At 42.7% G+C, this 111,481-nt stretch overlaps 2 protein-coding genes across 4 annotated transcripts; one reads left to right on the top strand and one right to left on the bottom strand.

The window, feature by feature from the left end:
* Positions 1 to 3,438: 3,438 nt before the first annotated feature.
* prmt8a (protein arginine methyltransferase 8a) lies at positions 3,439 to 50,776 on the top strand. Its single transcript, XM_014147925.3, has 10 exons — positions 3,439 to 4,245; positions 6,009 to 6,242; positions 7,631 to 7,786; positions 22,543 to 22,606; positions 31,356 to 31,498; positions 31,821 to 31,908; positions 33,450 to 33,565; positions 42,316 to 42,466; positions 46,835 to 46,956; positions 48,516 to 50,776. The coding sequence occupies exons 1-10, from the start codon at positions 4,177 to 4,179 to the stop codon at positions 48,597 to 48,599; spliced, it is 1,227 nt and encodes a 408-aa protein (XP_014003400.1). The 5' UTR covers positions 3,439 to 4,176; the 3' UTR covers positions 48,600 to 50,776.
* Positions 50,777 to 51,163: 387 nt separating this feature from the next.
* cracr2aa (calcium release activated channel regulator 2Aa) lies at positions 51,164 to 75,617 on the bottom strand. Of its 3 annotated transcripts, none has more exons than XR_006759682.2 (18): positions 74,980 to 75,152; positions 70,868 to 71,155; positions 65,474 to 65,585; positions 65,052 to 65,253; positions 63,679 to 63,825; positions 62,426 to 62,516; positions 62,220 to 62,315; positions 60,653 to 60,840; positions 60,464 to 60,535; positions 60,141 to 60,189; positions 59,876 to 59,964; positions 59,108 to 59,465; positions 56,867 to 56,996; positions 55,625 to 55,706; positions 55,198 to 55,312; positions 53,914 to 54,112; positions 53,404 to 53,480; positions 51,164 to 52,839 (listed from the first exon to the last, which is right to left on the bottom strand). XR_006759682.2 is itself a non-coding variant. In XM_014147927.3 (18 exons), the coding sequence occupies exons 2-18, from the start codon at positions 71,081 to 71,083 to the stop codon at positions 52,752 to 52,754; spliced, it is 2,214 nt and encodes a 737-aa protein (XP_014003402.2). In that variant the 5' UTR covers positions 71,084 to 71,155; positions 75,500 to 75,617; the 3' UTR covers positions 51,164 to 52,751. The 3 variants fall into 3 exon arrangements, 2 of the variants coding, with proteins under 2 accessions (XP_014003402.2, XP_014003401.2); XM_014147927.3 differs by lacking the exon at positions 74,980 to 75,152 and adding an exon at positions 75,500 to 75,617 and having other exon boundaries at positions 54,011 to 54,112; XM_014147926.3 differs by having other exon boundaries at positions 54,011 to 54,112.
* Between the last annotated feature and the right edge of the window lie 35,864 nt (positions 75,618 to 111,481).

Raw genomic sequence — 111,481 nt, 5'->3', positions numbered from 1 at the left:
GGAACCACCAAGACTCTTCCTAGAACTGGCCGCCTGCCAAACTGAGAAATCGGGTGAGAAGGTCCTTGGTCAGGGAGGTGACCAAGAACCCGATGTTCACTCTGACAGACTTACAGATTTCCTCTGTGGAGATGGGAGAAACTTCCAGAAAGACAACCATCTCTGCAGCCCTCCACAAATCAGGCCTTTATGGTAGAGTGGCCAGACAGAAGCCACTCCTCAGTAAAAGGCACATGACAGCCCACTTGGAATTTGCCAAAAGGCACCTAAAGACTCAGACCATGAGAAACAAGATTCTCTTTTCTGATGAAACCAAGATTAAACTCTTTGGCCTGAATGCTAAGCGTTACATCTGGAGGAACCCTGGCACCATCCCTACGGTGAAGCACGGTGGTGGCAGCATCATGCTGTGGGGATGTTTTTCAGCGGCGGGGAATGGGAGACTAGTCAGGATAGAGGGAAAGATGAATGGAGCAATGTACAGAGATACTTGATGAAAACCTGCTCCAGAGCGCTCAGGACCTCAGACTGGGGTTCACCTTCCAACAGGACAACAGCCCTAAGCACACAGCCAAGACAACATAGGAGTGGCTTTGGTACTAGCCTCTGAATTTCCTTGAGTAGCCGAACCAAAGGCCAGACTTGAACCCGATCAAACATCTCTGGAGAGAACTGAAAATAGCTATGCAGTGACGCTCCCCATCCGACCTGACAGAGCTTGAGAGGATTTGCGGCGAAGAATGGGAGAAACTCCCCAAATACAGGTGTGCCAAGCTTGTAGTGTCATACCCAAGAGGACTCAAAGCTGTAATCGCTGCCAAAGGTGTTGTAATCGCTGCCAAAGGTGCTTCAACAAAGTACTCAATAAAGGGTCTGAATACTATTGTAAATGTGACATTTCTGTTCTTTTTTTTAATACATTTCTAAAAATGCCTAAAAACCAGTTTTTGCTTAGTCATTATGGGTTATTGTGTCTAGATTGATGAGGGGGGAAATGATTTAATCAATTTTAGAATAAGGCTGTAAAAATGTGTATAAAGTCAAGGGGTCTGAATACTTTCTGAATGCACTTTCTGAATGCATCTGGGTTGCATTCGGTTTCTAGGGACCAACATCACATCACACTAGCACTCAGTGCGCACAGGGAGCAGTGCGAGCAGCGACGACGTCATCCAAAAACATGGCAGACATTGGATGAATGTAAAATGTTAATATCTTCAGCTGTGAGTGATGAAAAAAATGGCCTCAGCAACAATTATTTGAATAATTCAATGGATTTTTTTTTGTGCACAAAGGTGATGACTAAAGTGTCTTATTAGGAACTTTCAAATCTGACTTCTCTATGTGCCCATGCATGGAAATTCCATTTTTTTCCACACCCCAGCCCAATTCCTCAAAGCTGATTAGTCTGTTAGTGTTTTAGGTAGGTTCTGAGATTGATATTCAATCTCATTTTTACCACTGGGTTACATCTACATAGAAGAAAGTACATTGGATGTGGGCCATCTATTCTATGGCACATAATCATTCACCTCAAATCACTGCGGACTAAAACAACCGTGTTCTATGAGCAACCATTTTGTTTTAGATCATAGCATCTCATAAAAAATGACTTATCACCAAACTCCAAATTAGGTTACATATCATTATCAGGACTAAAAAATGTATAGCCTTAGAGCCAGACCAAAGAAGTGCTGTGTAGGTCAATTCACAGTTCACTGAGCTGGAATGAACTCGCTCACAATTCTGTCTGTTTAAACAGAGTAGACAAAAGCCAGCCTGGGTCAAGCCAGCCAAACAGAGGAAAACGGAGCAGGTAAAGAAACAGAGCGAGAGAGAGAGTGGGATGAGAGAGAGCGACGAGAGAGAGAGGTGAATGACTATATTTGAATCCTCTTTTCAATATTTGTTCAATAGAATGTATGCATTACTGTAGGCCTACACCTGTTTTGCATACTCACAAGATAACAAGAATAATGTATTACATTATACAGAATAATCTCAAAGTGCTTCATTTTTTGAAAAAAAAAATACAAATATTAACAAAATATACAACAACAAAAAAAATTTGACACATCTATCTATAAATCTGCAAGGTGCAATCAGTGACTGTATGCCAATTGTTTTTGGGGGGTTTCCACAATCGGTGATGGCGTGCAGCATGTAGATTTGCACAAAATGTCAGTGAGCATTACAGAAATATCCCCCTGCTGTACTCTCCTACACGGGTACTCCCACTCCCTCCTGTGAGAGTGCAATGTTCTGGGACTACCATGCAAATGTGGAATATTTTGGAAATATCTCTAGGACCTAGGAGGAGGTGCTCTAAATTCCGTACTAAAAGTTTCTCTGTTAAATTGGAGGGAACACTTCTCCAATCAGAACATCCTGGAGAGGTAACTGTGAGACAACAGCAAGAGTCAATATACAGCTCTGAGCAACATCAGTAAAAAAAGAGGCTAATCATTCCAACTCATTGTATTTCATCATTGTCATTCCTTGTTACTTTGCTCTTTGATCAGACGAGACTATGGGATATTTTCAGTAACAGTCGTTTGCTCATGAAAAGGCGGGTATATAGATCAGGAGAAAGCAGAAGAGGTAATTGAAGCAATTTTAGCGCTTCACTTTTAAAGTAGGCTCTTATGGGGAGAATGGAGGACAGCTGACACAATGAGACTGTCTGTCCTCCGCTGAGAACTGTGTTCAGAGAAATAAAGAGTCAGATGGACAAGACACTGATGTGGCATCAGATCTGAGGAGCAAAAAGACTTAAGCCAAAGGGCTGGCCACCATTTGAACACAATCTGTCCCCACCAATCTGTTCGATAGTCAAACATTTTTCAAGGACCTGAAGTGTGTGGGTGTGCATGCATAGTTGCAGTATCTGGGTTTCAGGGTGTTTGTGCAGGCTTTAGTACACCATTTCTGTGCTCAATGCATGGTGTGTGCAGGGGCCATGAGTGGTTTTGGTGGCAGATGTAGGTATTGCCTGAAAAGAAACACAGCTTTTACTCAGTCAAATTGCACACTAAAAAATCCAGGAAAGCTCAGTCTTGAGCAGCACCACAATATATACTTGCAAAGGAATGGAATAGCTGGATAAAAATGAAAGAAGTACCTAAATAAAAAATTGAAGAGGGCAAGCTAAATGTGTCATCCCTTACTTGTCTGCACAATCATTTGGCTAAGCAGGGGAGAGGGGCTTTAGGGATGCTGTCTCTTTCATCTCAGTTGTGGGGAGGGAGAGGGAGCAGGAGAACCTCACTGACTAGACACCTATCCTCTCACTGAGGTGTTTGAACTCATCTCAAATGACAGGATCAGCTGAGAAGGTGAAAAACCAAACCCGCGAGCAGCATGCACTGATTTCACACGCGCACTGAGGTGGTGGTGCCTTCTGTTTCAAGTATCAAGGCTTTGAGCATCCTGTCATATCTTCACATTCAAACTGAGAGTAAAGTTGAACTTTCCATATGAGGCTGCCTAGCAATTCGACAAAGTGGAAATTAGATCAAGCAAAGCTTGAGCCTTTCTATGTTTTGGAGGTGCCTGCGCTGAAATGGACTCTTCTAGTAGTTATTGCGTTATTCATAGGCTTAAATATGCAATGCTTGCAATATAATCTCGTGGAAAATAAGATGGCATGAACATCTGTAAGGGGTGATCAAGAGTGTGACAACCCAAAGCTTTAAGGAAATAACATGTTGCCTGCTTTTCTCCAAGACATCACAGCAATAGGGATATGGGTCTCTATTTTTAGACACCAATGTTCCGACCATAAATTAACAACTTGCTCCTAAATGTGATCTGATAGTGTGCGTTGCACCTGATCTAGAGTAGCCTACATCGCTGGAGAACATGGAATGCCGTTTACCTTATTCATTTTCCTCAAGGGTTGCAAAGTGATGAGAGGTTTGCCGTATGCTCTCCTAGAAAGCGACATGGGAGACATATAACTTTTGCACAATGGAATCCAGAACACTTTTATCTGCTAATAGAGGTCGCTACTCCTGTGAGACTTTATGTCGTTTTTTTTGTCTTTGAAATATAATTTCACAGCAATTGTCTCTGTAAATTACAAGTTCAGGAAAAGTGTGGACAAAAATAACTCCGACTAAATCCTTTCAAAAGATAATAATTTCATCCTTTCGAGAACAAATCTCCTGGGCTTTTATGGGAATTAAACACTCCTCCCGCTGTATGCTGCTCAGGGGGAAAATGGCGGAGTCTGAGAGCACTGAGGTAGGTGTGCAATCTTCGATTAATTCATAGGCAAAGCTACACATCAACGTGAGTGATGAATAGTCCACTGCGCTGTTATTGTCAGGTTAATTTCTCATTTCAAGCATGGAAAGCACATCACGCACAAGTGTATGCTGGTACCTCTGCAATATATGTGTTGGTACTCTTTGGGTCCACTTTTGTGCAACATAGACTATGCCCTGTAAAATGTCTATACCAAATGGCACGCTTCACTCATACAATATTTTTATCCTAAGCATACAGTGACTTCAAACTGTTCATTGACCATTAGTTGAGTTCCGTAAACGTAATTGATTCGTGTGACACTCTGTTTAATAGGAGCTACACTAATGATAGCCTACTTGTGTTTGCCACTAATTATTTTGGCTTGTTCGTAATCCAGAGAAAGGTTGCAGTCGGTCAGTCACAGGTAAAGATTCAGAGAAACGTGATTTAAGGCGCGAAGCCCGCGTTTCTAGCTCGTGCGCTGTCCTTGGTCCTGTAGCAACCTCAAACTGGAACGGCTGTCTTGGCTTGCTCCCTTGAGTGGATCATCCGGGGAAACGCATAGCCGCGGTTTGAAGGGGTGCTGAGGGTGCTGCAGCACCCCCTGATAAATCACAATAAAAAACGAATTTATATACATATTAAACATTCCACCAAATTACTGCACTAGGCCTTTACTACTCCCTGCATGAGCAGAGAGAGGAGAACAATTCTCATCAGCAGAACCAGGGGTTTACTTTAGATGTAGTTAACATGAGAATTGTAGCATTCTATGCTTGAGAGTAAAAGTTTGAGGAACAGAAGATAGGTGGCGAAAAATGATTACTGTGGTACCCATATAGTTTTAATATAGTTTTTTTTCTTGTCTCTGTGTTTGTTTTTGCCCATCCTGTTTGTCCATCTGTGAAAGTAATGTTTGTTGCCATGTATCTTTCTGCTTACCCAGTATGTGAATAAAACAGGTTATTCTGTGTGAATGGAGCCAGTGTTTGGAGCTGCCTGTTGCTCTGCCCCCTGTTGACAGACCATCCTCATTACTAGGCAAAACAAGGACAAAGACAAAGTTGCACAGTCAGAGTGGCTGCCGAGCACAAGACTGAGGAGAAGGACTGACTCTCTTTAACAAGGCCAGATCAATATCACTGATAGCCATGAGAGTGAAATCTAAATCTTAAGATATATGTGCACCAGGGAACAGAACATGACATGGATTGAGTTGAATGCTCAAATTCGTTTTTCCCCTTTTTCTGCTCTTGATAATATGTCTGGAAGGGAAGGAAATCCTGGATCATTTTTCTTCCGCTGAGCTATGGGCTGATCAGACAGGCTTCTGTCTGTGCTCTCCCAGCAGGCATTAAAGGCACACATTCTTTGTAGAATTCTGTATCTTCTGCTTTCCTCAGACAGACTGACAGACAGACATCCTGTCAATACTGTTAGTGTTGTCTCTAGACAAATGCGCTTGGTCCACTCACCTCTGGGGCTCCATGGGAAAGCCAGTGACCGTTGAAAGAACAAATGAGAGAGGAAAATAGCAAAGAATATAAACTGCTGCAAGATCTGTTCTTCCCACAGATTGTGAGGTGAATGCAAAGAATGTTGTGCTAACACAAAATCAATTCATTGGGTTTTACAGTTTTAGCATCATACAGTATGTCCTTCGTCCACTGTTTCTCTGTAGAAGACCTGACTTTTAGAAATCTGCTCCCGCCCCATGATGTCTTTATTGTGTGTTACCATTCTCTAATATCCCTTAGCAACAGCAGCAGCCACAGCCAATCCGCATCATCCAATCTCAGCGCGTGCAACCCACCTCGCTGCCCAAGCCTGTGCCCTCCGTCCACCATGTCCCGCGGCCGCCCCATACGCCCCACGCTGCCTCCCTGCCTAGCTGCCCTGGCCGGGGGAAGATGGCCAAGTTCCTCAACCCTGAGGAGATGACCTCCAGGGACTACTACTTTGACTCCTACGCCCACTTTGGAATCCATGAGGTAGGGCTGCCCAGGGGCTGTATGCATCAAGCCTCTCAAACTTAAAGTAGTAATGCTGATCTAGGATCAGCATAAGATTAGACGGGGGGGGGGGGGGGGGTCTTGATTTTAGATGAGCCCTCATACTATTTTTTATTATTACTATTAGTATCATTATTATTATTGTTATTATCATTTGTATCATTATTATCATTATTATTAGTATTAGTATTATTAGTATCATTATTATTATTATTATTAGTAGTAGTAGTAGTATCATTAATATTATTATTATTATTATTATTAGTAGTAGTAGTAGTAGTGGTGTTATTCCTATCATTATTATTATTTTTATTTTTTATTATTCTTAGTACCATTATTATAATTATTAGTATCATTAGTATTATTAGTAGTAGTAGTATTATTAGTATCATTATTATCATTATTATTATCATTATTATTATTATCATTATTATTATTTTTATTATCATTAGTATTGTTATTATTAGTATTATTATTAGTATCATTGGTATTAGTAGTAGTAGTAGTAGTATCATTATAATTATTATTATTGGTAGTATCATTATTATTATTATTAGTATAATCATTGTTATTATTAGTATCATTATTCGTATTATTATTATTAGTATTATTAGTATTATTAGTAGTATTAGTATAATCATTGTTATTATTATTATCATTATTATTATTATTATTAGTAGTAGTAATACTATTATTATTATTATTAGTATCATTATTATTCTTATTCTACTTTAAGACGCTTTGTAAATATACTCTCAGTTCTTACCAACGGTGTTCTTACATGACTCTATGTAAAGTTAGTTCCACTAAAGGCCAGCCCACATTAGACCACTTCACAGAACTGCAGCTCCTCCCCAGAGATGTACTGTGTTCCACCTAGTTCCACTACCAGCCTAAAACTTCACAGAACTGCAGCTCCTCCCCAGAGATGTCCAACTGTTCCAGGGTATATGGGAGGAGGGTGTCAGAAGGGTAGAGAGCATATTTCAAGTAAGACCTGTGAGATGGGGTTTGTTCTGTGACATTTTTTTAATTTACTAGGTCAGATTGTTTTTTATAATTTCTGCTCTGTGAATGTTCCTGACAGACAGAGAAAGAGAATGGTTGAATTGACTTAAGAGTAACCCCCCACTGTTTTTCAATGTGGACCAGTGTGTCTGAAATGGAAGGGTGGGATTACAGTGACTGGCGGATTCATATTTAATATACTGTATTTCATCCACTCACACTACACTAAGTTTACGTTCATATTGTCATGGAAGTTAATATGGCTTTGATTGAATAACACCTTGTTTTTCACCTTGATACACTGTTAGAAGTGGTTTTGACACCTCCCACCCTGATACCAATCATTTGTCACTGAACAGGAGATGCTGAAGGACGAAGTGAGGACGCTCACCTACAGGAACTCCATGTACCACAACAAGCACGCCTTCAAGGACAAGATCGTCCTTGACGTCGGCAGCGGGACCGGCATCCTGTCCATGTTTGCAGCCAAGGCGGGAGCCAAGCACGTGTACGGGGTACGAGAAGCTGCCTCACTCCTTGCTCCCTGTCTGGCCTCGGACTAGAATGTTATCAGGCAGAACCATCATATCCGACAGCATCAGGAAATGCTGGGAGGCCTAGCCTGACAAGCCGTTTGCTCTCCCCAGACAGTGTGCGTGTGTGGGTCCAGTGAGTGTGTGCGTGCGAGTGTGTGTACTTGTATCTTTACATGTGTATACATATGCATATGTACAGTTATTTGTTTATGAATGTATGAGTTTGTCACGGTGCAGACTTGGTTTACCTCAGGTGGTTATTTGCTGTCTGCTTGTCAGGCAGGTTGTCTGGATAAGCTCTCTCTATTTTAGAGCTCTCAGATGCTGAGTTGTGCATTGTGAAGCAGAAGTAATTTCCACTCTAGGCATATCTGAAAAGGCATGCTGGATTTGGGCCAGTAGCTTGTTGACAACCCGGTGGTTCTCATTTAGTACATTGGTCTTGGACAGGTTTTTTTGTCAGTTTGTGTAGCTGTGTGTGTGTGTGTGTGCGTGCATGTGCGCGTGCGTGTATATATTTATTCTTCTGGCAATGATCACAAAGAAATGCCATTGGGAGGAAGGATGTTTGACATGCTTTTCACATTTGTATCACAAGTGATATTTTTTTTAAATAATGACAAGTGGCATTTTTAGACCTACAGTGCCTTCGGAAAGTATTCAGACCCCACATTTTGTTATGTTACAGCCTTATTCTAAAATGTATTTTTTTCACCTCATCAATCTACACACAATACCCTATAATAACAAAGCAAAAACAGGTTTTTCGAATTTTTGCTAATTTATTACAAATAAAAAACTGACATTTACATAAGTATTCAGACCCTTTACTCAGTACTTTGTTGAAGCACCTTTGGCAGCAATTACAGCCTTGAGTCTTCTTGGGTATGACGCTACAAGCTTGGCACACCTGTATTTGGGGAGTTTCTCCCATTCTTCTCTGCAAATCCTCTCAAGCTCTGCCAGGTTGGATGGCGAGCCTCACTGCACAGCTATTCTCATGTCTCTCCGAAGATGTTTGATCGGGTTCAGGTAGGGGCTCTGGCTGGGCCACTCAAGGACATTCAGAGACTTGTCCCAAAGCCAATCCTGTGTTGTCTTTGCTGTGTGCTTAGGACCGTTGTCCTGTTGGAAGGTGAAACTTCGCTGTCTGAGGTCCTGAGCGCTCTTGAGCAGGTTTTTATTGAGGTTCTCTCTGTACTTTGCTTCATTCATCTTTCCCTCGAACCTGACTAGTCTCCCAGTCCCCGCCGCTGAAAACATCCCCACAGCATGATGCTGCCATCACCATGCTTAACCATAGGGATGGTGCCAGGTTTCCACCAGACGTGACGCTTGGCATTCAGGCCAAATAGTTCCATCTTGGTTTCATCAGACCAGAGAATCTTGTTCCTCATGGTCTGAGAGTCTTTATGTGCCTTTTGGCAAACTCCAAGCGGGCTGTCATGTGCCTTTTACTGAGGAATGGTTTCTGTCTGGCCACTCTACTACCATAAAGGCCTGATTGGTGGAGTGCTGCAGAGATTGTTGTCCTTCTGGAGCTCTGTCAGAGTGACCATCGGGTTCTTGGTCACCTCCCTGGCCAAGGCCCTTCTCCCCCGATTGCTCAATTTGGCCAGGCGGCCTGCTCTAGGAAGAGTCTTGGTGTTTCCAAACTTCTTCCATATAAGAATGATGGAAGCCACTGTGTTCTTGGGGAGCTTCAATGCTGCAGACATTTATTAGTACCCTTCCCCAGTACCCTTACCCAGTTGCGGAGCTCTACGGAACATTCCTTCGACCTCATGGTTTGGTTTTTGCTCTGACATGTACCGTCAACTGTGGGACCTTATATAGACAGGTGTGTGCCTTTCCAAATCATGTCCAATGAATTGAATTTACCACTGGTGGACTCCAATCAAGGCGTAGAAACATCTCAAGGATGTTCGAAGGAAACATAATGCACCTGAGCTCAATTTCGAGTCTCATACCAAAGGATCTGAATACTTACTGTATGTAAATAAGGTATTTTTGCTTTTTATTTTTAACACATTTGCAAACATTTCTAAAAACCTGTTTGCGTTTTGTCATTATGGGGTATCGTGGGTATATTGCTGAGGATAAAAAAAAAAGTTAGCCATTTTAGAATAAGGCTGTAACGTAACAAAATGTGGAAAAAGTCAAGGGATCTGAATACTTTCTGAAGGCACTGTATATATACCTCTTGTAAGATCTTATGATCTGTGAACAGTGCATTATGTAGACAAAATCTTATTGCCATTATGTTCCTTATAGTGCGTGGAGTATGGAGTATGTCTAGATTATGAAATACACATTTTCACAAATGTATTCAAGATTACAAATATGAATATGAATCTCAGAAGTGCTCTTTTCATTATAAGACACATTGTTTGGAACAATATGCTGTACAACTACATCACATTTCCAGAGTGGGCTCTCTGTTAATTCTGAAGTTCTGATACATTTTATGAGCACCAACAACACAGTGAATGGTAAATGGAGTCAATGGATTTGATCTCATGGATGGTCATTCCTTGCAGGGTTTTTCTTGATCAAAATGGGTCTTACAGTACCTTCAGAATGTACAGTGCCTACAGAAAGTACAGTGCCATAAGAAAGTATTTACACCCCTTGACTTTTTCCACATTTTGTTGTGTAACAGCCAGAATTTAAAATGTATTCAATTGAGATTTTGTGTCACTGGCCTGCACACAATACCCCGTAATGTCAAAGTGGAATTACGTTTTTAGACATTTTTAGAAATTAATTAAAAATTAAAAAGCTGAAATGTCTTAAGTCAATAAGTATTCAATCCCTTTGTTATGGCAAGTCTAAATAAGTTCAGGAGTAAACATGTGCATAACAAGTCACATGATAGGTTTTATTGACTCACTCTGTGTGTGTTTAACATGATTTTTGAATGACTACCTCATCTCTGCACCCCACACATACAATTTTCTGTAAGGTCCCTGAGTGGAGCAGAGAATTTCAAACACAGATTCCACCACAAAGACGGGGGAGGTTTTGCAATCCCTCGCAAAGAAGGGCACCTATTGGTAGATGGGTAAAAAAATTACAAATCAGAAATTGAATATCCGTTTGAGCATGGTGAAGTTATTAATTAGACTTTGGATGGTGTATCAGTACACCCAGTCCCTACAAAGATACAGGCGTCCTTCCTAACTCAGTTGTTGGAGAGGATTTCACCATGAGGCCAATGGTGACTTTAAAACAGTTACAAAGTTTAATGGCTGTGATAGGAGGATGGACTGAGGATGGATCAACAACATTGTAGTTACTACCCAATACTTACATAAATGACAGAATGAAAATAAGGAAGCCTGTACAGAATACAATTATTCCAAAACATGCATACAGTTTGCAATAAGGAACTAAAGTAAAACAAAGAAATTCACTTTATGTTCTGAATACAAAACAAATCCAACACAACACATCACAGAGTACCACTCTTCATATTTTCCAGCATGGTGGTGGCTGCATCATGTTATGGGTATGCTTGTCATCGGCAAGGACTAAGGAGTTTTTGAGATAAAAATAAATTAAATAGAGCTAAGCACAGGCAAACCCTAGAAGAAAACATGGTTCAGTCTGCTTTCAACAGATACTGGGAGATAAATTCACCTTTCAACATTACAATAACTTGAAACACAAAGCCAAATATGTACTGGAGTTGCTTAGCAAGACGACATAGAATTTTCCTGAATGGCCTTGTTACAGTTTTGACTTAAATCGGTTTGAAAATCTATGGCAAGACTTGAAAATGGCTGTCTAGCAATGATCAATAACCAACTTGACAGAGTTTGAAGAATATTTTAAAGAATAATAAGAATAATAAAGTTATTATAACATGTATTGACTCAGGGGTGTGAATACTTATATAAAAGAGATGCTTCTGTATTTCATTTTCTATAAAATTGCAAATAATTTTAAAAACATGTTTTCACTTTGTCATTATGGGGCATTGTGTGTAGATGGGTGAGAAAAAACATATATTTAATCCATTTTGAATTCAGGCTGTAACACAACAAATGTGGAATAAGTCAACCGGTATGAATACTTTCTGAAGGCACTGTATCTGGATGAGACAACTACATATCAGCATCAAATATACAGGATACCAACATTCAATTTCAGGTAAATAATTAATAAATAGCGTTTTTCAAGAAAAACATTTTAATTCACACCTAAAATCTATTAATAAAACATCTGAGAGCAGTAATATTTTACACACACATGAAGGTACCCATAAGCAATAATTTCTGATGACAAAACACAAATGTGAAAATTTGGTCGATATAGCGTTTTGGAAATAAACTCTAAATGTAAAAAGCATGTCAAACATCCTTCCTCCTAATGAAGTTTCTACGCTGGCGTGGAATCGCCCAGTGGTTCAACTACGCTATGTGCAATTACACTGAGTGTACAAAATATTAGGAACCCCTGCTCTTTCCATGACATAGACTTACCAGATGAAAGTTATCATCCCTTATTGATGTCACCTTCACCTTAAATCCACTTCAAGTTAAAGACGATTTTAAAGCTTTGAGACAACTAAGACATGGATTGTGTATTTGTGCCATTCAGAGGGTGAATGGGCCAGACAAAAGATTTGAGTGCCTTTGAACGGGGTATGGTAGTAGGTGCCAGGCGCACCGGTTTGAGTGTATCAAGAACTCCTATTCTGCTGTCAAGAACAGCAATGCCATGTATGTCAAGAATAGTCCACTTCCCAAAGGACATCCAGCCAACTTGACACCACTGTGGGAAGCATTGGAGTCAACATGGGCCAGCATCCCTGTGGAACTCTTTCGACACCAGAGTACATGCACCTGATGAATTGAGGCTGTTCTGAGGGCGCGCGTGTGTGTGTGTGTGTGTGTGTGTGTGTGTGTGTGTGTGTGTGTGTGTGTGTGTGTGTGTGTGTGTGTGTGTGTGTGTGTGTGTGTGTGTGTGTGTGTGTGTGTGTGTGTGTGTCTGGATCATCTGGTCAAATTACTGTTCTTCCAATACCAATACCGTGCAACACTTAGTTGAACAGTCTGCATGCAGATATTTGCCTGCCTTTAAGCCAACCTTGTGAAATGTATTCCTTAGAGGTAGCTATGTGACAATTGGAGACTGTCTCCAGGGAGGAGGAGCTATGTGACTGCCTGTGGGTGAGAGATAGATTGATGCCTTCTGGCACCATTGGGCACCTTCTGGCACCAATGTGAGGGGCATACAGATCTCTGTGGGTGAGAGCGCCCACTCAGGCATGGCACTGAAGGTAGGTGCTGGATCTGTCACTGTCTTCGGGCAAGGGGAGAAATCAGTGCCAATTAGTGTGAGCTGACACACACACACGCGCACACACACACACTCATAGGCTACAAATCAAATCAAATCAAATGTATTTATATAGCCCTTCTTACATCAGCTGATATCTCAAAGTGCTGTACAGAAACCCAGCCTAAAACCCCAAACAGCAAGTAATGCAGGTGTAGAAGCACGGTGGCTAGGAAAAACTCCCTAGAAAGGCCAAAACCTAGGAAGAAACCTAGAGAGGAACCAGGCTATGAGGGGTGGCCAGTCCTCTTCTGGCTGTGCCAGGTGGAGATTATAACAGAACATGGCCAAGATGTTCAAATGTTCATAAATGACCAGCATGGTCAAATAATAATAATCACAGTAGTTGTCGAAGGTGCAACAAGTCAGCACCTCAAGAGTAAATGTCAGTTGGCTTTTCATAGCCGATCATTGAGAGTATCTCTACCGCTCCTGCTGTCTCTAGAGAGTTGAAAACAGCAGGTCTGGGACAGGTAGCACGTCCAGTGAACAGGTCAGGGTTCCATAGCCGCAGGCAGAACAGTTGAAACTGGAGCAGCAGCACGGCCAGGTGGACTGGGGACAGCAAGGAGTCATCATGCCAGGTTGTCCTGAGGCATGGTCCAAGGGCTCAGGTCCTCCGAGAGAGAGAAAGAAAGAAAGAAAGAGAGAATTAGAGAGAGCATACTTAAATTCACACAGAATACCGGATAAGACATGAGAAATACTCCAGATATAACAGACTGACCCTAGCCCCCCGACACAAAAACTACTGCAGCATAAATACTGGAGGCTGAGACAGGAAGGGTCAGGAGACACTGTGGCCCCATCCGATGATACCCCCGGACAGGGCCAAAAGGCAGGATATAACCCCACCCACTTTGCCAAAGCACAGCCCACACACCACTTGAGGGATATCTTCAACCACCAACTTACCATCCTGAGACAAGGCCGAGTATAGCCCACAAAGATCTCCGCCACGGCACAACCCAAGGGGGGGCGCCAACCCAGACAGGAAGACCACGTCAGTGACTCAACCCACTCAAGTGACGCCCCCCTCCTAGGGACGGCATTGAAGAACACCAGTAAGCCAGTGACTTAGCCCCTGTAATAGGGTTAGAGGCAGAGAATCCCAGTGGAGAGAGGGGAACCGGCCAGGCAGAGACAGCAAGGGCGGTTCGTTGCTCCAGAGCCTTTCCGTTCACCTTCACACTCCTGGGCCAGACTACACTCAATCATAGGACCTACTGAAGAGATGAGTCTTCAGTAAAGACTTAAAGGTTGAGACCGAGTCTGCGTCTCTCACATCGGTAGGCAGACCATTCCATAAAAATGGAGCTCGATGGAAGAAAGCCCTGCCTCCAGCTGTTTGCTTAGAAATTGTAGGGACAATTAGGAGGCCTGCGTCTTGTGACCGTAGCGTACATGTAGGTATGTACGGCAGGACCAAATCGGAAAGATAGGTAGGAGCAAGCCCATGTAATGCTTTGTAGGTTAGCAGTAAAACCTTGAAATCAGCCCTTGCCTTAATAGGAAGTCAGTGTAGGGAGGCTAGCACTGGAGTAATATGATCACATTTTTTTGGTTCTAGTCAGGATTCTAGCAGCCATATTTAGCACTAACTGAAGTTTGTTTAGTGCTTTATCCGGGTAGCCGGAAAGTAGAGCATTGCAGTAGTCCAACCTAGAAGTAACTAAAGGATGGATACATTTTTCATCATAATTTTTGGACAGAAAGTTTCAGATTTTTGCAATGTTACGTAGATGGAAAAAAGCTGTCCTTGAAACAGTCTTGATATGTTCTTCAAAAGAGAGATCAGGGTCCAGAGTAACGCCGAGTGTCACGCCCTGACCTAAGAGAGCTGTTTTTTCTCTGTTTAGTTAGGTCAGGGTGTGATATGGGGTGGGCATTCTATGTGTTGTGTGTCTATGTTTTGGCCGGGTATGGTTTCCAATCAAAGGCAGCTGTCTATCGTTGTCTCTGATTGGGAGCCATACTTAGGCAGCCCTTTTCCACCTGGTTTGTGTGGGTAGTTGTTTTCTGTTTCGTTAATGTAACCTAACAGAACTGTTGGCTGTCATTTTGTTTCTTTTGTCAAAGTGTTCGTTTTCATTAAAATACAATTATGAGCACTCAACACGCTGCGCCTTGGTCCCCTCTATACGACACCCGTTACAGAACTACCCACCACGATTGGATCAAGCGGCGTGCCCGGGCAGAGATGGATACCTGGTCGATGGAGGAGTGGATCGAAAGGAGAAACTGGACTTGGGGCCAGGTTTTGGACAGGTATCGTAGCTTACCAATTTCTTTTTGGGGGGGGCACCCGGGTAGTTTGGCAGGGCCAGGGGTGAGACCTGAGCCAACTCCCCGTGCTTATCGTGGTGAGCATGTGTCTGCTCCTCGCACTCTCCCTCCAGTGCACCTCCATAGCCCAGTACGTACGGTGTCTGCTCCTCGCACTCTCCCGCCAGTGCGCCTCCATGGTCCAGTATACCCTGTGCCAGTTCTGCGCACCCGGTCTTCAGTGCGTCTCTCCAGTCCGGTGAGACCTGTTCCAGCTCCACGAGTAAAGCCTCCAGTGATGATCTATGGTCTGAAGCCTGTAGAGATGATCCATGGCACGAAGCCTCCAGTGATGATCCATGGCCCGGAGCCTGTAGGGATGTTCCATGGCACGAAGCCTCCAGAGGTAATCCATGGTCCGGAGCCTGTAGGGATAATCCATGGCCCGGAGCCTGTAGAGATGATCCATGGCACGAAGCCTCCAGTGATGATCCATGGCGCGGAACCTGTAGTGATGATCCATGGCATGGAGCCTGCAGCGAGGGTCCCCAGACCGGAACCTACAACGACGCTCTCCAGTTCGGAGCCTCCAGCAACACTCCTCAGTCCGGAGCCTCCAGCGACGCTCTCCAGTCCGGAGCCTCCAGCGACGCTCCCCAGTCTGGAGCCTCCAGTGATGCTCCCCAGTCCGGAGCCTCCAGCGACGCTCCTCAGTCCGGAGCCTCCAGCGACGCTCCCCAGTCCAGAGCCTCCAGCGACGCTCCCCAGTCCGGAGCCTCCAGCGACGCTCCCCAGTCCGGAGCCTCCAGCGACGCTCCCCAGTCCCGAGTCTTCAGCGACGGTCCTCAGTCCAGAGTCTTCAACGGTGGTCCGGCAGCCCAGAGTCTTCAGCAGCGGTCCGCAGCCCAGAGTCTTCAGCGGCGGTCAGCGTTCCAAAGCCTCCGGCGATGATCCACGGTCTGGTTCCTCCGGACACACAGATACGAGGGGATCAGCGGGCGGTGGGGTGGGGGTGCTACGCCCCGAACCAGAGTCGCCGCCAAGTACAGATGCGATGCCCACCCGGACCCTCCCCTATAGGTTCAGGTCGCACCTTGGGGGGGGGGGGGGGGGGGGGGGTACTGTCACGCCCTGATCTAAGAGAGCTGTTTTTTCTCTGTTTAGTTAGGTCAGGGTGTCATATGGGGTGGGCATTCTGTGTGTTGTGTGTCTATGTTTTGGCCAGGTATGGTTTCCAATCAGAGGCAGCTGTCTATTGTTATCTCTGATTGGGAACCATACTTAGGCAGCCTTTTTCCACCTGGTTTGTGTGGGTAGTTGTTTTCTGTTTCGTTAATGTAACCTGACAGAACTGTTGGCTGTCCTTTTGTTTCTTTTGTCAAAGTGTTCATTTTCATTCAAATATAATTATGAGCACTCAACACGCTGCGCCTTGGTCCCCTCTATACGACGCCCGTTACACCGAGGTCCTTCACAGTTTTATTTGAGACGACTGTACAACCATCAAGATTAATTGTCAGATTCAACAGAAGATCTCTTTGTTTCTTGGGACCTAGAACAAGCATCTCTGTTTTGTCCGAGTTTAAAAGTAGAAAGTTTGCAGCCATCCACTTCCTTATGTCTGAAACATAGGCTTCTAGCGAGGGCAATTTTGGGGCTTCACCATGTTTCATTGAAATGTACAGCTGTGTGTCATCCGCATAGCGGTGAAATGTAACATTATGTTTTCGAATGACATCCCCAAGAGGTAAAATATATAGTGAAAATAATAGTGGTCCTAAAACGGAACCTTGAGGAACACCGAAATTTACAGTTGATTTGTCAGAGGACAAACCATTCACAGAGACAAACTGATATCTTTCAGACAGATAAGATCTAAACCAGACCAGAACTTGTCCGTGTAGACCAATTTGGGTGTCCAATCTCCAAAAGAATGTGGTGATCGATGGTATCAAAAGCAGCACTAAGATCTAGGAGCACAAGGACAGATACAGAGCCTCGGTCTGACACCATTAAAAGGTCATTTACCACCTTCACAAGTGCAGTCTCAGTGCTATGATGGGGTCTAAAACCAGACTGAAGCGTTTCCTATACATTGTTTGTCTTTAGGAAGGCAGTGAGTTGCTGCGCAACAGCTTTTTCAAAAGTTTTTGAGAGGAATGGAAGATTCGATATAGGCCGATAGGTTTTTATATTTTCTGGGTCAAGATTTGGCTTTTTCAAGAGAGGCTTTATTACTGCCACTTTTAGTGAGCTTGGTACACATCCGGTGGATAGAGAGCCGTTTATTATGTTCAACATAGGAGGGCCAAGCACAGGAAGCAGCTCTTTCAGTAGTTTAGTTGGAATAGGGTCCAGTATGCAGCTTGAAGGTTTAGAGGCCATGATTATTTTCAACATTGTGTCAAGAGATATAGTACTAAAACACTTTAGTGTCTCCCTTGATCCTAGGTCCTTCCAGAGTTGTGCAGACTCAGGACAACGGAGCTTTGGAGGAATACGCAGATTTAAAGAGGAGTCCGTAATTTGCTTTCTAATGATCATGATCTTTTCCTCAAAGAAGGTCATGAATTTATTACTGCTGAAGTGAAAGCCATCCTCTCTTGGGGAATGCTGCTTTTTAGTTAGCTTTGCGACAGTATCAAAAAGATATTTCGGATTGTTCTTATTTTCCTCAATTAAGTTGGAAAAATAGGATGATCGAGCAGCAGTGAGGGCTACACATTATCGATGGCATTCTCTCCTCTACATGCCATTTTACAGCAGGCCAGGACTGGGGGAACAGATGTGTGTGGCCAGTGGTGGCAGGCTGGTAGCTGACTGATTACCATGGGCACTGCTACTAATGGGTTGTAGAGGTCCAGCTGTGCCCAGGTTGACAGCTCCAGAACAGCAATGCACGGAGAAGGCAAGCCACAGCTGGGTCCTTCTACCCCGGCTTTACCAAGGGCTCCAGCATTAGCCAGCTTCACCCTGTCGCCCTGTCCTCTCTGTTTTCCAGAGAATAAATGGGTGGTGTAGAGCATGAATCACCTCGTACAGCTCAGAGATACTTGCAGGGTTGGGGAGTAACTGATTACATGTCTTCTATTACATGTAAACTGGTTACAAAAAAACTGTAATAAATTACATTACCAGCAGAAATATTGTAATGAGATTAAAGATACTTTTGAAAAACAAGATGATTACTTCCTGGATTACTTTTAAACTCAGAAAGGATGTTTGCAAAAAGTACATTATGACAACTTTCTGTTTTCTCAATGACAATCAATTCAGCATTGAAAAAAGGTGCAAGTTTAAGTTTGTTCCAGCTGAGCGAGTCTGACCACATGTCAGAGACCACTATGACGACACACCAAATGCGTTTGATGGATCCTTTTTGTCTTCTTCTAATGCCTCTTAAGGGGAAAGTAATTCAAAAGTTACTGAAAGTAATCAGATTACATAACTGAGTTTGGGTAATCCAAAAGTTACATTGCCGACTACAATTTTGGACAGGCAACTAGTAACTGTAACAGATTACATTTCGAAAGTAACCTACCTTACCCTGGATACAAGCCCATAGTGGGAGTAGAAGTCTATAACTGCAGAATCCGGACACTTTCAAGGATTAATATTGATGGGTATTTATTTTTATTATTTTTTATTTTATTTTTTATTTCACCTTTATTTAACCAGGTAGGCTAGTTGAGAACAAGTTCTCATTTACAACTGTGACCTGGCCAAGATAAAGCAAAGCAGTGCGTCACAAACAACAACACAGAGTTTCACATGGAATAAACAAACATACAGTCAAAATACAATAGAAAAAGTCTATATACAGTGTGTTCAAATGAGGTAGGATGAGGGAGGTAAGGCAATAAATAGGCCACAGTGGCAAAATAATTACAATATGGCAATTAAACACTGGAGTGATAGATGTGAAGAAGATGAATGTGCAAGTAGAGATACTGGGGTGCAAAGGAGCAAAATAAAATAACAGTATGGGGATGAGGTAGTTGGATGGGCTATTTACAGATGAGCTATGTACAGGTGCAGTGATCTGTGAGCTGCTCTGACAGCTGGTGCTTAAAGTTAGTGAGGGAGATATGAGTCTCCAGCTTCAGTGATTTTTGCAGTTCGTTCCAGTCATTGGCAGCAGAGAACTGGAAGGAAAGGCGGCCAAAGTAGGAACTGGCTTTGGGGGTGACCAGTGAAATATACCTGCTGGAGCACGTGCTACTGGTGGGTGCTGCTATGGTGACCAGTGAGCTGAGATAAGGCGGGGCTTTACCTAGCAAAGACTTATAGATGACCTGGAGCCAGTAGGTTTGGCGGCGAATATGAAGCGAGGGCCAGCCAACGAGAGCATACAGGTCGCAGTGGTGGGTGGTATATGGGGCTTTGGTGACAAAACGGATGGCACTGTGATAGACTGCATCCAATTTGCTGAGTAGGGTATTGGAGGCTATTTTGTAAATGACATCACCGAAGTCAAGGATCAATAGGATAGTCAGTTTTACGAGGGTATGTTTGGCAGCATGAGGGAAATATGCTTTGTTGCGAAATAGGAAGCCGATTATAGATTTAATTTTGGATTGGAGATGCTTAATGTGAGTCTGTAAGGAGAGTTTACAGTCTAACCAGACACCTAGGTATTTGTAGTTGTCCACATATTCTAAGTCAGAACCGTCCAGAGTAGTGATGCTGGACGGGCGGGCAGGTGTGGGCAGCGATCGGTTGAATAGCATGCATTTAGTTTTACTTGCATTTAAGAGCAGTTGGAGGCCACGGAAGGAGAGTTGTATGGCATTGAAGCTCGTCTGGAGGTTAGTTAGCACAGTGTCTAAAGAAAAGCCAGAAGTATACAGAATGGTGTCATCTGCTTAGGTGGGTCAGAGAATCACCAGCAGCAAGAGCGACATCATTGATGTATACAGTACAGAGAAGTGAGTCGTCCAGAGAACTAAACCTTGTGGCACCCACATAGAGACTGCCAGAGGCCCGGTCAACAGGCCCTCTGATTTGACACACTGAACTCTATCTGAGAAGTAGTTGGTGAACCAGGCGAGGCAGTCATTTGAGAAACCAAGGCTGCTGAGCCTGCGGATAAGAATGTGGTGATTGACAGTTGAAATCCTTGGCCAGGTCAATGAATACAGCTGCACAGTATTGTCTCTTATCGATGGCGGTTATGATATTGTTTAGGACCTTGAGCGTGGCTGAGGTGCACCCATGACCAGCTCGGAAACCAGATTGCATAGCGGAGAAGGTACGGTGGGATTCGAAATGGTCGCTGATCTGTTTGTTAACTTGGCTTGCGAAGACCTTAGAAAGGCAGGGTTGGATAGATATAGGTCTGTAGTAGTTTGGGTCTAGAGTGTCTCCCCCTTTGAAGAGGGGGATGACCGCGGCAGCTTTCCAATCTTTGGGGATCTCAGACGATACGAAAGAGAGGTTGAACAGGCTAGTAATAGGGGTTGCAACAATTTCGGCGGATAATTTTAGAACGAGAGTGTCCAGATTGTCTAGCCCTGCTGATTTTTTTGGGGTCCAGATATTGTAACTCTTTCAGAACATCAGCTATCTGGATTTGGGTGAAGGAGAAATGGGGGAGGCTTGTGCAAGTTGCTGTGGGGGGTGCTTATTGAAATTCTCAATTATCGTGGATTTATTAGTGGTGACAGTGTTTCCTAGCCTCAGTGCCGTGGGCAGCTGGGAGAAGGTGCTCTTATTCTCCATGGACTTTACAGTGTCCCAGAACTTTTTGGAGTTAGAGCTACAGGATGCAAATTTCTGTTTGAAAAAGCTAGCCTTTGCTTTCCTAACTGCCTGTGTATATTGGTTCCTAACTTCCCTGAAAAGTTGCATATCGCAGGGGCTATTCGATGCTAATGCAGTATGCCACAGGATGTTTTTGTGCTGGTCAAGGGCAGTCAGGTCTGGAGTGAACCAAGGGCTATATCTGTTCCTGGTTCTACATTTTTTGAATGGGGCATGCTTATTTAAGATGGTGAGGAAAGCACTTTTAAAGAATAACCAGGCATCCTCTACTGACAGAATGAGGTCAATATCGTTCCAGGATACCCGGGCCAGGTTGATTAAAAAGGCCTGCTCGCTGAAGTGTTTTAGGGAGCGTTTGACAGTGATGAGGGGTGGTCGTTTGACCGCAGACCCATTACGGACGGTATGACTGTGTCCCTGCTTTATTCCTGTGAAGGCTTTCAATTGAATTCTTTAAAGTTGATAGAGGAGTGCCTTTCTTGTATAAAAACTTCTTTATTGTATAAAAACAAAATTCTTGTCAGTTCAATAAATCAAGTACATTGGATGTGAAGTTGGCGCAGTTGGGCGCTCCTGGTGGGGTTCCAGTCTATGGGCCTCGGGCCCCTAAAGTGTGGCCATTGTGAAATCCAGACAGGACGGCAGAGTACCACTGACATGGGGTGAGCTGCTTTTTTCATACAGGCAGAGATCAAGCTGTGCAAATGTGACATTTTACTTGAGACGCCTATCTCGCTGTGCTCTGTGCTCTGTGCTCTGTGTGTGTGTGTGTGTGTGTGTGTGTGTGTGTGTGTGTGTGTGTGTGTGTGTGTGTGTGTGTGTGTGTGTGTGTGTGTGTGTGTGTGTGTGTGTGTGTGTGTGTGTGTGTGTGTGTGTGCGTGCTCGTGTCAGTGTGCCTTGTGAGTGTGTCTGTGTTAAAGGGAGGGAGAGAGAGAGAGAGAGAGAGAGAGAGAGAGAAATAAAAGAGAGAGCGTGAGTGGGCGACAGGTTCTTCAGGTCCTGCTTCCATTGGGAGGACTGCGGGCAGGCGACTTGTGAGTAACCTCTACTTGGCCCATTACCTGAAGTACGCAGCTCTGACAGCTGGACTGTTAAATTCTTTGCTTCTTTAACTCTACTAAAGAACACTTCAAGTTCTGGACTCCCAGTGCTAACTACCGTCTCAGACCCCATCTGGTTGGACATAGTTAGAGAGTGGCATATTCCACCATTATGATCCAAACATTCTCCACATGTGATGCACGGTAGTAACTTAAGCCTTTTGTCAGTCCCGTAATGAGTTCAAGCATCTCTTTACTTTGGTGATCAGTGGTATTAGTGTCAAAATGTTTGAAATTATTTTTGTTTTGCTTTTTCCCCAGATTGAATGTTCCAGTATATCGGAATACTCTGAGAAAATCATTAAGTCTAACCACCTGGACAGTGGTAAGAGCTGAAGGTCTTTCTTATTCACTGTGTCTATTCACTATTCTCCTCAGAGATGCAGTACAACAGAGTGTCTGAAAGGGGAGGATTCACCAAGAACATGGGAAGTTGTCCTTCTGTGTGCGATAGGTTAATTTAAAACATAATATGAAAGTAACCTCTATTCTCACTTATCTGTAGTACGGTCATATTTTATAGGGGAACAACAACACATTCATGCAAAACGGTCACTCAGCTATCAAATCAAATCAAATGTATTTATAAAGCCCTTCTTACATCAGCTGTCACAAAGTGCTGTACAGAAACCCAGCCTAAAACCCCAAACAGCAAGCAATGCAGGTGTAGAAGCACGGTTGCTAGGAAAAACTCCCTATAAAGGCCAGAACCTTGGAAGAAACCTAGAGAGGAACCAGGCTATGAGGGGTGGCCAGTCCTCTTCTGGCTGTGCCGGGTGGAGATTATAACAGAACATGGCCAGGATGTTAAAATGTTCATAGATGACCAGCAGGGTCAAATAATAATAATCACAGTGGTTATAGAGGGTGCAACATGTCAGCGCCTCAGGAGTAAATGTGAACAGGTCAAGGTTCCATAGCCGCAGGCAGAACAGTTGAACCTGGAGCAGCAGCACAACCAGGTGGACTGGGGACCGCAAGGAGTCATCAGGCCAGGTAGTCCTGAGGCATGGTCCTAGGGCTCAGGTCCTCCGAGAGAGAGAAAGAGAGAAAGAAAGAAAAATAATTAGAGAGAGCATACTTAAATTCACACAGGACACCGGATAAGACATGAGAAATACTCCAGATAACAGACTGACCCTAGCCCCCCGACACAAACTATTGCAGCATAAATACTGGAGGCTGAGACAGGAGGTGTCAGGAGACACTGTGGTCCTGTCCGACAATACCCCCGGACAGGGCCAAACGGGCAGGATATAACCCCATCCACTCTGCCAAAGCACAGCCCCCACACCACTAGAGAGATATCTTCATCCACCAACTTACCATCCTGAGACAAGGCCGAGTATAGCCCACGAAGATCTCCCCCTCAGCACAAACTCAAGGGGGGGGGGGGGGGGGGGGGGCACCAACAGCTAACAGCTTAGCTAACAGCTTAGCTAAATTGCGATTTAAGCCCTAACAAAATAATAGCAGCATAAACAAAGTGGCACCAGCAAAATAGATCTTATTAAATATGGATGGGGTAATTGAGTGGACCAGCTCATTTGTAACCTCCAGTGTGTTTTGGAAAGCTTTTGGCAAGCCAAGGACAGAGTGCAAACTGGGACCAAGCCTGGGGGGGCGCTAAGTGTTCATTTCATGCTGACAAATACTTCCTTTCTTGGAGAAACTGTATTCAATAACTTCCAGTTGGAGAACAAAAGCGATTGTCGCCAACTCATCTCAGCCAGAGTGAGATTCCGCTCGTTTTCTTTAACCTCCAGCTGAACTGATTTACATGAGAACACTAAGGGCTGGCTCTGCATAGGGATAGCTGGCACTGGGATACCATAATATATGATGTAATGAGTGCTCACCAGTAAAAGTGTGTCTGAGATCTTTTGTCAGTGTTCGTATGTGACAAAATGGCGTCACGGCCAAATAATTGAGTGACACATCGGTAACACTTTACCTAAAGGGGGTATACATAAGACATTCTTAACATATTTATGAAACCAGTCATAACACCTTTGAGTGTGGCAGTATCATTCATTATAATGTGGTACTGTATGTGTAGACAGGGCACATAATGACTGGAAAGGGGACTTCAAATGTGAAATAAATCTTTATTTCAAGAAGAGGTAAGAGTTTGCGGCTAAAACAATATTCCCAATGCAATATGTTGCAGTATATTTTAACTTAATTTTGTTTGTCTCAGAGCTGTTTTGCTTCAGAGCCCAGTCTTCAGTCATCATTGTAGAACAAAGTCTGATTTGATCTGAATGACAGAAATAGCTTGTTGTGTAAAGAGAATAGAGATGTTGAATCTCTGTGCTGTAGCCAGGGTCACCTAGTTTCCCATTATACACTAAACTCCTTGCCATTATTGCATTACACTATTTTGGTCTCTACCAGACATCAAACACACAGAGAAAGTCAAAGCGTACCCAAAAGCACTTCAGCTCAACTTCAACAAAAAGGGGAATTGACAATCCCAAAAAAGCTTTCCTAACCATAGGATACTTCAACAGGTGACTATGCCAGCAGCATACCACCCTGCATCCCACTGATGGTGGGATGCAGGGTGGTATGGGAGACCAGATGCTGCTGTAAATGGTGTTGAAATTCCAATCCCAATACCCCAAGGCATTGATGGGAACATTGCCCTGTGTAGGGTGCCGTCTTTCGGATGGGATGTTAAACGGGTGTCCTGACTCTCTGTGGTCACAAAAAATCCCATGGTGCTTATCGTAAAAGTAGGGGTGTCATCCCCAGTGTCCTGGCTAAATTCCCAACCTGGCCACATTATCATCCCCCTCATTCCTAATTGGCATATATCACTCCTCACCTGATAGCTGATGTGTAGTGAGCATTCTGGTGCAAATTGATTGCCATGCATCACCCAAGTGGGTGGTACACATTGGAGGTGGATGAGGTGAGCTTCCCCTTTAATTTGCAAAGCGTTTGGGTGTCTAAGAATCGCTATACATGTCCAATCAATTAATTATCCCAGAGAAAAGAAAAGGAGCTCTGCATAGATCTGTGTGTATTCAAACAGACACAGGCTTGCATTTCAGTACGAGGCTTTCATGAGAGAACGATGGAGTCATTGCTTTGATCAGAGCTAACATAGTTGTGTTTGTGTCATTTGCAAGGACAATCACACTTACTGTATGGATTCTTTCAGGTAAACGTGTGAAAAAAGCCAGATGGTCCTTTTGTTGTTTGTCAACTGTTGCGATACATTTTGGACAGTGCACTAGAGTTGTTTGTCTCGGTGTTAGAGTGATTTGGGATGTAGGGTTAGAGGTAGAGGGTAAGGGTCAGCTGGTATGATTAGAAGGTTTCGGGTAAAGGGTTAGAGCAGGGTTTCCTAAACTCGGTCCTCGGGACCCCAAGGGGTGCACGTTTCCGTTTTTGCCCTATCACGACACAGTTGATTCAAATGATCAAAACTTGATGATTAGTTGATTATTTGAATCAGCTGTGTAGTGCTAAGGAAAAAACAAAACGTGCACCCCCTGGGGACCCGAGGACTGAGTTTGGGAAACCCTGGATTAGAGTTATGGTTGATTCAATTCAGCCAATTCAGGAAGTAAACTGAAATGCCAATATCAATTCCAAATTTCCTCATTGCCAACTATGAGAAAAAAATCAGAATTGTAATTTCAGTTTACTTCCTACATTTAAATGGAATTGGGTTAAGGTTTAGGGTTAAGGGTTAAAGATTAAGGTTAAGGTTTAGGGTTAGTGGGTTACGGTTTAGAAGAGACCGGTATAGCGCCCCCTGCAGGAGCAGTTCACATGGGTGTTCCTGCTGGCCCAAATCATGGGGGACCGGTGGGAAGAGGGCCTTGTTGAAGATGGGCACATGACCCTGGGCACAGTGATCTGGGACAAACACCGACGTTACATTGGGGTGAATAATAGGCTCACTAGTGATGCATGCAAGTTACTAGTCAGTATAAGGGTTTGAGTTAAACACTCTTGGCATTTTCTCAACCAGATTCACCTGGAATGCTTTTCCAACAGTCTTGAAGGAGTTCCCACATAAGCTGAGCACTTGTTGGTTGCTTTTCCTTCACTCTGCGGTACAACTCATCCCAAACCATCTCAATTGGGTTGAGGTCGGGTGATTGTGGAAGCCAGGTCATCTGATGCAACACTCCATCACTCTCCATCTTGGTCAAATAGACCTTACACAACCTGGAGGTGTGTTGGGTCATTGTCCTGTTGAAAAACAAATGATAGTGCCACTAAACGCAAACCAGATGGGATGGCGTATCAATGTAAAATGCAATAGTAGCCATGCTGGTTAAGTGTGCCTTGAATTCTAAATAAATCACCAACAGTGTCACCAGCAAAGCACCCCACACCATCACACCTCCTCCATGCTTCACGGTGGGAACCACACATGCAGAGATCATCCGTTCACCTATTCTGCATCTCACAAAGACACGGCGGTTGGAACCAAAAATCTCACATTTGGACTCATCAGACCAAAGGACAGATTTCCACCAGTCTAATGTCCATTGCTCATGTTTCTTGTCCCAAGCAAGTCTCTTCTTCGTATTGGTGTCCTTTAGTAGTGGTTTCTTGGCAGCAATTCGACCATGAAGGCTATATTCACACAGTCTCCTCTGAACAGTTGATTTTGAGATATGTCTGTTACTTGAGCTCTGTGAAGCATTTATTTGGTCTGCAATTTCTGAGGCTGGTGACTCTAATGAACTTATCCTCTGCAGCAGAGGTAACTCTGGGGCTCCCTTTCCTGTGGCGGTCCTCATGAGAGTCAGTTTCCTCATAGCGCTTGATGGTTTTTGCAACTGCATTTGAAGAGACTTTCAAAGTTCTTGAAACCTTCCACATTGACTGACCTTCATGTCTTAAAATAGTGATGGACTGTTGTTTCTCTTTGCTTATTTGAGCTGTTCTTGCCATAATATGAACTTGGTCTTTTACCAAATAGGGCTATCTTCTGTATACCAACCCTACCTTGTCACAACACAACTGATTGGCTGAAACGCATTAAGAAGGAATGAAATTCCACAAATTAACTTTTAACAAGGCACACCTGTTAATTAAAATGCATTCCAGGTGACTACCTCATGACGCTGGTCGAGAGAATGCCAAGAGCGTACAAAGCTGTCATCAAGGCAAAGGGTGGCTACTTTGAAGAATCTCAAATATAAAAATGTTTTGGTGACTACATGGTTCCATATTTGTTATTTCATAGTTTTGATGTATTCACTATTATTCTACAATGCAGAAAATCATAAATGTGATATGTGATAAATGGCACAAAAGAGTCATGACACGAAAAAAGTGTCAGTCAGTCAGTCAATTGGTCATTCATACTGATGATTTGTTATGCAGTTTCCCTTACTTTGAACTCAAGCTCCAGCTGTGCTTTTCTGGCCTTGACCTTCTCTTCCTCCTTCCTGGCTTCTTCCTTAGCTTGCCCTTACTGGCAGCTTCATTAAATAGTACCCACAAATCACCAGTCTCAACGTCAACAATGAAGAGGCGACTCCGGGATGCTGGACTTCTAGGCAGAGTTCCTCTGTCCAGTGTCTGTGTTCTTTTGCCCATCTTAATCTTTTCTTTTTATTGGCCAGTCTGAGATATGGCTTTTTCTTTGAAAATCTGCCTAGAAGGCCAGCATCCCGGAGTCGCCTCTTCACTGTTAACCTCTATGGGCTAGCGTCCCACCTACTCAACAGCCAGTGTAATCCCGTGGCGCGATATTCAAATACCTCAAAAATGCAAAAACGTCAATTTTTCAAACATATGACTATTTTACACCATTTAAAGACAAGACTCTCGTTAATCTAACCACACTGTCCGATTTCAAAAAGGCTTTACAACGAAAGCAAAACATTAGATTATGTCAGCAGAGTACCCAGCCAGAAATAATCAGACACCCATTTTTCAAGCTAGCATATAATGTCACATAAACCCAAACCACAGCTAAATGCAGCACTAACCTTTGATGATCTTCATCAGATGACAACCCTAGGACATTATGTTATACAATACATGCATGTTTTGTTCAATCAAGTTCATATTTATATCAAAAACCAGCTTTTTACATTAGCATGTGACTAGCATTCCCACTGAACAATCCGGTGAATTTACTAAATTACTCACGATAAACGTTCACAAAAAACATAACAATTATTTTAAGAATTATAGATACAGAACTCCTCTATGCACTCGATATGTCCGATTTTAAAATAGCTTTTCGGTGAAAGCACATTTTGCAATATTCTCAGTAGATAGCCCGGCATCACAGGGCTAGCTATTTAGACACCCAGCAAGTTTAGCACTCACCAAAGTCAGATTTACTATAAGAAAAATGTTATTACCTTTGCTGTTCTTCGTCAGAATGCACTCCCAGGACTTCTACTTCAATAACAAATGTTGGTTTGGTCCCAAATAATCCATTGTTATATCCAAATAGCGGCGTTTTGTTCGTGCGTTCAAGACACTATCCGAAAGGGTAAATAAGGGTGACGAGCATGGCGCATTTCGTGACCAAAAATGTCTAAATATTCCATTACCGTACTTCGAAGCATGTCAACCGCTGTTTAAAATACATTTTTATGCCATTTTTCTCGTAAAAAGCGATAATATTCCGACCGGGAATCTGCGTTTAGGTAAAAAGAGGAAAGAAAATAAAGCACGGGGTCGACTCGTGCACTCGCCTAAGCCCATTGTCCTCTGATCGGCCACTTGCCAAACGCGATAATGTGTTTCAGCCAGAGGCTGCCTCGATATCATTCAGCTTTTTCCCGGGCTCTGAGAGCCTATGGGAGCCGTAGGAAGTGTCACGTTACAGCAAAGATCCTCAGTCTTCAATAAAAAGAGCCAAGATGGACAACAACTTGTCAGACAGGCCACTTCCTGTAAGGAATCTTCTCAGGTTTTTGCCTGCCATATGAGTTCTGTTATACTCACAGACACCATTCAAACAGTTTTAGAAACTTTAGGGTGTTTTCTATCCGAAGCCAATAATTATATGCATATTCTAGTTACTGGGCAGGAGTAGTACCCAGATTAAATCGGGTACGTTTTTTATCCGGCCGTGTCAATACTGCCCCCTAGCCCTAACAGGTTAACGTTGAAGCTGCCAGTTGAGGGCTTGTGACGCGTCTGTTTCTCAAACTAGACACTCTAATGTACTTGTCCTCTTGCTCAGTTGTGCACCGGGGCGTCTCACTTCTCTTTCTATTCTGGTTAGAGCCAGTTTGCACTGTTCTGTGAAGGGAGTAGTACACAGCGTTGTACGAGATATTCAGTTTGTTGGCAATTTCTCACATGGAATAGCCTTCATTTCTCAGAACAAGAATAGACTGATGAGTTTCAGAAGAAAGGTCTTTGTTTCTGGCCATTTTGAGCCTGTAATCAAACCCAAAAATGCTGATGCTCCAGATACTCAACTAGTCTAAAGAAGGCCAGTTTTATTGCTTCTTTGATCAGAACAACAGTTTTCAGATGTGCTAACATAATTGTAAAAGGGTTTTCTAATGATCAATTAGCCTTTCAAAATGATAAACTTGGATTAGCTAACACAACGTGCCATTGGAACACAGGAGTGATGGTTGCTGATAATGGGCCTCTATGCCTATGTAGATATTCCATTAAAAATCTGCCGTTTCCAGCTACAATAGTCATTTACAACATGTCTACACTGTATTTCTGACCAATTTGATATTATTTTAATGGACAAAAAAATGTGCTTTTCTTTCAAAAACAAGGACATTTCAAAGTGACCCCAAACTTTTGAACGGTAGTGTACTTAATGAGTATATACTGCAAACTATATACTATTAGTTAATTTTAGTATACTGTAAACGAACGGTATCCTTTCAGTTGAGTGTGCTAGCGCTTCGCATGTCTACCGGAAGTTGATGCTGTTGCTATGCAACTTCATGCTAGCTTGTTAGCGTAAGAAATTACTAGCTAGACATCTTACGACTTCATTAGCAATGTCCATTGAGAATGCACAATGACTATACCACTTAGCTAAGCTAAGAATGACGTGAATAATCAAATCAATAAATGTTTTCCTCCATCTGTATTTTATGTTTCATTATTTGTGTCCAATCCTATCGTAAACCCTAAATGGCTCATCGGCACGCGATGCACTGTATGTGGCTCGAGACAGACATACCACACACAACTATGTAATAGTTAATATACTGGCAAGTTTGATGTATTAGTATCCACCTAACATTAGGTAGCTAGCTAATATACCGGTACATACAAGCATCTGCTGTAATGATATGCTGTGCAGTTTAACGCTAGTAGTGTAGCTAACAAATAATCAGCCAACATAACATGTAACATAATATATTTGAAAAGTAATTACTTTTTTATTTAATTGCTCAACATTTTCTTAACATTTGTAATAATTAGTTAAAGCAATTAATATTTACATTTTGTATTTACATTTGTATCATCTCTCATTGGACTTTCTTCAAATCTGAAAATGTTGTGAAGCCATGCCCATTTTCTGAAGAATTGCATTATGGGCCCTAAAAGCACAGCAATAGTGTCCACTGCTTGTATATTTCTAAATTTGGCGAATTTAGTATGACATCCGGGAACTTTTGGCATAATAACTATATCCATACTATGACCAATAGTACTCAATACATTTTTTTTAAAACAGTATAACTTTACACGCATTAAAAACTGTGGATGGAAACATGCTTAATGATTAGAATCTTTCTGTATGAATGTATCTTCCCAGCTAGCAAATAATATTCTGAGAACCATGTTTCTTACTGCTTGGGTAGAGCATGTTGTTCTTTGCTTATTTTGCATACAACCTTCCCACAACTTTCTGGATTAAAATAAAATAGAAATTGGTAATGTTCTAGGAATGTTCTCCAACTGGTTTGACATTGGGAATGTTCTCAAATTGTTCAGAACACTTTAAGAAAGTAAGTTGAGACCCCGACTGAGTTAGAAGCAGAGATTAAGTGATTGTGTTCTGTGCTGTGGTGTTGACCTCCTATGTACTCTTCACATAGACCTAATATGATTTGCTCCATGGTAATGGTGTGTTATGGTATGTCTTGCAGTTATTACTATCTTCAGGGGCAAGGTGGAGGAGGTGGAGCTGCCAGTGGAGAAGGTTGACATCATCATCTCAGAGTGGATGGGCTACTGTCTCTTCTACGAGTCCATGCTCAATACCGTCATCTTTGCAAGGGACAAGTGGCTGGTAGGTGCGTGTGTGTGTGTGTGTGTGTGTGTGTGTGTGTGTGTGTGTGTGTGTGTGTGTGTGTGTGTGTGTGTGTGTGTGTGTGTGTGTGTGCGTGCGTGCGTGCGTGCGTGCGTGCGTGCGTGCGTGCGTGCGTGCACATGCACTAACCAGACATGCTAGCAGAACGAACAACGCTCAAACCTCACAGACTTAACCAGGGATGAAAACCATAACCTGGCCTGGTGTTTGGTTCTTCTCACATGCAGCACAGCTGATAAATGACATGTCTTGTGTGCAGGATTGATTGCAGGGTCTTTTTTCCTCCCCATATTTTACACAGAAACCCGGCGGTCTGATGTTTCCCGACCGTGCTGCGCTGTATGTGGTGGCTATCGAGGACAGGCAGTACAAAGACTTCAAAATCCACTGTGAGTGTGTTTGTGAGTGTGTATGTTTAGTTGGCCCTGGGTCCTCACATAAGTCCTGCTGCCCCTAACTCGCTCTCTATTCCCAGGGTGGATCTTACCTGGCTTATGTTTCTGCTTCGCTAATAGACCGTGAATGTAGAACAACCATAGTAGCACATGCAAAAAAAAAAGACACACACACACACACACACACACACACACACACACACACACACACACACACACACACACACACACACACACACACACACACACACACACACATTAGTATTGGTGCATTTGAACTTTTCAAAGGCATAAGTGATGATTGATCTGATATTACAAGTCAACAAGCCTCTCCATATCTGTGCTAGCCCACACTAAAGCTCTCCTGGAGGATTTGGTGGAATTGTTCATCTTCATTCCAGCACAGAGACCAGAGAACAGAGCCATGGCAGCAGAACAGAGGACAAGAAACAGAAGCAATACACGCACCCACTCCACATACACACCGCCACAACTAGGGAATTTCACACCATGAGACAGAGCTCTTTAGGCTTACAGAAACCCAGGCCACATGACTGAGCACTGAAGAGAAGTCCAGCTAGTGCTGTTTCGCTCTCTGCGTGTGCAGAGTGATGTTTTAGGGAAAGCTTTGAGAAGAGATAGAAGACGATTGGGGCACATTGTCCATGTTGGGCCCAGTCTGGTTCCAACAAACAGATGCTTATACTGTAGATGTCTTTTGGGAAGGGATGGCATGCTGGATCACTTAGTGCTCTAAAATAATGTTCTGTCATCCTGACAGAAGGGTTGTATTCATTAGGGCATACCATAGCAAAACATTTTGCAACAGAAAATGGAAATTAGCATTTCTTATCGGACAAAATCAGATAGTGCCTTCCTGTTTCAGTCCATTATCTTATGTTTAATGCTTAAGGAATATGACCTAAGACTAGACAACTTCAGTTTTAGGGCATGAGAATGCACATCAACAGCTGAGGTGCGACCTTCTCATTATTCCTTCCTCCTCCTGTCATTAAACTTAAGTGGTTCCACTTTATTGGGACACAATAGAGATGCTTACACACACACACTATCCTATCTTAAAGATGCACTTCGGGATCTAAAATTATACAAAAATTTGACAGTCCATCTCTAAGTACTGTGGCCATGCATAATCCATGATCAGTTAGCCTGAGGAGAAAATATATTAGGGAAGAGAAGGAGAATCTCTCTGTATACTGCCATGCACAGCACTGCAGTGATGGTTAGCTGGCAAAGTGCAACAGAGTCTGAGGAAGCTGTCTACGCGACCCTATAGAAGGGCAATGAAATACTGTAAATCCGACCTAGAGAGGGAGGAATATAACGTATGTTTCGGAAATGGCCCTCAATTCCCTTTTTAGTCCACTACTTTTGACCAGAGTCCTTGGGCCCTGGTCAACTACATAGGGATTAGGGTGCCATATGGGATACATACAATGTACTCCCCCCTCTCTAGGGAGGATTTATAGCCCTTCTTCCACAAAGGTGTTCCATAATGCGCTGTGTTTCCACAGGGTGGGAGAATGTGTATGGCTTTGACATGACCTGCATCCGTAACGTGGCCATGAAGGAGCCCCTGGTGGACATAGTGGACCCCAAACATGTGGTCACCAACTCTTGCCTGATCAAGGTCAGCTATGTCTTCACGTCACGTGTGTGTGTGTGTGTGTGTGTGTGTGTGTGTGTGTGTGTGTGTGTGTGTGTGTGTGTGTGTGTGTGTGTGTGTGTGTGTGTGTGTGTACAGTGGCAAGAAAAATATGTGAACCCTTTGGAATTACCTGGATTTCTGCATAAATGAGTCCTAAAATTTGATCTGATCATCTTAGTCACAACAATAGACAAAGTGTGCTTAAACTAATAACACACAAATTCTTGTATTTTTCTTGTCTATACATCATTTAAACATTCACAGTGTAGGTTGGAAAAAGTAGGTGAACCCTTGGATTGTCCCTATGCTTGTCCAAGAGGGGTCCCCCACCCGTCTCTTCTACTGTTGCTCTCCTCTGCTGTTACCCGGCATCCGGCAAACTGTCGTGTAGTCCTGAACAGAACTACAGAGCTCACTCTGCTTCCACTCGCTCTGGAAGATGTTTACTTGAAGATAGGCTATCCAGTGTTGTCGATGGTTCTCAGTTGTGATGAGACTAGTAGAATATGTTGGTTTGAAGAGTAGTAGAACGGTCCCTCTTAAATTCTCTTTTCTAGATACTTTACATAGGACAGCTAATCAGCCGTACCAGTGATTGTCCGGGAGGTGACGTAATTGTCTCTACCTCTTGTTAAGATTTCAGAGTTCAAACCATTTTGGACGTGAGTTGCAGCTAAAACGTCTCTCTGGTGTGATATGTTAATTCTTAACCCACCGTTTTATGCAGTTCATTCAAAAGGGGCGGTTCGTGAGGCTGAAACGCTCTCTGACCTCACTCAAGGGGCGATGACTACTCACTTGAAAAAAGTTCTACAAACAATTTCCTCTTATAGTTTCTAAGATCACATCCCTCTCTTAACAAAAACACTTTCATCATTTTTCATATTTCATACACAACGTAAAGGATAGAGACTTCGTACATGTAGTCTATTTACTTTTCAAGTGACAGTATTTCCTTTATAACATTTTGAATGACATCACAAAATAACAACTGAAATTACATTATTATTCTTTAGGTCGCCTCTGACCATTCCCCTGTATTCGCTTTAAAACGTGTTAGAGTTTCGGCGGGAAACGTCTGTGGAACAAAGGCACATTCCTGTGTGAATTTGGAGAGGGAGATAGCTTCAAAGATCTAATCCTTGATTTACAACAGGGTGTGAACTGTCACCCCCCCCCCCCCCCCCCCCCCCCCCCCCCCACGGAGGAGAGGGGGTCTGGCCGAAGTCATCCACTGCAAAGCTGATCCGACCCATCTGGATCCTCACAGGACAGTCATGACACTGTCTATAGACACTATTATATGCATATATATACAGTAACAGTCAAAAGTTTGGACACATCTACAGTTGAAGTCGGAAGTTTACAATCACCTTAGCCAAATACATTTAAACTCAGTTTTCACAATTAATCGTAGTAAATATTCCCTGTCTTAGGTCAGTTAGGAACACCACTTTATTTTAAGAATGTGAAATGTCAGAATAATAGTAGAGAGAATTATTTATTTCAGCTTTTATTTCTTTCATCACATTCCCAGTGGGTCAGAAGTTTACATACACTCAATTAGTATTTGGTAGCATTGCCTTTAAATTGTTTAACTTGGGTCAAACATTTCGATTGCTTCCCACAATAAGTTGGGTGAATTTTGGCCCATTCCTCCTGACAGAGCTGGCCATTTTGGGCCATTTTGCCACATCTTTGGAAATATGCTTGGGGTCATTGTCCATTTGAAAGACCCATTTGCGACCAAGCTTTAACTTCCTGACTAATGTCTTGAGATGTTGCTTCAATATATCCACATCATTTTCCCTTCTCATGATTCCATCTATTTTGTGAAGTGCACCAGTCCCTCCTGCAGCACAGTACCCCCACAACATAATGCTGCCACCCCCGTGCTTCATGGTTGGGATGGTGTTCTTCGGCTTGCATGCTTCCCCCTTTTTTCACCTTACATAACGATGGTCATTATGGCCAAAAAGTTATATTTTTGTTTCATCAGACCAGAGGACATTTCTCCAAAAAGTACGATCTTTGTCCCCATGTGCAGTTGCAAACCGTAGTCTGGCTTTTTTATGGCGGTTTTGGAGCAGTGGCTTCTTCCTTGCTGGTTTCAGGTTATGTCGATATAGGACTCGTTTTACTGTGGATATAGATACTTTTGTACCCATTTCCTCCAGCATCTTCACAAGGTCCTTTGCTGTTGTTCTGGGATTGATTTGCACTTTTCGCACCAAAGTACGTTCATCTCTAGGAGACAGAACGCATCTCCTTCCTGAGAGGTATGATGGCTGTGTGGTCCCATGGTGTTTATACTTGCGTGCTATTGCTTGTACAGATGAACATGGTACCTTCAGGCATTTTGAAATTGCTCCCAAAGATGAACCAGACTTGTGGAGGTCTACAATGTTTTTTCTGAGGTCTTGGCTGATTTCTTTTGATTTTCCCATGATGTCAAGCAAAGAGGCACTGAGTTTGAAGGTAAGCCTTGAAATACATCCACAGGTACACCTCCAATTGACTCAAATGATGTCAATTAGCCCATCAGAAGCTTCTAAAGCCATGACATAAGTTTCTGGAATTTTCCAAGCTGTTTAAAGGCACAGTCAACTTAGTGTATGTAAACTTCTGACCCACTGGAATTGTGATACAGTGAATTATAAGTGAAATAATCTGTCTGTAAACAATTGTTGGAAAAATAACTTGTGTCATGTACAAAGTAGATGTCCTAACCGACTTGCCAAAACTATAGTTTGTTAACAAGAAATCTGGATGAAAAATGAGTTTTAATGACTCCAACTGTAAGGGTCCTGTGTATAGCTGGTGTAGAGAGTCAGGTGCAGGACAGCAAATATGAGTAATCAACCTATTTTTACTCAAAATGACAAATGTATAAAGTAACATACGAGCACACAATAACGAACCGAAAATACAATAAACAATCACTCACAAACAAACATGGGGAACAGAGGGTTAAATAATAAACTGGTAATTGGGTGAGTGAAACCAGGTGTGTAAGACTAAGACAAAACAAATGGAAAATGAAAAGTGGATCGACGGTGGCTAGAAGGCCGGTGACGTCGCCCACGAACGCCACCCCGAACAAGGAGAGGGACTGACTTCGGCGGAAGTCGTGACAGTACCCCCCCCCCTTGACGTGCGGCTCCAGCAACGCGCCGACACCAGCAGCGCGCCGACAGCAACCTCGGGGACGACCCGGAGGACGAGGCGCAGGGCGATCCGGATGGAGACGGTGGAACTCCCGCAGCAACGAAGGGTCCAAAACGTCCTCCACCGGCACCCAGCATCTCTCCTCCATACCGTACCCCTCCCACTCCACGAGGTATTGAAGGCCCCTTGCCCGACGCCTCGAGTCCAGGATGGCTCGAACAGCATACGCTGGGGCCCCCTCGATGTCCAGAGGGGGCGGAGGAACCTCCCGCACCTCAGACTCCTGGAGTGGACCAGCCACCACCGGCCTGAGGAGAGACACATGGAACGAGGGATTAATACGGTAATCTGGGGGAAGCTGTAACCTGTAGCATACCTCGTTCAGTCTCCTCAGGACTTTGAATGGCCCCACAAACCACGGGCCCAGCTTCCGGCAGGGCAGGCGGAGTGGCAGGTTTCGAGTCGAGAGCCAGACTCGGTCCCCTGGTGCAAACACCGGGGTCTTGCTGCGGTGGCGGTCGGTGCTCGCCTTTTACCGCCTCACGGCCCGTTGTAGGTGCACATGGACGGCGTCCCAGGTTTTCTTCACTTAAACCATTTGTCCACCGCAGGAGCTTCGATCTGACTCTGATGCCACGATGCCAGAACCGGCTGATACCCTAGTACGCACTGGAAAGGAGAGAGGTTAGTGGAGGAGTGGAGGAGTGGCGGAGTGAGTTTTGGGCCATCTCTGCCCAGGGGATGAACGCCGCCCACTCCCCCGGCCGGTCCTGGCAATATGACCGCAGAAACCTACCCACATCCTGGTTTACCCTCTCCACCTGCCCGTTACTTTCGGGGTGAAAACCTGAGGTGAGGCTGACCGAGACCCCCAGACGTTCCATGAACGCTCTCCAGACCCTGGACGTGAACTGGGGACCCCGATCAGAAACTATGTCCTCAGGCACCCCGTAGTGCCGGGGTGCCTGTGTAAACAGGGCCTCCGCAGTCTGTAGGGCCGTAGGGAGACCGGGCAAAGGGAGGAGACGGCAGGACTTAGAAAACCGATCCACAACGACCAGGATCGTGGTGTTGCCCTGTGAGGGAGGAAGATCCATCAGGAAGTCCACCGACAGGTGCGACCACGGCCGTTGTGGAACGCGTAGGGGTTGTAACTTCCCTCTGGGCAGGTGCCTGGGAGCCTTGTACTGGGCGCACACCGAGCAGGAGGAAACATAAACCCTCACGTCCTTGGCCAAGGTGGACCACCAGTAGTTCCCACTAACGCACCGTCCGACCGATACCAGGGTGACCAGAGGAGGGTGATGTGTGGGCCCAATAGATCAACCGGTCGCGGACAGCAGACGGAACGTACAGGCACCCAGCTGGACACTGGGGAGTGGGCTCTGTGCGTAACGCCCGCTCGATGTCCGTGTCCAGCTTCCACACCACCGGTGCCACCAGGCAAGAGGCTGGAAGTATGGGAGTATGACAAAGTCTCACAAAGACACAGAGGTTGGAACCAAGAATCTCAAATTTGGACTTATTAGACCAAAGAACAGATTTCCACCAGTCTAATGTACATTGCTTCTATGTTTTGGCCCAAGCAAGTCTCTTCTTATTATTGGTGTCCTTTAGTAGTGGTTTCTTTGCAGCAATTCAACCACGAAGGCCTGATTCACGTAGTCTCCTCTGAACAGTTGATGTTGAGATGTGTCTATTACTTGAACTCTGTGAAGCATTTATTTGGACTGCAATCTGAGGTGCAGTTAACTCTAATGAACATATCCTCTGCAGCAGAGGTAACTCTGGGTTTTCCTTTCCTGTGGCGGTCCTCATGAGAGCCAGTTTCATCATAGCTCTTGAAGGTTTTTGCGACTGCATTTGAAGAAAGTTTCAAGTTTTTGAAATGTTCTGGATTGACTGACCTTCATGTCTTAAAGTAACATTTCTCTTTACTTATTTGAGCTGGTTTTTGTGACTGGACTTGAAGAAAGATTGACTGACCCTTATGTCTTAAAGTAATGATCGACTGTCACTTATTTGAGCTGTTCTTGGCATAATATGGACGTGGTCTTTTACCAAATAGGGCTATCTTCTGCATACCAACCCTACATTGTCACAACACAACAGATTGGCTGAAACGCATTATGAAGGAAAGAAATTCCACAAATGACCTTTTAACAAGGCACACCTGTTAATTGAAATGCATTCCAGGTGACTACCTCATGATGCAGGTTGAGAGAATGCCAAGAGTGTGCAAAGCTGTCATCAAGGCAAAGGGTGGCTACTTAAAGAATCTCAAATATAAAATATATTTGATTTGTTGAACACTTTTTTGGTTACTACACGATTCCATGTGTGTTTTTTCATAGTTTTGATGTCCTCACTATTGTTATACAATGTAGAAAATAGTACAAATAAAAACCCCTTGAATGAGTAGGTGTGTTCAAACTCATGACTGGTACTGTATTTATATTCCGGACTCTGATATTTTTGGATTTGTGTGTATTGTTAGATATTACTGCACTGTTGGACTTAGAAACATAAGCATTTCGCTGCACCTGCGATAACATCTATAAAATTTGTGTACGTGACCAATAAAATGTGATTTGATTTGTATATGTGGGTAGGATTTGTTGAGGCCCAGCAGTGTGAAAGCCTACAGTTTAATCAGAAAGCATTGACTCAGCGTTGTCTCTGGGCTCATGCAGAGTGGGATTTACATAACCAGTGTTACTGTTATATTTATAATGGGCCACCAGCCGAGATCTACCCCTGAGAATAAATAAAAAAAACATGACTTTAAAAACATAAGCTCATTCAACATTAACCTATTAAAAACGGTTCTGTATAAATGAGGTTTGTGCAGTAGGCTATAGGCTGAATACATTATAATTGCATATTGGCTACACTTGAATTGCCCTGCCTATGTTATTAACCTCACACCATTTAAAAATTATATTTCAAAACGTGATGTACTGGTAATAGATAATTTGTTGTATTACTTCTTGTGAGGCATAAATTGAAATCATTAGCGCTTTTTTAATTTTACTGGTGACTGATGGTGCCTGTATGTGATGGTCAGTCTCAGCGGATGGAAAGTGGGAGGGAGATGGAGTGTGTGTGAGAGTGAGAAGCCCCTTAAATTTAAATTGAAAGAGAGCAGCGGATAGGCTGCCTCTCACCGTCCCTCAGCTCTTCCTCCCTCCTCTGACTGACCACAAAAGGGACACCGTCTTCCATCTGATGGTGAAATTCGAGTCACACTTTATTTCTGACTCATGCACAAATTCATGTTGTTACTCGTATGACCAGGGAACATGAAATACTCCTCGATATTGGAAAGACACAAGTCGCTAATAACAACGCATGTCTATCAATACACTTTGTAACGCGAGTGGATAGGGGAGCGCTTTTTATATCTTATAAAAGTGTTGAATAAACTGACAGAGCTTAATAAAATCTTAAACATGAAGTCAATCATAAAAACAGCAGATATTGCTGTATTCGTTGACAGTCTCTCTCTAGTTATGGTTTTTAAAGTTTCAAAATCAAATCTCACATTAGAGTCGACTATCAACTTTGCTGTGGGCTCGTGGAAGCTGCAGACAAAGTGATTTGAGTGATCTCATTGGCTAGCCGTAGCCTATTTGCACTTGATTTGCTCTCCAGGCCTTCCGGGTAGGCAGAGTTTGTACCTTCAGACATTAAATGGTTGAAAATGTGAACACTTTGAGTACCTGGCTCGCAGGGCAGCTGAATCAAGTAAAAATAAAACATTTGGGCTTTTTGTTTGGTGATTGACTGACTAGGAAAGCCATGGAGATTGTGATCGACCGGTTGGTGATCACTGGGTTACAGTAAAGGGACAGTAAACAATCCACATACCAATCACAATTCAGAGGTGTATGACCTCATCTGTAACTAGACAATATGTTACCGTAATGTGATCCTTCAATCTGAGCCTTCTGGCCATGCTGGCCATCCTTTACTACTGGGTACAGGGATTGTTCCATGCATGATGCTATGCATTTATTCCCATGTCTAGACCGCTAATTGTGTCGTTTGTCCGAGGTGCCCTTCTTATCTAGTTTATTGATTGAATTGTTCTGCCCTTTTCTCAGTTCAGATGTTACATAACTAAAATGTGTTTCTATTGTTGCTATCTAAAGCCATTAGACTGTAATAATAGGAAGCAGGGAAATAATCTTTGAAACAGTCAGTGTTTTATCTTCAAGATTTTGACACTGGTGCCTTATTTATCCTTCGCGCCTGTAAGATGAAAGCCCTTTGAAAATGACAACCCACTCACATGCTGTTGCATGTCTTCTAAATGGATTACAGGATGAATCATGTCATTAATCTTGTACACAGACAGTGTGCAAAAAGGAGCTTAAGCTGTTAAAAAGATCAAATGAGTGCCTCATGTTCAGAACTTGTGAGTGAGAAAGAGAGAGCTGAATTGAATTGTCGTCCTGCACTATAAAAATATGACTTTCAGGAGTTTGTGGTGCATGACCAAAATAAACCGTTTTTACTCTTATGGAAGCTGGGATTTGTTTGCGAAAGATAGCAGGGGAGCTTGACTTTGTTTTTTTGTTTTTTTTACAGCTGATCGCGCGATACATAAGTCATTTTTTCACTGCAACTATGTGGGTCTGACCAGAACAGAGAGCTGTGTTCCACTACCATATGCTCTCCTCTCTCTCCTCTCTCCCACTGCAGAATCACGAGGCATCAGATACCCTGTTAAATTATGGGATATGAACCAGGGGAGGTCTATAAAGGAGCAGGACACCAGTACAATGCTACCCTGAAAATAGTTACTGCCTTGGTCCTCCAGCCAAATGACCCCATCTTCTCCTCGTTCTCCCCCCTATGGTGGGGTTTCCTTGGCTGGTCCCTCTGGGGGGAGGGGGTACTGGGGTTTGGTTTCAGTTGCGTGAACCTTGAACCAAAGGGAGAGGTTGGAGCAGAGTAGCAGAAAGCAGAGGCCTCATCCTTGGTAGAGAGAATAAGGGACTCAGGGATAATACAGGACACAGTGCTCAGAGGCACCGCCACATAGATCATATGACACCCATATAAGACCTGCACCTGGACACACTCACACCTCTCATCTCCTTACAAGACTTAATGCAAGACTTGACTAGCCTCCCATGGCACACTGCTTAATGGCCACCCACAGAGGAAGAGTTAGGCCTACAGATGTAGAATATTAATCTGACCTGTATTTTCGCAGCAAAAACAATCCTGCAGCAACATAATTTTGCTTGATCAGTGGTTAGGCTATTAGCTGGTCCAAATGAGGGTACATGAAAAGTGGAATACTGTTAATATAACTGTGTGTTGAGTACGGGTTTTCAGTGAATTTATGTAAGTCACAAAATTCTCAGCAACAAAAGAGTGATAACATTTAAATCCTACATCTGTACATGTACATGCACAATGGAGAAACCACTGTGCTGGCAGTGAATGGTGTTAATAGAACCCCAATCACTATGGATTCTGTATATGATTAGCATTAACAATGCTAGATGTAGATGTAACAGAGCAGTGTGGTTATTCTCTCTCTTCAACAGGAGGTGGACATCTACACAGTGAAGACTGAGGACTTGTCCTTCACTTCAGCCTTCTGCCTTCAGATCCAGAGGAACGACTACATCCACGCCCTGGTCACCTACTTCAACATTGAGTTCACCAAGTGTCACAAGAAAACTGGCTTCTCCACCGGTACGTCCTCAACTCTCTTTCTCTTCTCAGTGTTGTTCTCTCTCTCGCTCTGATTTTTTTTACACAGGCTAATATAATATATTATGAACTGGGTGCTTCGATCCCTGAACGCTGATTGGTTGAAAACCGTGGTATATCAGACCGTATACCACGGGTATGACAAAACATGTTTTTTTACTGCTCTAATTACGTTGGTAACCAGTTTATAATAGCAATAAGGCACCTCAGGGGTTTGTGGTATATGGCCAATATACCACGGCTAAGGGCTGTGTCCAGGCACTCCGCGTTGCGTCGTACATAAGAACAGCCCTTAGCCATGATATATTGGCCATATACCACAACCCCTCAGGCCTTATTGCTTAAGTATACTATGGTATAAATACTATAGTATTTACTGTAGTGTTTTTGCTGATTTTGCTATAGTATTCATTGTAGTGTTTTTGCGGACTAGAGTCAGCAAAAACACTACAGTGAATACTGTAGTTTTACTGTAGTATACTGTATTTTTTACAGTTAACTATAGTAGAAATACTATAGTAAAAGAACTGTAGTAAATACTATAGTAATTAATGTAGTGTTGTTGTGGATTATAGTATACTGTAGTATTTACTGTAGAGTTTTTGTGGACATTACGGTATTATTTACTATAGTGTTTTTGTTTAATTATCTTTGACATAGAAGTGGAGTTTTTCTCCTTGAGGAAACGTACTGGAGAAATACTAAAATACAAATTGTTCACAACTTGTAGGTAGGTCATTCTGGGGTCTGAATGGATAGTTCAGCATTCTACTCTTTTCTATAACCTGTGTGGAACACAATATGATCTATACTTGGCATGTATGTTTCTCACTTATGGGTGGCACAAATTGGGATATGGGAAGGGCAATGGGCTGTATATGCAAATTAAATACTGAAGTATTTACAATAGTTAAACTGTAGTGTTTTTTCAGACTGTTGTGTTTTTGCGGACATTACTGTAGTATTTACTACAGTGTTTTTTGTGTGAATAATGCTGTAGTTTTTACTATAGTATTCTACAACATTCTATAGTAAATACTATACATGATCAAGGGATACTACAGTGTGTAGTGTATTATTCTACAGTATACTACAGTTTACAATAGAATTCTATAGTAAGTACTGTAGTATTTTTTTCATGTGGGAGGCCAAGCACCCTGCCATCCAGGACCAATATACTAGGCGGTGCCAGAGGAAAGCCCCAAAAATTGTCATGGCAAGCGGTACCAGAGCGCCAAGTCTAGGACCAAAAGGCTCCTTAACAGCTTTTACCCCCAAGTCATAAGACTGCTGAACAATTAATCAAATGGCCACCCGGACTATTACATTGACCCCCTTTTGTTTTTTACACTACTGATACTCACTGTTTATTATCTATGCATAGTTACTTCACCCCCACCTACATGTACAAATTACCTCGACTAACCTGTAACCCGGACATTGACTCGGTACCGGTACCCCCTGTATATAGCCTCGTTATTGTTATTTTGTTGTGTTACTTTTTAATAATTTTTTACTTTAGTTTATTTGGTAAATATTTTCTCAACTCTTTCTTGAACTGCACTGTTGGTTAAGGGCTTGTAAGTAAGCATTTCACGGTAAGGTCTACACCTGTTGTATTTGGCGCACGTGACAAATAAAGTTTGATTTGTTTTGATTCATTAGCACTCTTTGTTCTGTAGTACTAGCATCTCTCCAGTTCACTGTGTCGTTATCAGACCAGCTCCTGACAGACCCAGGGTTTCATCCTTTTAATTGGCAGCAGCATCAGCAGATTACAGGCTAGGAGAGTCCTGTTGCTCCCTGCCCACCATCCTCCCATCCTCCCTGTGGGTTTCAACCTGATCTGTATTCACAGACAAAGACCCCCCTTTAATGAGCTCTTTGATGAGCCAGAAAGGCCTGGAGTACAACAGCAAACACTGATACCACTGGAAATTAGAAGACCTTTGAGTCCCCAGTTGATTTGCATGATCCAGAGAAGTTGTGTGATGAGCTGAGTTCATTTGGCAAGAATCGTGTTTGGATTTGTCAGTGAGCGACCTCTAGTGGTGGTGTGATGTTATCGCTCCTCTGTGATTATATGCATAATGTCTTCAGTAGTTCGCCTTCATCAGAGTTTGTGATGCAAATAGGAGACTTTAAACTGTGACTTTCTGTGGCTTGCATTATGCAGAGGCAGTGGCTAGATGACCATGTGTTGTCACTCTTAAAAGTGGACAATGTCTTACTTTTGACCTCCAATCATATACAGCTCTTCCAGCTCTTCTTGTATTGATTTGAGCCTGTCCATCAAACCAAATCACCTTAGCCGATGCTAAAACCCTGCTAGCCTCACTGAACCTCTGATACACATCTAAATGCGCACATGGAGGCCTAAGTCCTCTATGGCCATTGATTTCCTATATTCTCCTGTAGGACAGGTATTTCTAGTTTCAAGTTTATTCGCCACGTGCACAGGATACAACAGGTGTAAAACAGTACAGTAAAATTCTTACTTGAGAGCTCTTTACCAACATTGCAGTGATTATATAGATAATAATAGATAATAGAACAACACAAGAAGTACGATATAAATTGAAGAAACACGAGAATGCAAATATATACAGGTATCTTATTCTATGTACAGGGGTACTGGAGTGGTTGAGGTGGGTTTATACATAAAACGTGACTGGTAGTAGGGATGAAAATGGACTGGTAGTAGGAATATACTGTAGAAATACTTATGGTAATACACTAATGGTAATATATACAGTACATGGAAAAAGAGCACACAGAGAAACTTGGGCATATGTTGTATGCTGCTGGAAAATATCACCCATTGAACCACCATAACAAATACAGCCCTATCTATTCCGTTCAGGTTCCCACTGAGTACAGCTTTCATAATCTGTCTGTTTATGCAGCATGATCAGCAACTCAATTTATCCATGAGCCCTCAAACGGCATGCCTTTAAAGTCTGAGGTACAAAGTTATCCCAGGACAGCCGGCTGAAATTCGATTAAAGTTGTATTGACCTTTGAGCCTTTGAGCCTTGGCCAAGCTGTAGTTTAACAGCGCAGGCAAAAGGTGGGCGCACGTTGTTTTGGGCGGGGGTATTGGGTATCAGCAGTATGCAGCTGGAGTGAAGCTGAGACACGCAAATACAAACACACACACACGTGTGCGCATATTGTTTATAGACCCATACAAACACACATGCACAGTCAGGTTCAAAATGATTGGCACCGTTGATAAAGTTGAGCAAAAAAATATTACAAATACTTAGCTATATTGTAGGCTCCAACAATTTTGTTATTATATTATTTTAGAATACAATTGATCAGAGAAAGAGATTTTGTTTAACAAGTCATATTTTATTTTCTCAAAAAGATAGGGGTAAAAAATGATTGGCACCCTTGTTTTCAATGCATTTCAATACCTCATCTTGCGAGGATAACAGCTCTGAGGCATTTTCTAAAATGTTTTATGAGGAGAACACATTGGGAGGGATCTTAGACCATTCCTCCATACAGAATCTTTCCAGATCCATGATATCCTTCATCAGCTCTTATGGACTTCCCTCTTCAATTCAAACCACTGGTTTTCAATGGGGTTCAAGTCTAGAGACTGAGATGGTCATTGCAAAATGTTGATTTTGGGGTCAATTAACCATTTCTTTGTGGATTTTGATGTGTGCTTGGGGTCATTGTCTTGCTGGAAGATCCACATGAGCATATACACACGAGCACACATACTGTACGCATGCACAAACACACACACACTTCAACTAGCAGAATGCATGTGGGCGAGGTAATTGGAGAATGGAGATTGACAAGGACAAACGTCAGTAGGGAGGGTCAACTCAATCAATTCCTCTTATCTGTCTATTATATCAATGTCATTTGATATCCTGATTTGAACCAGCATTTTAGCATGACCGATCCTCAGTGCTGTATCTACGCTTGTAAATAGCATGATGATATAGTGAATCACGTATACAGTCAGAACCATGGGTAACTTTTTTTAGAACCAAGAGATAAAAAAAAAAATAAGAAAAAAACTTTGTCTAATGTTACAAAAGTTGTGTCTTTGTGACTAAAAAGTGCATCAGAGGTCCAATGTCAAAGGTGAAAAGTTAAATTTATGTTCGTTTTTGTTGGGGGTCAAAACTTTGGCTCATGATTGTTTTGGTTTTAAGGGTCAGGGGTCGTGTCCACTCTAAGAGCCAAATTAACTCTGCGCACTTCACTTGAGTTTCTGAACAAATCTCCCATTGACAATGATGCATTATTTATGTGAAAATATGAATTAAACATACAGATCTGAAGTTCAGATTTGGCCCTAACTGCATGCCTGTCTTCCTACAGCCCCAGATGCTCCGTTCACACACTGGAAACAGACAGTCTTCTACCTGGAGGACTACCTGACCGTAAAGAGGGGCGAGGAGATCATTGGCAGTATTAACATGAAGCCCAACGAGAAGAACATAGTGAGTGTCTGGAATCTATGACCAGTAAAAAGTAATTCACTTTGAAACACTTATAGGGGCAGTATCCAGTCTTTGACTAAAAAGCAAGGTTCAATGGAGAATCTGCATTGAAAATTCTTTGTAGTGCAGGAATAGTGTTAATAGTGTTCGGGAAACCGCCCCATCTAGTGACCAGAGTCCTGGGGCCTCATTTATCAACCGTGCATACATTTCATACTATATTCTGGCGTATATGAGCATTACATCCCCGCCTGGAAATCGCCCTCTATTTACCTTTTATGGTAGCAGAAACATCATCATTTACTGTATGATTTGGAAATGTTGGAACTGGGCCATGACCGTTTCTAAAAGAAACACAACGGCAAATTGGATTACATTTCTGTAGAGGTGTGGATAGAACGTTTTAATATTTTGCAGTGACTTTTTCAAACGAAAAAATGCATGCTCCCAATAGCAAGTGCCAAACACTGGCCGCGCATTCTGCAAGATTGATTGTCTATTCGAACGATTGTAAAGTAAATGCTACAGCCCACACTTCTATGCAAAATAAAAATTGTTCTTCAATAACTTGTTGATCAATAGATGATTGTATTTCTCCTGCCGTGGTATAGGCTTTGAGATAAAATAGGCTATGATGTCGCGCTCCTAACGCACACCAATACTGTAGCCTACCCATACTGTCAAATAGTTTCAATAGGGTACCAGTCTATTTACTTTCAAGCATGCTTGGCTATTGAATGAGTGACGGATGAATGGTAGCCTAATAAGTGTTGTGTAGCGAGAATAAACCAGTAATGTAAGAAAAGGAGATGTCCTGCAATGTGATTATGCTTTAGGCCTATTTAATCACATTTGAAGAAACATAATCCTACCTACATGCTGCTATGTGATCTCCTTACCAACGGCAAATGCATCATTACGTTTGAATGTTTTTATTCGCCTACCAGTGTGCGTAAAACACAATTTCCCCCAATACAATTGTCCAACCATTAGAAGTTGTGCGTACGCATTGGTCTGAGCTGTGTGTGGAGATTCACACTTTTCCCGTCAAGTTCAAAATGTATAAATACCAACCTTTGCGGGAAGACTAGCGCATGCAAGGTTTAGAGTTTATTTTGTGCACACGCACTTTTGATAAATGAGGCCCCTGGCCCCTACCTACTGTATGATAACTACAGACACTGGCCCAACAGGGATAGGTAGAGTTCATACATACATTTGTACTTGTCTAACAAAATAAAGACATAAGGTCAAATCAAGTCATTTCAGGCAGACGAGGCATTTAAACCAACATTATATGGCTTGAAAGAAACCCAATTCCACCACTGCCTCTCCACAATAGACTGCTTGTTTGAACTTCAATCATCATCTTTGCGATAGAGGTCAAAGGAGAGAGAGCACTAATCACTCCCAGACCAAACAGCAGATAAAGATAGCAACAGTGTCAGTGCCCCACTCCTGATTGAACACTCACTTAGATTTCTCTCTCTTTTATTCCCTGGTGAATTCCCTCTCTCTCTCTCTCTCTCTCTCTCTGTCTCTCTCTCTCTCTCTCACAGCGTGACTTGGACTTCACCTTTGAGCTGGATTTCAAAGGACAGATATGCGAGGCAGCCATCTCCCACGACTACAAGATGCGCTAGCTAGGTGTCCAATAGGGTGAAGCCGGCGCGCAATGCCGCCTGCATTCCCACCAATACACAGAGGGAAAGAAGAGGCACTCCTCTCGACAACAGACAATAATGAGGATGGGGTGGAGGGAGGAGAGAAGTTCGGATAGAGGTAGGAGATGGAGGGATGAGAGGGTGGGATGCAGGAATCAGCGAGGAGATAGAATTGAATATATGAAGAAGGGATGAGAGAGGATGGAGAGAAATGGAGGGATTGGCTAGATCAGAGGAGGCAGGTTATGATGAGAGAAGCTCATCAGTGCAGGGGTGGCACTCCAAGCAATATCAACATGCTCACATTGACACCTCTAACTGGCACTTTACTGTTAGGCCAACTGTTCAGAGGACAACTTTGAACGTAATACCTTATGAATTCAAGAATGTTCTTGTCATTATGAATGTTATTGACTGATCTACACTGTATGTGAGAGGTGGCAACCAATGTTATCTTCTACAGCAAGTTTGGAGCCCATATGATCAACTACTGTATTTTTCAGGGACTTCACATTTATATTGCATATAATGATAATATATATATACATCCTACAGCCAGTAGTTATGATTTTTCTTCAAATAGGCTTTCCAAATTACCCAATTTTGCATGTTTTTTAATAATCTTCATATCTGGTAAAAAGTACAGTAATTGAATATATCGGAAATTCAGTACTGCATACTGTATTGTGTAAGGATGTGAATATATATATAATGTGTATTTGCAGTGAGGCGATGTACTGTAGCTTTTTAGGTGGGTGCAAAATAACAGTATAAGAGCTCAGACATTTGCACAGCTTGCACTCCAAAGTGGTGGTCTCTGGTTTCTGTTAGAGCTGTGATGTCAACATTGTAATCAGTGTAGTCCGGGGCCCTTGTCTAGATGCCTGCAAAAGCTCCTGGCTACAAAGCCTACATTTCTCCAATCCTCCCTAAATCTATTCTATAGTGCTGTATTTCTCCTACTATAGATAATTAGGTAGTCACGATTTTCAACAATAACCATGATCTCTTAAGTTCTGTCAGATGGTTGATTTGGAGACACTGAAGCCACACCAGGGGAAGATCTTAATTCCATAATTCTCATTTCTTCTTGCCTCGCCGAGAATTATGCAATTGAGATCGCTCCCAGGAAGTGGGGAGTGTGCTGCAGCATTCAGTGGGCGGGGCCTCACATCGTTACCATTTTTTGCTCTGGCCCCACTGATCTCAGGTCTGCAATTGGCCTGTCCTCAGATAGTCCCATCCTTAGATCAGTAGCAAAGAGTTCATTCTGGCCTCTCTACTCAGCGCGTCAGTTGACAGCAGCTCCTTCCCTTAACCTGTGCTCTTACTAAGGTCGTCGCCAAGGCAACAACTGGAGGTGTCCTCCAGTCCAACTGTGACCTCCCCTCACAGTTGTGTAGTACTGTTACACCAGAGGTGTCAAACTCATTCCACAGAGGGCCTAGTGTCTGCAGGTTTTTGGTTTTTCCTTTCAATTAAGACCTAGACAACCAGGTGAGGGGAATTACTTAATTCATCACTCAAATAGAAAAGGTGGAGCGAAAACCTGCAGACGTTCGGCCCTCCGTGGAATGAGTTTGACACGTGCGTTTACACCATCCTTCCTTTCTATCCGCAGCCAAGATCCTCACTCCCAGTCCCCTCGCTCTCCCATGCCTTTCTGTGAAGCTCATCAGCACAGCACTTATGACCGTTCAGAAGATGTAGGACATGCCATGTATGAATAGACCAGCGGCTAGTAATGAGTGAGTCACATTTGATGGATGTACAATCTGTTCAGTAAAGGGTCTGACTATGTTCAGTTTCATGTTGAGCGCTTACTTGTGAGAGCATAGATTTGTATAGTATTCTATTGTAGATGCTGTGCTAGATGAATAATAAACTAAACCTGTAGATAAACAAGTTGATACTGGATCAAAAGCAGTTAGTCTTTCTAACTTTAATAAAATCCATTTAATCATTTTCAGTAGCATGCATAGAACACTTGTCTTTGGAATTAAGTCAGTGATTTAAGCTAACTTTAAGGTTTGGCCTTTAGCAGACCTAACACGACTAGTGTTATTCCAGTTTACCACTCACGGCATTCAGTTGTACTAAAACAACATGGTTGCCACTATTTCATGTCAGCTACTGAAATTGTGCTCATATATATATATATATATATATATATATATATATAATGACAATTCTGAGTTGAAAAATAGTTATATTCAAGCTTTGTATTGTATTGTTAATTTTACCTCCTGTCATGTAACAGTCCCGTGTGGCTCAGTTAGTAGAGCATGGTGTTTGCAACGCCAGGGTTTTGGGTTCGATTCCCACGGGGGACCAGTACGGAACAAAAAATGTATGAAATGTATGCATTCACTAGTGTAAGTCGCTCTGGATAAGAGTGTCTGCTAAATGATGTAAAAAAAATATAACAGTTAAATAAAAGTTATTGCTCAAGATCGTCCACTAGGTGTCATCTGAAATTCAAGTTTCACAATTGCATCCACTTTGCTACTTCAAGGAAGTGGTGTTTTAATTTAAAAGATCACTGAAATATACAATATGTTTATTATTCAGAGAAACCATACAACATTTTTCATATTTACATTTTCACATACATTATTGTGCAAGAACACACGCCCAGTAGCGTGGCACAAATGCAACTGAATTGGTTCATTTAGAGTAGTCCTGGTGCTATGGCACACTGTCACATACACAAGGAATACTCTCTATACCGGAGGGCTCCAAATGACGATTTCTCAGTATCCTTCAACATCACAGAACATACACATACAGTACGTATCTAATGGTACCTCCAGTGTCTCATACGCATCTATCGGTATCTGAAGTACTTTACAGGTGCAGTGATGGCATACATTGCAATGTGTTAGATTTAAAATGGAACATTTGTTCAAGGATACTTGGCACAATATATATTTTTATGGAATTATTAGGAGAAATGTTTTAGTGCGCCCACAAACAAATACTTCTAAGAGAAGGCAAATCTCTTGGCAAAACTAAGCAAACAACTACAGTACAACAGAACTCCTTCATAGAAATAACACTGTGCCAATTACATAAAAAAAAGCCAAATAGTGGTGACGGTTTATATGCAAACGCTTTGAGAGAGGTATAGTATGTCAGAGCTTTACTACCTTCCACAAACATTTGTGTAAAAGGAGAAGCTGCCAATTAGACTTTCTAGACACATACAGATGTAGGATCTTCACTTGATCACTGCTGTTGCTGAGAATTTCTGTGCCCCAGAATTTACATAGATTTCACTAAAAACTCACACTAACACATATTAACAGTATTGCACTTTTCACGTAGCCTAATCCCGATCTAGCAACATTACATCGGCAGAAAAGTTAATGGACTAAACGTTCAAATCTTGTTGCTGCAGGATTATTTTGCTGCGACAATACTGGTCAAATTAGGATCCCACATCTGTAGTTGACTTCTGGTAAATCATCCCAACATTACATACACAACACAGTAAACCTTATTACATTTGAGGGATAAGCTAATCTATTCATCAGATTGATCTGAGATAAAGTCCAAATCTGACAAATGTTATAACCCTTCTCTACTACTGGAAAATGTTAAATTGGTCCTGAACGAAATTCAGATTTCACGAAACCTAACTATAAACAAGGTTTACTTTTATTTTTTCAGTACATTTGTCAGACAGTGTAAACTGTACTGAATTAAATATAAAAGTAGTATAGTTACTGGTTTTGACTTAGCTAGTTGAAAATTAATTTTCATTAAAAATACGTTTTTATTAGGAAAATCTATATGTTATTATTGTAGTGCAAGACTGTCTTTTAAAAAATGTCATTATCCATGTATGGCAGTGTCAGCACCTACCCTGGCCCTTTCATCGTGTGAAATGCTAAGACAATTTTATTTATTTTTTTCCCCCTCAAAGAGGCGTTTAAAAAAAAAAAAACACAGATTCAAGAAACGGGTGTTCCCACCGTAGGTGGACTGGGTGACAGTGAGAGGTATTGTGCTGTAGATCTTTGAGTTCTTAAGGAACTCTAGTCAGAATCTACTGTATATTTAATTAGGTGAGTTCACCATCACCTTGTGTGTTGAGAAGATAGAAGCTAGCTAGTAGCCTTCTTGTTGCTAGCAGCAGGACCTCTTCTTCTGTGAAGAGCTGTTTACCAGTTGGACCGTCTTCTCTTTCTCTCGGTCCTCCTGCTCTTTCAGAATTCTAGGGGACACAGAAGAGATTTTACTCAGAAATGAGCCAAAGTCACATACTGTAGGTTAACTGTTTATTATTGAGAGTGAGATCCCAACATAAATTACAGTGCAATAGACTTGACTAAAGAAATCACCCAATATTAGATTCCAATACTATTATTGAAGTTGGGAGCATCAACTGCTAGGATAAAGTTGTTTATCATGTGTGTTAAGTGTATATTTAGGAATGATAAGGTTGGTCATTGTTTTCCTTTCTTTCCCTGTACTTGTCAATATCAACACAGAGTTTTTTTGTACCTCCAGACACACTGACACATTTGGCCTCAAGTGAGTTGTCAGATTTCATTGCAAAACACATAAAGCCTAGCTTGGATGAAGCCCAAGCAGACAGTGATTCTATTTTGTGGCCTGACAGTGTTAAGCTTGCTTTCCCTTCGTATAGCCTTGCTAATGGCCAAAATCAAAATGACAAACAGTCGTGTTAAGACAATAGTAAATGTGGAAGTAGTAAGACTTATGTCCTCTGTTAAAACGCTGGGTAGAATCCCACACAGCGCTTAACTTAACTCACCTTGCCAAATGTACCAGAGAGTCTACAACGTTTTGTCCAGAGCAAGCACTGCACTCATAGAAAATCAACTGGCAGTCCTGCAAAGGAGATTTGATAACTGTCATTAGCAGATGAAAAACAGGGAAGTCAATGGGATGTACAGTACAGTGCTCTGATTGGAACTGGCTGTAGTAGGGTCGATCATGCTCTCCTCTTCCACACAGCCTCCTACTCAGGCCTGTTTAGTAACATTAAAGGTAATCATTGTCTGGACTAATGGCCATCGGAGGAAAATGAAGAATAAGAGCAGGTCGACTGATCTAAGGCACTTAGCAATTATCTATCACCATAGAAACTACAGACCCAATGGGGGGAAAAAAATGGAATATACAAAATTATAGAGGGATGATAGAAGTCGAAAAACAACTCCTAGACCTTTAAGGCCCCCACACACACACACACACACACACACACACACACACACACATATATCTCTTAAAAAAAACAAAAAACAAATTTTGTTGCTTTTACTTATTCAGTGAGAAGATGGCCCACTACTTTGTGGCTGTGGGCACTGAGAAGCCTGTGGGTTGAAGACAACGCCCCAGGGAATTGCTGATAGACAGACCTTGGCCAATTTCTCGCCTACTCTCGTCTGAACCTCCCGCTCGTTCTCCTTGTCCGTTTTGTTTCCCAGCAGCATGATGGGAATATCCTCGCCGGCCCCCTCCTGTGAAGAGAGACGGAGATGGGCACTGATGCACTCCATTAGGGCTGGAACCTCAGCGGTCTCTTTCAGATACCCAGTGGGTGGGCAGCATTCAGCGTCGTAGGTTTTTAACATCAGTGCTACACTGAGCAAGGTCACGGACAAATCTATATTCACTACATGTTGCATAACGGTAGTACATGACACACAATCCGTAACGATAACGAATGGTAACTTGTATCGTGCCGCTTTACAAATATCCAGTAAGAATTACAATAATTACCGTAATTTCCGGACTATTAAGCGCACCTGAATATAAGCCGCACCCACTGAATTAAAAAATATATATTATTTTGAACATAAATAAGCTGCACATGTCTATAAGCCGCAGGTGCCTACCGGTACATTGAAACAAATGAACTTTACACAGGCTTTAACGAAACACGGCTTGTAACAAAAATAAATAGGCTTTAACGAAACACGGCTTGTAACCAAAAATACAAAATTAGCAGTAAGCTTTAGTTGTCTTGAGTCAATTCCTCACGCTGCTGTTTCCAACGTCTTATCATCGACTCATTAAGACCAAACTCCCGTGCAGCAGCTCTATTTCCTTTTCCAACAGCCAGATCAATCGCCTTCAACTTGAAAGCTGCATCATATGCATTTCTCTGTCTTTTTGCCATGATGAGGGTGACAAAATGACTACCGTAATCAGAATGATGGGAAGTTTGAGAGCGCTTGATTTAATCTAAACAGTAAACAAAAGTTGTTTGACCGTAACCTGTTCGGCAATTTCATTGGTCTAATGAAAGCTTCATGCCGCCAAAAAACTGAGCAAAAAAATTGAAAGCGGGAAAAATCCATATATTAGCCGCGTCATTGTTTAAGCCGCGAGGTTCAAAGCCTGGGAAAAAAGTTGCTGCTTATAGTCCGGAATTTACGGTAGCGCATTTGATCTGATATTGTATATAAAATGTTCTGTAAGCCTACATTGAATGTGCTATTGAGCAGGAGGAGGCTCTCCGTATTATCTACATTTCTCTGAGCTTGTATGTGTAGGCCTGCTATTTCAGAGGTGAGCAGTGAAGTGTTTGGGCTTGTCTTACCTGTACACTGGTCAGCCACGGTCTCACCGCAGTGAAGCTCTGCTCATCAGTGATGTCATACATGACTACCACACCGTCAGCCTTGCGGAAGAACTGCTTGGTGATGCTGCGATACCTGAAGGGATGGAGAAGGAAAACTGAGAACTCCCCCATTTGTACTTTATCCTCAAGCACAACAAAATAAGTATGGAATTTGATCTCATACTAAAAATGTCTCATTAGATACTATTTTCAAGTGTCAACATGGTCTCATTAGAAAACACTGAAAATACTAAAAAAAAAGAAAGACATTTAAGCACTGCAGTAATATTTCACTTCACTGACATTAGCAATGTGCCATACAGCATAACTGCATGTAGCAAAACAAAAGTTGCTGAGGTAAAAAGTTGAATGTGTGTAAATTCACGTAATATAGTCAAGTTCCCACCTCTCCTGTCCTGCTGTATCCCACATCTGCAGCGCCACCTGGCTGTTGTCCACCGTTATCGTTTTCACACTGTAGTCTATGCCTGTTGATGCAGGATGGACAAGATAATACTCCTCTGATTTAAGTCACCTCAGTAATTTACAATATTTTGCCTTCCAATAATATTTTTTCCTTGCAATTTTCTGTCCGTATTCTTTTTAGAAGTGCTGGGTTTGTAGTAGATAGAAAAGGTTAAAAAAATGATGAAAGGAACCAACAATTGATTTCCGGGCAAAATCTGGTAGAACAAGGAACTTCAAAAGGATATGTCCTTCTCTGAGTTTTTGAAATGTTACTCCCATCGATGGTTGCAATCAACAATATTTGTCCCCTGTGCTCAAATAGAAAAAGAGAAACATGTTTTTTTGTCAATGAGAGTATATTGCCCATTGTTCTAGAGGGACCACACAATTCAAAATCCATCTGACTCGCTCCTAAAAAAAAAAAAAAAAGACTATTTTCAGAATCAAATCATTTGTGTGTGCTTCCAAACAGGGTCTAAATAGAGAGGAGATTAGAGTTCTGGAGCCGTTCGTACTAGGATTCAGAATAATTCAGTATGCTTGCAGTCAGTCAAAGAACAAACTAGGTTTGGGTGTGTAACATTAACCTACTGTATAACAGAAAGGCCAATTGGAAGTATCCAGTTATGGTCTGTGTGAATGCAAGTCAGTCAATACAACAGTAACACAATATGGTTTATCCGCTTAGGCTGTTGCCTATGTAGTGCAAGATCAACACAACAGTCGGCTTTCCACAGTGTAAGCAATCGGCATTTTACATTTACATTTAAGTCATTTAGCAGACGTTCTTATCCAGAGCGACTTACAAATTGGTGCATTCACCTTATAATATCCAGTGGAACAACCACTTTACAAAAGTGCATCTAAATCTTTTAAGGGGGGGGTTAGAAGGATTACTTTATCCATTTAAAAGAGCTTACTGAGTAAAGCCAGTGTGAGGTGTGAGAGGGAGGGTGAGGTCAGCCAGCCACATGTCTATGGGCTCAGCTCTGCCCTGGGTCATGTTGATTAGGACACACAGTATCAAAACAGTTTGCAACATAAAACAAAAACTAGAGATTCTTATTCTTAAGTCCAGGTAATTCCTCCCGGGTTTCAGTCCGCTTTGTTCCGTTGGTGCCTAATGAAAACCCTGCTGTGCTATAGAAAAGGAACCCTGGAGGGGCCAGCCACTACTCACCCACGGTGGCAGAGGTGCCTGGGTAGAAGCAGTCGTCACAGAACCTCATGAGGAGGGAGGTCTTCCCCACGCTAGAGTTCCCTATCAGCACGATCTTAAACAGGCGGTCCGGGGGTGGCGCTGCACCCTCCTGGAAACAACACAGAGAGATAAAGCAGAGAGAAAAGTTTCATTGCATTTTGCCAAACTCCCTTTTGTGCTTAAGTTAACGTTTCCTCAAGTAATAACCAAGATATTTCAGATTGCGACTATCCAATTCAATATATGCTGAGAGAGGGTATACTAAAACGATGACATGGCCCTAGCTGATGCACTAAATATTTGAGCAACATATTTCAGCATATTTTGAATGCAGCATATACCCCCTAATTCTAAGTCCACAACACAACTACTATCCTATAAAACCATCAAGTTGTAAAGTTCTTGAAACTGCATTTGTAATGTATTCAGACATATACATTACAGCCTTATTCTAAAATGTATTCAATTAATGTTTTTCCTCAATCTACACATAATACCACATAACAACAAAGCAAAAACAGGTTTGGAAATGTATTAAAAAAATTTAAAAAGCAGAAATATCTTATTTACATAAGTATTCAGATCCTTTGCTATGAGATTCAAAATTGAGCTCAGGTGCATCATGTTTCCTTTGATCATCCTTGAGATGTTTCTACAACTTCATTGGAGTCCACCTGTGGTAAATTCAATTGATTGGACATGATTTGGAAAGGCACGTACCTGTCTATATAAGGTCCCACAGTTGACAGTGCATGTCAGAGCAAAAACAAAGCCATGAGGTCGAAGAAATTGTCCGTAGAGCTCCGAGACAGGATTGTGTTGAGGCATAGATCTGGGGAAGGGTATAAAAAAAACGTCTGCAGCATTGAACACATTCTTAAATGGAAGTTTGGAACTGCCAAGGCTCTTCCTAGAGCTGGCCACCCAGCCAAACTTTGCAATTAGGGGAGAAGGGCCTTTGGTCAGGGAGGTGACCAAGAACCCAATGGTCACTCTGACAGAGCTCCAGAGTTCCTCTGTGGAGATGGGAGAACCTTCCTGAAGCACAACCATCTCTGCAGCACTCCACCAATCAGGTCTTTATGGTAGAGTTGCCAGACGGAAGCCACTCCTCAGTAAAAGGCACATGACAGCCCACTTGGCGTTTGCCGAATGGCATCTAAAGGACTGTCAGACCATGAGAAACTAAATTCTCTGGTCTGATAAACCCACGATTGAACGCTTTTGCCTGAATGCCAAACGTCACGTCTGGAAGAAACCTGGCATCATCCCTACAGTGAAGCATGGTGGCAGCATCATGCTGTGGTAAGGTTTTTCAGTGCCAGGGACTGGGAGCCCAGTCAGGATCGCGGGAAAGATGAACAGAGCAAAGTACAGAGATCCTTGATGAAAACCTGCTCCAGAGCACTCAAGACCTCAGACTGGGGCAAAGGTTCACCTTCCAACAGAACAACGACCCTAAGCACACAACGCAGCAGTGGCTTCGGGAGCTTGAGAGGATCTGCAGAGAATGGGAGAAACTCCCCAAATACAGGTGTGCCAAGCTTGTAGCGTCACACCCAAGAAGACTCTAGGCTGTAATCACTGCCAATGGTGCTTCAACAAAGTACTGAGTAAAGGGTCTGAATACTTATGTAAATGTGATTTAAGTTTAGCAAAAACTTCTAAAAACCCGTTTTTGCTTTGTCATTATGGGGTATTGTGTGTAGATTGAGGGGGGAAAAAAAACAATTTAATACATTTTAGAATAAGGCTGTACCTTAACAAAATGTGGAAAAAGTCAAGGGGTCTGAATACTTTCCAAATGCACTGTATATAGAGTAAGTTCCTAGATGACATTAAATCATGTAAACTTCCTGAAACATTCATTCAACACACACAAGTAGCTAAACCTGTTGCCAGGGTAACTGTGGGGTCAAGTCACTCAAAGTGAGAAACCCAACCCTGTGACCGCTGTTCTCCCATCTCAGGTCTGCTCAGACAGGAGAACACATTGTGCTGTACATCCACCTTCACCCCTCTATACTGGGTCAGGAGAACCAACAAAAACACACTGACCTATAAACAACCCAGAAGGCCTGAAGAGGAAGGCAAGGTTCTATTAAAGGGAAGGTTACTAGGCCAACTGATACCTTCTCATTGTCTATTGATCAGAGACAAAAACAAAGCCTGTCCAACATTATGACCAATCAACCTCGTCTGTGAGCATACAAGTCTTACGTTCACCACGGTCTCCTTGCCGACAGGCTGGCCCCTGGGGGACGTAGGCGTCTCCGACTCTCTGGTGTCAGCTGGCTGCTGCTCCCTAGTCGGAAGAGAACTAGGAGGATATATTGAGTTCATCTGCAGCTCTATGTGCTCTTCCTCCTCCCCTTCTTCCTCTGCCTCCTCGCTCCACTCACAGAGCTGGACATGGTAGTCGTCCTGCAAGAGCTGGGGTAGGTGGTCCTCCTCTATGGAGATGATCCTCTGTAGGGGTCTGTGGGTGGATTTGGAGTCTACCACATCCTCCAGGCTGTAGCCATTCACTCCCCCCGGGCTCTTCTTCTTAGAGTGGTGGAGCCCTACCTCTTCCTCACTGGAGAGACAGGGATGAGATGGTAATTGGAGGGACAAATGTGAATTGGCTGACAATTGCTTTTTTTTTGGAACATAATGGTATGGCTGTAGAATGTGAATTGACTCGCATATTTATATAAGCATTTGCATATTCAGAACAATGTAAATACAGTACGGACATGTTCTGCACTGAGTTACAACTGCAGCCCTATTGAATTCTGTGTCATGTGCTTTGTTCTACTTTGTGTAATGCCATCTACTTAGAAAATATGAATCATTCACCATTAATAACTACTCAAGCAACAGTCAGTCATACTGAAGTGTGTATTGTAGGTGAATTGAACGTTAGTATAAATGAAGGCCTCCACGACTGAATCAGACAGTATTCACTCAATTTGTATTAAAAGCATTTCAGAGCAAATGGTGTACCATTTAAAGGCCTTTTTGTCAAAGGGATTCAGAGTATTTGATCCAGGCCTCGGGTTCCAAGCAGGATTTTCAACAGTATTCCTCAGTTTCTGCAAAACAACAAATTTAAAGCTACAGTTTGATTGCAATTGGATTTGATAAAAAAATGTTTTCTAGGTTCAATGCTTTTTCCAGGAATCAAGTTTTTAGGATAGGATCTATCAAACAGATCAGACAGACATGGGATTTCACAAATGGACAATGAAAAATGCATGCGAATACTTACTTGATATGTCCTCGTATCTCGTTCATCTCGTAAGTGTTTGTTCATTTCCCTGGAGACAATATAACAAGGAATGGGTTCATTGCAAAAAATAAAAACATTTTGTAAGAACAAGTGGGAAACCGCTTCGAGGAGTTTGCCTAAGGTCAATGCTATATGCTTTGCTATCTGCTCGATGGATGCGTGGCCTTGGTTTGTAGTGAATATAACATTGTACCCTATTGTACAGTATACTATTTGCTCATTGATTTGGAGAACAGTGGCCCCTGGACTGATATAACCCATTGCCTCTCTCCTAGTGTGTGTCTGTCGGTCTCCACTTCTACCTCAGCAGGTCAAGTTGTTTCAGCAGGCTTGCTCGCTCTCTCTGCAATCCCTCTGTGACCTGGTACATTTCCCTGTGTTGGAAAACAAATCCACATATTCGTGTACTGTGGACTCACAAGGAGACCCAATCAGGATCCCAGACAGTCAGCTAGCCAACCAGACAGCCAGCCACAAAGAAGCAGACTTACCTCTCCCTCTCCTTTTGCAGGCGTGACGACTGCTCCTGCAGAAGGCCCAGCTGCTCCTGTGCCAGGATCAGCTCCTGACTGGTGTGCTCCAGCTCTTGGGCCAGATCCTCATTGGTCTGCTTCAGCTTCACATTCTCCACCTTGGTCACGTGCTGCTCGCTGTGCAGCTCCCGACACTGACACTCCAACTGGGGGAGGGGACACAGGGGAGAGGGGCCACGGTCACAGAGGAGACGGGCAGACAACACACAAAAACACCACAGCCAAAAGCAGACGCCCTACAAAATGCACTTTCATCTGGTCATATACAGCTTTAAAAACACAATTTCCCAGACACTACTATGCAGTAACAATCATAGTCTGATCAGCCTTAGCAAATCAGTGTCTATTGTGTGATTGCGACGATACACCGAGCATTGATGAATGGAAAAGATGAAACGAGTGATATCTGCCGGCCTGGTCTGACCCACACACATCCATTAAATCCAGGGGCTGTGTGAGGACACACACAAGGCTGTGGTCTGACCCACACACATCCATTAAATCCAGGGGCTGTGTGAGGACACACACAAGGCTGTGGTCTGACCCACACACATCCATTAAATCCAGGGGCTGTGTGAGGACACACACAAGGCTGTGGTCTGACCCACACACATCCATTAAATCCAGGGGCTGTGTGAGGACACACACAAGGTTGTGGTCTGATCCACAAACAGCCATTTAATCCAGGGGCTGTGTGAGGACACACATAAGGCTGTGGTCTGACTGTAGCCTCAAACACTACTATCACCGTTCTACATATATAAGCCAAAGTGCTCCAACATGGGATCTAAAACAAATTTTTTTTAAATAATTGAGCGACACTGCGATGAGGCTAGCCAGCATAGCGTCTGGATGCCTCCTTTACAGAGACTGTGTTGGCAGCATAGAAGTAGAATCTCTAGAACAGACATTCCCATTAAAGTCAATGTTCCGCCATTCTATTAACATGGTCGGCAGAGAGGAACATGGAATGTGAATTACAGACATAATAATTAGAGGCGCTCAGGTACCTCTGAGAGAAAGCCTTGGTGACTTGGGTACAGTAGGAACTCAGGCCTTATTCCCCTTTGTAATGTAAATGAAGAAGTACGAGTAAGACTAATTGTTGCCCATTAGTTTACTCCAGTTAGGGGAGGTACGGGAAAATAATACATTTTGGAAATTATGCAGACAATTACATTGATGGAAGCCACAATCTGCAATATTAAAGCTAATCTCCACCCCCCCCCCCCATAAAATAAAAAATGAGACTAATTTCCAATGGACTAATTAGTCTTAAAAGCGTCAGTGGAGTTCTGTTTGTGAGAGTGTCACGGTTACACATGATCATCACTTAGTTTCCATTAAAGAATACGCTGCAGACAGACACTCAGCAACAGCTCTTAGAGTCTACTAATAATAACTGGTGACAATTCGGTCACCAAAATTAGATTGAATGAAAAATAATAAGTTCTGTACAGTGCAAATCTACCCATCAGTGCCTGTGATCGTCCGTCAAGGACTCATCATTCGTGTCCTGACTCACCCGCCTCTGTTTCTGGAAGATCTGCTCCAGCTCCCGCTCCTTACTGGAGAGCTGATGCTCTAGGTCCTGGCTCCTAGACAGGAAGCGTTCAGAGTCCTGCAGGGGGGAGAGAGAGAGAGCGGGAGGGAGAACGAGAGAGCAAGAGGATCTTCCCAAAAACTGAGGTTACTAACAAGGCGTATGCAGTGGGAGATCTCTTCCTTTACCTGCAGGAGGATCCTGTCCTTCTCATTTTTGATTTGCTGCTCCATTTCTTCATATAAGCGCTGGATCTCGTCGTCATGTGTTGCTGCTTTTCTGTTCGGATGTAGAATTATTTTATAAAAAAAAAAAAAAAGTTGGGTGGGGGGGGGGGTCTTGTTAATGCTAATAAAGCTTTTTCCATTAGCTTTGGCAGCACATAAGAAAATGGACTGCTCAAGCGTTATCAAATGTTTAGTTAAGCTTTCAGTCTGCCATTTCAAAATCATACAGTAGGTCAACTGTAAGCTAGCATGACCCATTCTGAACAGGCACAGCAACAAATAACAGTTTCAGATAAGTACCACTTATTATCAGTGTAGTTCACATCTGAAAATCAAAAAGGATAACTATAATTACTTAACCATTAAAGGCCTGACCACTCCGGTCAGCTTGAAAAAAAAATCTAATCCCTGCGTCTCTACAGCAAGAAAGATGTTCACGAGTTTCGAAACAGCTGCGGTGTGAGCCACCTGTCATAAAACCCAACCATAGCAGCCTCCTCCAACATCTGCATTCCTTTCACTTAGAAACAGCCTCAAAAACAGGTTGCTTTTCAGCTATGGGAAACTGTGTGATAATGCACCACTATGGTACAAAAGCTACGCTGTGCTCAGTTGAAACATGACATAATAAACAAGCAGGTAGAGATTGTCAAGTAGTATTCCTTGTAAAATTGCCATGAACATTGTCTGTCACAATTTGGAGAAAGTGAGAGTTTTGGGAGCACATTGACAAGCACTTAATATTGCTTTGGAGCTGGGAGGTTAGCCACATCCCAATGGTGGAGTAAACGTTTCTTTCACCCACACTGTAAAACTTAAACACTTCTCCCAGGCTAACTAAGGACTACAAATCTGTCAGTCAGAAAAAGCTATACTTTTAGTAATAAACATTTTTTTTAAGGGAAAAACCCCCCAGAAAAAAACATAACTGGGGACGATCATTCTATAGATGCCCTAATGCAAAAAAGGTTTAAATGACATTCATATCGTAGCAAGCATATACAGTAAGCTACTTTGCCCTTTGTTACTCGGGCAGAGGTTATCTGTAAAGGAACATTGAGCTAGCCTGGTCGCAGATTTGTTTGTGTTGTCTAGCCAATGACTATTTGAGTTGGCAAGACAGCACAAACAGATCTGGGACCAGGCTACAGTGAGCTACTAATTGGCCAAATTCTACATGGGTACCAATACCTGATGAATGGCGATATTTCTACCTTTTAAGGGCGCTCTCCATCTCCCTCTTCTCCTGGTTAGCCTCTTTGATCTGGAAGGTGACCCTGGCCAGGAACTCCTCAAAGTTGGACAGGAGATGCGGCTCATCTCTTCTCAGCTGGGCCCACAGACTACGCACCTCACCAGGGCTGATGGGAAGGGGGTCAGAACAAAGATTAGTTTCAATGACAAGACATGGAATACAGTCTGTACTCAGGTTTCTGTGTAGAACAACTGTACTGAGGTACTTCTTGGTGGGGGGAAGAAAATAAAAGAAGTACTTCAAGTTGAACCTTTGGGTCAATGTGAACAATTAGGACAATGTAGGCAGGCAGGCAGTGGGTAGCTGTGGGCTGCCTGCAGCCGTGCTGACATATTTGTGCAAAATTGACATTTGGTCAAGATGATCTTAGCCTAGGAAATCCCATTTCCTGTTAGTAGAAAATAGTGCTATTTTGACACAACAGTTTAAACACAATCTTTGTCTGTGCCATGGTCTTCATGTCAGTGTTCAGATAACAACTGGAATAACTTATTTATGTAATATTTTGGCAGGGCAATATGTGGAAAGACCAATTGAGAAAATGATCTCATACAATGCATGTTTGATGGATCTCTGTTCATTGAAATTTGGACTAATTGATAAGACTAGCAGGCCTCTGGAAGACTCCTAAACAAATATGGAAACTTTCCAATCCTCACAGTAGAGTTACATGCCGTGTCAACTTCAGGAAAACACAGCGGAGGTTGATGTAAATTGTTAGCATTGCGTTCTGGTTCTAACCCAGGTTTGCAGACAGTCAATAGGATGTACTTATCAAGTTGACATTCTCACCTACTACCGTTTACTTTTATTGAGCCACATTTGTTTGCTGAAGGTGAGTCTAGACATGCATTAAACGAGGCCCGGCTCTCTCGTTTCTCTCCTCTGAATGCCTGGAGGAGAAAGGCAAAAGCACTGGTACCAGCACCAACCAATGTCTGGAATACATCCACAGACATGAATGTCAGTGACTATAATGATTTGTTCAAGGTTAAATAACCCAACTCAATTTAGACTAACTTTTCCTATGTGAGTTTTTTTGGGGTAGACGACAGTGACCTCAGGTATTTCATCTGTTTTCTACTTAAACATGTCTGTAGACTTTATGCTTGTTTGTTAAGCTTATAGAATTTGAGAAATATCAAAGCAAGCAGATTGAAACAGAATGGCTAGCACTACTATGGAACGGCAACTTAGTGCTTTTTGTTTTGCACAGCTGACTTCAATCAATCTAATCTTTCTAAAGGAATAGACTGGTCATTTGAGGGCATTATTTAGGGTTGGACAAAGACTCACATAGTATGGACGTCATAGACAAAAACAAACACTCACTCCTCAAAGACGTTGCTGGCGCCCAAGCTCTCCATGAGCATGCAGAAGTGCCTCTCTTCCTCGTCCTCGCTGCCCATCAGCCTCTCCTCCCACTGGGTCTGGTAAAGGGAGTCTGGGGGGCCCTGGTTGGCTTCCTTGGAAATGGGGCAGGCATCCCCCATCCCTTCTGTTACAGAGATCCTTCGGCCAAACAGGAACTCACCTGGAGAAATAAAGAGTCCAGGAGATTATTTATAATACCCTTTACTCCCTCTCTTTCTATGTATCTGTACCTACTCAGAGCTGCATACTCTGCTTGCACAGTGCACTAGCACAGTTAACGTTATTATGTGGAAAGGGAAGATGCAGCAAATCAAACTACATCACAGCACATCAACATACATTGGACAGTAGAAAGTGAGAACAGGACATAGTCAACGTACTGAACCCTGAGGAGAACTCCTGCAGGGTGAGGTATCCGTTGCCGTCAGAATCCAGGGTGTCGAAGACATTCTCCAGCTCCTCTGCACTGAGGGGCAGTTGTCCATGGAGCCTCTGCGGAGCAGGACACACAACACAAATCAGGTGCCATGGACACAACTGGGGACCTGAAGGACTCAAGTCTTTATGTTAAACAGACACCGTAATTGGGGGACAACATGCTCATAGTAACGGAATAAATGGAATTGTATCAAACTCAAAAAAACACACGGCTTCCATGCAACTCCATTCACTCAATTCCAGACATTATTACGAGCCATTATCCCTCAGAAGCCTCCTGTGCCAACAATACAGTACGGTACAACAGCTGCCAGCCAAGCACAAACACCTGGGAACACACTCAACAGTATCATCAGCATCAGAAGAGACGGTCATGTACAGGAGAGCAGATGTTCTTCCTGTTCATAAAGTGTAGGATGGTGTATCATTTGCATTCACACAACCGACGTAACGCGAGTTCATGACAAAGGAACCGTTAACAACTAGGACAGGCTGCTCCATAAAACGTCTATATTAATAAACTTGAGACATTCATTCGTTCAGATTGAAGGCAAAACATTATAGAAATGAACATTCTGCCCAAAGTCAAAAAACGCCCAAACCGCCATTTACACGCCAAGGCCAAGCAGTGTGTGAAAGCAAACAGACTCTGAAACGCTGACAATATGCAGTAAAGACCACAACGATGCAGAAAAGCCAAGCGCTGCCTCACCTCTGTGAGCTGGGCATGTCTATGTTTACACCGAAACCACTTGTGAAATTTGTGGTAGGAACTCCTTGTTAAACTCTTATCTGGGCTGAACACATCCCTTATGTCAGCAGACAGAGATCACAGCCGGAGACACCATTGCCACCCTCTTGGTCACGGTGTGAGAAACATCGTAAGGCTGTTTGTGCAATCAGCAGAAAACGACACGCGCACATACAGGGTTAATGCTGGCAGTCACTAGAAAACATTCATGAAATGTTCCATTTTTTTTTTGATGGGTTCAGAACTTTGCTAAATTACTTATTTATCCACTTTGCCCTTATGGATAAACAAGGTAAGCCTAATCAGGCATAGTAAATACCCGACTAAATCTAAAACCAACTTGCATATGGCAGAGAAATACATTTTCTGTTCCATCTACTCAGGTCATATAAGGATAGACAAGCAGAAATGCATTTCAGTTGCATAACACATATTCACGAAGACAATTGTAATGTATTATACAGGAGTGCACACAGTTATGCACTGACGTTATTCCCCAAAATGTTTTGGGGGGCTGATTTCATTACTTTCACAACTCAGAAACGAACACGGGGAGCGGGTATAGGGGCATGTTTTGTATATTTCCATAAACATTGGATCAAAGGGATCTATTCTATTGAGACTCTCGTCACGGTGTGGGCTCACAAGTGCTCGATCAAAGGAATACTCTGCCCATCGATGAATATGTAAGAAGCATTTGGATCTGCACAGTAACGCAAATGAAGTTGCTGTGTGACAAAGCAGGGCTCTGTGTGGCTCTTTGCTGCCCGTATGTGTTGTGGGTTCCTGTCACTCTTTCACATGCTCTCCTGAATAAGATAGATACAGGCTACATCCTCAGAATCATCTCTAATGAGCACACCAGAGATATAAAAAGTGTTCCATTTAATTCTATGGAGCAAACGCAGCCCCTGTCCTCCACATACAACCTTGTGAAATGACCAGATTGTCGTCTCCAAATCTAACAAAGGGTCTATGGAGGATTTGTTGCAGTTATTAGGTTTGGCATTATTTAGCCAAATGTACAGTGCCTTCGGAAAGTATTCACACTACTTCCCTTTTTCCACATTTTGTTACATTATAGCCTTATTCTAATATTGATTTGTATCAATCTACATATAATTCCCCATATTAACAAAGCAAAAACAGGTTCAGAATTTTTTGCAAATTTATATATATTTATACATTTTTTTTCTTCACATTTACATAAGTATTCAGACCCTTTACTCAGTACTTTGTTGAATCACCTTTGGCAGAGATTACAGCCTCGAGTCTTCTTGGGTATAACGCCACAAGCTCGGCACACCTGTATCTGGGGAGTTTCTCGCATTCTTCTCTGCAGATCCGCTCAAGCTCGGTCAGGTTGGATGGGTAGCGTCGCTGCACAGCCATTTTCAGATCTGTCCAGAGATGTTCAAGTTCGGGCTCTGGCTGGGCCACTCAAGGACATTCAGAGACCTGTCCCGAAGCCACTACTGTGTTTTCTTGGCTGTGTGCTTACGGTCGTTGTTCTGTTGGAAGGTGAACCTTCGCCCCAGTCTGAGGTCCTGAGAGCTTTGGAGCAGGTTTTCAAGGATCTCTGTACTTTGCTCCGTTCATCTTTCCCTCTATCATGTCTCCCAGTCCCTGCCACTGAAAAACATCCCCACAGCATGATGCTGCCACCACCATGCTTCACCGTAGGGATGGTGCCAGGTTTCCTCCAGACATGACACTTTGCATCCAGGCCAAAGAGTTCAATCTTGGTTTCATCAGACCAGATAATATTGTTTCTCATGGTCTGAGACTCTTTAGGTGCCTTTTGGAAAACTCCAAGCGGGCTGTCATGTGCCTTTTACTGAGGATTGGGTTCTGTCTGGCCACTCCACAATAAAGACCTGATTTGTGGAGTACTGCAGAGATGGTTGTCCTTCTGGAAGGTTCTCCGATCTCCACAGAGGGACTCCGGAGCTCTGTCAGAGTGACCATTGGGTTCCTGGTCACCTCCCTGACCAAGGCCCTTCGACACAGATTTGGCCAGGTGGCCAGCTCTAGGAAGAGTCTTGGTGATTCCAAACTTCTTCCAATTAAGAATGATGGAAGGCTCTGTATTCTTGGGGACCTTCAATGCTGCAGAAATGTGTTGTTACCCTGCCCCAGATCTGTGCCTCGACACAATGAGTCTGTGAGCTCTACGGAAAATTCCTCCGACCTCATGGCTTGGTTTTTGCTGTGACATGCACTGTCAACTGTGGTACCTTACATACAGTGAGGGAAAAAAGTATTTGATCACCTGCTGATTTTGTACGTTTGCCCACTGACAAAGAAATTATCAGTGTATAATTGTAATGGTAGGTTTATTTGAACAGTGAGAGACAGAATAATAACAAAAGATCCAGAAAAACGCATGTCAAAAATGTTATAAAATGATTTGCATTTTAATGAGGGAAATAAGTATTTGACCCCTCTGCAAAACATGACTTAGTACTTGGTGGCAAAACACTTGTTGGCAATCACAGAGGTCAGATTTTGTCCCACTCCTCTTTGCAGATCTTCTCCAAGTCATTAAGGTTTCGAGGCTGACGTTTGGCAACTCGAATCTTCAGCTCCCTCCACAGATTTTCTATGGGATTAAGGTCTGGAGACTGGCTAGGCCACTCCAGGACCTTAATGTGCTTCTTCTTGAGCCACTCCTTTGTTGCCTTGGCCGTGTGTTTTGGGTCATTGTCATGCTGGAATACCCATCCACGACCCATTTTCAATGCCCTGGCTGAGGGAAGGTGGTTCTCACCCAAGAATTGACGGTACATGGCCCCATCCATCGTCCCTTTGATGCGGTGAAGTTGTCCTGTCCCCTTAGCAGAAAAACACGCCCAAAGCATAATGTTTCCACCTCCATGTTTGACGGTGGGGATGGTGTTCTTGGGGTCATAGGCAGCATTCCTCCTCCTCCAAACACGGCGAGTTGAGTTGATGCCAAAGAGCTCCATTTTGGTCTCATCTGACCACAACACTTTCACCCAGTTGTCCTCTGAATCATTCAGATGTTCATTGGCAAACTTCAGACGGGCATGTATATGTGCTTTCTTGAGCAGGGGGACCTTGCTGGCACTGCAGGATTTCAGTCCTTCACGGCGTAGTGTGTTACCAATTGTTTTCTTGGTGACTATGGTCCCAGCTGCCTTGAGATCATTGACAAGATCCTCCCGTGTAGTTCTGGGCTGATTCCTCCCCGTTCTCATGATCATTGCAACTCCACGAGGTGAGATCTTGCATGGAGCCCCAGGCCAAGGGAGATTGACAGTTCTTTTGTGTTTCTTCCATTTGCGAATAATCGCACCAACTGTTGTCACCTTCTCACCAAGCTGCTTGGCGATGGTCTTGTAGCCCATTCCAGCCTTGTGTAGGTCTACAATCTTGTCCCTGACATCCTTGGAGAGCTCTTTGGTCTTGGCCATGGTGGAGAGTTTGGAATCTGATTGATTGATTGCTTCTGTGGACAGGTGTCTTTTATACAGGTAACAAGCTGAGATTAGGAGCACTCCCTTTAAGAGTGTGCTCCTAATCTCAGCTCGTTACCTGTATAAAAGACACCTGGGAGCCAGAAATCTTTCTGATTCAGAGGGGGTCAAATACTTATTTCCCTCATTAATATGCAAATCAATTTATAACATTTTTGACATGCGTTTTTCAGGATTTTTTTGTTGATATTCTGTTTCTCACTGTTCAAATAAACCTAACATTAAAATTATAGACTGATCATTTCTTTGTCAGTGGGCAAACGTACAAAATCAGCAGGGGATCAAATACTTTTTTCCCTCACTGTAGACAGGTGTGTGTCTTTCCAAATCATGTCCAATCAATTTAATTTATCACAGGTGGCCTCCAATCAAGTTGTAAGAACATCTCAAGGATGATCAATGGAATTTCTAAAACCTGTTTTTGGTTTGTCATTATGGGGTATTGTGTGTAGATTGCTGAGGATTTAATAAATATATATATTTTAGGATAAGGCTGTAACAGAACAAAATTTGGAAAAAGGTCAAGGGGTCTGAATACTTTCCGAAGGCACTGTATGCTATTGTCAACAGCAGTCATTCAGATGCCCTGACAAAAGCCTAAATTACAACAATGAGCTATGGGAGCTGGTGCATAGGTTAGGATACATCCACAGAGTATCATGTGTTCTCTATCAGAGTAAACAGTTATGCTAGTACTAGGCTGGGCCAATTCTTACTGGTTTCTCAGGGTAAAGAGGCTAACAGGAAAGAGACATTCTTCTGAATTAAGCATCCAGTCCACGGGGGTAAAAGCCTCAAATGCTACTGAATGTAACTCCAACAAACCCACCACAACTCATGATTGATTCTTGCTCTGAAGGATCAAAACACAGTTCAGAAAACAACTACAACAACTTGCTCTGTCAATCAACATCAAAAGTCAGCAATTTGAAATGTGTTACTCTGAAATAATGACTAGGTAACTCATATATACAGTACTAAGGATGGGAACTTGCATAATGCTGGTGTAACCTAAAAACGTCATTAACTCCCATGGGACGGTTTGGTCGCACTCAGTGAGCCCCATAGACAGTAGGTGATCTCACCTGCATGTCCCGGTGAGTGATGAAGCCTTTGTCCTCGATGTCACAGATCTGGAAGAAGTCCTGGGTCTTCTCCAGCATGGTGCTGTGTCCAGTAGATCTCTCACCGCCTCCAGCCTCACAGTCCTTCCAGTCACACACGGCCGGGCTCTGGTCCCAGTCTCTGTGCCGAGGAGCACTCCTGGATCTCCCTTTGGGGGTACTGGTGAAAGCTGCCATGGCGTGTGTGTGGTGTGGCTCCTCTCGCTCCCTCTCCCCCTACTCCTTCACATGGGTCAGGTGTAGTCAGGTCTAGACAGGGGATGAGAAAAGAGACCCAGAGTAGAGACAGGTTCAGGCTGCAGCACAGAGGCTCTCAGCAGCGATGTCACCGCTTGTCATCTCTTAGCAACCGCCTCTTTAATTAGTCGATGAAGCCCAGGCTCTGAGCGAGAGATAGAAAAGGTAAAATGGATCCCTTCAAAATAACCCTCTCTCTGAACGATGGAGCGTGACATGTCAGACTATGGTCTTTCTTCACATAGCATTTTAAGTTGTTCATTTTGTTGTGATAACCTAGGTCTTATTACAATATAATGACGTGTAGTCTAATAACGCAGCCAACTAAAAAAACACAGTACAACAAGCCTAGAAGGAGCGACGCAAAACTCACAAGGAGAGAGTTAGCCTACTTTGAACGCATCAACAAAGAAAGGTGCTAAAGAGAAGTGACCATAAACAGTTTAGACAAACAGCTCCAATTTAGGCGGACTACTGGGTCAAAGAGGAGCACAGAGTGTGTGTAACTAGATATTAGGCCCATCTTCGAAAAACCCATGAAGTAAATTCACAGAGCAGATGGCAGAAGCCCCAAGCTCGAACTTAGTTCCCTCCCCCATCAGTGGGAAGTAGCATGTTCTCTATCAGAGGCTAACAGGAAAGAGACATTCTTCTGAATTAAGCATCCAGTCCACGGGAGAAAAAAAGCCTCAAATGGTACGGAATCCTACAATTCTTACAGCACCGTATCATGCAATGCATCAACATAGGAGACTGTTGAACTCTCAATCCAACAAGGTTGACTGTGTGTTGTGCGTCCACAGAAGACTACAGTACTACTGTTCTCTTCGTACGGCACACAGTGTGACCACAGCACGTACGAGTGAATGGCTTGATGATCGGCGACAAGTTGAGAGCCGGAGGAGTACTTTGGCCTGTCTGGAAGGGCCGTGCATGGAAATATTGACTGGTAAAGCCACTCGGCGGTTAGATCTATATGGGCTCCTGTGTGCACTGGTATGGAAGACTGCCTTAAAGGGGCTGTCCTCCTCCTGTAGGCTGCAGGCTGAGTCACTGCAGGGCAGGCAGAGAACAGAGAGCGCACCGCCACACATGCACGCCAATTCAGACGTACACACACTTCAGACTGTCTGCAGCTGGAATACATGTGCTCCCTATTCCTCCTCATGCTCCAACTAGCTAAATGTCTGATGCTCCGCATCAACATTTTTGGATGGTTATTTTGTTGACAAAAAAAAATTAAAAAAGTATTGTGCATTGCACTCTAAAAGCGCTGAAGTTGACACTTTTCTTTTGCACAGGACCAGTAATCCTCTAACTTTTAAATCGCGTGACAACACGACTATCATGAATTGACCTACTCAGTTTATGATCTCGACCGAGAATCTCATCATCCTGGATGCATCTCGACCCACCGGGATCAGATGATATTTGACACGGAGGTTGAAGACTTGAGATCTTATGTAATGGACTCCTAACAATCCACATGGCATGATGACATGTCGCCAACTCAAACACATAGGCTATTTACAATGCAATGAATGACAAATGGTACACCCTCTGTTGAATAGAATAATAGACTGTCCGTCTTAGCTAGGAGTCTATGACCTACAACGTAGGCTAATGAGCGAAGTAGAACAGAGTAGCATATGCCTTGTGCAGTCTCCATAACAATTGAATTTCAAACAGTCTAAGCTAAATGTTGCTGTAAGCTATTGGCTTGTTTCAATGGTCAACTTAGGGAAATAACCTGCTGTACTACTTTGCATACAGTTAGCTAACTTATCTTCCAAGTTGTTGCATCAAACCAGAAGTAATGAAGGGAGGCAACATAGGGCCTTCAATGTATGACATTATTTGATTAAGCTAGATACTAAAATAGACAACACTAAATCAATATAGGAAGCAACAACTGTGTAAAGTCAGACACTCATTAAAGTAAAAAAAAAACAATAAAAAAAACAATGCACTAAGTTCAACAGAAAATTGTGGTTGCCTACAAACAGGCTGCCTCTGAAAGTGACTCATCTCCGGAGCAAAACTCTTACTGGGCTGTCTCTGAAGCACTCAGACTCTGTGCTGCCAGTCTCACTACTCTACTTCCTTTGTTTGAATTATGACAAGAGCCATTTGCCCTAGAAAAATAAAGCAACTTCTCCTGTGTGTGCTGGTCCACCAGCAGGTCAAAGTCATACTGGAGCTTATGACCACAGGTAAAGTTATTGAAGAGTACCTGAATGACCAGTCTGCAACCCCTTCTGACCACTTCACTAGGTTAAGCCTAATCGGCAAGTGGTTGGATGTTGAAGCGCAACAAAATAGCAAGAGGGAGCCAACCAACATTCGCAAGAGAAAGAAAAAAAAAAAAATCACAAAGCAAACTTTTTTGTAAGACAATTACTGGATTGTGGAAACAGGATAAATGTGTAAATATGATGTGGTAACAGAGCATTATTCTGCCTCCTACCACCCCAATTCATACATCAAAGTTTGAAAAGTGCAGAATGGGTATATTGTCATTTGACAATTACTTTTCACTATGACATATGTAACTAGGTCAATGTGTGGTAACTAAACCGCTTCCTGTCTTGATATGTGATCTAATCTTCATTCTTGGGACTGTACAAACAAACGCTGGCCTGCCTATCAGGTCATGTGTCAGTCAGTGGTTTCAGCACATCCGACCTGGTCATAGGTTTTTCAAGTTTACCCAGTCAGAAAACTGGCAATTGAAAGTCACTTCCTGGTTGAGCCAACTTCTCAGTTTAACCATCATGGATAGTGAGAAATATTACAATCCCAACGTGGTGTAGTGCAATTGTCTAACAGGTCTGCAATGTAATATTGTGATGCAATGGCAAAGCAGTGTTGCAGGTTATCATAAAAGGAATGACTGGATGAAAAATGTGGTTCTGCTATGCATTTTCTAAAGATGTAGACTAACCTTTTTAGTGAACTTTAATGATAACCCATTCCTGTAAAAAATCAATCAACAATATCCTGGCTGGCATAGTGCCCAGCACACCCTATGAGACAGAGATGCCAAAATCACTGACTATTAAGTTTACTTATTTGACCTCTAACAGGTGATCAAACCAGAAGCGTATTCATTACGCCGATTTTGTTGCAAAACCTAGAGGGACCTAGCTGAATTTGTCCAATAGAAATTTGTTCGGACTAATGATTAGGCCTAGACCCCACGGCATGTGAAACTTCCAGTTCACAACACGTAAATAAAGTGACCAACACCACTACCTGTAGGCTACGTGATGCCACTTTTAGAACAACTGGGAACTCGGAAATCTCGACTTCAGTGCATTAAAGACAACTGGGAATTCGGAAAAAACGAGCTCCGACTGTGAAAAATATTTTGAACTGTCATCCAACTCGGAATTCCAAGTCGGGAAACTCTGGCATCTTTCTAGTTACGACTTTCCGAACTAAAGATCACTGACGTAATTGGCCTTTTTTGTTGTTGAAGTTATCAGTTGTCTTGAAAGCACCAACAATACATCGAATTGTATTGGTCGCAAACACATATTTAGCAGATGGTATCGCGACATGTTTCTAAAATAAACAGCAGTCTCGTCACTTCAGCCAAAAAATGACATATTTAACACTAAGGTAAAATAGAAATGAAAGAGTTGCCGACAAAGTTAACAAAGAGTGATCCTTCTCAAACTGTTAACGTTACCCGCCACTTGAACCCGAATCTATGAGAACGTCTCCTGTAAACCCAGATTCTGGTTCACCCGTCACTGCAGATAGTTGTCCAGTCCAACTAGCTAGCTAAAGTAGGCTACTTTCTAAAATAGTAAGCTAAAGTAATACATTACCATGTGTTACTGGAAGGCACTAAAGACAGTCATGTACTGTGCGACTTCAAACGTGTATCTGTCACAACTTCAACAAGCTGTATTTCCTTTGTTTACGACATAACTGGAGGAATTTCACAGACCTGCCTGCGGGGAGGGACTCAAGGTCGATTCGCGTCTGTAGATATAGGGCAATTCCATGGCAACAGTGTGACAGACTCAGATTCTTTACTTTGAAATGGTATTTCAAACTAAAATCAATAATTGCAGTTAAACGAACCACATCTATGCACAAGGACAACTTTTAAACAATTTCCACTGAACATTTGTACAAAAAACTTTACTTGAAGAACAATGCTGATGCAAAGTTTAGTAACAGTGAGCTTTCGTGCCATCATTCTGTTACCAAAATGCATCTGCACTGTTATTCAAGTATATGTGTTGTATACTTTTCAGTGGAAAGTAGGATTTGTTTATATGTCCAATGCAGCCATTTTTTAAAATCTCAATATCAAATCATTTCTGAATAACAATTACATACCTTACTGTGATTGTTTTAAATTAAAATGGTCAACAACAAAAAAAAGCTTCTTAGCAAAGAGCAATTCATCAAGCAAGAATTTTGCTAGGACTGTTTGGGCGTGGACTGACTGGGGAGAGGACAACTGAAAACTAGCTGTAATTGGCAGAGTGGTTTAGAACTCTCTTTCTTATTGGTCTATTCTAATTCACCAGGCTTGCCAAAACTCCATCACACCAAAACAGGCTATAATTTCAGGCGGTCGTTTCAAACAGCTCTTTATTATCATTTTCACAATTTCAGTATTATTCCAACCTCATAGTGTAATATATATATATATATATGTTTTTGACTGCACTGGGCCTTTAACTTTGCAATCATTGGTTTTTGTTTGACACATTTTAAAGTGAAAAATCTGAGTCTCAATGCCACTCTCTTACCATGGAATTGCCCTATAGTAAACTTTATAAGTGCCATATTTGACTACCTGTTTTTTCAGGTGGGATTTTCTGTCTAGAAGAGGAATGGGCCGTTCCAGTCCTCAGGGACTGGAGTGGTGTCACTCCTTTCCCACATCCCTCGCAAAACAGGTGATTAAACTAATTGCATTCTAAACAGAAGATCAAGATTAGTTGATTATTTATGATTAGTTGATTATTAGAGTCCGGTGTGTTAGCCGGGGCTGGGGGAAAAGTGTGACACCAGTCAAGCCCCTAAGGACTGGAGCTGCCCATCCCTGGTCCTGAACAAATCCTGTGCAACAGCTGGACTTTCTGAAATCATAATGCAGTGTGCACTATCCAGAGAAGAAGAAGAAGAATGAATGAATGAATGAACATTTGTTTTTTGACATCATAATCAGACCATGACCTCTATGGTCTGTATGCCTCAAATTTGCAGCTGAATCCCATTCAAAGCTGGCAACTAATTACAGAGGCTGATTAATTTCACAGAGCGCTATGACAACCCTGACAGTTTCTCTTCAAAGCCATAGATACCTTTGAAATGCTTATTGACATGTGCAATAATTTATGCTCACTTACTCTTCTCCTCAGACGAGACAAGCATTATAAATAAAATGGTCCCTATGTTGATGAATAAAACAATAATAAGTTGTTGTACAGACATTTAGGCCTACTCCATCTCAAAATAAGGAGAACATTCAATAACCAGAACATTCTTGGAAAGAGTTTCCTGGCTTTTGTCCATTCGACAAAAGCTTATGTCCTCTTGGCTTGCAATGATGTTCCATATGGGATGCAGATGCTTATATGAAGATGCCACCAAGTTGTGCCAAATGAAACAACACTTCAAATTGATGGACCTTAATCAACGTATAGACATTGGTCTAGTAGTGAGAACATGACAGAATAGCTAACTAAGATACTCATAATGAACAAGGTGGGTTGTAATGTCACACTCAACAAAATTTTCTTTACAGAATGGTACAGTATTTGTATGGTGACTGTACTCAGCAGATCAGAGGTATGAGTTGTAATGCCGGCAATGTTCAGATGAGGGCATTAGAGGAGCATGTACAGTACCTTACAGCCTGTATAAAATGTTTGTACACTAGTGCTTTTGAGAATTAAGTACAGAACAGTATGGTAAAGGCCTTTGTGAATAGGAAACAGAGACGTTATGCATCTTTGAATCAAGCCATTGTTTTTGGAAAACTGAGGTTTATGCCGAGCATCTGGAAACTGCATTAGTTTTTAATGTGGAAGAACATATTATCATCAAAACAGAATTATACCCTCTTAAGTTAACTGCACCATGTCTTTCATAGCCTTTAGTGAGAATGAATTTGTCTTTGAGAGAATCAAAGACCAATAAATCAGAGTAGATAATGGTTCCATGGTTCATGATGGCTATGAAACTGTATCTATAGAAATGTCTAAATAGGTCAAACTTGGCATTCATTAGCAGTATTACTTGCAGGCAATTAGCCAGGCTTGGCAACTGTATATACTCTGACATAATAACTAATTTAATTTACAGTAACACTGGCATGTATCCATAAACAACTTTTGATTACATTTGAACTTTTAAACGCTTGATCGTTATTTAAAATGTGAATGTTCATCAACTTGCCAAAAGTGCTGTTTTATATGTGGCTGTTTCACAGATATAATCCAATAAATGCTGCATGGATTAGTCTTGTGCCGGTGGGGTCTCCACTTCAGGCAAGCAGCCTGATGCTATAAAAATGTGTCTGCTCCATCTCACAGCAGCCAAGCAGGTGTAAAAATACTCTCTCCAGACATGCCACTGGACTAGACTAGGTCTCCAGAATGTTCCACATATTTTGTGATGATTAAGGCCCTAGAGAGCTTTGAACATCTTCTAAAATGTTGTTTTGTGAGTCTGGTGCTGCTGACAGATACAGGTGGGATTCCAAATTAGATTCAAAAGCCAGATGCATGTATGGAGTTTTGAACAAAAAAGATTGTCATTGCAAGAATGTACACAGACAACTATTTTAGGATGCACAGCACTGATGAAGATTGTGATGGTTACTGCACTAGAAGCTAGGCAACAGGCCTCCTCCATATCTTGCTTACACAATCGATGGCTGTGAAGAGCACCAGTTTCTGCTGTATTCCAAGGGCTCAAGGTTTACAGCTTTGACTCATTCAGCCCTAACACCCCGGGAGGAGCTCAGGAGACTGAAGAGAGGAACAGGAAGCTCTAGAAATCATCTGAAGCTTACCAAAGAAAGGCACTACTAGACCCCTGGGAGCCATCTCACTGAGTGGAGAGGAAAAGCAGACCACAGGAAGAGAGTGACAACGCTGCCAGGCCAGGGTCACACCGCACGGGTGTAAAGGGCGTGGAAGGACTGACATCACACTTGGAGTCTCCCTCTGTCTCGCTGAGAATGAGAGGGGCAGTGGCCAGGGTCTTAGGACCAACCATGGTATCCCTGTTTCAGGAGAAGCTACAGGAGAAGAGCCCATTGCCCTTTCAATCTGCTACATCACAAAACAGAAAGACAACAATATAAACAATGTATAAAGAGCAACCCATGCCTAATTGTTTTAGTGTACCATTGCAGTCTGTGCACTGCGAATAAATAGTGTGGTCATGAAAGGCTGGTCATGGCTCACATCAAAACCATCAGCCCGGAAACCCTAGACCCACTTCAATTCGCATACCGCCCCAACTACCCTATGTAGCGCTTACGGTCGGATGCCGAGCAGTTGCCATACCAGGCGGTGATGCAACCAATCAGGATGCTCTCGATGGTGCAGCTGTTGAACATTTTGAGGATCTGGGGACCCATGACAAATCTTTTCCGTCTCCTGAGGGGGAAAAGGTGTTGTCATGCCCTCTTCATGACTTTCTTGGTGTGTTTGGACCATGATAGTTTGTTGGTGATGTGGACACCAAAGAACTTGAAACTCTGGGCCCGCTCCACTACAGCCCTGTCAATGTTTTTGTACATGTATTTAGCTACTAAGCTACAGTACCAGTCAAAGGTTTTGACACACCAACTCATTCAAGGGTTTTTCTTTATTTAGACTATTTTCTACATTGTAGAATAATAGTGAAGACATCAAAACGATGCTATTTACACATATGGAATCATGTAGTAACCAAAAAAGTGGTAAACAAATCAAAAATATATTTTATATTTGAGATTCTTCAAAGTAGCCACCCTTTGCCACAGGAAAGGAAGACCCAGAGTTACCTCTGCTGCAGAGGATTAGTGTTATTTCTATAGTTTTGATGTCTTCACTATGTACAATGTAGAAAATAGTAAAAATAAAGAAAAACCCTTGAATGAGTAGGTGTGTCCAAACTTTTGACTGGTACTGCATATAGAATTGTTTTAAGAAGTTCATACCAAGGATCATTTTGATATTTGATTTAGAATTTTAAAACACCTTGAAGTATATATTTATTTATTTATTTTATTTATTTATTTTTAATAAAAAATTGTATTTCACCTTACTGCCGTTAGCCCATACAAACACATTGCACAACATATTCACTACAACAGATAGTTCCCCCCAAAAAATCGAAAGGAAATTGGTTCGGAAGTGTCTATCCTATATCTGAGAGATAACTAGTACCGCGGGACCTTCAGATGAGTGTATTGAGGCCTGTGGGCATCAACAACTGACATGTGCGTGTTCGTGAGAGTCTCACCTTTACACAGAGGGGTCATATGCCAAACCGTTTGGACGCTACAGAAGATTTTGTAAGAAGACAGATTTTTGGGATGTCTCATGGTCTGACAAACACAGCTCTAGCTCTGTCACCTTTCACCGCAGATGCGGAAGTGTTACATAGGCGGATGCAGTGGACTGAGACGCATCCAATGCAAAAAAAAACCATATATGTCTAGCTTAAACTGACATTTTTATGGGGATTTTTGTATTATGCCAATTAGATTTTTGCGAGGACACCTGTAGTCACTGTGATGAAGTTAAAGACATCTAGGCTGAAAGCACTCAAACTTGCCTGCTAGTTTGCAAGGGGTGGTGTGTGGGCAGTTGCCAAGAACTGTATTTACTGTCCTTTGCACTCCTTTGAAAAAAATCTCCTATGTCCTCTTTTTATCTTCTTGACTGCTGGCACATCAATTGCTATCTTGCTGGCCCTACGATGAAGACTAAGACAGTGACTGTGGAAGAAATTCTGTAGCTAGCAAATCTTCTTGGCTTCAAAACAGCTAGCTAACATGCTGTTTGTTAAAACAGAGCCCAGAGCGTCAATGTGTTTATGAAATATTGGAACTATGAGGAGTCATTTGCTTGTTACCACCCCTAGGTAGCAATCTTTAGCACTGATAATCATGATCGGTGGCAAAATTTTCAATTGAGCACCTGACAATGGCTTCCATGCACAAACTATGACTTTACCCTGCAAGAGTGGCATTTTATTTTCTTCCATTTATAGTTTATCTTTGACTTAAAGGGAATGAAATAAATATATTAAGTGAATAAATCTACACTAAACAAAAATATAAATGCATAATGCAACAATTTCAAAGATTTTTCTGAGTTATAGTTCATATAAGGAAATCAGTCAATTGAAACAAATGTATTACGCCCTAATATATGGATTTCACATGACTGGGAATGCAGATATGCATCTGTTGGTCAAATATACCTTCAAAAAATGTCACGCCCTGATCTGTTACACCTATCCTTGTGCTTGTCTCCACCCCCCTCCAGGTGTCGCCAATCTTCCCCATTATCCCCTGGGTACCTATACCTGTGTTTTCCGTCTGTCTGTGCCAGTTTGTCAAGTCAACCAGTGGTTTGTCTCAGCTCCTGCTTTTCCCCAGTCTCTCTTTTTCCTCGCCCTCCTGGTTTTGACCCTTGCCTGCCCTGTCTCTGAGCCTGCCTGTACCTTTGCCCCACCTCTGGATTATCGACCTCTGCCTGACCTGAGTCTGCCTGCCGTCCTGTACTTTTGCCCCACTACTCTGGATTATTGACCCCTGCCTGCCTTGAGCTGTCGTTTGCCTGCCCCTGTTGCTGTAATAAATATTGTTACTTCGACACAGTCTGAATCTGGGTCTTACCTTCAAACCTGTTTTTTTTTTTTAAAGTTACCTAGCTAGCTACTTAGTTGTCTTTGTCATAGCTTGATAATTGTTAGCTAGCCAGCCATCGAGGTTAGCTAGCCAGCTATTTCCGTCCCCCGCGACGCCATTTTTCCTAACCCAGCCAACTATTACCGACGAGCAGCATTGTTGAAACTAAATACACTACAAGGAACGTCTTGATTAGTGTTATGTTAGCTAGCTAGCTACAAAGTTGCTTTGTATCATGACAAGGTGTAGTACTGAAACTACCGAGGTTACCTAGCCAGCTACACGTTCAAAGTCAACAACGCAGCCACTGCTAGCTAGCCTACTCCACCAGCCAGCTTTACTGTATCATTTTAGTCAATAAGATTTTTGCAACGTAAGCTTAACTTCCTGAACATTCGAGACGTGTAGTCCACTTGTCATTCCAATCTCATTTGCATTAGCGTAGCCTCTTCTGTAGCTTGTCTACTATGTGTCTGTCTATCCCTGTTCTCTCTCCTCTGCACAGGCCATACAAACGCTCCACACCGCGTGGCCACTGCCACTCTAACCTGGTGGTCCCAGCGCGCACGACCCACGTGGAGTTCCAGGTCTCCGGCAGCCTCTGGAACTGCCGGTCTGCGGCCAACAAGGCTGAGTTCATCTCAGCCTATGCTACTCTCCAGTCCCTAGACTTCCTGGCGCTGACGGAAACATGGATTACCACAGATAACACTGCTACTCCTACTGCTCTCTCCTCGTCTGACTACGTGTTCTCGCATACCCCTAGAGCATCGAGCCAGCGGGGTGGTGGCACTGGAATCCTCATCTCTCCCAAGTGGACATTCTCTCTTTCTCCCCTGACCCATCTGTCTATCTCCTCATTTGAATTCCATGCTGTCACAGTTACCAGCCCTTTCAAGCTTAACATCCTTATCATTTATCGCCCTCCAGGTTCCCTTGGAGAGTTCATCAATGAGCTTGACGCCTTGATAAGTTCCTTTCCTGAGGATGGCTCACCTCTCACAGTTCTGGGTGACTTTAACCTCCCCACGTCTACCTTCGACTCATTCCTCTCTGCCTCCTTCTTTCCACTCCTCTCCTCTTTCGACCTCACCCTCTCACCTTCCCCCCCTACTCACAAGGCAGGCAATACGCTTGACCTCATCTTTACTAGATGCTGTTCTTCCACTAATCTCATTGCAACTCCCCTCCAAGTCTCCGACCACTACCTTGTATCCTTTTCCCTCTCGCTCACATCCAACACTTCTCACTCTGCCCCTACTCGGATGGTATTGCGCCGTCCCAACCTTCGCTCTCTCTCTCCCGCTACTCTCTCCTCTTCCATCCTATCATCTCTTCCCTCTGCTCAAACCTTCTCCAACCTATCTCCTGATTCTGCCTCCTCAACCCTCCTCTCCTCCCTCTCTGCATCCTTTGATTTCCTCTGTCCCCTATCCTCCAGGCCGGCTCGGTCCTCCCCTCCTGCTCCGTGGCTCGACGACTCACTGCGAGCTTACAGAACAGGGCTCCGGGCAGCCGAGCGGAAATGGAGGAAAACTCGCCTCCCTGCGGACCTGGCATCCTTTCACTCCCTCCTCTCTACATTTTCCTCTTCTGTCTCTGCTGCTAAAGCCACTTTCTACCACTCTAAACTCCAAGCATCTGCCTCTAACCCTAGGAAGCTCTTTGCTACCTTCTCCTCCCTCCTGAATCCTCCTCCCCCTCCCCCCCCCCCCTCCTCCCTCTCTGCGGATGACTTCGTCAACCATTTTGAAAAGAAGGTTGACGACATCCGATCCTCGTTTGCTAAGTCAAACGACACTGCTGGTCCTGCTCACACTGCCCTACCCTGTGCTTTGACCTCTTTCTCCCCTCTCTCTCCAGATGAAATCTCGCGTCTTGTGACGGCCGGCCGCCCAACAACCTGCCCACTTGACCCTATCCCCCCCTCTCTTCTCCAGACCATTTCCGGAGACCTTCTCCCCTACCTCACCTCGCTCATCAACTCATCGTTGACCGCTGGCTACGTCCCTTCCGTCTTCAAGAGAGCGAGAGTTGCACCCCTTCTGAAAAAACCTACACTCGATCCCTCCGATGTCAACAACTACAGACCAGTATCCCTTCTTTCCTTTCTCTCCAAAACTCTTGAACGCGCCGTCCTTGGCCAGCTCTCTTGCTATCTCTCTCAGAATGACCTTCTTGATCCTAATCAGTCAGGTTTCAAGACTGGGCATTCAACTGAGACTGCTCTTCTCTGTGTCACGGAGGCTCTCCGCACTGCTAAAGCTAACTCTCTCTCCTCTGCTCTCATCCTTCTAGACCTATCTGCTGCCTTTGATACCGTGAACCATCAGATCCTCCTCTCCACCCTCTCCGAGCTGGGCATCTCCGGCGCCGCCCACGCTTGGATTGCGTCCTACCTGACAGGTCGCTCCTACCAGGTGGCGTGGCGAGAATCTGTCTCCGCACCACGTGCTCTCACCACTGGTGTCCCCCAGGGCTCTGTTCTTGGCCCACTCCTATTCTCGCTATACACCAAGTCACTTGGCTCTGTCATATCCTCACATGGTCTCTCATATCATTGCTATGCAGATGACACACAATTAATCTTCTCCTTTCCCCCTTCTGACAACCAGGTGGCGAATCGCATCTCTGCATGTCTGGCAGACATATCAGTGTGGATGACGGATCACCACCTCAAGCTGAACCTCGGCAAGACGGAGCTGCTCTATCTCCCGGGGAAGGACTGCCCGTTCCATGATCTCGCCATCACGGTTGACAACTCCCTTGTGTCCTCCTCCCAGAGTGCTAAGAGCCTTGGCGTGACCCTGGACAACACCCTGTCGTTCTCCACCAACATCAAGGCGGTGACCCGATCCTGTAGGTTCATGCTCTACAACATTCGCAGAGTACGACCCTGCCTCACACAGGAAGCGGCGCAGGTCCTAATCCAGGCACTTGTCATCTCCCGTCTGGATTATTGCAACTTGCTGTTGGCTGGGCTCCCTGCCTGTGCCATTAAACCCCTACAACTCATCCAGAACGCCGCAGCCCGTCTGGTGTTCAACCTTCCCAAGTTCTCTCACGTCACCCCGCTCCTCCGCACTCTCCACTGGCTTCCAATCGAAGCTCGCATCCGCTACAAGACCATGGTGCTTGCCTACGGAGCTGTGAGGGGAACGGCACCTCCGTACCTTCAGGCTCTGATCAGGCCCTACACCCAAACAAGGGCACTCCGTTCATCCACCTCTGGCCTGCTCGCCTCCCTACCTCTGAGGAAGCACAGTTCCCGCTCAGCCCAGTCAAAACTGTTCGCTGCTCTGGCACCCCAATGGTGGAACAAGCTCCCTCACGACGCCAGGACAGCGGAGTCAATCACCACCTTCCGGAGACACCTGAAACCCCACCTCTTCAAGGAATACCTGGGATAGGATAAAGTAATCCTTCTAACCCCCCCCTTTAAAAGATTTAGATGCACTATTGTAAAGTGGTTGTTCCACTGGATATTATAAGGTGAATGCACCAATTTGTAAGTCGCTCTGGATAAGAGCGTCTGCTAAATGACTTAAATGTAAATGTAAATGTAAAAGGTAGGGGCGTAGATCAGAAAACCAGTCAGTATCTGGTGTGACCACCTTTTGCCTCATGCAGCGTGACACATCTCCTTCGCGTAGAGTTGATCAGGCTGTTGATTGTGGCCTGTGGAATGTTGTCCCACTCCAGATTTTTATTGTTTTAATTATGATTTGTATGACTAACCATGTGACAATGATTTTGACAAATGACAAATGTTATTGAAATTAAACTGTTCCACAAAAATGTGCATCTAAAATGTTTTTATTAATAATAACTGGCACGCAGATCAGGAGAAATGGTAGGATAAATTGTACACTTCCCCAAACTTGAAACTCACAAACCACCTATGGTTTTTAATATAACGCCCATCAAAAAAAATGTGCACGCGCTTGAGGTCCCTTGAGAAAACGTGCCTGACTATGGAAATCAAAGGCCCGTCACACTGATTAGTTCTGGCGCTGGCCCTGGGTAGACGGGGTAGACCCTCCACAAGCCAGCACCGCTTTGGCACTCAACGAACAGGCAGTGTTTCTGGTGGGCGGAGACTGTAACGTGGGGAGAATTAAAGCCGTTCTACCTCACTTTTACCAATACGTCACACGTGCCACTATGGGTGCTGAAACTTTGATTCTACCGACAGAAATGCATACAAGGCCCTCCCTAATCCTCACTTTGGAAAATCTGACCATGACTATATTTTCTCCTGCTTCCTGTTCACTTCAATACGGAAGTGGTCTGATGAAGCAGACACAAGGCTGCAAGACTGTTTTGCTGGTACAGACTGGGATATGTTCTGGGTTTCATCCGAATGCATTGAGGAATTTACCACAGTCACAGGCTTCATCAATAAGTACGTAGACTACATTGTTCCCATTGTGACTATATGAACGTATCCAAACCAGAGATTAGCTCCACATTGATCTGGTACTGGTACTCCCTGTATATAGCTCCACATTGATCTGGTACTCTCTGTATATAGCTCCACATTGATCTGGTACTGGTACTCCCTGTATATAGCTCCACATTGATCTGGTACTGGTACTCCCTGTATATAGCTCCACATTGATCTGGTACTCTCTGTATATAGCTCCACATTGATCTGGTACTGGTACTCCCTGTATATAGCTCCATTCTTGTGTATTTGATTTCTCTTGTGTTACTATTTTTAACTCTGCATTGTTGGGAAGGTTCATAAGCAAGCATTTCATGGTAAGGTTACCATTCGGCGCATAGATTTGATTATCCCAGGATGTGGTCATGGTTGGCCTGCAGTCATTCGGCAACCTGGCTCGTAACCGTAGCCAAATTAAAGCTTAGGGCTGCATGCAGAGTAGGGTGCTTTCCTCGCTGCTATTGCCTCTTATCGCACAAAGCTTTATTGTGCAAGACAAGCTATTACACGCACCATTTTCAGCCTGGCTGCAGATACGATGTGGAAGGCCAGAGTTGCCAGATAACTTTGTGATAAGGTAGCAAAACTGCCCGTTACAGAGCGTTACCAATCCAGCCACTTAGCCTGGATTCGATCAAGATTAGCGTACTAAAATTACAGCTAATTGATTAGCCAGGCGCCTACTGTAGGGTACGTTGTCCTGTATTTCTGCTCACCCTTACAGTACACGAATGAGCATTAGGGATTTCCATCACCTCTTGAAACTGGACTACGCCATTAGACATGATTGCATGTAAGCACCAGTCCCCATAGGCCTATCCCTTGAGAACATATGGTTTCCATTGCTTAGTGAGTTTCACCATACAGTACAGCATTTTGGACTCCCTAGCTTTCCAGTGTCTCATACGCCTCCATAGCTCTCCTCTCTCTCTGTATTTACAGACTAATTTCAGCACCTGAGTTTAGTAGCACATTGCATGCTTTGTGTATTGAGTATCTAATCTAGCGGGAATCAACCACATTAGCTCTGTTGCGTTACTTTGAGATTTACGTTGGTTTATATAAAAATTCCAGTTTCCAACATATTTAATTCTAATTAAGAGTTGAGGTGATCTGAAGGGGCAAATGGTGGTTAAGGGAATACTGCAAAGTGTTCCTCGTGTCAGAAGAGAACATTTAAGCCATGCACCACTGTTTTTCCAGTTGGTCGCTAAGTGTGCCATACTGCAGTTTCAAACATCTGTCTGAGTTCCTGCAATCCCTTTAATTTCAGCCCCAATGATAACCTAGGCAAGTGAAAACATTATCTTTTTATATTTTATTTGGCTCAGCCTCTCAAAAAACCCTTTAAACAACCCACAGGAGTCAAAAACATACTCAAATGAGGAAAAAATGCAACTTTTCTGGCCTGCACAGCTTCAAGGTAAATGTTGCATGTAGAAATGAATTATAGGTATTATTTCAATCACGTAACGGCCCTGTTTTAAGATGAATAGTTTAAGGATTTGGTTAAACCGAACAAAATGTAGCTTATGATTTTGTATGTGCACCAAAAGCTTACCAGAGGAGAAAGTGAACTGTAGCTCCCCTCCCTTATAAAGAACAGTTCACGCTCTAACATTGTGAATACATATCTCCCAGACCAGTGTCTACCTCACTGTCCTCCTGCGCCTACATTCAAATACAACCAGAAAATCCTCAAGATGAACTAGAGCCTTTGGAATTTCACATTTAAAATGCCAGTAATTTTTTTGTTAGTTCTGCATTTTTCCCACCTCAGATTTGGATACGTAAACACACTACACTAAAGCATTATAGCATGGTAAGATGTGTGGCTAATTCTTTTGTAAGAGTTTGAAGGATGGCAATGTACCACACTGGACATGTTGGGAAAGTGGGGGTGTGCTGTGAATGTGTTTACTTGACTGAAGTAAAAGGATTCTCGACTGGTTTGCCACTCATATCGCAACATGGCACCATCAGTCCTTCCACATGACATCATCCACTCAACTTCATTTTGCTGGGGGTTTTGACATTAACATACACTGAGTGTACAAAACATTAAGAACACCTTCCTAATATTGAGTTGCTGGCTCGTGTTGACTTTAATGCTTCCCACAGTTGGACTGGATGTCCTTTGGGTGGTGGACCATTCTTGATACACACAGGAAACTGTTGAGAGTGAAAAACCCAGCAGCGTTGCAGTTCCTGACACAGACCAGAGTGTCTGTCACCTACTATCATTCCCCATTCAAAGCCTCTTAAATATTTTGTCTTGCCCATTCACCCTCTGAATGGTACGCATACACAATCCATGTCTCAATTGTCTCAAGGCTTAAAAAGAAACAAAACACATTCTTTCCCACTAAAACATATAGAACATCTTCAAAACAGGTTACAAGTCCGTTACTTCATCTACACAGGCTATTCCCAAACTGGGGTATGCGCAATGCCTTCGGGATTCACATTTTCAAACAGTCCATTTAGAGTAGCCTCGTTTCACTGCCAAAAATAAAATTAAAACATCTAGTGTTCAGCGAAATAACAACACAATGTCAAATACAGGTAGCCTAGTCAAATAATTAACATCCAATCACATTATCCGTTACTCTCTCACAGGAATTCCACTATGTAGCCAAACGTAGCTGCTGCTCATTCCGCTTGCTCAAAAATGGATAAATGGTTAAAAAAAAGTAAGGCCCACGTCCATGGAGACACATACCAGCTCTTCCAGCAGTACTACACCTGCACCTATCGACGACACAAGTTGTTATGCTTCCACGAGCACATCCAATGCTAGCATCAGTAATTCTATATTTGTTGCTAGCCCAGCTAGCATGGACACTGACAGTTGTGAATCTGATGCAGCAGAAGAACTACTGCCCCCTTACCCGGGAAAGCACCGAACAACAGACAGGGATGTTGGACCATCGAAGAGGCGCACATATGATGAGAACTACATTGATTTGGGGTTCACTTATATTGGGAGTAGCATCTTATATGACGAGCTACCGAGTGGCTAGGTCAGGAAAGCCCCATACTATTGTGGAGGACTTCATTTTTCCTGCTGCAGCAGATATGGCTCGGACAATGCTAGGGGTAAGGCCAAAAAAATATACAGACAATGTCTTCATCAAACAACACTGTTTCATGACACATTCGTGACATGGCAGGAGATGTTTTGAAGCAACTACTGCTTCGCATACAAGCCAGTGAACTCTATGCGTTACAGCTGGCTGAGTCAACAGACGTGGCGGGCCTGGCACAGCTCCTGATATTTGTCTGTTACGTTTATGGGGGATCAATTAAGGAAGACATCCTCTTATGCAAACCACTGGAAACCAGGACAACAGGAGAGGATATTTTTAAAGTACTGGACAGCTTTGTGACATCAAATGGACTTGTGGTCAAGATGTGTTGGTATCTGTACTGATGGTGCAAAATCCATGACAGGGAGACATAGTGGAGTGGTAACGCACGTGCAAGCATTTGCTCCCGATGCCACTTGGGTACACTGCAGCATCCACCGAGAGGCTCTTACTGCTAAGGGAATGCCTGACAGCTTGAAAGACGTTTTGGACAATGCAGTGAAAATGGTTAACTTTGTTAAAGCAAGCCCCCTGAACTCTTGTGTATTTTCTGCATTATGCAATGATATAGGCAGCGACCATGTAACGCTTTTACAACATACAGAAGTGTGCTGGTTATCAAGGGGCAAAGTATTGACACGTTTTTTTAATTGAGAGACGAGCTTAAAGTTTTCTTTACTGACCATAATTTTCACTTGACTGACTGCTTGCATGATGACGAGTTTCTCACACGACTGGCCTGTCTGGGTGATGTTTTTTCTCGCCTGAATGATCTGAATCTAGGATTACAGGGACTCTCTGCAACTATAAAAGAAGCGACTGCCAGATTTCTGTATAGGGCTGCACTCGCAGTATCCTGCCTTGGCAAATCGCGCTGTTAAGACACTGATGCCCTTTGCAACCTCGTACCTTTGTGAGAGTGGATTCTTGGCCCTCACTACCATGACAAATAAATACAGGCACAGACTGTGTGTGGAAAATTATTTAAGACAGACTCTCTCCAATGCAACCCAACATAAAGAGCATAATGATTGATTATTATTATGTTATTATTTGTGCCCTGGTCTTATAATAGCTCTTTGTCACTTCCCACAAGCCGGGTTGTGACAAACTCACACTCATTCTTATATTTAATAAATTAATCGTATAGTGTGTGTGTGTGTGTGTGTGTGTGTGTGTGTGTGTGTGTGTGTGTGTGTGTGTGTGTGTGTGTGTGTGTGTGTGTGTGTGTGTGTGTGTCAGGCTTACAACGATGGCAAAAAACAACATTTGAGAGTGCGCTGACCCTGGTGCTAGAGGGGGTACGCAGCTGGAGGTTGATTGTTTGAAGGGGTACAGGACTATAAAAAGTTTGAGAACCACTGAACACTGATTGAAGTGGGCTCCTGAGTGGCGCAGCGGTCTAAGGCACTGAATCTCAGTGTTAGAGGCATCAATACAGACACCCTGGTTCACAACCGGCTGTGATTGGGAGTCCCATAGGGCGGTGCACAATTGGTCCAGCATTGTCCGGTTTGGCCGGTGTAGGCTGTCATTCTAAATAAGAATTTGTTCTTAACTGACTTGCCTAGTTAAATTAAAGTGGATCTTACAAGTGACATCAATAAGGGATCATAGCTTTCACTTGGATTCACCTAGTCAGTCTATGTCATGGAAAGAGCATGTTTTGTAAAGTCAGTGTATTTCCACAGGTTATCAGTTTTTATCTACAACTGGTCCCTTGCCCAGTTTTGTGCGAAAAGGTGAGAGTTTGATGAGGTGGAGGGATAGAGGGAGGGATCATGGAGTAAGGGTGGAGGGATGAGATCACAGGTTTTCCTATGTAAAAAGACATCTGATAGTTCCCCCCTGTAGAGGGCTGTATACATTGTAGTGACTAATAAATAAAACAGACACTTGGTTTGGAAAAGTGCCAAATGTTTATTGGCAGTAAAGCCAGCATTAAATGTGTCATATATTTTATATATATGTGTGTGTATGTGTTTCTGAATAAATTACAGACATGATATCACGTCCCAAAAAAATGAGAAGGATGGGTGTTACTGTATGTGGATGCATGTGAGGATGAGCATCTGTATAATACTGAGTGCTGTATTTTTTATTTATTATATTCTCATTGATAAGATATTCCTGTCTGGTTGCTGGCTGTTGGACCCTACGTCTTACTGTTGACATGGGTCACCTGTGTCCTTTTGTTAGTTTGTCTCATTATTTTGTCAACGGTTCGAGACAACTGCTTTTATGTCCCTGCAACATTTCAAGATGTACAGTCCAACATTAAAAAAGGAAATTCCAGGTCCACTATATTCTTTACAGGCCCAGCCATAAATAATTGATTGATTTATGACATTGATAGTGAGCCAGATGAAATAGTCCTGTTCCGTCTCGCAGGTCATACAGACTTTATGTTATTTAAATTATATTCTGCCTCAGCTCTTTACGCCGTCTCAATGGGTTATATTTCCCTATTGACTGGTTAGAAGGACTTCCTAAGTCAGTGGATTCAAGTCGTTGTTAAATGCATTTTCAACTTCAAAAGGTATCTCAAAGTTTTTTTACTCAGCACATAAAAGTGGTATTTTTTTTCTTCTTAGAGTCTTTTCATTGGCACCAGAGGGCACTTGTTCATCTTTTTATCAGACCCGGTTGAATGACTTTACACAGTCAGGTAAAATTCACGGCCTAAACTCACAACTCAACTATTCAGTCTTGTATGTTGTATTTTTGTATAATATTTTCTTTTCATCTCTTGATCCATATCATGCATTCCTCATGTTATGCTCACAAAGTGTCAGTGCATTTTACAGTCCGAAATTTCAATGTTGGAAAAATGATAACGGTATATCAGACTAAAAAGAGTGGAACATAGAAGCAATACATTTGCTTTATTTTCTTGGTATAGGCTACTACTATATTGTTTGATCAAATAACAGTGGATTTTCTGTATAAACACTGCTAAAAAGCAGGACAAAAGCTCCACCTAAAGATATAAAGGTTTAGAGAGTGAAAAATATATTTAACTTTTTAAAATATATTTAATATACTGTACTGTAGGCATTGTCACAGCAGGTCTCTGTTGACGCAAAAGGCACTTGTGCAACATTCTCAATTTGTATCATTTTTTAAAATCTCATTAAAATCCATGTTATGTCTTCACTTATTGTAACTTGTAACATATTTCATTGAATTGCAACATATTAAATTAGATTTGAAGAACTAATCTGGTAGTCAACCTCTTGGTGCTATATGAACAACCTGAACCAGATGTCTCAATGCATCCATATCCACCTACTACCGTTCCGTCTCATAATTTTGGAGATATCTTACACCAATGTGCCGTTATTATCCCTGTTTCCATTATCTAACATTCCAGCCATTACATTGATTTATGGAGAGAAACTTTTGCAGGTGCACCAGAAACGATAGCCAACGTCATTTTATAGATTCTGTTATCTGTCTGAATGCAGAGGCCGTGATTAGAATAGTCACTTGTGAATGACATATCTTTGTGAACTTCTGACATGGAAATACTTTTATTGACAACTATAATGTTTGATCTCTCATCGTTGAGATACTGCTGTACTCTGGCACTGTCTGCTTGTTGACTTGACTAGAATTTGGAATATTCTCAGTTTAATAGGTCTGCAGACCGTATCCAACTCCCACACAGTCCCCTCAATGACATACAGTTTGCCAGGATATAAAGGATGCCAGAGTGGCAAACCTAAGAAACCAGACGATCCATTCATTGGTGTGTGTGTGTATATAAAACGGAATATTCTTAAAATCAAGGAAAGATGACGAGGCGGAGGATATATGGCTCCCTCGGGAACAGGCCCCAAACCAAGTGATCTGCGTGAAGAGGAGGCGGAGAAAGAGAGGCCGGAGGGTGGGCTGACTTCTGAGGAGTCAGAGAAGATCAAATAAACCCCCACTCCCCTCAATTCTGCTAGGAAACATGCAATCTTTGGACAATAAAATGGACGCGTTATTGGGAAGATTAAACTACCAACGGGACATTAAAAACTGTAACATCTTATGCTTCACGGAGTCATGGCTGAACGACGACAATATCAACATACAGCTGGCTGGCTATACGATGTACCGGCAGGATAGAACAGCGCCGTCTGGTATGTATTTTTGTAAACAACAGCTGGTGCACGATATCTAAGGAAGTCTCGAGCTATTGCTTGCCTGAGGTAGAGTTTCTCATGATAAGCTGCAGACCACATTACCTACCGAGAGAGGTTTCATCTATATTCTTTGTAGCTGTTTACATACCACCAGAGTCAGAGTCTGGCACTAAGATAGCATTGAATGAGCTGTATTCCGCCATAAGCAAACAAGAAAACGCCCACCAAGAGGCAGCACTCCTAGTAGCCTGGGACTTTAATGCAGGGAAACTTAAATCAGTTTTACCAAATTTCTATAAACATGTTAAATGTGCAACCAGAGGGAAAAGAACTCTGGACCACCTATACGCCACACACAGAGATGCATGCAAAGCTCTCCCTCGCCCTCCATTTGGCAAATCTGACCATAATTCCATCCTCCTGATTCCTGCTTACAAGGAAAAATTAAAGCAGGAAGCACCAGTGACTAGATCAATAAAAAAGTGGTCAGATGAAGCAGATGCTAAGCTACAGGACCGTTTTGCTCGCACAGACTAGAATATGTTCCAGGATTCCTCCAATGGCATTGAGGAGTACGCCACATCTGTCATTGGCTTCGTCAATAAGTGCATCGATGACGTCGTCCCCACAGTGACCGTACGTACATACCCCAACCAGAAGCCATGGATTACAGGCAGCATCCGCACTGAGCTAAAGGCTAGAGCTGCCGCGTTCAAGGAGCGGGACTCTAACCCGGAAGCTTATAAGAAATCCCACTATGCCCTCCTACGAACATCAAACAAGCAAAGCATCAATACTGGACTAAGATCGAGTTGTACCACACCGGCTCTGATGGTTGTCGGATGTGGCAGGGCCTGCAAACCATTACAGACTACAAAGGGAAGCACAGTCAAGAGCTGCCCAATGACATGAGCCTACAGGACGAGCTAAACTACTTCTATGCTCGCTTCGAGGCAAATAACACTGAAACATGCATGAGAGCACCAGCTGTACTGGAAGACTGTGTGATCACGCTCTCCGCAGTCAATGTGAGTAAGATCTTTAGACAGGTCAACATTCACAAGGCCGCAGGGCCAGACGGTTTACCAGGACGTGTACTGCGAGCATGCGCTGACCAACTAGCAAGTGTCTTCACTGACATTTTCAACCTCTCCCTGTCCGAGTCTGAAATACCAACATGTTTTAAGCCGACCACCATAGTGCCTGTGCCCAAGAACACTAAGGTAACCTGCCTAAATGACTACCGACCTGTAGCACTCACGTCTGTAGCCATGAAGTGCTTTGAAAGGCTGGTCATGGCTCACATCAACACCATCATCCCAGAAACCCTAGACCCACTCCAATTTCCATACCACCCTAGCAGATCCTTAGATGATGCAGTCTCTATTGCACTTCACACTGCCCTTTCCCACCTGGACAAAAGGAACACCTATGTGAGAATGCTATTCATTGACTACAGCTCAGTGTTCAACACCATAGTGCCCTCAAAGCTCATCAATAAGCTAAGGACCCTGGGATTAAACACCTACCTCTGCAACTGGATCCTGGACTTCCTGATGGGCCTCCCCCAGGTGGTAAGGGTAGGTAACAACACATCCGCCACGCTGATCCTCAGCAAAGGGAACTCAGGGGTTCGTGCTCAGTCCCCTCCTGTACTCCCTGTTCATTCATGACTGCACGGCCAGGCACGACTCCAACGCCTTCATTAAGTTTGCCAATGATACAACAGTGGTAGGCCTGATCACCGACAACAACGAGACAGCCTATAGGGAGGAGGTCAGAGACCTGGCCGTGTGGTGACAGGACAACAACCTCTCCCTCAACGTGATCAAGACAAAGGAGATGATTGTGGACTACAGGAAAAAGAGGACCGAGCATGCCCCCATTCTCATCGACGGGGCTGCAGTAGAACAGGCTGAGAGCTAACATGGTCCAAGCACACGGTGACAGTCATGAAGCAGGCACGACAAAACCTATTCCCCCTCAGGAGACTGAAAAGATTTGGCATGGGTCCTCAGATCCTCAAAAGATTCTACAACTGCACCATTGAGAGCATCCTGACTGGTTGCATCACTGCCTGCTATGGCAACTGCTTGGCCTCCGACTGCAAGGCACTACAGAAGGCAGTGCGAACGGCCCAGTACATCACTGGGGCCAAGCTTCCTGCCATCCAGGACCTCTATACCAGGCGGTGTCAGAGGAAGGCCCTAAAAATTGTCAGACTCCAGCCATCCTAGTCATAGACTGTTCTCTCTGCTGCCACAAGGCAAGGGGTACAGAAGCGCCAAGTCCAGGTCCAAGAGGCTTCTAAACAGCTTCTACCCCCTAGACATAAGACGTCCAGAAAATCAAGTCAAATGGCCCCCCTACCCCCCTTCCCTCTCCACACCACTGCCACTGTCTGTTGTCATCTATGCATAGTCACTTTAATGAACTCTACCTACATGTACATACTACCTCAACTAACCGGTGCCTCCGCACATTGACTCTGTACCGGCACCCCTCTGTATACAGTTGAAGTCGGAAGTTTATATACACGTAGGTTGGAGTCTTTAAAACTCGTTTTCCAACAACTCCAAAAATGTCTTGTTAACAAACTATAGTTTTGGCAAGTTGGTTAGGACATATACTTTGTGCATGACACAAGACATTTTTCCAACAATTGTTTATACAGAGATTATTTCACTTATAATTCACTGTGTCACAATTCCAGTGGGTCAGAAGTTTACATACACTAAGTTGACTGTGCCTTTAACAGCTTGGAAAATTCCAGAAAATTGGTGTAACTGTGGATGTATTTCAAGGCCTACCTTCAAACTCAGTGCCTCTTTCCTTGACATCATGGGAAAATCAAAAGAAATCAGCCAAGACCTCAGAAAAACAATTGTAGACCTCCACAAGTCTGGTTCATCCTTGAGAACAATTTTCAAACACCTGAAGGTACCACGTTCATCTGTACAAACAAAAGTACGCAAGTTTAAATACCATGGGACGCAGCCGTCATACCGCTCAGGAAGGAGACATGTTCTGTCTCCTAGAGTTGAACGTACCCTGGTGTGAAAAATGCAAATCAATCCCAGAACAACAGCAAAGGACCTTGTGAAGACTTTAAAGGCAATGCTACCAAATACTAATTGAGTTTATATAAACGTATTTTTGTACCCAATTTCATGGTATCCAATTGGTAGTAGTTACAGTCTTGTCTCATCACTGCAACTCCCGTCAGACTCGGGAGAGGCGAAGGTCGAGAGCCACGCGTTCTCCAAAACACAACCCAACCAAGCCGCACTGCTTCTTGACACAATGCACAGTCAACCCAGATGCCAGCTGCACCAATGTGTCAGTGGTAACACCATACACCTGGTCAGCGTGCACTGTGCCCGGCCCGCCACAGGAATCACTAGTGCACAATGAGACAAGGATATCCCTGCCGGCCAAACCATCTCCAACCCGGACAACGCTGGGCCAATTGTGCACCACCCCGTGGCACATGCAGTGCCTTAGATCACTGCGCCACCCGGGAGGCCTGAGTTTTTGTAAACTTCTGACCCACTGGGAATGTGATGAAAGAAATAAAAGCTGAAAAAAAGAATTCTCTCTACTATTATTCTGTCATTTCACATTCTTAAAATAAAGTGGTGATCCTAACTGACCTAATACAGGGAATTTTTACTCTGATTAAATGTCAGTAATTGTGAAAAACTGAGTTTAAATTTATTTGGCTAAGGTGCATGTAAACGTCCGACTTCAACTGTATATTGTTATTTTTTTACTGCTGCTCTTTAATTACTTGTTACTTTTATCTCTTATTCTTATCTGTATTTTTTTAAACTGCACTGTCGGTTAGGGGCTTGTAAGTAAGCATTTCACTGTAAGGTCTACACCTGTTGTATTCGGCGCATGTGACGAGTGACATTTGATTTGATTTGAGATGAAGAAATAAATGTAGCTATGTTTCCTTCCTACTGGACTACACATCTTGAGATTATTGTGTTTTTCCTTGGAGTCAGCAGTTTGCCAGTGTCTCTATGTGCACTGCAGTTGACCCGTTTAACCAACTAAGATCTGACAACCTCTGCCTTTAATAGAGTGTGGTTGATTACAGCTTTAAGCTTATCTTTTGGTATTCAACAGATAGAAATTAAAGTGGCAGGCTGCTCTGAAATTCTTCTTATATGTGAGTGCTTTTGGATGATTTTGCACAACTTTTAGTCAAAATAAATTGTTTATTCGATTGTCCAGATCTCAGTCTAAAATGTCCTAGGAACATAATGGAGTGAGCAGCGAAGCTTCACTTCAGCGTTCCTATGTGAGTGTAAAGCACACTGTTTGAGGGTATAGCCAGTCTCAAAAGTACTGATCAAATAGTTTCGCTGGAAATACTGCACATGAAGAACTCTGTATGTGGATTTATGCTCTGTCAAGGTCTCAGGTCTGCTTCGGTCTGCTTGAGAGACCACAGAACAACATGAACTGATTTGAAATAGAGCTTTATTTCAATACACTTAAATGAAGACTGTGGAAAAATCAACAACACAATAAAAAAACTGTCTGTCCCATATTCGTACTGGTTATTTTTAGTTATAACCATATAATCCTCTGATTCAAAGGATAAGTATATTGGAGATCAAACTTCTTTCTTGCGCTGTAAATACTTCCAGCTGTTGCTCTCGAACATCGTAGAACAGGTAACGCAGTTTTTTTTTTACCAATTACAAGTGTTTCAGTTTTCGTAACGAACTGGACTCTTTCTTTGCCTCATAATTATTTTCAGAATTGAACAGAGGAATAGTAACTGCTATTGATGAAATCAATGCAGGGTAAGAGCACAAATGTTATGAAAGCATAATTTGAAACTCTGGACTTACGCAGCCTAATTAACGGGGTTCTGAACGTTCTGATTTAACCTCTGTTTCAATTTTCCTCATTAGGAAATGCGACTGAGAATGAGATATGGGTTTTGGAGGCATGCTTTGATGTGGGTGTCTCTTGTGTGTGTGTGTGTGTGTGTGTGTGTGTGTGTGTGTGTGTGTGTGTGTGTGTGTGTTTGAACGTGGGAAGCGTTTGTACTTTCATTCTGTCAAAAATAGGTCACATTTACAGTCACTCTTCTAGATAACTTGAAACAGTCTAAGCAGGTTGTGTTTGGAAGTAGCCTAGACTAGCTAGCAAGCTAGCCAACTTCTTTCACCAATTAGCTTCAGCCAGGCCGGTGTGCCATCGTGGCAAAATTGGTTTGACTTTGAGGCTAGTTAGGGACCGGCAATACATGACAATCCCACAATAGTTATGTAATTAAATGCTTTTAATATTTTACATTAATATCTACAATTTATAGTTGATTTTAAGTTTTTAATCCATAGAAATTTGGAGGTATTGACATTTAAAAAATATTGTCCCGTGTACATTGTGTAATTTACTGATGGTAATAAACTAGCCGCATAGGGATATAAAATGTCAAACCAAATCAAACATGGGCATAACGATTGGGTTGCGTGCAGCTGCTCTCTGAATTGTGGGCATGTGGGCAAGATTGAAATAAACCCAACCCAAGGAAAACTCTTATGGTATCCTTCATTCCGTGACATAACATTTTTTCCTAATTATCTCACAAATAGTTGGACGAGACTGACTTTTACACTCTGTAGTCAATTCTGAGACTAGATTCCACTAGAATAAATGTTTCTGACTAATATCAATGCCACATTGCCAGTTTTCTTACAGATACATTTTTTATTGCCTTCAGTTGGTCTTTTAGCCCTGTGGCTCTTTCTGGTGGAGGGGCCACAGACGACACTTATCCTCCGCACAGGGTTTCAGTCAGCTTGCTCCACGGGGGCCGCTCTGTCTGTCTCCTTCTCGACTCTCCGCACCATGTGTTTACTTTCTCAATGGCAGTGGTTTCTTAGTTTCAATCTGACAGTTACTGTAGGCAATTGACTATGAGACTTGTAGTAATAACAATTGCATTTATCAGTATGTGGGTTGTAGGGAGGGTGAAACACTAAAGGAGTGATACAAGGTCACAGACTGTGGGGGGGGGGGGGGTCTCCTGAATGTCTCATGAGTAAGTACAGGGAAGATGGATTGTGCTGTTGAATTGTATACAATTATAGATTATATGGTAACATGCTAAATATAGTGCCTTCAGAAGGTATTCACAACGCTTGACTTTTTCCCCATTTTGTTGTGTTACAGCCTGAATTTAAAATTGATTAAATGAAGATTCTGTGTCACTGGCCTATACACAATTATGTTTTAAGAAATTATGTTTTTAGAAATGTTTACAAATGATGAAAAATGAAAAGCTGAAATGTATTGAATAAATAAGTATTCAAGCCCTTTGTTATGGCAAGCCTAAATAAGTTCAGGAGTAAAAATGTGCTTCACAAGTCACATAAAACGTTGCATGTGTAATAGTGTTTAACATGATTCTTGAATGACTACCTCATCTCTGTACACCACACATACAATTATCTGTAATCTCCCTCAGTCGAGAGGTGAATTTCAAACACAGATTCAACCACAAAGACCAGAGAGGTTTTCCAATGTCTCGCAAAGAAGGGCACCTATTGGTAGATGGGTAAAAAAAAGCAGACATTGAATATCTCTTTGACCATGGTGAAGTTATTAATTACGCTTTGGATGGTGTATCAATACACCCAGTCACTACAAAGATACAGGCGTCCTTCCTAACTCAGTTACCGGAGTGGAAGGAAACCGCTCAGGGATTTCACCATGAGGCCAATGGTGACTTTAAACAGTTACAGAGTTAATGGCTGTGACAGGAGAAAACTGAGGATGGATCAACAACATTGTAGTTACTCCACAATACTAACCTAATTGACAGAGTGAAAAAAAGGAAACCTGTACAGAATAAAAATATTATGTTTAAAACATTGTATGAGGCTTGGTGCTCATGAAATCAGTAGGCTATTAAACAAATACTCAAACAGGCACCAAAAGCAAGATTTGTCTTATTTATGTAGATATATATGGATGATTTATAAAGCCAGGCACACTAAACAGTTAAGCTATTGATTATAGACCTAATTAAGTTGGGGTTTCTTCTCTACTAAAGTAATACTAAAAGAAATGTGGCAAAGAAATGTACTTTTTTGTCCTGAATACAAAGTGTTACGTTTGGGGCAAATCCAATACAGCACATTACTGAATGCATCATGTTATGGGTATGCTTGTAATTGTTAAGGACTGAGGAGTTTTTCAGGATAGAAAATAAATAGAATGGAGCTAAGCACAGGCAAAAATCCTAGAGGAAAAACTGGTTCCGTCTGCTTTCCACCTGACACTGGAAGATGAATTCATCTTTCAGCAGGACAATAACCTAAAATCAATTTAATCCATTTTGAATTCAGGCTGTAACACAACAAAATGTGGAATAAGTCAAGGGTTATGTATACTTTCTGAAGGAACTGTGAGTAGGGGTAAAAGTGACTAGTCTTTCAGGATATACAGTGGGGGAAAAAAGTATTTGATCCCCTGCTGATTTTGTACGTTTGCCCACTGATAAAGAAAGGATCAGTCTATAATTTTAATGGTGGGTTTATTTGAACAGTGAGAGACAGAATAACAACAAAAAATTCCGAAAAACGCATGTCAAAAATGTTATAAATTTATTTGCATTTTAATGAGGGAAATAGGTATTTCACCCCCTCTCAATCAGAAAGATTTCTGGCTCCCAGGTGTCTTTTATACAGGTAACGAGCTGAGATTAGGAGCACACTCTTAAAGGGAGTGCTCCTAACCGCAGCTTGTTACCTGTAAAAAAGACACCTGTCCACAGAAGCAATCAATCAATCAGATTCCAAACTCTCCACCATGGCCAAGACCAAAGAGCTCTCCAAGGATGTCAGGGACAAGATTGTAGACCCACACAAGGCTGGAATGGGCTACAAGACCATCGCCAAGCAGCTTGGTGAGAAGGTGACAACATTTGGTGCGATTATTCGCAAATGGAAGAAACACAAAAGAACTGTCAATATCCCTCGGCCTGGGGCTCCATGCAAGATCTCACCTCGTGGGGTTGCAATGATCATGAGAACAGTGAGGAATCAGCCCAGAACTACACGGGAGGATCTTGTCAATGATCTCAAGGCAGCTGGGACCATAGTCACCAAGAAAACAATTGGTAACACACAGGAAAGGCTGAAGGAATGGAAAGATGGGGAAGAGGGACAGGATCTGTTTTACAAACTGGTAGAATTTAACTTTCAAAGGGTTACTACATAGTAACCCTTTGAAAGTTAAATTCTACCAGTTTGTAAAACAGATCCCGTGAAGGACTGAAATCCTGCAGCGCCCGCAAGGTCCCCCTGCTCAAGAATACATATACATGCCCGTCTGAAGTTTGCCAATGAACATCTGAATGATTCAGAGGACAACTGGTGAAAGTGTTGTGGTCAGATGAGACCAAAATGGAGCTCTTTGGCATCAACTCAACTCGCCGTGTTTGGAGGAGGAGGAATGCTGCCTATGACCCCAAGAACACCATCTCCACCGTCAAACATGGAGCTAAGCACAGGCAAAAATCACACATACAGGTCGAAACATTATGCTTTGGGGGTGTCAGCCTCGAAACCTTAATGACTTGGAGAAGATCTGCAAAGAGGAGTGGGACAAAATCCCTCCTGAGATGTGTGCAAACCTGGCGGCCAACTATAAGAAACGTCTGACCTCTGTGATCGCCAACAAGGGTTTTGCCAGCAAGTACTAAGTCATGTTTTGCAGAGGGGTCAAATACTTATTTCCCTCATTAAAATGCAAATCATTTTATAACATTTTTGACATGCGTTTTTCTGGATTTTTTTGTTGTTATTCTGTCTCTCACTATTCAAATAAACCTACCATTAAAATTATAGAATGATCATTTCTTTGTAAGTGGGCAAATGTACGAAATCAGCAGGGGATCAAATACTTTTTTCCCCCAATGTATAATAAACAGAGTAGCAGCAGCGTATGTAACGTGTGTCTATGTATGAGTGTGTGGCGTCAATATATATGTGTGTGTTTGTGTGTGTGTGAGCGTGTGAGCGTATGTATGTAGTGTGTGTGCGTGTGTGTTGGAGTGTCAGTTTAGTATGTGTGAGTGTACGGGTAGAGTCTAGTGGGTGTGCATAGAGCCAGTGCAAATCAAGATAAATAAATATTAAAGGGAGTCAATGTAAATTATCTGGGTAGCCAGTTGATTAACTGTTCAGCAGTCTTATGGCTTGGGAGTAGAAGCTTTTCAGATGCCTTTTGGTCACAGACTTGGCGCTCCGGTACCTCTTGCCGTGCGCATTGAGCGCATCACTGGTACTTCCTGTTTGAGTTTTTGTTTATAAGCAGTTATCAGGAGGATAGAGTTATGGCCCAATTTGCCAAATGGAGGTCAGGGGAGAGCTTTGTATGCATCTCTGTGTGTGGAATAAATGTGATCTAGAGTTTTTTTCCCTCAAATTGCACAGGTGAGATGCTCGTAGAAATGAGGCAAAATGGATTTCAGTTTTTCTGCATTAAAATCACAGATCTTCTTGGCCTTCCTGTGACACCGGGTGCTGTAGATGTCCTGGAGGGCAGGCAGTGTGCCCCCTGATGGTGCGTTGGGCTGACTGTACCACCCTCTGGAGAGCCCTGCGGATGCGGACAGTGCAGTTGTCTTACCTGGAATTGATACAGCCCCACAGGATGCTCTCAATGGTGCATCTGTAGAAGTTTGTGAGAGGATTACGGGCCAAGACAACATTCTTCAGTCTCCTGAGGTTGACGAGACGCTTTTGCGCATTTTTCACCACACTGTCGGTCGCAGTTAGATCTTTCCTGGGGGACACCTCGCATAACTACTAATATCCCTACAACAGGTTTAGGATACATGTGGACATTTTACAAACATCACCCAGCTTGAGGGTAGATACATTTATCAACAAAAAGTACGTTTGTGTTAGAAAGACAAAATATGTTATGCTTTAAATATCATATTGCTGTGCTTATAAAGACAGTACGCCTACACTTCAAAATAAGTTCTGTGTAGAGTACAACTGCAGGTGTCTAACCAGAACTGGCATTGTATTTGCTCTTTTTTGGCATTCTATTTGTCTATCTAAGGATTTGGCTGTCTAACCACACACTGACATGGATAGCTCTCTGGGTGAGGTTCTGTCTTCAAGTCTCCAGTGGGTGATAAAGTCCCTTCCATCTACTATGTGTAATGTATTACAGGCTATGGACAGGTGCAGCCAGGTGGCAGGAGAGGTGGAATGCATGACACTCCTACAGGTAGATGTGAGATGCAGGAGGATGGCACTCTTCTCATACCACTCTGTAGGCTACTGACCAATTCAAAGCCTCCTCCAGGAGGAAGCATTGTATCGGCCAGTAGCCTGCAGAGTAATATGAGAAGAGAGCAATTGCTGAACTTATGTAGATATTCTAAATAAGGTGTTTTGATAACTTTCAAGTGTGACAGTTCCATGTAGAACAAACCATACTTCACATAATACTGTAGAAGTAGGGTTCTGCTAATTTAACAATGTGCAAATATTATACCTCCCTGTATGGCAAGGTTCCCCAACTTTATTTGGCCCCCCAAGTTTACTGAGCAAAAAATATCCACCAGGTTTTAGCATGTAATTGAAATAAAATATAATCACTCAATAAACATATAGCGAGAAAAATATTTTTTTCTACTTTGGAAGTAATTTATATGCTGATAGAGGAACTGTAACTATAGAATAGATTCAAGCTGGTGATGCTGATGCTGTTACTGTGCAACCAGCTGGTTACGTTGCTGAATGCTTGTTGATATGTTTTACTATTTGCTAACAGAGCCATAGCTATCTTCGTAGTAGACAATTACCCTCCACAAAGTCAAAATTGGCAACATTGCAAACACTCATGAAAACCAAAATGTGCCTTTTGGTTTTAATTTAAGGTTAGGGTTAGGCATAAGGCCAGCAGTATGGTTAAGTTTAGGTTTAGGTTTAAAATATAATTTTAAGAAGAGAAATTGTAGAAATAAGAGGGGTTCATAGTGCTGAGCGATGAACCAAAATGTTGGTTATTTTCCATTGTTTAAACAACTAATTGACCAATGTCGGTTCAATTATTTGAATTCCATTTCATTCAGTTTTTTCCCCTTCAAGCTCAAAGCACAGTTTCTGTAGAGATAAATCTGATCCAGCCTGAACTGTGCAATGTAGTAGGGAGTTTTCAACAGGCCAATATTCTCAATATAGTTTAGGGCACAAAACGTGGTAATTTACAACAATGATCATAATCCATTGCACATCTACTTGTCTGGTATGTGTTTCTTTCAGGGCCGGCCTGCTCTTTGGGCAGGATTAGGCGGCCGCCTGTGGCGGCAGATTGACGAGGGCAGCATTTTCCAAGCTAAATTAACCAAATCAAATCACATTTTATTGGTTGCATACACATATTTAGCAGATGTTATTGCGGGTGTAGCGAAATGCTTGTTTTCCTACTGTAGCTCCAACAATGAAGTAATATCTAACAATACAAACATATCTAAAAGTAAAGAATGGAAATAAGAAATATAGAAATATTAGGAAAAACAATGTCGGCATCTGGAGTATAAATATATAAATATATATACAGTATATGTTTGTGATGGGATGCATAGACATTCTGGACAGTATATGGATAGAATATGTAGTATATCTGAAGAATACTTAGGATAGAATAGTATATGTACATCAATAGTTGAATAGGATGGCCTTGACTACAAAATAGTATATACATATGAAATGGGTAAAACATTAAATTGACCAGTGTTCCATGTCTATGTACATAGAGCAGCAGCCTCTAAGGTGCAGGGATGTGTAACCGGGTGGTAGCCAGCTAGTGACAGTTACTAAATTCTGGGTACTGGGTGGATGATCAGTGGTTTTAAGTTTGTATCCGTAGATTTTTAAGAGCTGATCATAGCGGGGAAGAAAAATACTTTTGCATTTCCAGCTGTGTAAACACATTGCAAATAGGCTCAGGATAACTCTTCCTAATAAAGTTTGGTAGCTGATATTCAGATCTTAAATAGACAAATTGATTAGTCACAGAATTCAGGACTAATAAGGCCAATGCAATGGCTTGTTTTATAAACAGTGGGCCTACAGCATGGATGAGCATTCACAAAATTCCATTGCGGGTCGACATGTTAGTCTACACCCCACTAAGCACGGATGCCGACGTCTTTGACCGTCTTTTTTTGGTCCTATCAGACTTCTTTAGCCCCAGCTAACACATCTGACACCAATAATCAACTAATCACGCCCCCGGTCTTCAGTTTAGAATGCAATTAGTTTCAGCTGGAGTTGCCAATCCCTGTTGTAGGCTATAACTCAGTAAGCACGGACCAACGCTGACGCCTTTTTTTCTCCTTCAGTGACAGGGGCAGGGCTTGGTGTGGTAAGCGGCATGCAGCAGCAGGAGGAGAGTGAGAAATATGACTCAAGTAGCAAACTGAGTAAATGTTGAAATACCCTTATAGAAGGTAAAGTACAAACCCAAAGCAGTCTGCGCATCAATAGCGGTATATAGTAAAATACAGTATACCGCCCAGCCCTAACGTAATCTAATTCGTATGATATTGTACACTGCTATTCAAGTCATAATGTAACCTAATGGAACGTAGTAGACAGTATAATACTAAATGGAGGGAAACAAAGTTACGTACCAAATCCAACGAATTGGGTAGGTTGCAAGGAAAAAAATAGAAGCTTTCATCTTGGATGAAAGTGAGTGGCTAAGCAGTTTAATGATGGTGGCAATAGGAAATGCTGTTGTAGTAGTTATATGCTCTTCGGTACAATACACCCACCAGGCGATCAATGGAAATGCATTTATTGGGCAATTCAACTCTGGATGCCTGATTCGGTCTGCAAACACATGGGGATCATTCATTGCTGCCCATTTCAAAGTGAAATCCTGCAGCTGCACAAGCCTGTCAAATGAAGAGGAACAGACATTAAATAAGAGAAAAGGGTCTGTGGAAAATACAACCCTGAGTTGCACACTGAGATGCATCTTTTAACTTCCATGATCCAAGTTAAAAAAATACAATCTGCCTCCTGTTAACCATCGATCGCAAAGCTATCAAGGGTATCAGACAGAAGTTTAAAGGGTGCTTTGGGTCTAAATGTTTACTGTCTGGCTTGATGTAGGCTAGTTTCCATGACAGCACTGTTCAATACAGTTCTGTATGGAAAGACACCCTCTAAAAAATTGATGTTGGATCTTAAATGACTATGGTTGGTGTTACAATTCACTCACAATAGTTGTGCATGTCCCAAGTTCATAGATTTTCAATACTTTTTTATATTGTCATTGACCTTCATTATTGTGAAGTTGATTAATGAACTTCTTACTTTTCTTCCTTGTGGCAACCTATTGATGCCATTTACTTTTACTGGTAAATTCCACTTTTTTCCTCTTGGAGATATCAAATGTTAGCTGGATTCACAATAGGTTTAGTATCAGGCTGAAAGCTAACAGCATGAGAGTGTGGTGAGAGCCATATCGCCCTCTGGGGAGTGCAGGGCTTCAGATCAGGTCCACAGCTTCTTTTCCAGCCATCCAACTGATTCTTTCCATTCCGGCCCACAGTCGCCACCTCTGCCAAAACACCATCTTTTTCACATAGCGTAGACTTACTGCACAGAGACTACTGCTCACATAGCATCCTCAGAGACCTTCAGTCTGTTGAAGGGCAAAATGTCTATGCATTTAATGGTGGGCGGTGTTAGCTATCTGTATAGTGCTTATTAGTTGGTATTAGTAGCCCTTCCTGGATGCTGTTTGAATGTATAGGCAGTGTGTCTGTCCACACATATTACTGTGTCATGTAATGGGTAGCCACAAACTGCTCTCTCAACCACAATGGTGCCCTGCCTTAGGTAGCGAGACCTCCCACCGGTACGCTGAGTGAGCATTGCTGTCTTTATGGGTGGCTTAGCTTGTAAAAAAAAAGCTGACCTCACAAGACAGGCAGACAACCGCAATCAGGCCAACACTGTGTTTTGGTTGGTTAGGGCTCATGAAGGCCAAGACATCAGTCAGGCAAGAGCTTGAGAAAGCTCCCTGTGATAGGGTTCCAAACTAAATGGGAGGTGACCTAACCCAAGGCCAAACGGCTTAGAGGTTGATGTACAGGATGGCATTATGAGGGTAGACAGGGCGATTTCAACACCCTGTTTTCTGTTGAAAGATGTGAGCGTGCATAATTTTCTCGTTGGATATGTCAGACTTGGATTATTGGGAGAATGGAGATTTGCCTTGCTGGCTATAAATTAAAAGCCAGCTCATCCAGGAGATAAAGACATTGTAAAAATGAAATGCACTGAACAAGTGTTTTATCAGCATGCATTCACGTATGTACTGTAACTATGCCTCATACTCCAGAAATTGATTTGATATACAGTATGATTTATATATCTATCAGCCTCAGCAGTCCATGATGTCACTCTTTGCGGAAATTTCCTTCACTCCAGTCATTAAGTGTGTTTGTCCTACTGAGAACTTTAAATATCATTTAGAACAATTGGATCTATTCACTTTTGGCTTTGGATGGTAACTGTAAACGTCCACCAATATGCTATAACTCACAGGGTTTTCTGGATGAGTTTTGTGAAAGCAGTCTGCAGTTTTATAGAGGAGAGAACCGTACTGAATACTACTCTGTTCTTACTGTGCCTTGGAGACACTTCTAATGCTATCACAGGCCATGTGAGGTAGTGGTTTGTTGGAGGTAGTAATGTGGTGATACTGTAGGTATTCCAGAGGGTGGCACAATTCTACTTCTTAGAATCAATGGCTTCTCTACATTGGAAACACAGTAACAGTGATATCAGAGTGGTATTCTTGTGGGTTTGTCACTGGAAGAATTACAGTATATTTTATCAACTTTATTTGTCTTGTTTTTTTCACAGCAGGTAATGTGGTAGCAGTTACCCTTAAATAACTGTGGGTTGGTTGGTCTCTGCACCTTTCAGTGCCGTTTATATCTTTCATGATAAAAGCTCTGAATATACTGTCATTAAATCTGTTAAAAGGCTTTACATGGAGTTGCTTTTGTCTGAGGAGTATACTTATTGGCAGACCAGACATGAATATTAGGAATATAAAAGTGTCTGCCTTCATGCCATGTGAGAGCCCATCCAAGTACTGCTGCTCTTACATGGAGTTACATTAGTTCCGTAAGTTGTTTACTTCACTTTAGATCATCTGAGATTTCAAATCAATTCTGTTTACTTGATTTGATTTGAGCTCTCGACATCGGGCGTCTCACTACCATAATGCAAAAAGGAATATGCCACATTCCAAAGAAACCTGGGTAAAGCTAGAGGTTCGGTTTAAAATGACATTTTAAGACGATACATTGCAGAAATAGGCGGGGTTTATAACTTTGTGGCTTTGGTAAATAATGACAACCCTTCCACATATCAAGCAATGGGATAGCACTGACCATCAAGCCATGAAACGTCCCTCTTGGAGGATGCATGTACTCAAAGACTTGGCTGCTGTACCTACGATAGGAATAAGCTGAAACATTTTTATGTAATTAATTTCATTATTCTTTTGGCCAAATTTCATATTCACAAATGTAAATTTACAAACAAAAAGAAATTGAACTGTATTTTAAGACAATTAAATACTCTACTAACAAAAAAGCTGTTAGAATTATAAGTGTATGTATGTCCCTTATTAAGGTCCTTGTGTAATGTGATATTGTAACCCCTAGCTCAATTGTCCATTGTATATTATCCATATATACTTGTGTTCCCTCATGTTCTTCCTGTATTGATTTGTTGTTAATAAAATAAAATAAAAAAATATTTAAAAAAGACTTGGCTGCTGTTAAAACGGCCAACTCAGTCAGCTGATTCTAGCCATCCCTTCTGGTTACTTTTAGTCGGGCATCTTAGTCTCCCATTCAGAGGACCCCCACTTTTCTTAGTGTCTTATTGGCCAAAGTCACGCCAAATCCTTATAACCACATCTCGTTCAGCCTACCAGTGACCTTGATTCTCGGGACTTCAGTTTCAGTTAGTCTAGCACGCTGTGTGGTCAGAAATGTGCTTTCCCCATCCTGATGAGCACTTCCACAGTTTTCCCTCCTACTGAACTTTTACTCCTGTGGGCTGAATCTCTTTATGTCTGATTGTGTGTGCCTTGAGATCTGTGTACTATTATGTGAAGCTACATTTTGTGGTCTATTATGTATAATTACCGTGTGTTGAGCTTGTTAGCTAGCTCCTGCGCCCGCTAGCGTTAGCACTACCTTTAGCATTTTGCATTGGAATACATGAGCATTTTAGCATGACTGTTAGCGATTAGCTGTGGAGCCATCCAGACAATCGTAAAAACAAAATCAGTAACTTGGCAGAACAGCTTTGCCTCATATGGATACTCTGCCCTGCATTCTGCTGAGCGTTGCAGCAAACACTTCTCCTTTCCCAGCTAGCAATGAGGAATCACCCCAGAAGCGGCCCTCTTCCGGGGAGCCAGAACTGATTGAATCGGCCCGGAATCAGGTGTCAGACTCGGCCCCGAATCAAAATGAATGACTGCCCAGAATCGGCCCAAGTACATCGGGCCTGTTTCAGTCTACCGGAATTCAGCCAACTTTGCCGGCATCTTACCAGAATCCCCCCAGAAGCGGCCTGATGCAAATGTAAATACATGTATACAAAATTACCCGATTTAGTCATTTTAAATATTACTATTATTCATTTTATACATACAAATTATACCCATCCACAAAAAAATAAATGGTGTCGGCGGAAACACCATACACCTGGTGACCATGTCAGCATGCATGCGCCTGGCCCGCCACAGAAGTCGCTACAGCACGATGGGACAACTAACTTCCCTTTCCCCTGAAAACGGAAGTGGGAACTCCGCTCAGACGTCATTCTACGTCTGCTAAATTAGGTTAACTTTTTACAATTATTATTACGCAGCCTGTATGTTAATATGCTTCCATTGACAAAGATGAAAGTCTGTTTTCAAAACACTGATTTGGGTGTGCCACGATTTATGTGATGTTGCATTAACCCTTTACACTTATGGGAATTTGTCTATATGAATAGGGATACATGAAACTTTTTTTTTAACAGAAGAAATATGAAAAGCATAAGCATGGTAGCAATTGAAAGGGAACAGTTGGGAGATTATGGGAAAATGATTAGACCAAAGTTGAGGACAACAACAGTTCACCTGGCACAAGACTGAATCCAAACATTAAACTGTTGATTTTATGTGCATTTTTCATTTACTGTACTCAATGCATTTGCTAGTAACGAAAAAAATATATATACTTTGGATACATTTACTAACGTGATAAGACTATTCCTAGAAAATGTGGGGTAGGTGCAACATAAAACAAACACATGAGAAGGGTCTGAGTGAGAGGACGAACTGGTGTCTTCAAGTGACCACACCCCTCTCCAAAGTGAACACAGTTCCTAAGTTCAATACACTTTTATGACTCAAAGAAGAGTCTTCAACTATAAGGTACTTTTTTTTGTGCTTTCCTAACTGTGCGGTTGAGGAATTAGAACAAGCACACTTGTAGTTGTTTTGTTTGGAACACAATCCTGCATCCCAGCCATCACACAATATGCTGTTGTTTATGCAATCCAAAAACAGCCTGGGTCAGGTGGGGATCATTTGAAAGCTTGTTCTATTGACAACATGACTAGCAAGTAATAAAATATGATATTACACAATGCAAGGAGTAATGAGTGCATTTAGGTGCATGTCCTGTGGCAATTTTCTTTCACAATAGACAAACATGGCTCATTCTGTTCAGAACAACCCAGGGTATGACGTCATGTCATCTTGTAACTGTACATCAAACATAATGACCATAAATGTTGACATTGTATATGACATGAGTGTTAGGATATGGAAATGTGAAGTGCACATTTGGATTCACAGGTGTTTGGCTTGACACCAAAGCTGTGGTATTTATTATAATCCTCAACGTCTCATCTTCTAAAATACATAGTTTGAAATGTACAGCATTTCCCTCAAATTGTCAAGAGTTGTCCGTTTAACAGGAGAGATGGGGGCAACTCCTTGTTGCGGAGGTGCTCATGTTCAGAACGCCTTTCAGTCAAAACCCGTGAAGCGCAGAGCCAGAGAGCTCTGGCGTCATGTATGCTATAGCATGTTACTGTACTGTGTAGCCATTGCATTCCAATGTAGCCGTTTATCAGTAACCCAAATCTGCCATTTTCAACCCGTATACGGGTACGAGTGCAAAGGCCTACATATAGGGATCAAACTGTGAATACATTTGCTCTAAAAATCTCCCAGGAATTTCATATTTCATGAGGTTAACCTTGTCTCAAAATGGCACTATACACCACTCAGAAGCAGTGGCAGCACTGACATTGTTTTGGTTAATTTGTTTGCCAATCTGTCTTCCTACCTCAATTATCTAGTTTTAGCAATTGTAAATGAAGGGAATTTGGTACTGTAACTGAGTTACTGTATCACAGTCATCTGTCGCCATCATTTTCTATGCTATAGGTTTCACCTGCAGTTTTGCTGATGCATTCCTGCTGATGCATTCAATCAACTGCTCCAGAGTAGAGAATGAAATTAGAGATGTTAGTATTGTTTTTTATTTTATTTAACTAGGCAAGTCAGTTAAGAACAAATTCTTATTTACAATGACGGCCTACGGCCGAACCCAATCCCGGACGACGCTGGGCCAATTGTGCGCCGCCCTACACCTCTAGCACTGAGATGCAGTGTCTTAGA

Source organism: Salmo salar, chromosome 16, assembly GCF_965601325.2.
Source record: "Salmo salar chromosome 16, fSalSal1, whole genome shotgun sequence".
In the NCBI taxonomy this organism is placed as follows: domain Eukaryota; kingdom Metazoa; phylum Chordata; class Actinopteri; order Salmoniformes; family Salmonidae; genus Salmo; species Salmo salar.
Note: the sequence above shows the minus strand (reverse complement) of the source record. Positions and strands in the feature narration are given on the sequence as shown.

Bases quoted from the DNA above. Each gene is read 5' to 3' on its own strand.
- prmt8a (XM_014147925.3), top strand. From the start codon at position 4,177: ATGGGAATTAAACACTCCTCCCGCTGTATGCTGCTCAGGGGGAAAATG. The intron at 7,787-22,542 runs GTACGAGAAGCT...CTTTTTCCCCAG, and splicing joins GAGCCAAGCACGTGTACGGG to ATTGAATGTTCCAGTATATC. The intron at 22,607-31,355 runs GTAAGAGCTGAA...TATGTCTTGCAG, and splicing joins GTCTAACCACCTGGACAGTG to TTATTACTATCTTCAGGGGC.
- cracr2aa (XM_014147927.3), bottom strand. From the start codon at position 71,083: ATGGCAGCTTTCACCAGTACCCCCAAAGGGAGATCCAGGAGTGCTCCT. The intron at 60,190-60,463 runs GTAGAAGTGGAG...TATTGTCTCCAG, and splicing joins AAACAACTTGACCTGCTGAG to GGAAATGAACAAACACTTAC. The intron at 53,481-54,010 runs GTCTGTCTATCA...TCTCCTTTGCAG, and splicing joins TAGGCGAGAAATTGGCCAAG to GACTGCCAGTTGATTTTCTA.